We start from the raw sequence: 125,518 nt of genomic DNA on the forward strand, positions 1-125,518 counted from the left end.
TATATACCCTGCAAAGAAAATGCTAGGTGTGGACTAGAATACTACCAGCTCATGTTTTATTATTTTTTCCAAGTTAAATGTGCCAAATCCAATTCTTAAATGTGCCAATAAAATTACCAGTTTATGTTAGCCACAAAAAATTCTATTTTGCTAAAATATATAATTTTAGACCAATTATAATGTGGAAAAAGAAAATTTCCATTCCTTTCCAACGTTTTCTTTTTCTTCTTGATTGGCGCGAGAGGCGATAACCGCTTACGACATTTTGGCCGAGTTTAGCAAAAGAAAATTTCCATTCCTTTCCAACGTTTTCTTTTTCTTCTTGATTGGCGCGAGACGCGATAACCGCTTACGACATTTTGGCCGAGTTTAGCAAAGCGCGCTAGTCGTTTCTTTCTCGCCCTAACCGGCGCCAGTTGGGTACACCAAGTGAAGCCAAGTCCTTCTTCACCTGATCTTTCCAACACACGGGAGGGCTTCCACTTCCTCTGCTACCACCAGTTGGTACCGCATCGAACACTTTCAAATTCGTTTGTATCAATTCGAACGACATTCCCAGCCAAAGAAGCTGCTGGATCTATATTCGCTGCGCTATGTATACGACGTCGTAGCCGAATGGGTTGCTGCATGACTACCATTCGGAATTTAGAAAGAGCGTAGATTTAAATTTCGGGGAAAGACCAAAACGAAGAAAAAGTTTTTTCTAATAGCTGTCCCCTCTCAGTAGGCAATGGCAAACCTCCGAGCGTATTTCTGCCAAGAAAAAGCTCCCCATAAAAAACAAATATCTGTCGTTCGTAGACGGCTTGAAACTGTAGGTCCCTCTATTTGGGGAACAACATGAAGACGCACCCAAAAATAGAGGAAGAGTTCGGTCAAACACCCAAAAAGGGTGTACGCGCCAATTACTATATATGTACATATATATGTATACGTCGTCGTGCAGCTCATTGTTCCATCGCAACGTGCACAGGTTCAAAAATTTTCTGCAGAATATTTCTCTCAAACACTCCAAAGGACGCCTCAACAGATATTTTCGTCGTTCAAGCTTCTGCGCCATACGTTAGGGGGCATGATGAGAGCCTTGTAGAGTGTTAGTTTTGTTCATCGAGAGAGGACTTTACTACTCAATTGCCTACTTACTCCAAAGTAGCACTTTTTAGCAAGAGAGATTGTCCGTTGGATTTCAAGTCTGGAATTGTTATCGGAGTTGATGCTGGTTCCTAGATTAACGAAGTATCTTAGAACCTCGGACGGAATTATGATGTGTGTCGATTCTCCTTTCATGGGTCCTTTCCAAGGCTTAGCGTATTGTGAATATCTGGTCGATAGTAATATTTTCGCCAGATGAAATATGCACCCTCATTTCTTTTCAGCTTATTAAAGAATTCTGTTACCCACTGTTCAGTTTTTTTTTTTTTTCAAGAAGCACTTAATTGGTATTCAGGAGTGAAAACTGCATTAATGATTCCTGTGACTATTAATCCACTGAACGATTACTGCAAAACTTGGACTGATAATTGCCTCTGATTCCGTTATGTAGGCTGCATATCCAAAATTCGCCAATTCACTATCCGTTCATTACCTTAAACACGACCATTGCCTCGTTCAAGCTGTTCGTCTTCGTAAAAGAATTTATTTTCAACAAATTTTTCAGAAGGTACAAACATTTGCCTGTCTTTCGGGTGTTGGGTAATTTCCACATATTAGACATATTACACTATGCGTTATCGCACGATATGCAGTGAACAAGTACTCAAGGCGTCATAGTTGAGCAGCAAAGATTTAGTGAGCTACTCATACTACATACATCCCCATTTGTACAGAGGATATCAGCATACAAAATCAACTAATACTGCCTTTTACTTCATACTCTCAAAACCTTTCAACAGTGCATGCATACATAGTTCCATTACGGCACATGGTGTCTCATCACCGCAACCAAAATCAACTATCTTCTGCAATGCCATTCATGGGGAGCATACACCTTAGCATCTCAGCGAATTTCACGCAGGTGCATGGTGGTCACATCGGTATCGGTTTACTAGTGTTATGGGTATTACCACAATGATAGGTGTTACCAGTTCCGCCTAGACAACACTTAAATCAAACTGCCACAACTGGCTAGTAAATAAGCTCGAATTGAGTGACAGAGGTTGGCCGTAGATTTATCTGGCTCTCTGGAGGCACCTCATTCCTGGTGGATGTGTAAGTACGTGCACAAACAAATACAATTTCTGTATGTACAAATGTGCGTTAATAAATACAGTTGTGATTTCCTGATTGGGTTAGAAAGACCGTAGCATATGTACGAGTATATTTACTTCGAAATTATTGAACATTCAAATATTCAAATATAAATTTTAATTGCTTGGGATGAATAAAAGATAATGTATGGGATTACCATGACTCCCATGTTCATTAAAATGGATATTTTTTGCATACTGCATACATTCGAAGAAGTATAAATTTTTTGGTAATTTAATAGCAGATAAGGCAAATAAGTGTTCACGAGGCATGAATACAAACCTTCACTGGCACAAATTCATAATTCTTTTATTATGTTCATCATGTATACGAAATGCGAATAATTTTGTATCATTTATAACAGAGATATTAGGTTTTCTTCTATTTCGAAAACTACCGTTATATTCCAAGTTGGTGTGGTTTTCGACTGGTTTCACTTATTTTCAATAAAGAGCTATCTTCGACAAAGTGTACCAAGTACCATTAAAATATAATAATGTTTGCTCGAATTGTAATGCACTTAGCAGACAGACAAACGGACAGACCTTCTGAGCATTTTAATATAAATATATTTATATCAGTTCCTTCATGCTGTGACACACAATTCTCATTCATAGCTGAGCTGGTTAGGAGCAGAGCTGATCTTCAATCAATAATTTCTACCCATTATATGAGCATTCGTTTGCGCTCAGGTAAGCTCAAGATCCGGCCGTTCTACATCGCCCAAGCCAATAGTAGATGGACCACAGAGTCGACTAATTATGTAATTAGACACGTCTGGCGTAGATGGTGTGATTAGCCATGTCTGCAGTTCGTCCTTGTGCACGGTATATTGTAAAACAAAAGAATAATAATAATTGGCGCTTTTACCCTTTGTGGGCGGATGACCGATCTCCTCCTCCTATTTGTGGCGTGTGCTTTAATGGAAGAGCCTACGGTTTTAAGCCGACTTGGAACGGCAAATGGAGGATTTTTATGAGGAGCTGTTTTATGGCAGAAATACACTCGGAGGCTTGCCATGGCCTGAGGAGCGGCGGCCGCTATTAGAAAAAAACGTATTCTATCAATTGGCGTTTCGGGCGCGGTGTTTCGAATCTGCGCAATTCCGAATGGTAGTCACGCATCAACCCCTTCAACTACAGTGGCCACACGTACATTTGGTCAAAAATTAATATATTTCAATGAAATTTATTCAGTTTGGCTTTCAGCCGCTTCGTTTTTCAAAGCCTCTTCCGTCCTATACAGCTCGTTGTAAACTTATGGATTTAAATTCCCTCGAATATACAAGATATATTTTCACATTCCCTCACATTGGTTTGTAAATTGATTTCTGGCTTCACTGATTGCCCAGAATAACTTGTCTATATCAGCCTCAATGTCCCTAACAGAGACTTACGCTTCTACATATATATTACTTCTGCTAAAGCTTTTTTTAGAAAAAGCTCCTGTACGGAAAGCTCTTACCAAATTTGAGAAAATTTGAATATGTAATATTAAGTATTGAATTTTCTATCAATAGAGTGTCTTCAGCTTAACTCAATCTTAGTATATTTTTCTCCCCTCTTAATATTCTAGTCCGTAAAATTTTTTATTCAGTAAACACAACATAATAAAAAAAAAACATTGGTTTAGAAATCAGTTGAAAAGCAGAAAAATTATTTTCAGACAAAATATATGAGTACATCAGCTCCATGGAAATATTGTTTCTGTTTTTGTCAGAAGTACTTTCGTTTCACTCTGTTATCGTTTTTTTTAAATGAATCACTCTTACTTCAAACCTGCTTTTTCTCCCACTTGCACAAAAGTGAGGTTATTTCGAAATGTCATAATGTCATACATAATTTTTTTTTGCGTTGCTAAATATGAATTTGATGGATTCCAATAGTTTGAATTATCTTATTATACTTAATTTGAAAACAAATTTTTATCAAAACTACAATGCATATGCAGTAAAGGGTTAAATATTTATATAATGTGAGCGAATATAAAGTTCGATGGCTTTTAGCACTTCTTTAGATAATTGCATGCATCCTTTATGTATTTCTATATACAAGATGAAGTCCAAAATAAATAAGACTGGCGTCATAAAAATGTTTTTGATGGCGCCATCTTTTTACTGAGTTAGTGCAGTGGGATTTACATCTCTATCTGACTTTCAGTGAAAGCTTGGTGACATTCGGTTCAGTGGAAGCGAAGTTATTACGTCTAAAGTGTCAGCATGTTTGTTTCATCGGTACAAGAATGAGTTTCGAGCAAAGAGGTAATAACAAATTTTGCTTTAAAATCTTAAAATCGGTAAAAGGTTTACCGAAACTCTATCTCGTGCCAGAGTTCATTGCTCAGAATTCTAAATTCGAAAGAATTAAGAGGCGAGAAAAGGCGAGAGCTTCCTTTACAACATTGTAACTGGTGATGAAACGTGGTGTTTCCAACATGAACCTGAAACTACGCATCAAATTGCCGAATGGAAGGCCCCAGACGAGCCACCACCCAAAAAATTGGATTTGGAGAAGTCAAAAATCGAGTCTATGTTTATTTGTTTTTGCGATTCCAAGGAAATTGTCCAGAAGTAGTTCGTGTCAACGGGCCGAACCGTTAATGCAATTTTCTATCTTAGCATTTTGAAGCGTTTGTTGCATCGCATTCGTCGAATTTGCCCTGAATATCGCGAAGGAGGAAGCCGGCGCTTATTACTTGATGTGCGTTATCCATCTCATCGATCCACTCTTGTGACTGATTTTTGACAAGAAATCGCATTTTAACCATCAATCGCTCACCGTATTCGCCTGATATGGCTCCCTGTGAGTTCTACCTTTTCGGAAAATTGCATTTGGCCATGAAAGGAAAACGTTTTGCGTCCGTAGGGCAATTCAAAAAACTTGTACCGACATCCTGATGGGCTTCCCGGTCAATGACCTGAAACACTCTTACGAAAACCTTTTAGATCGTGCAAAACAGTGGATCGAGGTCAGAGGGGACTATTGAACTATAAATAAACGCGAAGTTATCAAACAAAGCTGCTGTCATTTCTATTTTAGCTCAGTCTTGTTTATTTTGGACTTCACCTTGTATATAATAATTGGCGCTTACAGCCTTTATTGGGGATTATTGATTTTTTATGGGGAGCTTTTTTATCGCAGAAACAGAATCGGATTGGCGGCCACTATTACAAAAAATGTATTCTATCATTTGATGTTTCGTGCCCAAGATTTCGAACCCATGTACTTTCGAATGTTAGTCAGGCACCAAGCCAGGCTATGGCGGACGCGTAACTACTTAGGTATATAAACAATTCTTAAGCCGGATAGCTGTACTGACCAGACAAATTTCGTGCAGATAGTTTTTTCCATACAAATAACACTCTAATAACCGGACATTGATACCATATTAAAAACCATTTTCATCGAAAAATTACTCATAAGCGCACAAAATTTAAGAAAAAATTATAATCTATACTAATATTATAAAGAGGAAAACTTTGTTTGTTTGTTTGTTTGTTTGTTTGTTTGTTTGTTTGTTTGTTTGTTTGTTTGTTTGTTTGTTTGTAACGAATAGGCTCAAAAACCACTGGACCGATTTTAAAAATTCTTTCACCATTCGAAAACTACATTATCCACGAGTAACATGGATTACATTTTATTTTGGAAAAAAATAGGGTTCCGTAAGATATTTGGATTTTTCGGACACAAACTGAAAAAAATCTTATATATAAAATAAAGTCAACTTTTTGTGTGTGTTCGCTAACCGGCCGTGTCTGCACCGAATTAAACCAAACTTACACACATTGTTAAGAAGGTATTGAAGATGGTTTTCGTATAGTTTGGATACCTATTGGTGGATAGGGCTCGAGATATAGGTCAAAACGTGGACCCGGGTAACCTTCGGATATGTATGTACAATATGGATATCAAATTGAAGCTGTTGGTGAATGCTTTAGTACAGAGTATTTTTCATGCCGCTCCGTGACTGGGGTCTCGAGATATAGGTCAAAACGTGGACAAGGGTAACCTTTGGTTGTGTATGTACAATATGGATATCAAATGAAAGCTGTTGATAAGTGCTTTAATACGGGGTAATTTTCATACCTATTGATAACTAGGGTCTGGAAATATATGCCAAAACGTGGACCCGCCGTGTCTTTGAACCGAATTAAACCAAACTTACACACATTGTTAAGGAGGTATTGAAGATGGTTTCCGTATAGTTTGGATACCTATTGGTAGATAGGGTCTCGAGATATAGGTCAAAACGTGGACCCGGGTAACCTTCGGATGTGTATGTACAATAAATATTATAAAGAGGAAAACTTTGTTTGTTTGTTTGTTTGTTTGTTTGTTTGTTTGTTTGTTTGTTTGTTTGTTTGTTTGTTTGTAACGAATAGGCTCAAAAACTACTGGACCGATTTTAAAAATTCTTTCACCATTCGAAAACTACATTATCCACGAGTAACATGGATTACATTTTATTTTGGAAAAAATAGGGTTCCGTAAGATATTTGGATTTTTCGGACACAAACTGAAAAAAATCTTATATATAAAATAAAGTCAACTTTTTGTGTGTGTTCGCTAACCGGCCGTGTCTGCACCGAATTAAACCAAACTTACACACATTGTTAAGAAGGTATTGAAGATGGTTTCCGTATAGTTTGGATACCTATTGGTGGATAGGGCTCGAGATATAGGTCAAAACGTGGACCCGGGTAACCTTCGGATATGTATGTACAATATGGGTATCAAATTGAAGCTGTTGGTGAATGCTTTAGTACAGAGTATTTTTCATGCCGCTCCGTGACTGGGGTCTCGAGATATAGGTCAAAACGTGGACAAGGGTAACCTTTGGTTGTGTATGTACAATATGGATATCAAATGAAAGCTGTTGATAAGTGCTTTAATACGGGGTAATTTTCATACCTATTGATGACTAGGGTCTGGAAATATATGCCAAAACGTGGACCCGCCGTGTCTTTGAACCGAATTAAACCAAACTTACACACATTGTTAAGGAGGTATTGAAGATGGTTTCCGTATAGTTTGGATACCTATTGGTAGATAGGGTCTCGAGATATAGGTCAAAACGTGGACCCGGGTAACCTTCGGATGTATATGTACAATATGGGTATCAAATGGAAGCTGTTGGTGAATGCTTTAGTTCAGAGTATTTCCATCCGCTCCGTGACTAGGGTCTCCAGATAGAGACCAAAACGTGGACCCTAGAATGTGTTTGTACAATATGGGTATCAAATGGAAGCTGTTGGTGAATGCTTTAGTTCAGAGTATTTCCATCCGCTCCGTGACTAGGGTCTCGATATAGAGACCAAAACGTGGACCCTAGAATAAGTGCTTTAATAGAATAAGTGCTTTTAGCACTGTTGATAAGTGCTTTAATACGGGGTAATTTTCATACCTATTGATGACTAGGGTCTCGAAAGATATGCCAAAACGTGGACCCGCCGTGTCTTTGAACCGAATTAAACCAAACTTACACACATTGTTAAGTGGGTATTGAAAATGATTTCCGTATAGTTTGAATACCTATTGGTAGATAGGGTCTCGAGATATAGGTCAAAACGTGGACCCGGGTAACCTTCGGATGTGTATGTACAATATGGGTATCAAATGGAAGCTGTTGGTGAATGCTTTAGTACAGAGTATTTTTCATGCCGCTACGTGACTGGGGTCTCGAGATATAGGTCAAAACGTGGACCCGGGTAACCTTTGGTTGTGTATGTACAATATGGGTATCAAATGAAAGCTGTTGATAAGTGCTTTAATACGGGGTAATTTTCATACCTATTGATGACTAGGGTCTCGAAATATATGCCGAAACGTGGATCCGCTGTGTCTTTGCACCGAATTAAACCAAACTTACAACAAACAATGTGTCAATATTTCTTTCTGATTTGGATGCCATGCAACATGGATGGATAAGTGCAACATGTAAAAAGTGTTTGTGAATTTTTTTGGAGTGGATTTTGGAACAGTGAATAATTTCTTACGAAATTTGAGAATTTAATGTGAAATCCGAATGAAATTATGTGTTCGTGGAAAAAACAATTTTTTTCGTTTTTTTTTTGAAAAATATAAATGGATAATGGTTAAAAAAACTCCAATGCTTTATAAAACATATAAATTGAAACGAAAAATTCATGGATGATCAGGAAAAAAGACGATTGTTTATTCATATGCGTTGATTTGAAATTTAAAAACAATCTTCTTTTTTCCTGATTTTCAATTTATATTTTATATTTACTCAAAAACAAATAGAAAAACAAAAAATATTGTTTATGCCAAAGCGCTTGAATAAAGAATAAAGAAATAAATAATATGAAAACCATATATTTTCTGTTCTAAACCATATCTATTCTATTTTAGTATGCCCAGCGAAGGGGGCCGGGTTTGCTAGTAAAATAATAATTTAATAAAAACATATTTCCGATTTTGATCCAAAGATGACATGAAAATGATAATAGATATATAGAAATTTGAGGATTCTAATGAAGAAATAAATGACCATCTAACATCGTACAATATAGATAAAAAATATCGAGAGTAATTTTGAAAAATAACTTACCTAAATATCGCTAGGTTAGAATAAAAAGATACAATGTCCAGTTTTTTAAATTTTAAAGTAAAGAGTAAAACCTTGCAATGTCATTTTATGCAAGGAATTATTTTGTAACAATGCAAAATTTCGCGTAATGCAAGCTAAAGTAACTTCGATCGAATCGATTTCCACATCCTTGATGAAACATTTTTATATTCTTCGGCACTTATCAGATTTGCGGTGAGTTTTTTTTTTGACTCAGCAAAGCTGCTTAGCACCTATTTTAGTTATTTCTAAAATAATTGGGCCTAGCAACGAATATGTGATATTAATGTGTACTTTTGCATATGTAATATTCATTACTAAATATCCATAAATAATAAAATAAAATAAATTCTGATCACCATGAACCGTTACCTACCTTAACCGAATAAAAACAATGCGATACATTCATTCCATACTTGTATTTGTATTCTTTATTCCTCTTATTCTCACATGTTTGGACTCGGGCAACACTGCAGCACAAATCATCTATTTGTAATACTGAAAGACTCAGTAAAAACGCTGACTGACTGAGTTTACTATGTACTTGGGTGCAATGAAATGAAATTTCAAAAGTGATTATTTTTTGATATTCGGTTTGTATTTTGCCCATCATTGTGTGATATTTGGACATTTTCTTTTATTATTATTTTAACATTTTATTACAATGTACGAACATTCAAAGCAGCTAACAGAAATTGAGTAAGCAAGCAGTTAAATAAAATTGGTGCATTTTTCTAAAGTTACTTTATATTAAATTTAATGTGTTTTGGAATATAGGACGGAGGAACAAGGACCAACTGAAAGTATCCACTATTTTGTTCTTCTTCTTCTGTATTGCTTACACGTTTACGAATGCATAGCGATCATACAATACTTTATATCTCTTTATTTCGTAACTAACTTAACTCAAAATATATTAATTTATATTATTTACGATTTCTTTGTAAATATCTATATTTTTAGCTGCATCTCATAATTCTGTAACATTGCATATGTCCGTCCAACGCCTTATATTTCGTACCCATGATAACTGCTTTCGACCAACGCATCGTTTCGCTATAATTTTTCCTTCCAGTGTTAATTGTAGCATGAGGTATTTGGTGTTTCTCATGAAATGTCCAAGATAAGCCGTCTTGTAACGTTTTATTGTTTGTAGAAGTTTACGTTCTCGATTAACTTGTCGTAGAACCTCCAAGCTGGGAACTAGATCGGTTCACGCAATTTTCAAAATTCGCCTAAAAATCCACATTTCGAAGCCTCGAGTCTGTTTATGTCAGCAACTTTGAGAAACCAACATTCCTTGACCACACATAACACTTCACAAAGCGAATTTTAAAATTCATATCGAAGTCATGGCACCTTAAAATCCTTCTCAATTTGTAAAACGTAGATCTAGCCATTTCTACTCTGATTTTTATTTCGGCCGATGTGTCCAAATTTTCATTCAACCAGCATCCAAAGTAATTGAAATTCGAAACTTTTTCTATTTTTACATTATTAACCAACAGTGTTTGATTAGCACCTGCTCCTGCGTAGCTCCTGCTGACATGCATGAGTTTCGTTTTATTAATGTTAATTTTAAGATCGTAATTTTCGCAGTGATGAAGAACTTTATTTAATACTGTTTGCCAATCGTTCAAGTTATCTGCTAAAATTATGGTGTCGTCGGCGTATCTAATATTATTTATAAGCACACCATTAACTATTATGTCTTCATGTGAATCCCAAAGAGCTTCTTGGAAGATTTTCTGAGCATAGATGTTGAGAAAAAGAGGTGGAAATATACATCCTTGCCTTACGCCTTTAAGAACGAGGATTTTTTTATAGTCTAGAAAACACATAAATACATCCTTTTGCACATCTTTGCAATTTTGTATAAGAACAAGGACAAAAACAGCGCTACACGAGTTTTCATGGCATTTCTAAAACCAAATTGTGTAGGGCCCATGGTTTCTTCGCATTTTTTATAAATTCTATTGTGTATAATTAAAAAAAAAAGTTTTAGTGAGTGATTCGTGAGACTTATGAGCCTATATTCCTCGCACTTCTTTGCGCTGAATTTTTTTGGTAATGTCATGAAAACAGATATTTGCCAATCCTGTGAAAACTGGCAAGTATCGTAGATGTGGTTAAAAATGCGAAGAACCTTCTTCGTCAATCAATTTAAAAACTTCTGCAGGAATTTCGACAGGACCTGCTGCCTTGTTATCCTTTAAGACACGTTCAGCTTTTTCTATTTCGTCTAATATTATGCTGTAGCCGGTGACGTTCTATGGTCAGTTAAAACGTGGTCGATTGTCAGTGAATAGATCGCGGGCATATCGTTCCCAAAGAACTTGCTTTTCATTTGTGTCTATTATGACCACATTCTTTTCATCAAGTAGCAGAGGTGTCTTCCTTTTAGGGTGAGCTCCGCAAGTTCTTTTGAGCATTTTGTGAAGATTGAAATCATCGTGTGCAGCTTGCAACCTCTCTATTACAGCGTATTGATTTTTTAGCCACTCAGTTTTCGGAAGCCGCCCTTTTCGACGAATTTGCTGATGTCATTGCTTATGGATTTCGACGTCTCTATTTTTGTGAGTTCTCCTTTCATTTATTAGTTTTACTATTTTGTGTTTATGATTTATTTATTCAAGCGGCCATATCTTGTTAACAACTCGCCGAATGTTGGTTTTCAAGTAATTAAGTGCAGCAATCATAGCAGGTTTATCAGCATATATATATGAGTAATCCGATCGCAAAAAGCTCATCTCCATTAAATGAGAATTTCACGTTCTATATGCCATATTGCACCATCAGTCAAAATAATTTTGCTCTAAAATGTTTGGTATTTATGTGTAGAACTAAAAAGCCGCGAATCGTTTGCTTATACCGCCCATCATTGACGCTAACGTAGTCACTTCTGAAAGAGTAAATGTCGATTAGGTATCGGTGCATGCAAACCACACTAAAAAGTAGCTTTGGGCATGTGATAGGTATGGAGATGAACGATAATAAGCTGAAGTATCTCGTGATACGGCGGCCGCCGTAGCCGAATGAGTTGGTGCGTGACTACCATTCGGAATTCACAGAGAGAACGTTGGTTCGAATCTCGGTGAAAGACCAAAACTAAGAAAAACATCTTTTCTAATAGCGGTTGCCCATCGGCAGGCAATGGCCAACCTCCGAGTGTATTTCTGCCATAAAAAAGCTCCTCATAAAAATATCTGCCGTTCGGAGTCGGCTTGAAACTGTAGGTCCCTCCATTTGTGGAACAACATCACGACGCACACCACAAATAAGAGGAGGAGCTCGGCCAAAACACCCAAAAAGGGTGTACGCGCCAATTATATATATATATACATATATAATATATCTCCTGATATCAAACAAATAGTCAGCGCGCCTCGACACTTACTTCACTTTTAACAGAAGTACTTTGCAATTAATAGAGGCTTGAAAACTAATTCCACTTTGGACTGAAAACAGCAAATTCATTTTTCAAAAAACAAATACGGCAGCTTATAAATATCTCATAATGTTCGCCCTATCACATGGCGTAGGTCAGTGGAAGCATTCGTTGAAGCTTTCGAAGATGCGGAGGATTTTTGGATCGTTCCACTTTAGTGCCGAGAGGTTCCATTCTCCTTAATACGAGTATATTCACATGGTTTCGCATTATATTGTTTTCGAAGAAATGAAGTTAATGGTTTGCAACACGAATGTCAAATACTCTTTCGATTGGTGAGAGCATTGCTTGGAATTCAATTCCAATGCAATTCTTCGGCCGCCGATAATAACACCGCGTTACACACATTCTGTCCTATGAACCAAATATACTTTTTCGGAAAGGGGATAAAAAATAAAAATAACGTGTATCGGCGATTTTCATGTACACGTCACAATTTTTTTTTTTGTATTTTATAACTTTAAACGAGCAATTCTTGTATGCATATCTGTATAGCCACACGATCTCAGGATTAGCTTAACGGATTTGAATGAAATTGGGCACACAGATAGTGTATCACATTTCTAGACTTTTCATCTAGGTGTTGCCACTGACAATGTTTCACAGGGTTGCCACCTGTTCGAAATTAAAAAAAAATTGGTTGAGATATGCCGATGTGGGTATCAAAAGAAAGGTATTTCACTCCGCATTACAATAGAGATACGAAACCCCGAATTTTTTTATTAACTTTATTATATTAAAGTTGAAAATTGTTACATTAAAAATTTTAATGCTTTTAAAGAAACTTAGGCCTTTTATTTTTGCGTTTGTAAGCATTTGTGTCAGTGTCGTGACAAATAGACCAACGGTATTCGCCAAGAGTTCGGCTGTTCTCTTTGACAAATTTCCTTCTCGTACAAGGTCATTGAAGTCGGCTTGCATTACTAAATGCGGCACTGCAGTCCCAAGTTCACTGGGTGTTGGTACAAATGCCATAAAAAAGCTCTATACAAGAAATGTTGATAGCATTGTTGGTGCTACTGTTTGTTCTCCATCCCTTAATTCGGGAACATAATCAAAAAGCCGCTATACGTTCTTCTGGTGAGTACAGAACCGCTGGAATAACCGATTCTACATTAGCGTAGCGCATTTTGTTGCGGCGAAAGTATTGGTACCCTTTAGTTTGAGTAAAAGTTACGCAAAAGTAGTACAGTTCACTGCAGTGCTCCGTACGTGGTAGCCAAATTGTTGGTACAGAGTACTTTATTGTTAACCTTCCATCAGTAAACTTGCATAAATTTCTTTAGCAATAGTCGCACACGACTTCCGGAGTATACCCAAATAAGGAACATAAGCAGTCTTGAATATTTTCTGAAACGAATTAACCACTGTTTTCGTAATAAATATTTTTAAAATGTTTACTTGGTACGAATAAGCCACAAACGTAAAAAAAGTTATTTCGAGTCGGGCACTGCATTTTTCGTAAGATGAAATATACAGAAAGAGGTTTTCGCGCAACAGAACTTAAAACAATTGTTAAAGTATACGTCTCCTAGTAGCGCAAGTGTCAGATGATCGGAACTTCCGGAACTGTAACAAACACACAAACGGCACAGAGTGTATTGTATGAAACAATAAATTAAAGGTTAATAAGTTGTTTAAAAATTTGGAGTCCCTTCAAGTTATGCCGAAAATTTACAAAAAAAAATTTTTTTTAGAAAAAATAAATTCAAGAAAATCTGAGAATTGATAAAATTTTTTTTTTAATTTTACATAATAAAAACATTTCCACGAGTCTGCCTGCAGAAATTCAGCGCGATTGGTTCACGGAAAAAGGGTTAAAAATTGATCCAAAGTTTTTCACACAGGCGGACTACGAGCTCTATATTTTATACATAAAAAAAAAATTCTGACGTGTACATGAAAATCGCCGATACACGTGTATTTTTATTTTTTCTCCCCTTTCCGAAAAAGTGTATTTGGTTCATAGGACAGAAAAAAAGTTCGTTTTTGTAACGCAGTGTAATATGTAGTCTGCGGATTTTTTGCACAGATACCTACCAAATCCCTTTCTAATTCTCATTCTAATTATGAATGGAGATTCGAATCACCGAGATTCGAACATACGTCCTCTCTGAATCCCGAATGGTAGTCACGCATCAATCCAATTGGATACGACGGCCGCCATATCACGGCAAACATTTGAGTATTTTTTTCCATAAAGGTACGGCAAAAATATTTGTGATCTGGTCTATGAAAAGATACCTTACGTGTCAAAAAATCATTTTTTTTTATTTATTTAATTCCTTAAAAGCCTGAAGGGTATTCTTCGAAGTGTGAGGCATTCGTAAAGCCTCTGTTAAAATCGTTATGCGGGACTCTGACTCTGAAAAGCCGTATGCTAATTTTTGAGAGTCTCAAAGTTAACAGAGGCAAAAGGTGTTAAAAGGAAGGTAAGCTATCTATTGCCTTAACAAAAAGAAAATCAGTGGGAAACTGGCTTAACTTCAACTTTCGCGAAAAGCTTCCATTCTTTCGCAGCTTGTGAGAATCAAACATTTTCAAGCCATTCAAAAAGGAAGAAAATATTGTAAAAAGTTTGATCGACGAAACATCTCAACGTTTTATTTACATTATATTAAATTCTTCTGTTTATAATTTCATTAAATATCTTAAAATGCTTTCAAGTGAACGAGAGAAGTGTGTAAAATAGGATGTACATTTTTCCACATGAACAAATAGGACAGAGGAAATACACCAAAAAAGATTGTCAAAAAATCGATGAATGAAAGCATTTCACTGCTTTTAGAAGCGTTGAGTAGGAAAAATACACCAGAAAGATGAAATGCAAAGGAAAAAGAAATGAAGAAATCAACGGGCTAATGCTTAAGCACACACATGCACGCATGCAAAAAAGGATACGTGTGAGTGTTTCCTTAGAGTCTATATGATAGTGTAGAATATCGCTGTTGCGTGAAAACAGTTGCTCTATTTCTCAGCATGCAGCAACAAGGCCATTTGCGTTCGGAAGCAAGTTGCATTACTACTCTACTGTAGATGCATGAAGATATATACAAATGGATACCGTCTCTGGCAAAAGCTTGAGGCCACTATAGTTTTTTGAATCCTTCTTCAAATTAAAAGTAAAAGTAATATACTTCATGAAAGCACAGATTGTAAGAGTTTCATTTTTTTATTCAGAGTTATTCGAATTCATTATTTTAACTATTTTTAGTCATGAGCAAAATTTTAATATCACAGTTTTATTAAATGAAGTGATTTAATTTGATTCTTTGAAATACGAGGGGGTTTCAATAAGTACCTGTGTTAGAAATGAAAACACCTTTTTTCAATTTTTTTTTTTCAACATAGTCCCCTTTTAGAAAGATACACTTCTCCCAACGCCATTTTTTTGATCCCCCCAAAAAATAGAATTTGTCTAACCCTCCACACAGTACCACAGTAGTCCTGAAATAGTTTGGTGTTCGCTACTCCTCAATAGTACAACATCAGTCGGAGTATCTTTAGCATGGTCGGGGGTAAAGGGCTGGATCAAGGTGTAATGCGACCCGTGCCGAGGATCTGTCAGGCTGGGGGCCCTTTTCAAAAATAACTCAGTCGTAAACGGAGCTTACGGATACCTGGCGCCCTCCGTAATAGCTAGCCTTACCTACGTACCTGGAGCTATGCGTAGGCGGACTTCTCCTTCTCCAACACTCGTGGGTCCAAAATGAATATTGGCAAATTTAAAAATAAAAACTCTATGGAGACCGGTTCCTCCGCTAAAGGACCGGAAGGAGCTTCCAGCTCTGCAAAAAGGGCAGCGTCCTTGACGAGCCTCTCTTCAGCCCCAGTTGCGACTGAGGCCAAGCCTAGTCAAAATTCGGTGGCTAACAAATCTACGGCTGGTAATTTGGTCCAGCCAAACAAGCAACTGTTGCGACAACCGAAAGTTGGTCGCCAAGATGAGGTGACTGCGACCTCAGTCAGCGCTAAAAGCAGTTCTCAGGTCCAGAAATGGCCTACAATAAAAATTTCCGACCCGTCAAAAGCTGGGTACCAGGAAAGGCGCAATGCGGCCAGGTTACTCACTAGAGTACACTCAACGCCACCAGCTGGGGAAGAACTCACTAAGGAGTTGCAAGAAGCGATCGAGTGGGCGAAGGCGGTACTACCCAATTTCCAGATTGAGCGTCCGGTGCATCCGGACATATCTAAGCGTCAGAGGTCAGCCGAGGGGGACAGCTCGCAGGCAAAGAAAATGAGGTTGCACAATGTCACGCCACACAAGTCTTTTGCGGAGGTTGCAAAAAACCGCATCATAATAGGCGTTGTAGACGAAAATGACCCTGAAGGAAAAATCCCCAAGAACCAGTGGAAATGGGTGAATGCGGCGCTGACGAAAGTAGCGATGGAGGTTATGACCAGCAACCCTGGGCCTCCTCCTTCCTGTACAGATGCAGGGTGGTATCAGGGGCAAATTAAGATAGTTGCATGCGACGACGAGAGGTCGGTGCAGCTTTACAGGATTGCCATCTCTAAAGTTGGTGAAGTATATCCCGGTGCCAAGCTGGCGGTGGTCGAGAAGAAAGAAATTCCGTCTCGTCCAAGAGCAAGAGCTTGGTTACCAACTACTCCATCAGAGCCTGAGGATATCATGCAGCTGCTAAGAGCATGCAATCCTAATCTTCCAGCAGACAAATGGAAATTTGTCAAGTCTTTTGAGGAGAAGTCAACCACCGAGGTGGAGTCGAAAAGAGCCACCATGCAAGTCATGTTACTGCTGACTGAGGACTCACTAGAGCCATTGACGAAGAGCGATGGCGAAGTAAACTATGGCTTCTGTAAGATTAAAATCAGGACATACAGAAGCGACACGTTAGGCCAGCTTGCTGATGATGAAGAGTCGTCTAGCGAGATGGACGTGCATGAAAAAGAGTCAATAGGCGATGTCGACAGTATTGGACACGCTTCTTCTGAGGCGGATTTGACAGAAGACTTTGCTAACCTGTTGTCGGAGAAAGAGCTCCTGGGTGAGGTAGACGCAGACGTAACCAATGAGGCTCCTTCAAATAAATCTGCACCACAGTAAAGCAGCTACAGCAGCCCTTGTTGAACTAATGGCGGTAGAAAATCCTGACATTGTCCTCATTCAGGAGCCATGGGTGAGACAAGGGCGCATATGCGGATTGAGGGCTCCGCACTATAAGCTTTATGCTGCCAGCTGTGCAGGTAAAAGTAGGACATGCGTATTAGCTAAATCTAAACTTAACGTTTTCTTAATCCCAAAATATAGCAATGAAGACTTCACGACGGTAAGCTGGGAAGCAGGTGACATCGAATTTCGAATGGCGTCGATGTACTTGGCCCACGAAGAACCCGTACCACCACAACTGTTGGTGGATTTGATAACGGACAGCGAAGCCTCCAAAAGCAGACTAATACTGGGTGGTGACGTGAATGCACACCACTCTGTATGGGGAAGCTCGGATATCAACGAACGTGGTGAGTTACTTTTCAATTACATTTTATGTACTAAATTGCTGTTATGTAATCGTGGGAACGATCCTACTTTTATAATCAGGAATCGTCAGGAAGTTCTTGACATCACCCTAGTCTCAGATTGTTTAATAGATAAGGTGGTTCAATGGAGAGTATTAGAGAAGCACTCCTTCTCAGACCATCGCTATATTGAATTAATATTAGAAGAAGGAATCCCTCAACCTACTAGTTTTAGGAACTACAGGAGGACCAACTGGCAGGTGTATAACTACGAGTTGGAGAGAAATCTTCCCGAAATTCCCCCTTATTATCCAGAAAACGAAGAAGAATTAGATAAGCTAGTCAATTTGTTTACCGGAACATGTTGCAAAGCGCTAAATAACTCTTGCCCTCTTGTCAGGCACAAGAGGAAGACAAAACCCCCATGGTGGTCCTCAGAACTTAGCCTTCATAAGAGTGTATGTAGAACACTATTTAATAAGGCGAAATACTCTAATTTGGATGACGATTGGGACTTCTATTATGAGCAACTCAAAGTCTATAAAAAAGAGTTGAGGAAAGCAAAAAGATCTTCATGGAGGTCGTTCTGTGAGGATATAGAAACTACAGCGGAAGCTTCTCGCTTAAGAAAGGTCTTGGCTAGATCAACGACATCTATTGGCTTTTTACAGAAGCCAGACAACGGCTGGACGACTTCTACCAAGGAGTCGCTAAGTTTACTATTAGATACTCACTTTCCGGGGAGCTCTGAAGTCTATAACTCGGGTCCTACCCGAACTTGCAACCCCAGAGTATCAGAATTTCAGATTAGCTCAGATATCTCAGACATAATCAATGGAACCAATATTACTTGGGCTATAGGAAATTTTAAGCCGTATAAATCGCCAGGCCCTGATGGGATAATACCGGCACAACTTCCGCAGCCTCTGGCTCATATCACAAGGTGGTTAGTAACCATTTTCAAAAGTACTCTTCAGTTAAATTACATTCCCTCAGCATGGAGGGAGGTTAAGGTCATCTTTATCCCGAAGGCAGGTAGAAGCTCGCATACCAAACCTAAGGATTTCAGACCGATTAGTCTATCATCCTTTCTACTGAAAACATTAGAAAAGCTGATCGACTCAGTTATCAGGCACAGCGTACCCCACTCACGTATTTCCAAATCGCAACATGCCTACTGTAAAGGAAAATCTACAGAGACGGCCCTAAACTCACTGGTCACATCAATTGAAAGCTCATTTGAAGTTAAAGATTATTCACTGGCAGCCTTTTTAGATATCGAAGGAGCTTTTAACAATATCCTGCCTAAGGTCATAACGAAAACGCTGTCAGACCTGCGCATCTCCGGAACCTTTGTGAATTTCATTGAACAGTTGCTTACGAGCAGGTTCGTGAATTCGACGTTGGGCTCTTCGGTGATGCGCAGATCTGTCTGTAGAGGTACTCCTCAAGGCGGGGTACTTTCTCCTCTTCTGTGGAATCTAGCTATGAACAAGTTGTTGCTGGATCTGGAGGAGAGGAGAATTAAGGTTGTGGCCTACGCGGACGATGTAGCTATATTAATAAGGGGGAAGTTTCCAGACACCCTCTGCAGTCTAATGCAAAGAACCTTAAAATATGTGGATACTTGGGCCAAAACATGTGGTTTGAGCCTGAATGCGGCCAAAACGGAACTAGTGTTGTTTACAAGGAAATATAAAATTCCCGACTGCCGGCCTTTGACACTCAACGGTACTCTTTTGCTGGTCGGTGAAAAGGCCAGGTACTTAGGTTTAACCCTTGACAGGAAACTTTCATGGAAGCTGAATGTTCAGGAAAGAATAAAGAAGGCTGCTATGGCGCTTTATTCCTGTAAGAGAACTGTAGGCTTAAAATGGGGATTAGCCCCCAAAATAGTTCACTGGCTATATACGGCCATTGTCAGACCAATTATGACCTACGGAGTCCTGGTCTGGTGGCCATCCCTTGATAAGAAAACTTGCATTAAGAAACTAGATAGTATTCAGAGGGCGGCAAGCCTCAGTATTACTGGGGCGCTCAAAACAACGCCAACTTCGGCTCTAAGCGTCATGTTGCATCTACTACCAATTGACCTATATTGTAGACAACTGGCCGCCAAAACGGCTCTAAGATTGAGGGAATCATCGATGCTCAAGACAAACAAATGGGGACACTCGCGCATACTTGGGATGTTTCCAGGTATTCCTAATACCACCGACTTTTGTGACTCGGTGAATACATACCTAGACAGGCCTTATACAGTCCATTTTCCATCCAGAGAGGACTGGGTGAATGGGTTAACAAACAACGAAAACGGGGTCAGTATATATACGGACGGCTCAAAACTCAATGATCAAGTGGGAGGTGGTGTATATTCGGAAACTATTTTCGCCAATTTATCCTTTCGCTTACCTGATCATTGTAGCGTATTCCAGGCCGAAATCCTGGCAATCTCAGAAAGCCTTTTAATGCTAAATAAAAGCGTAGTCACTGTTAGAGATATCTTCATTTATTCCGATAGTCAGGCAGCTCTGAAATCGCTTCTATCAAGCAAACACTCGTCTAAGACAGTAAAGGAGTGTTACAAATTATTAACAACACTTGCACAGTACTTTTCTATTAATCTACTCTGGGTGCCAGGACACAGTAACATTACAGATAACTGTAAGGCAGATGAGTTAGCTAGATTAGGCTCCTCGCTCCAAATTAGTCAGGACAGGCTTGACATACCTATGCCCTTGGCAACATGTAAACTTTTGATAGACAGATACACCATTAGTGCTGCTAACTCCAACTGGAGGCAGTTAAACACCTGCGCTATAAGTAGGCTAGCGTGGCCCGAATGGAACATGGGTCGCACTAAGAGTCTACTTAAGTTAGGCAGGAGGGATCTAAGGATTGTAGTAGGTGTCCTATCTGGGCACTGTCTAATAGGAAGACATGCCAGTAGATTAGGGGCACCATCTAATGACTACTGTAGAAGCTGTCAAGATATAGAGGAGGTAGAGACAATCGAACACCTTCTATGCGGGTGCATGGCTCTGTGTAGAAGGCGGTGGAGATTGCTCGGTTTCGCTTTTCTGGACAGCATTGCAGATGTTGCAAATCTCAAACTATCTAGTATAGCTAGCTTTTTAAAGGCCACACAATGGTTTAGAGAGGACCAAGTTGAGTAGGATAGGACAGTTCCGGTGGTATCACAAGGGGCCTCTAACTGGCCTAGGTGCGTCGTAGGACAGCCACTTCACCTAACCCTAACCTAACCTAACCCTCCAAAATACGCCTCTGTCTCAGCGATGACTTCCTCATTTGAACTCAATAACTCACTATAGTATTGTCAGCGGGAGCAATCCATTGTTTTTATTGTTGCTAGTTTCTGGTGTGTAATGATGAATCCAGGTTTCATCAACGGTGACAAATCGATGCAAAACCTCCTTCAATTCTTGCTTAAATTGCTCCAATGCTGCTGCAAAGTTAACAGTCGCATCCGCTTGTTGTTGCACCCATCGTGGCACCCATCGAGCCGACAATTTTTGAATCGCCAACTTATAATGTAAAATATTAATTTTTCGTTTCAGCGATCAGCGATAATCAAACCGTGGACTTTTTGAATGATTTTTTCGGTAACCGCGTCTGCGAGGCGTCCTGGTCGCTCCTCATCAAAGCGGATGTTCGCCCACGTTTAAATTCGTTGAGCCAATATCTAACTATGGTCTCACATGGCGAAGCGTTCCTATAGACAATACCTAACTTTGCTTTTATCACCTCGCATTTTCCCCATCCAAACACAAAAAGCGAAGTACCTCTTTTTTCATCTTATCGAAAATCAGGAAACACGTCTTACTCGAATAGTTGCCAAATCCAAACAGACCTATCAATCAGTCTGAAAACTGTTTTGCGGTCGTTTGGTAGATGATATCACGCGATGCTAACATCAACGTCCCATCAACTACATGTACTTGTTGAACCGCCCTCGTACAGCCCTTTTGCAATAATTTCATTTAATTCCTTGTAGAATAGAATTTACTAATTTTCAGTTATTGGGAGCTTGGATCATTCCTTTTGGCTTATCAATAAAAAAAATTTATACAACCAAGTAGCGCTACAATGTTGTTTTTTTAACTTTTTTCCGAAATAAGTTATAGCAAAACGATTTTTAAAGCCAATGCCGCAGAGTAGCTTTTTAAGCTGCATTTTCTATTAAAGAATGTTGCAGATTCGCAGAATTCAGACAGAATTCAGGGGTTTGAGCATATCACTCTCATCATGACCGTCCTAACTTTCGGCGCAGAAGCTTGGACGATGTCAATAACCGATTAGGTGAGGTAGAAAGAATCTGCGCAAGATTTTTGGACCTTAGCACGTTAGCAACGACGAGTATCGTATGCGATGGAACGATGAGTTGTATGAGACATAGATATATCGGAGCGAATAAAGATCCAGCGGCTTCGTTGGCTGGGTGATGTCGTCCCAATGAATACAAACGCCTAGCTCTTAAAATATTCGATGTGGTGCCAGATGCTGGTAGCAGAGGAAGAGGAAGCCTTCCTCTGTGTTGGATGGATGAGGTGAAGAACGACTTGGCTTCACTAAGTATGTGCAATTGGCACCGGTTAGCACGATAAAGAAACGACTGGCGCGACTCGGCCAAAGTCGCGTAAGCAGTTATCGTGCCAATCAAGAAGAAATAGAAGAAGATATTAGCGGTATTATTATTTTATGTGTCATTGAGTTTCTTTTAAATTTTCAACCAAATGAAAGACAATGTTATTTTCAGGGCTTCATTTTTTAATTCACTCTTTTTATCTGTTTTTTTTCGCTTTGGATTTTTAGGTGAAAGAATACACTCCGTCCACCACCACATTTCCCCTCGTTTTTGTTATTAGTATTTCTTGTTCAATCTTGTTTAACCTAATCTAACGCAAATCATCATTTTGCTTACAAAAGTTGTCTGCTTTAACTCTCTCTTATTGGTTCTCTCAGATACTTCATCTACAATTAATCCTCTTGAAGCCAACCTATCTTTTTCGCACTATGCTAAATCCGTCGTTCGTCCTATTCCAGAATTTTCAGTGGGCATTATGAATGAGGGTTTCTACTCAATTATTCCGTTTCGTGGTATTTTTTAGATTTGTGTTCTCAAATCTCATTTCAAGATTTTTCTCGATTTTGCTTAAAGAAATATGTATGGTTTTTGGAGGTTAGGGAGGTGGTGGTGTGTATGTTGTTTATGCAGTCACAATCTGGTGTTACAGATCGGCCAATTATCATTTTAACAGTAACAAACTTACTCAAAAGTCCTTACATGCCAAGGAGTACTCATTTTCGGCCCATATTTCCAAGTGTTTTGTTGAAAATCTCTTCTGATTCACATAAACTGCTTTACTAAAACTCTAGAAATACTTCCTATGAAGCATTGGCCGAAATTTTACATAAAATTGAAAAGTGCTGAATCATTTCCTGCAAGAATGCGGGGTGGTCATCAACAGGGCCACCGAAGTGTTAAATTATGCCAGTGCCAAATAAGTGATTAGGGGTTCTTAGTATTCTTCTAGAATTTTAGCCTTCAAAATTAAATACTTATTTAGAAAACACTGCATTAAACTGGTCTTAAACTTTCGTGCAAGTCTGTATATGTATATATGTGATATATAGTATTAAGTGTATGTGGAAACTCAGTGCATTCTCATACTACAGCTTTTTATGAGCACGCAGCCAAAAGTGTCCACCGTACGAGTATAAGCGAAACATCGTTCGACTAGTTGATTTGGCTCAACATAAGCACTCAGTAGCAGAAAATATTAAGCGACATTTTAGTTTCGAACTTTATTGTGGTACTTAAGTCCTTAGATTATGCTGTCAGTGTGCGTGGATATGTACGTATATATCTATATAAAATCATACAAATTAATAGTATAATAACAACCATTTCCGGAAGGAAAAGCGAAGGAATATTAAGTTTTAAATTTTGGGTGAACTTCAAACGAAATTTGTTCATACTTTTTGCACAATTCATGTAGCTGGTATATTTTTATGCAATATACTTACCATATGTATGCACCCAACATACATATATATTTTTTATACGACACATTTTTATAGTTACCTTCGTGGACGAAATCATGCTGCCAACAAAGGCAGCACTATCGTCGTCACAGATAGCAATGCTCTCAATATTATTTTCAATGCAAACGCAACATATGAAAGTAGAAAGAAAAAATATAGAACTTTTTTTGGGGTGAATTTTTATGGCCCTCTTGGTTCAATCAACAATGACCGTTTGCTGTCCTTTACCAGAACATGAGTGTGTCTGCTTTCCACTACATAAATAGAATAAAATGGGTTCTACTTAAACTTTTCTGGTACATCGATATTGTTGCCTGTGAGCTAAAACAATTCGAGTGCCTGCTTGAAGTAATATGATATGATATGAGTAGAGAGACCACAACTTGAGGCTCCAGTATATATGTAGATATACTTATAAGTATATACATATGTTAGCATGTATGAGTAACTAGACAATATATGGTGGAAGATATACTTATATATTTAGAACTGAGTATAGTTTAAATTCGGCAAAAATGCAACTTAAGAAAAGCATCGAAAAGAGTTCATACAGTTACGATTTTCTGCAGCATTGTTTCTTAGAACGTATCTTTCCTATGAAGCGGGTACCAGAAATATTAATATGTGAATTTCTTGATTTAGAGCTTTTAATAATATTACATCGCAAAAAGTAGATGTAAATTGGCGTCACATCCCAACTTTTACAAAGCAGTCCGCTAGAGATATGCGAACAACATTGGTAATGGTGAGTGCAGCCTTGATGAAGATGCAATGAGCAATTTCTTCTTTTGCCCTGTAAGAGACAATCAAAATTAGTTGATAAGTCATGCAATTCGAAGTAGTATATATTATATTTTAGAAAGGAAATTTAGAAGGAAAATTCGAATTCCAGATGGCGACTGATGCAGACATAATAAAATAATTTTCTCCAATCAAATCAAATGCTATTGGTATTGACAGGATGGTTGTTAGATTTTTAAAGGTCATTCTTCTTCAGTTACACAAATTATATATAGTTCAATAACATCCTGAATTTTTTCCAATATTTGGAAAGCTGCCAATGTCATACCAATACCCAAAATAAGTAACCCTACTAAGCTTGGCGGTCTACGTAGCCGAACGGGTTGACGCGGATTCGAAAATCCGAGCATGAAACACCAAATTATAGAAAAAGTTTTTTGTAATAGGGGTGCATTTCTGCCATGAAGAAGCTCCTCATAAAAAAACATCTGCTATTCGAAAACAGCATAAAACTGTGGGTCCCTTCATTTGTGGAATAAAATCAAGACCCACATCACAAATAAGAAAGGCAGCTCGACCAAACACACAACAAAGGGTATAAGTGTAAAATCAGAATATAAGCTTGTGCAATACTCCACACAAGCCAACCAAAATATGATGGTAACCTCCACAGGCAACCAAAAAGGCATTGAGGAAGTACCAGAGCAGCGATTGACGTTCCCGGGGAAATCGCCTATTCAACAAAGTACCAGTCGCGTTGCAAGCACACAGGCTTAGCTTTTAGTCTTAGTATTAGAATTAAACTAATTTGTAAGATCAGTTGTAAAATATCAAGCTACCAAATAGGACCAGTCTCGTCCGAAACCATTTTTTTTTTTATTTTGTTAACCACCGTAGCCGGGTAGTTTAAATTATCTATATAAACTTATGCAATGGCCAGTTCTGCTGTGAACTTACATTTATTGCAATTGAAATAAATGAGCGAGCCATGGTGGCTCGAATAGTGTTCTCTTCTTCTTAATTGTCTCGATAACCTTACGCGATTTTGGCCGAGTTTAACAAAGCGCGCCAGTCGTTTCTTTCTCGTGCTAACCGGCGCCAGTTGGGCACACCGAGTGAAGCCAAGCCCTTCTCTACCTGATCTTTCCAACGCAGAGAAGGCCTTCCTTTTCCTCTACTACCACCAGCTGATAACGCATCGAATACTTTCAGAGCCGGAGCGCTTGTATCCATTTGGATGACATAACCCAGCCAACGTAGCCACTAGATCTTTACTCGCATACAGCTCATCGTTCCATCACCTGCGATATTTGCGGCCGCCAACGTGCAAAGGTCCAAAAATCTTCTGCAAAATCTTTCTCTCAAACAGGAGGATGGTTCCATATGTAGAAGTCCACGCAAGTGGAAAAGTTACTGATCGCCATTCACTTGGAAGTGGCCAGGACGATTCTTCTACATACCTCTGGGTAGCTTCCGAACACTCGTTCGACAGCGAGCCATCGTGAAAAATCGAAGCATCCCAGGATAGCTGGTTGTGCACTGGGCGTGGGACACGCCACGTACGAATCGCTCCCAAGGACTCGAATAGTGTTCGTGGAAGTCAAAAAACTTATAATCTGAGTAAATACTTAAACCTTCTATTCGTTTGTAATTTGTTTCATTTTAGGCATTCTCTCGGCACTTTGAGTCCAATTTTCTCAAAACTCTGGCATGATAGAAAATTTTGCAAAATTTATAATGCAAAAATTATAAATCTTGCGATAGGGTGACTTATTTTGCGTCTCCTTGCCATGTGAAGTTTCTACAAATTAATAGCAATATGTATGAGCTTACGTCTGCTATTTCAAATATGAACTGAAATTGATATAATTTAAATTACATACTTAAGGGGGAAGTCTACTGTGACAAGGGAAAAAACAGGCTTATTTTCCGGATTTTATTTCTAACAAAATATTGCTCGTACATAAAATCTATTTAAACTCTTATCTTTATTATATATTTAAGTTTTTGAAAAAAAAATTTTAAGTCAAAATATTCAGTGGCGCTGTGGCACTTCTGCAAGCGCAGGTCCGCTTTTCTATACGGTGTACACGATATCTCGAGTTCTGATAAATGAATCAGCTTAAAAATTTAATTATATATTCTCTGTAATAGTGTCTCTCGTCTGACATAGGATTTTTTTGATATCGTTATTTGTTAAATTGTTATAAACAATTTTAGGCAAAAAAAAAGAAAAAAATTTCAAGAATTTTTTTTTCAACGCCAAAATTTTTTATCGACATAATCCTACGTCAGACGAGAGTCAATACTATGTATATGATAACAATATTTTGTTTTTTTGTTTTAGATCACCGAAACGTAAGATTTCATGTACACCGTTTAGGCACCTAAGAAAAGCGGACCTGCGCTTGCAGAAGTGCCACAGCGGCCATTTTGAATATTTTGACTTAAAATTTTTTATAATAAAGATAAGAGTTTAAATAGATTTTATGTACGAGCAATATTTTGTTAGAAATAAAATCCGGAAAATAAGCCTGTTTTTTCCCTTGTCACAGTAGACTTCCCCCTTAAGTGGTTCACAAGGTGTTGCTTCGTCGTAAAGTTTTTAACGTCACTTACGACACTCTTGTGATTACCCCAAATGTCCCTTTGTCTTTTCTTATTAATGAAAAGACAAACGTCTCCAAAAATCGTTTATTTTTAAGCCTTTCAAAATATTCGGATCGGTTCGGTTTCGGTCTCCAACCATTTCGTAATTAATTGGCTGTAAGGAGGCTCACACGCGTATTATCTTTTTGTAACTGAAAAGAAAAATATTTTGGATATAAATGTGTGTTTAAGTTTGTACTGAGATAAACATCCCAAACATACACACATATTTAAATTATGTTGACGCATGGCGGCAAATATCCAAGAACCAAAGTCAACAAATGGTAGGATTATCAACAACTCGAAAATGAGTGTGCCAAAACAAGCAAAAATTGGAGAGTAGTTGCAATATCTTGTGTCAATCGAGGAAAAGTTTGTATCAATGTAAGGAGAAACTTCAAGTTAACATCATCGTTAAGGTAAACTCGCACAAGAAGAATTTCGACAGTGACTACAATATTCTCAGTTGCTTCCCTCGAGAACTCCACCCACACACATTTCTGCACATTGCTTTTTCTAGTTAACTTCTTTACATATACACATACACACATACGTACATAGTTGTTGACTCGCTGGTCGCAGTAGCAGCAGCATCACCTTTTTGACAAATTATTTTTAAGCTAATTTACAAGTTGCGCGAGAAACTCATCATTAGGGGCGATTGTGCTGTGGCAAGGAGTCCACGATCTGTATAAGAAGTTAAAAAAGAGGAAGTCAAGAAATGTGTTATGCACTTACATACACACGCACACGTCCAACCAAGCAAATCACAGCGTTAACTGCAGTGTGGACCAAGTTGTGTGGCAGTTGGTCATAGTTAAACGCTTAAAGAGTAATGTTGACATCAGTGACAGGTGTGCAAAGATCTCTCACATACTACATGTGCACATACATATATAAGAATGTATGTACATATGCGACTGTACGAAGTCTATTCACGGCAATGTCATCCAATGTGACTATGAGCCCTTTAGTATGCAAGGACTGGAGCTACATAAAAAAAAAAACAAATGACGACAGCTGCTGAACTACTCCTAAAAAATCTTCACTTTCTCGCTGAAGCACATTGACTATCTTCCCTTCAAAAGTAGCCATTAATTTTGTCTCTCTTGAAAGTGCTTTGACAGCGTTAAAGCGATTAGGAATGAGTGATGGTCGAGTGGGTGGGTGGTTGGAAAACAAAAGCGACTCTCGTCTGGGTAATTTAATAAAGGGACGATGAAGGAGCATCAAAAGTAAACATTATGTGGAATGTGTGTGTGTGTGTGTGTGTACATTGTCTGCGAATTAGTGTAAATTCTTGACATGCATACATATTTCAATTCGACAGGTGCTATTAATCGTAGATTATGACATGTCATAGAAGATATCGATAATCCATAGAAAAACATACGCGCATACGAAATGCAAAACTGTATTCTAAACTGGGAAAAAGTTTCTCCAATAATATGAAATGTACATAAAATTCGATTACTAAATTATAAATTTTAGAATATTAAACCATATTTTTGTATATACCCAAATAGAGGCTTGGTGCATATGCATCAGGTTTATTTGTTTTTACAGCAGCCTTACTGAAGGGTGATTTTTTAAGAGCTATAGCAAAGTTTTTCAAAAAAGCACAGGTAAAATTTAGAAAAATTCATGAAATTTTTATATAAATCGATAGTGCAGTCCATATAATTGAATGTTTGAAGATTATTTCATGTAAATGTTGACCGCGACTGCGCTTCAAATGGTCCATTCGCTTAGTCCAATTTTGGCATACTCTTTCCAATGTTTCGGCCGGTATCTCACATATAAATGCTTTAATGTTGTCTTCCAATGGATCTTCGGCCAACTTTCCAAGAGCCCATTCACCAAAAATTCTGCGTTGCGGTAGGTCGTTCGGTTTCAATTCTTGCACCAGCTGTATTTTGAAAGGCTTCACACCTAAATTCTTTCGCAAAATATTCCACGTTGTTGTGTAACAGAGGCCCAATTGCTGCAAACGGCGACGAATCGATAATTGATGATCATCATTAACACTGCCCGATACAGCTGCGATATTTTCTCCAGTTCGCACTCTACGTAAGCGTGTTGGTGATTTGATGTCCAATAATTTGGTTCTACATTTAGTCACAATAGCTCGAAGTGGGTCGATTAAACTGACCATAAAATGGAAGAAGCGCGCGATAAACTTTCTTAACAGAACACGCATTTTTATAATAAAATTCAATGATTTGCAAGCGTTGTTCGTTTGTAAGACGATTCATGGTTAAATTATAGACCAAACTGAAGATGTTTGACAGTGAAACAAAATACGAAACGTGCGTCAGCTGTTTAAACCAACTGTTTAAAAAGGTAATAGCTAAAAAATCGCCCGTTATATACAGAGTCCCACACTCGAAGTGTAACCAGTTAAAAGGCTATAAATTTAGTTTGGAAAATTACTTTTATTCAATTCAAAGTAAAAAATGTGTGAAAATATTATATTAGGCGCGCAACTAAGTTCTCACTGTTTTTTTGATGAAACGCGACTACATTTTCTCATCTTTCTGGTAGATCTCGTATACCGTCGCGGTAAAACTGTTCATCTTTTGAGGCTATCCACGGATCAAACCATTTTTTGATGTCTTCATATGAATGGAACTGCTGGTCAGCTAGACGATGTGCCATCGATCGGAACAGGTGATAATCGGACGGCGCAATATCTGCAGAATATGGCGGGTGGGGTAGGATTTCCCATTTCAGTGTTTCCAGGTAGGTTTTAACGGGTTTGGCAACGTGAGGCCGAGCTTTGTCATGCTGTAGAATCACTTTTTCATGCCTCTCCGCGTATTCTGGCCGCTTCTCGCGCAGTGCTCGGCTCAATCGCATCAATTGAAGTCGATACCGATCCCCAGTGATGGTTTCGCTTGGTTTTAACAGTACATAGTAAATAACACCAACTTGGTCCCACTAAATACATAGCATAACCTTCGCAGCGTGAATATTCGGCCGAGGCGACGACGTAAAAGCATGACTGGGCAGTCCCCATGACTTTCTTTTCTTTGGATTGCTGTAATGAATCCATTTTTCATCACCCGTCACGATGCGATGAAGAGCAGTCGTTCACAGGCGAAAAAACGACGATCAATATCCCTTGGTTTCAATTCATTCCCAAAGCATGCAATCGCTTGGAAATGGATTGGCGGGTAACTCCTAATACTGAAGCAAGCTCTTCTTGCATTTGACACGGATCCTCATTGAGCAATTCCTCCAATTTAGCGTCTTCGAAGGTTTTTGGCCTTCCTTCACGCGGACGGTCGTCAACATTAAAATCACCGTCTTTGAAGCGACGTAACCAATCTCGGCACTTTGATTCACTTAAAGCAGCATCTCCGTAAACTTTTTGTAGCTCTCGATGCGCTTTAGTCGTCGTTTTTTTTCGAATGAAAGAGGAAAATCCACACTTCCCGCAAAGGAGAATATTCGGCACAAAATCAGACATTTTCACCAAACCAAAAGTATATGATACCAAAACAAAATCACTAATGTGTCGAAGCCGTTTGTTTACCGAATGTGACTTGCAAGTATTTTGGGCCACTCGCGGACATTGGCTTTTTTCAGCGCCTCGAGACAGGTGAATATTTTAGCTCGAACCCTGCTCTCCAAAATGGCCTAAAGTGAATAGTTCATCGGATTTGCGTCTGGTGAATTTAGGAGCCATTGTGTAGACATTATGAAGTTCGAACGTTGTTTTTTAGCCATTCTTGCTTCACTCGAGCTTTTTGAGACGGTGCCGAGTCCTGTTGAAACGTCCTTGGTCTGCTACCGAAATATTTGTCTGCATTTCGCATTTAGCTTGACGCCAGGCTCGATGAAAACGATTGGAGAGCGTCCACCTGCGTTACAGCGGCCGGTGGTGGTCAATCGATGACTCAAATTCTCGTATGAACGGTCGGTCAAGTAAACTTTATCGCTTTGGGAGTTTCCGAATTGCTAAATTTGAAAAATTGTTTCTTCTTAAAACACAATGTTCGGAAATTGACCACGCTCTCTCAAGTCTATGGTCAGATATTTTTTTTATTTCTTTCGCCATTTGATTTTCACTTCGTCGGGGATTTCGCTCAAGTCCCTTCTTCACTTTTTAAACCATTTCAGGGTCTGGTCAAATACTTATTTTTTATAGATATTTTTTGGGAATTTTTGTTTTTTAAGGAAATAAAATGCGGTCGTTTCGATTTTATAGTATGTTATTATTGACATCAAGAAGTATACAAAATCATTTTTTTTTTTTTTGACATATTTTTTTGTAGTAGTGTGGCACCAAAGTAAGCGTCATTAATTTCATTGTTAATCATTGTTAAAAGGATTTTGGCTCTTCAGAACATCTGAAACGAAAAAGTTAAACTGATTATTATTCTGTAGGCTTGTCAATTTTTTTGAAAAATAACAAAATGGCGGACTTTTGAAAAAATAGTATGTTTTTCGGGTGGAAATCAGACTATGATATGGAAAGTTAGGCCTGAAAATAAACGAAAGTAGCATAAAAAGCCAGGCCAGGGGAAATTGTGAATGGTGTTTATGGAGCCGATGCTGCAGTAGCTAATTACGTGCAATTTTGTTTCGCCGATTCCGTTCAAGCATTTTTGATGTTAAAGATGCACCTCGCACAGGCAGGCCGGTCGTTGAAAATGTCGATAAAATCACAGAAATAATCTAGGTTGGCCGGCATGTTAGTACTCGTAGCAAGCTAGATGCAAATGGAAGCCCGATGTTTGGATGCCACACAAATTACCACAAAAAAAACATGATGGATCAAATTTCCAGCTGCGAAGCCTTGGCCAAATGTAATGAAATCGACCCATTTCTTAAACATATGATGGGTGAAGAATGAGAAATTGGTCACATACGACAATATTGTGCGACAGCGATCGTAGTCAAAGAGTAATGAAGCAACTCAAACGGTGGCCAAACCAGGAAAGTTCAATTGTGCATTTGATGGGAATAATTAGATTTAAAAAGTTGAGTAGAATTAAGAGTTGCTTCTGTACAGCCGACAACTAAATTCAGATTTCTACTGTCAACAACTGGACCGTTTAAAGCTAGCGATTGACCATAAACAGCGAGAATTCGCCAAAAGAAGAAGTGTTGTGTTCCATCAGGACGACGCAAAGACAACGCATCTGTAGTGTCTCGCCAAAAACTCCGGGAGCTGTGTTGGCAAGTTTTAATGCCCATCCCATTACCACCTTTTGCTCTCATTGCAAAACTTCCTGAGTGATAAGCAATTGGTATCAAGAGAAGATTGGGAAAATCGATTTCTAGCGTTTTTCGCCAATAAGAACCAAAACTTCTATGAGAGAGGCATTATGAAGCTACCTTCAAAATAGCAACAAATTATATAACAAAACGGTGCATATTTTAAACAAATTGGACAATCGGAAACTTCTTAAATAAAGCCTTGAATTTTTTTCCTCCAACCTGATATATATATTATCAATATCTATTTCGATTCCTTTATACTGTTATGTGTTTCATACAAGCGTTATGGGTATAAAATTGTAATACACTTTTGCAAAAGAGCGCGGGCATAAAAAAGTATAACTCCAAACCTATAAACCTACAACTTACAACACCAAATGCAGTTTCATTGAATATCAATTACAATACTGTCAGAGCGAAGGCTTCTCTTGATAGCTGGATTGATTTAAGTGCAGTAATCACTCGCTTCCTAATTTTCAACAATTTAATTAAGTTCAGCAAACCTTTCGAATTAGAGGTACGCACAACAAACTTACCGCGTATTTACTACTAATTTACTGATAAAGTCCATTAAAGCCAGCCAAACCGATCGCATGCACATGCAAACAGTGCAAAGACAACGGTGCCAACAAACATAACCTCATTAACGTTACAATTAAATTACCGGTGCAGATGGTGCAACAAAAGTGAGAGCATGTATGTGTATATTTGCGGATGTGTATGTGCGCTTACCACAAAAGGTACAACAGAATAGCCAGTGAACCAGACACCAGCAAGCCATTTAATTGTTCTCTGCCAAATGGAGCATGCAACAATCACTAGAGTAATATGGAGCAAAAAAACAAAAATGGTGTAAAATGAAGCGAAATAGCAGTAGTTTGTATGTAGTAGTGTAGTGTAGTGTAGTAGTAGGAGTATATGAAATAGTGCAACAAGACAGCTACGCATAGCCAAGCCAATGGCACGCAAAACACTTTCCGAATGGATATACTCGTACGTACATAAACACATGGCGCATCTGCAAACCACAAAAGTGTGAAATGAGGAAAGGAATCGTTCCCACAACGATCCACGACTTACTCGCTGGCATTCTTACATACCTACTTATCGAACCCTAACCGAGAAACTAGCGTAAGCGCCAAAGAACAAATTTTGCAAGACTGACTTTTTTTGTTTTTATCCTCATCCGTTTAGAAAATGTCTGGGTAATTTTATATATAGTCTTTTTCTTCTTCTTATTCTTGATTGGGGCGATAACCGCTTAAGTGGTTTTGGCCTAGTTTAACAAAGCGCACCAGTCATGCTAACCGGTGCCAGTTGGAAACACCAAGTGAGGCTAAGTTCTTCTCCACCTGATCTTTCCAATGCAGAGGAGGCCCTCCTCTTCCTCAGCTGCCACCAGCTAGTAACGCGCCGAATACTTTCAGAGCCGGAGCGTTTGTTTCCATTCGGACGACATGACCCAGCCAATGTCGCCGCTGGATCTTTATTCGCTGCGTTATGCCTATGTAGTTGTTAAGCTCATACAGCTCATTGTTCCATTACCTATGATACTTGCCGTCACCAACGTGCACAGGTCCAAAAATCTTCTGCACAATTTTTCTCTCAAACATTCTAAGGGACACCTAATCGGTCATCGAGAAAGGACTTTACTACTCAATTGCCCACTTAGTCTAAAGAAGCACTTATTGGCAAGAGAGAGAGAAGGTGTTAAAACTCATTTCTAAATATAGTCTTAGCTCGGTTAAATACAATTTATGGGCTCATATTTAACTGAAATAAACTTAACATGCGGCCGCCGTAGCCGAATGGGTTGGTGCGTGATTACCATTCGAAATTCACAGAGAGGTCGTTAGTTCGAATCTCGGTGAAAGAAAAATTAATAAAAACATTTTTCTAATAGCGGTCGCCCCTCGGCAGGCAATGACAAACGTCCGAGTGTATTTCTGCCATGAAAAAGCTCCTCATAAAAATATCTGTCGTTCGGAGTCGGCTTAAAACTGTAGGTCCCTCCATTTGTGGAACAACATCAACACGCACACCACAAATAGGAGGAGGAGCTCGGCCAAACACCTAACAGAAGTGTACGCGCCAATTATTTATTTTTTTTTTAAACTTAACATTAATTGAATTTCACCACCGTCTTGGTTTGGAAAAACTCATTTTATTTTCTTTATATATTTCAGTATAAAAGTCAAAAAGCCTACGTATACATAAAACATAAAAAAATGAAAATTTATGTTTTTTTTTAAATTCAGTTGTAGTAGTAGTAGTAGTATTCATTTGTTCATAAAGAAGATATAAAAAAGAATATTTGAAAAAAAATTTAAAAAAATAAAGATATGAAGTACTAAGTACACCGTTCAAAACATTAATCAATTCTGATTCCTCGAAGGTGGATTTTCCAAAAAATGTATTCTATACTCCCTTACTACTGGGCAGCGTGCCAAAAAGTGTGCTATATTTTCAAGCTCTCCCATTTCGAATTTGCTATTATTTAAAATAAGTATAGAATATCACTCCTAGTTCTTATTATCAATATGCTTAAATCCATAGCATATTTTTTTTTAAATAAATTAGTCCTTCCGACCAATCAAACTCCTTATGCATATATTTTGATGGTACTAGCAGCTTTTCTGGCTTGATGAAGATTTTTTACAAGCATTTTTATGTCATCTATTCACATTTCGGGTTGCATACTACATATTCGTTCGCCTGTTCATATTAGCATTATTAAACAATTTTCTTAGTTCTTCAGCCCAAAATACGCCTTTTCTTAATACCATTTGTGCCAAATAATTAGGAGGACGGTTTTCTGAAAATACAAATAATGTTCTATAAATACACCAGAGATGCAGTTCTAGTGAGTACAAATGGCTATCTTGCATTCCAATCTCAAGATAGAGTATATAGGTATACGAGTACATACATATGTAGGCATATGGGCAGGCAGCTTTAATATGCATTTTACAAAATAATTTTACAGAGTATCGTTTTCGTCAAAAAACCCATAGCCCTAGACTAGTGCCGCATACGATTGTATTCAGTTGTAGGTACATACAAGTATATATTTATTAAGTGCATAAATACAGGGTGGGCCATATAGCGTTTGCTTTTTGAACCACCTTTTTTCTGAGAATGGTAACACAAATGACATGTGGGATGGGACGCTATACGCTTGAACAAAATTGGGAAATATTAAAAACCGATTTACAAAGTGGGGCGTCTTCTTCTTCTTCCACGGTTACAGTAAATGGCTAGCGTTACCGTGACATGCTCAACGAGTTTTTGTTTCCAAAAATTGAAGAGGATGACATGGACGACATTTGGTTTCAACAGGACGGTGCAACTTGTCACACTGCCAAAGTTACACTCGAACTTTTGACTACCGTTTTTGAATTCCGATATCAATTGGCCGCCTCGGAGCTGTGATTTAAGCCATCCAGTGACGATTGATGCTTTAAAACACGAAATCGAAGTTGCCATTCATGAAATTGGAGCCCAAACAATCGAAAATGTGCTTAAAAATTGGGTTGATCGAATGGCCTATTGTAGCCAGTCGTAGCAGTCATTTGAACGATATTATTTTTCATTCATAAATGACAATGTTCAATCTTCAAAATAAAAAAAAAGTTTGAAAAAATATTGATTAGTTTTTTTTTTATAGCCGATTCAAAAAGCAAATTTTACATCGCCCACCCTCTATAAACACCTTCCTCGTCTATCTCGTTTAATACAACTGGAAGGGCTTTATAACTGGAAGGGCTTGCGAGATATTAATTTTGAAAACTTGAAGGAATACAATTTTTAGCACAAAGGGCTTTCAGATCATTGTATACATATGTATATTTTAAGGAATGTTTAATTCTTTGCAGTATGGAAGAGAATGATCCTGGGCAATAGAAAAATTGAAATGAATGCTGCTTCATACCTTTGTTTCGCTATTTGCGAAATGTCTGTATTGAACTGAAAACGAATTTTTCGCAATTTCGAACGCAGTTTGCTTAGTTGCAAATTTACCTTTTTTGGTAAAAGATGATCCGAAAAATATTTCCAATTAAGAAAAAACTAAGTGTTATAGCGATACGCATTCATAATGATAGGCGTTTTTTCTGGCACTACGAATAATTGTGGGCCATTCACTAGAAGCCCAAACGGTTGGGTTTCGAATGGAACTGTCACTGTTGGGATTAAGAGACATTTCGCTAAATTGAAACTAATACCAGTCTGCTTGTGAAAAAAAATAACTTGTCTGCTTGTGAAAAATTTAAATTTAGTTACTTATATTGTATTTATATTGATTGCTAATTTTTATTTAATTTGTTCTATAGATTATTAAAATAAATAAATAATCGTATCAATATGGTGACCAATTAACACAAAACTCTGAACGTAACACATTTTACGATTTTACACCGCACACAGACTCTTGTAAAATTCTTGAATAAAATCTGTAAAAAAAGATATGTTTTGAAGCACGGCCTCTAATATTATTTTCAGGGTTTGAAATAATAATGAATTACCAAAAAGAAATGAGTTATATAAAGATGTGTTAAAGTTCACTTCACATGACACGCATTTCAGCTGCAGATCTAAAGCACAGGTAGAAAACTACGCTCTCGCATATTTTCCAGTTAATGATGTACTCTATCTACTCTCTCGCTCATCGTTAGTTTTTTAGCTGTTCGAATTTCCATTTATATGACGTTCTCTGTTGTGTGTTGTTATTAGAAACTTCGATGACGCTTACGTCATTTGTACTGTAACTCGCTTACAATAAAATTTACATTCGTGTATCTCTGTAACTATGACGATTGGCGAAATAATATTTTACCTGTTGATGTGTTATGGGTTTTAGAACAATTCTACTTCAAAAAATTAATTCCGAAAAAGTTGTCGCTTACGTTAATTTCGCGGTTAGGGTTCGATATGTACAACTATGTGCGAATAGAAGTGTAGTACCAATGGCAATGACTGCAATGATACCACAAAGTCGCTCAAGGGGAAAGAAGTACGCGTATGGTCGAAAATGCTCTGCAAGCAAAACCAAAATCGCTCATGGCCGAGCCGGCCTTAACGGCATTTGCAAAAGAAAAACAGGAAAGTGCTATGTACATTTGGTACGGACCGAACTTTATATACCCGTGCACAATTCAGTAAAATTTTATGTGGGATTTTTGAAATCCAACAAACTCATAGACAATGAGAGTTATAGCTTGTAACATCAGCGGGCGGACGAAAATTAAGTTTTAACCTATAAAAAGCTTGAACCAAGCTTGGATGGGTTTTGATAAGTTATTTTTTCAGATACACGCATTTACCTAAAAATAGATGTGGCCCAGTACCACAAACGAGTAATATCATTTTTTTTTTTTGTTTTCCTTTTTAAAATCGTTATATGATTTCAATATCGAACTACCTTCGAAAAAGTTTTGTAATCTGTGAAATTTAGCTCGATTTGTCGTGGGCATGGCTAAATCGACTTCTCCCATTAATTTGCACCGTTTAGTATATCTACCGGTATATCTATATCTATCTTGATTCCTATATGAATTTATATACAAGAGTTATGTGAACACCTACCTACACTTGTATACCATACACTAGCATGCGCGGGTATAACAAACAGCAAGCAAAATAGTTAGCTTATGGGTATATGGTGATAAAGGCAGAGCCAAAAATAGCATACATTGAATGCATCGTTCAGCCAGTCGCAGGCTTTAAGTAACCGACCGCGCAATGGAATTTCACACCAAATCTTCTTATCTGCCTCACTCCCACCTACCGCACGTCCAACTCCAAGTTAACGGCATTAACGGCTGCAATTTAATTGCACTCAATTTACGCAATAATAGAAGAAACAAGAGCAACAAGACCATTAGTTTATGAGCTGCCAACATTGGCGACAATAGCTACAGCTACCGTTACAACTACAGCTATAGCAGTTGCAGGCGATGTCGTAACTTCGACAAGCTGCAAACAAAGTTACTCTTTCAACTTCCTGTGGTACGGGACACCGGGAATTGTTTAGCAGATTTTCACTTCCGTCAGCAGCTGCGATTGCTCGCATTTTTTTTTTCAATTGAATGCACCCAGTATATGTATGAGTATATGCTTGTGTGTAGATATGTATGTGGCAGATGCGTGACTACTTCAAAGAACTATTTTCGTAGGCGTGTCAACTATACTGCGAGTTTTTAGTAGCATCCTGCTAGTTGGGAGGGACATTGTCAAGTGGTTTACTGGCTTCCGGAGTTTGTGAAAATACAAACATATGAGTACAGTGGCATATTTTTATGTACTCGTAAGTTAGAAAGTGAAAAAGTGTGTGTTCGCTGTTCAATAATTACAGCAAAATTACGACTCTGTTACGTTTTTGATGACCTGTTGCTGTTACACAGCTGATTAGCTGCCGCAATGTGGCGGAAGTTATTCCGCGCCGAAATGTTTGAAAATATGGAAATATGGATCAATAACTTTGTTTCATTTGAGCTTAATTTTGCACTAAAAACAATAAATATGCAATATTACAGGGTCCGACACTCGAAGTGTAACCAAATTCAGACACAGACCTGTTAGTTGGCTAAATGACAGTCCAGAGTATTGTGTACAAGCACACGGAAGCATTTTGCCAAGAGTAAACGCGATAAAAGAAAATCAGTAATGTATTTCAATCGTAATAGTGTAATTGCATAATATTTGGCTGAAAAATCACAACCAGCGATTGATCGTGAGCTCAAGCTCCTTAAAGTATATAAAGTTTTTGTTCATCCCACCATTACTCGTTACAATGATACTGGTAGCATCGCGAACCGTCATGGAGGTGGTCATTAAAAGACTGCAATGTCACGTGAAATGGTTCAAAGAGCGAAGCAGTGAAGTGCCAATCATATGGCGAAAGAACTGAAAATTTCTGACCGTAGGATCCGCCGCATACTGAAAAATGATCTCAAAGCCAAGCCTTATAAGATCCAAAAGGCGCACGATCTCGCACCAAAGCAGCAACAAGTCAGACTTGAGAGAGCGAAGGAGTTGCTTCGCTTGGCCGAATGCGGTCAATTTCCGAACATTGCGTTTTATGACGAGAAAATTCTCCAAATTTAGCAATTCGTAAACTCCCAAAGCGATAGGGTTTATTTGACCGACCGTTCATACGAGAATTGGAGTCATCGATTGACCATCAGGAGGACCGCTGTAACCGCAGGTGGACGCTCTCCAATCGTTTTCATCGAGCCTGGCGTCAAGGTAAATGCGAAATATTATTGGGAAAGTATTCTGGAGGTTGCTTTGAAGTCATGGACAGAGAAACATTTCGATGACAGAACATGGACTTTTCAACAGGACTCGGCACCGTCTCAAAAATCTCGAGTGAACCAACAATGGCTAAAAAACAACTTTCCGAACTTCATAACGGCCACACAATGGCTCTAAAATTCACTAGAGGCGAATTCGATGGATTATTCTCTTTTGGCCATTTTGGAGAGCAAAGTCCGAACTAAAAGATTCATCAGTCTCGATACCTGTAGGTCATATTCGGGCATCTTATGATTCGTTTCTGGACCGTCTCAAGGCCATAGTCAAGGCAAAAGGTGGTCATATCGAACGAAAGTAAATTGATACTTAATTTTGTATTATTTTCACACATCTTTTACTTTGAATTGAAAGAAGTAATTTTTCAAACTAAATTTATGCCTTTTTAATTGGCTACACTTCGAGTGCCGAACCCTGTAAACTTCAAAGTAGTATTTATTAAATAAAGAATTTACTTTTCTTCTCCCATTTCTACTCCGCAGTGAAAAATATTGTACTGCACTTGATTAGCTTGTGAGACCATCAAATTGCGAAAGTGGGATGTCTCTTGATAACTATGAAATCTTCAAGTCATTCCTGGCAGTAAAATTCTCAAGAATGTTCGAAGTAAGATTTCAGAAACACGATTTAGGAGCACGAAGTTCAGTGAGAATTATTGGTAAAGAGGATATTCACGAAAATGGATAGTGGGCAAGCAACTTGAATTATATCAATATTAATTTTGTATTGTATTGTAATTTTTGGGACTGGTTTTTTCACATGAGTTCGCAATAATGCTGATTTTAAATACTTTATAAATGGGAATGAAATTTTTATTATTACAATCTGGTAGATAATTCCATGGCATTTATTTTTTGAATATGATATCCGGCAAATACCCGCTGCGGCTACAAGTTACATGGTACCAAATGTCGTCGAAGTTTAGCTGATTAATTTTTGGAAATAAAAGTCAGTATGGCCCGATAGCGCTCGGAAAAAGCTTAACCTGCTATAGTATCTAGCACGTAACTGATGATAAAGAAACAGAGGCAAGATGATTCGGTTAGTTAGGGCAAATGTTGAATTTCTCGGGTTCAGTTCTGAATACTAGGTACGAGTTTAATCAGCTACAACATTCAAAACTTTATCACAATTTGTTTCAATGTCCTCAAAAGCCCACCCCCATTATTGTATTCATGGGATGAGAGTTTTGAAAGAGGTAATGGATTATCGATAAGTCATTGATATTTTGGGGTTGTAACAAGCCGAGTATTCGATTAACGTCCGGCGACCCGAGTGCCAATATTCAACATTCAGTTGTTGTAGCAGCATAAACCCACAAATGGGTGGCAGTCGATATTCCGTCGGTTCCAGTTGTTATCGAATGTATTACTAAACTTTTTCAATAGGAAGAGTCTCTGCTTCCGGCAAATTTATTCCCAACGCGATTGCATTGCCGAAACTCTTAGTTGTATCTGTCGAATAAGTGCCGCACACGCATAACTTTTTGATAGTTGCATACCGAAACTAGCACTTATTTTACAGGGTGCGTACGGTACTTGAGGACAACTTGAGAGTAAAACTAAGTAGCTTTTATTTTGAACAAACTTTAATGAAACTATACTAAACTAAACTTTACTTTACGAAACTATATATCTATAAATCATTCAATAAAATTTCCATTAGCTGCAATAACTTCCTCGATCAGAGTCCGAAAACCACTGCAAAGCCGAATCAAATGCTCTGTATTCATATTGACCATAACGGTATTGCAGCATTCAGAGAAGAAATTGTGTTATGGTGATGCTCATTGGTCTCACCCTCGACGTTCTTGTCCAGGGAGCTAAAGTCTGGGGAGTTAGACGGCCATAAGTTCGGTATTATGTGGCAATAGAAATTTCCGGTCATCCAATCATGTGCGGCATCGCTTTGCGTGAAGGAGCAGAGTCTTGCTGAAAGTAGTATGGGCACCCACCGCGTACACTATCAATCTATCAAGCGTTTTATTGCTGTCTCTACAACCTCGATAGATGTAGGAGAATTCACTCGAAATTCTTAAAAAAGAAGTGTGGTGGCATGGCATGTCCGTTTTTGCTCACAACAGCTTAAAACAGCAACTGTGGTTCGTAAAGTAGTAGTAAGTTCATAGGCATGAAAGCAGGAACCTCTGCAGATTGGTATTTTGGTCTTGGTAAAGAATATTTTCCTCAGAAGGAACCCATAACATCTTCACTTAGGTACTTGCAATTCACGGCGAACCTTTTGAATGAATGGACGGGCGCACTTATGAAACTTAGAGACTTCTAAATCAGTATGATTTGCACATATAGCGACGATAACTGCATGTCTCTACATTTCTTGAGTTAAGTTTTAATCCTACATGTTTTAACTGAGAAATAGCAAAGAGAAAAATCATGATTTCGCGAAGTTATGGCCAAATTTCAAAGTTATGACCTATACACCCAGTATAATTTGAGGTCCTTAAAATCTTCCATCAACTTAGCGCGCTGCGGAACCACACCAGGATGCATCCCTTACCTTTTGTGCACCAAATGTATAATTACCCCATGGTTGGTTGGTTGGTTAGAGTGGTGATTCATCCAGAATCCAACTAGCGCTTCCGCACCATTTTGTTGCCACATCCTCGTTACCAAATTGTTACCAGTTATTTGCAGCAGTTATATCCAGTCTGTGCGGTTTAGGAACCTTATTAGGTTGTTGACGTCTAAGCCAGACAGCTGCTCGAGACTCTCGAACAGCGGTTTGCCCAGGGTTGACATTCTGTCCTTCCATAGGGCAGGGCATTCACAGAGAAAATGGAAGATTGTTTCTTTTTTCTCCGGTTGTTTACAACTATGACAGTATGTGTTGTGAGGGATGCCCATTTTGGCGGCTTGTTCTCCGATAGACCAGAAGCCAGTTATGACTGCCGTAAGTCTACAGGTGTCCCGTCGTTTCATGTTTATTAATGTCGACGATTGCTTGAGGTTGTAGGTGGGCCATAACGTTCTGCTGATTTTGCATTTCGTCTGGTCTCTCCATCTACACTCTGCAATTCGAAGGTATTTTAGGGAAATTGCATTCTTGACCGCACCTAGTGGGGTGAGTACTGGTACTGCAAGAGCGCTATTCATGGCAGATCCCCCTCTTGCCAGTTCATCAGCTTTTTCGTTACCTTCTATGTTCCGGTGTCCCGGGACCCAAATTAAGGTTACTCTATGGTTTTCACTCAAGTTGGTGAGGCTATTCCTACTTTGCTCCACCACTTTAGAGGTTGTTATAGTCGCATCCAGCGCCTGTATTGCAGCTTGGCTATCCGAAAGAATAGCGATATTGCCCTTGAAAGAGAAATCTGCGATTAGTAACCTACAGGCTTCCCCAATTGCTAGTACTTCCGCTTGGAAGACGCTACTGGTATTAGGGAGACGCACAGATTTTTCAATTCCAAGTCTCTGAGAATATATACCAGCTCCGACACCACAATCCATTTTACTGCCATCTGTATAGACTGTGGTATCGAAGGTGTTTAGAGAGAATTCCTTATTCCATTCTTTTTTAGATGGAAATAGTGTGGCAAAATTCCTGTTGAACGTTGCCATCGGGACGATGTAGTCAGTCCTCACCGAGGTTAACTGAGTTTGTCGCAATAGTAGACTAGCGTGACCATAAGTTTTTTCTTTCCAGCGACCCGCTTCATTTAACCTAAATGCACTCATGGTTGCCGTCTTCTTTATATGTAGGTCTATTGGAATAACGTGTGTCAGTGCATTGAGAGCCTCTCTAGCACATGATCTGATTGCACCGACCGTTATTGCACAGGCTGATCTTTGTATTCTGCCGAGTAATTTGGTATTGTACTCTCTCTCCAGAGCTTTCCACCAAACTACCGAGCCATACGTTAAAATTGGCCGTATAACCGCCTTATACAGCCATAATGTATGCTTAGGTTGAAGACCCCATCTTCTTCCAAGCATACGTTTGCAGGCATATAAAGCAATTTCTGCTTTCCTTACCCGTTCTTCGACGTTTAACTTCCAGCTAAGTTTGGAGTCCAGAATTACTCCTAAGTACTTTGCACTGGTTGATAGTGACAGAGTTTGTCCGTTGATGTTTGGTAGGGTGAAAGTTGGTACCTTGTATCTGGTGGTGAAAAGCATAAGTTCTGTTTTACGCGGGTTTAAACTTAGCCCACATCCTGTGGCCCAAGAGTTAAGCTCGCCTAACGCCCTTTGGATGATCCCACTGATCGTATTTGGACACAGTCCTGACACCATTAGCACCACATCATCAGCGTACGCCACCACTTTTACCCCACCTCCGTTAAGTTTTATTAAGATTTTGCTGATCACACATAGCCAAAGAAGTGGAGATAATACTCCCCCTTGTGGAGTGCCCCCGTGGACCTTCTTGGTTATGTTGATATTGCCCATATTAGCTTTGATGATCCTGGTTTCTAGCATGGAGATGACCCGGTTACTAACACAACTGTCCACCTCCAGGTCTATCAACGCCCGTTGGATGGCATCTGTGCTAACATTGTTAAAGGCGCCTTCTATATCCAAGAATGCCGCCATGGTATAATGTTTGCTCTCTAGAGAGCCCTCTATAGTTCGGATTACCTCGTGAAGCGCTGTCTCCGTAGGTTTGCCTTTAAGGTATGCGTGTTGTGCAGTTGATATACCAGAGCTCTCCAAAGAGCTTCTGAGGTGCATATCCAAAAGTCTTTCAAAGGTTTTTAACAGGAAAGACGAAAGACTGATTGGCCTGAAGTCCTTCGCTGATTCATGTCCTCTTCTACCTACTTTTGGTATGAATACGACCTTGACTAGTTTCCAGCTATCTGGAATATGGCCTAAGTTTAAACACGCTTTAAAAATTTCCTCTAGCCATGGTAGGATACAGTCCAAGGTTTCCTGTAACATCTTTGGAATGATCCCATCTGGCCCCGGAGATTTAAAGGGTGAGAAAGATTTGATTGCCCATGCAACTTTTTCTTTTGTAATAATTTCATTTGCAAGATGCTGTGGATTATATTGGCTCCGCCTAATATTTCCCCTCTCACTTTCGTAAGCGCTGCATCCCGGAAAATGCGTGTTTAGCAGAAGCTCTAGCGATTCCTCTGCTGTAGCAGTCCAAGTTCCATCAGGTTTCTTGACCCAAGAAGCCATTGAGTGGTCTTTGGAAAGAACGCGGCTGAGCCTAGCAGCATCCCTGGTGGATTCGATTGACGAGCAAAATTCCCTCCAGCTCTCTTTTTTGGCGGCCCTAATTGCCTTTTTGTACTGTCTCCGACTTTCTCTGTACAATTCCCAATTTCCCGTCGAGTAGCTGAGGTTAAAAGTTGATCTAGATTTTTCCCTTAGTTCTAAGGAGGGTGAGTTTTTTTGCTAAATTTTATGGGGCAGGACGTTTTGTAGGCCCTACTAAATGCCTTTTCCAGTGTTATGACCTTGCTCTCAAGGTTTTCCGTGAGAGTGATTTGAGGGATAGGAATCTCTCCTAACCTATTGCTTACTGCATTTTTGAACCTCTTCCAGTTGGTTCTCAAAGGATTTCGATACGGTAGGGGTGGATCTACCTTAAGATCCAAATCGTAGAGTATCCAACTATGATCAGAGAAGGACCTTTTATTGGATACCCTCCAATTATCTACCCTAACTGAGCTATTTTCAGACATTAGAGTAACATCAATCACTTCCTCCCATCCTCTAAAGTACTCCGTACTAGGAAAGGTGAAAGTGGGTGTGTTACCCCTGTTACATACCGATAAGTTAGTATTAATAATAAAATTATATAAAGACTCACCTCGGTCGTTTGTCTCAGAGCTTCCCCACAACGCATGCCTCGCGTTGGCGTCGCATCCGAGTAGCAGGGTTTTGTTTCCGGTTCCTTCAAGCACAAGCCCACAAGCCTCCTCGGGCGGTGCTGGCCGATCATGTGCCATATAGATGGATGCAAGTGTGATGCTGACACCGTCAGCAGCTTCCACCTCAACGGCCGTCACATCCTGTGAACTGTATGATGGGATTAAATATATGTTTAAGTGTTTTTTGGCTACAATACATGATCTAGGATTACCTTGAGTACGCTTATAGTACAGATTGTAGTTTCTTCCAGGAAACCCCTTCACCTCGTTGCTCCGCACCCAGGGTTCCTGGATTAAGGCTATGTCAACGTTCTCCTCCCCTAGGAGAACGGTTAGGTTGTCCGTTGCAGTTTGCGAATGCTGCAGGTTAATTTGGACAACCTTTAAAACCATTTTTTATTGGTTTGCTTCCGCAGGTTCGGCGTCATTTAACTGCATGCCAGTCAGCAGTTCGCTGGTGCCGTCAACCTCATCCTGCTCCTCCTCCGGATTCGCTGAACGGAATATCTTCAGCTGGGCCTTCCGTATGCCAAACCGAAGTTTATTTTCCACTTTTTGCAGTGGTTCAAGGCTCTCTTCTGTAATTTGAAGGAGGAACGACACGCTGTGCTTTTGCGGAGCCTCCGCTTTGATGATCGACCAATCGGCCATCGGCACTGCGCGGTTGTGAGCCTGGAGATAGGGAATTAACTGATTGGCTTCAAACTCCATGTTTGGTATCCAGATGCGAGCCCTCGGCCTTCGTGGTATCTCGCTAGCTGGAATGAGCTTGAGCCTCAAGCCATCCCAGCTGTTCTGGATTTCACCAATCGCTTTTGTCAGGAAATGCAATGAGTACTGGTCATCGCATTTGATTACCCGGCAACCGCGAACCACTTCCACCGAGTCGAAACCTGGCGATTGACCCTCCGGGTTCGCCATGACATGGTCGACGATTATGCGAGACAACCGAGCCTCAATCTCCGACCATTTTTCCAGCACAGGTTTGCCGCGGTTGGAAGTTTCGTCCACCAGTGCCATTTGAAGATGGTCCCTTGCCACCTCACTGAATTGTTTCGTGAGTTTGGGGACAACCGCACCCTGATCTGAGATCTTGTGCTTCTTTGTTGCCCTTTTATTTTCGTCTTGAGAACGGTTGCGTTTTTTGGCCTCTGTCTTTCGGGCGGTTTGGAATGCCAGATATTCGTCCACCACCTTTTGACACCTTGCCCTGTCAGCCTCATCTTTGGGATGAGCTTTACCTTCGGTCTCGTTCTTATGAATCCTGCCAAGGATAGCGAGAGACCTCTGGTAGAGCTTGTACCTTGATGGGCCTTTGTTGACGCGCTTTTGCCCCATGGCTTTAGCGGATGTTGTAGGTTCATTTATTGTTGTTGGCGTGCTGTGGCCCACAGCTTTACCCTCAACTGCTTCCTGGCTAGAGGCCAGGAGCTCATCCTCCGTGGAGGATCCGATCCCCAGTTTGTCGTGGGTAACCGACTGTTTGTCCTGTCGCTTAGTTTGTGTGTCCGTTTGTCTGTCTTGTGCTGTCAGTGCGTCCGTTTGTCCTTCCGTCACTTTGTCCGTCTGTTTCTCACCGCCATCCGATTTTTGTTTTTTGTTTGGTTTCATTGTTCTGGTTCGTACGGTCACCTGCCCCGCCCAAGGGGCTGCGCATGTCGCCATGCGCGGTGACCAAAGAGGAATTAGGGGAAATAACCGGTCGACCATGGCAGCGCCCCATACCATGGCAAGGCCACCGTTACAACCTGAGGCGGCCTGATATCAGGAGGGCTCCGTTCAAAGACAGCCTTGTTTAGTCCCCCGGCTGCCAAACCCACCCAATAGGCACGGGTCGCATCACACCTTGGGTTAAGGGAGTTTTTTTAACGAAGTTTACGTCTTCGGCCTGTGTGGTTCGGGGGAGACCAACTCTCCTACCTTCCATATCTGGGAGGTGTTCCCCTATCCACCACCTGGGGACGCGCCCTCTAGGGATAACAGGCTCCCCCAAGGGAATTACCCCATACTGAGATGTATCTAATGCTGCATTTTTCAGAGAACATTTAAAACAGAGAAACTATACTGCCAGCTGGCTATTCTAACGAAGTGAAAAGCATTTACCGAACTAGAAACCAAATCTTTTCAATAGATTTTTGGCTTGAGTGTTGATAGAGGAATGGTTAAAGGCAAATTATTGGACATTTTTTAGATGCATCGTTAATACCAATAATCCGTGTGTAAAATCGTTCGATCAAGAGATAAGAGTTTATTAAGTAGAAAACGTTACAAAATTTATGTTATCGCACAATTTACAGAATATGATATAAATCTTAATTCTACATCATTATATTTGTATATTTATCACAGGTTTGGTTTTTCGATCAAAATCGTGCAACATCCCATACAGCGCATAAAATATTCACTTTATAAAGGGGTTACATGGGTTTCGTGGGTTCAAAAAATCATTTTTTTTTTTGCTTATTAATTTCAACAACATCTCAAGAATATTATCCTAAATTTTCAAGCCGATCCGAGTAATAGTTTCGGAGATACAGCCTTTAGAACGTGTGCGCTCCAAGCCACTTTTATTGTTACTCAAAACTGTAAACGCGTTTTTCACTGAACCGTGTTTTCAAAGTCGGTTGTCAAAAGTTAAGAAAATGTTATTGTAGGCGCATAAATACAGGGTAGGCCATTTAAAGCGGGCCCATTTGTTTCTGAAAAAAAACATTGAAAAAAACATTTTTTTTTTTGTGTTGATATGAAAAATCATTTATTTTGATTCAAGGAGATTTGTTCCAGCTAGTTTTTGAAAATGATATCCTTCAAATGTTTGCCTCTGGCCTTGATGGCCAAATGTGTCCTTTTTTCGGCGTTTTCCATCGTTTTGGCCAATATTTCGGCCGGTATGGCGGCGATTTCGCGTCGGATATTGTTTTTAAGTTGAGTTAGAGTCCTTGGCTTGTTGATGTATACCTTGGATTTCAGATAACCCCACAAATAAAAGTCCGGTGGCGTCAAATCTGGTGATCTCGGTGGCCACGGAAAATCACCATTTTTCGAAATCAACCTTCCAGGGAACAATGGCTTCAAAAAATCGATTGTAGCGCGTGAAGTGTGGCATGTAGCCCCGTCCTGTTGGAACCAGTAGCCTTCCATGCGCCTGAGTGTTGTCCTGGCGATGCCTAATTCCTGAGAACGACGATAACTCGATGTTCGCGGAGCCTCCTCAACACTAGCTCGTACAGCCTCGATATTTTCAGCAGAACGTCGTGTACGTTGTCTGGATGCGTGGCTGGTATTGCTGAGACTACCGTGGTTAATAAATTTTGCGTATAAACGCTGTAAAGTGCTTTTGGATGGCGCACTTTTAACTTTATTTTTTTTTTTAAACGCACGTTGAGTTTTCACAATTGAGAAGTTATTTTGGATGTAAAGCTGAATTATTTCAGCGCGTTCTTTTGGAGTGTACTGCTCCATGGTAAAAATTGTCTTGGACTGACGCTTCCAACGCGCTATGTCATTAGTCGATCTGACGTTCCTGTCAAAAGTTATAGGGTTGCCCGATGGGCCCGCTTTAAATGGCCTACCCTGTATTCCACATACATATACAGGGGATACTGCTGAAGTGACAATCCTTGGCCGGATAAAAATACGGTTCCTTCCGGTTACGTAGAACCGACTGTCGCGAGAGGGAACAGGAATCTGTGGCTTGTTTACGTGACTTGACTGCTCAAGACATTTTTTGTTTAAAGTGCGTCAAATCATTAGTATATACTGGTTTACTAACTACGATTGACGACTTGGGAGCAGACATTGCGTTATTAACAAGATAAGGCGGGTTACACTTCAAACCGAATTTATATCCATTGGATCGTGGGTTTGCGCATGGATCCTGAGATGGAGGCACACTATGATAATTAGACCGGTAACATGTGAAGCGATTGCGTGGGAGACGTTCTATCAAGAGTACCGACAGGTTCAGCGCTTACAAAGTGTGTACATCACCGCAGAGTCCAGCTTACACAGTTTAGTATGACTAGATTTTGGCATAGAAAAAGTGATATCATCACAAGTCATACAAGTTTAAAAGAGATTCTAAGTTGAATTGGACGATAAAGCCACTTGGAGTACTCCGCAAGGAAACTTCAAGACTGCAGGCACCGGTTTAAAGATGGCTCGAAAAGACCCGTAGACAAGGAGCTGGGATATGACCTTAAAAGGAAGAACATAAGGCCTTCCAAAACAGTAACCATAAGTTTAACGATTCAAAAGATTGGGTATGAAATCCACGCATATCACAGCATTCAGGTAAAATCGTTTGTAACTTCTTTAAAAAAAGATGCATACCTCTACAAAAGTTTTTTTTTATCCATAGAACAAAAAATAAATAAAAATAAAATAATAACGAGACAAAAATAAAATAGTGAAATTTTTTTTCTTTCGCAGTGAAATCTTTCCGAAAATTTTCACTTTAAGAACATATTTTTTGCCCTTAAAATACTGTGACAACTTTATCAGCTCTTATCACTTACGTTTACACTACAAGAGTGTAGTTTACCTTCTCCCTTCTCATGTGTATGCATGGACATATATTTTATGCAGCTGCCTTTGCTGACGTTGCGCGCTGTATTTAAGCCACAAATCACTCCAGTGACACGATAAATCTACAGCACAAAAACGATTAATGTCCAAAGGAATGTACCATGGATTTGCGATATAAATCAGTAAATCTCTTTAATTAAAAGTTTACGCGAAAACTACTTGCAAAATTATTGCTATTTCTGCGTGATGTTTGTATGTTTGGTACTATATGTAGTATAAGTATGTATGTACGGGTTACAAAATATTTTCTCTGAGTAAACTGAGTAAACAAAAACATTTAATAAATATTCTTAGTCATATGAAACTAAATTGCTATTAATATGCTTTTAATATGAGAAGCACTTAACTTATAACAGATGTTGCATGGCTACTTTAAGGCGCACTCAATCAACATAAATTGGCTTAACACTAAAAGCGTAAAAAAGTAACGATTCTCAACTTCGTATCAAATATGTTCCTGTTGAATAGTGAGATTTTTATTAAATCCACATGTCAAGGTCTTAATTAGTGGCTTATATGTAAAAAAATAGATTATCATAATGCTAACTTCTTAAAAATATGAGTTAATTTTACAAGGAAATCATATGGCTGACTCCCAAATTCAGCCTTCGATGACACATAAAATATTAATGCCGCTTTTACCAAGATTGACACCTTCCAATGCACCTTCCTGATGTGTTTTCATATAGATTAAAAATTGTATGATTACATAAAAGAGATTATTACGATCGTAGACGCATGTATGAATTTCGTTGTCGCTTATGAAATTGAAACGTGGCTTTTGCGGATTGGTACAGAGTATAGCGCAGTGTGCTTTATTCTTCACAAGCGCAACCGTTTCCTTGGCAGAACGTTTTTCTTTGCCTATAATTACATAACGACTGAAGAAGGGACGACCGCCACCTTGTGGTAAAGGCATCAGTTGGCTGTCCATGTAAACGCAAAATAGATGGAACAATATCTGAAACAAACACAGAAATACAAATTTTAATGAATTTTATATTGATATATATGTAAATGGTTATACAGCTGAGTCAGTGGGTAGATGTTCATCCCATTTCAAGCCATGATAAGCTGCACCCGAGTTCCAGTGGTAGTCAGCAATGCAAGAACCCTCAGCCAAATCTGAAAAATGGTAAATGAATAAATTAAGTTAACAGTTTGTACAGTTTGCAATATCTGCTGTTACCTTTTATACGTTGCACCAAATACTCTTGATTGCTCGACATTTCCAGAAATGGCAGTATCAAAGGCAACATTGGCATATACTGATTCACAAATTTTTGATTCTCGACAGTTTTCTTAAGACGCTCCAAACCAATGCCTCCCATACGCATATCGGCGAATCCGCGATTTTTAAATGACTCATCAACATTTTTAATTTCTCTGGCCAAACGCTCCAGGATAGTTGCCGAAATCCACTGAATATAGAAAAATTGTTTAAATATTATTTTAGTTAATAGTTTACTCTTGGAGTTTATTAAACTATTTTTTGTGGTAGTTTCTCAACTGTCGTAGACACGACTATTCTGTGAACTTCCCAACTCTTTGGGCATCACTCAGAATTTTTAACAGGTGTTGCTGAGCTTAAAAAATGAAGAGTGACTGGAGTCCTGGTATAGCTTAAAATATTATTTAACTTATAAAAGCAGCTGTTCTTACCCTTCTCAAGTTCACCACATATTGTGACAGTTTCTCAGAAGAAATGAGTCTAATGATTTCCGAATTGTTGTCCAAAAATTTAAGCCCCCCGTCTTCACTTGCCAATTGTTTACTTGGTGTGGAAGGTGCTGAGAGTGGCGTATTTATTAGACATTTTATTCTTTGTGAATCAATCGTATTTATACTCACTTATCATTGGAGCTAGTTGATATATAGACGTTTTAAGCATATTAGCCGCGGTGTTGCAGTAGTTCCAGAATGAATTTACTGAACTGGGATTATAGTGATGACTAACATCGGCTGTGTCATTCATGCTTTGTTCGTGGATAGAAAATTCTCTGCAATTTAAAGTTTTTTGTATGAAAAATAGATTAAACTTTTGTAATTTTTTTTAACAACTTTTAAGACTATTATTTCTTATCTAAAATTAATTCGTGAACATTGATGAATTTCCTACTTTTATAAGGTGGCGCAAAATTATTCACCCAATCGAAAGATTTACAATTATTGCAAATGACGTCGCACGTCAATCACACAGTCCGGTTCACTTGATTAGATGCAATAATTTGTATGGAATGAAATGGTTATTAAAGCAACTCTATTTGATCTAGTAACGCAAGGTTTTCTGAAGACTGTACTGTGCTCGAAAATAAGCATGCAACAAAATATAATTCCCTCTAACGGTTGTTGTTTCTTTGTTTGTTAACAGTGATAGTAGCCCCGCCAGTGTCAGGCATATCACCGGTCGTCTTCGTCTAGTTCATCTAGAGGTAGGCCCAGGAAACATGCTGCTTCGACGGGTTGGGTCCAGAGGGAGAGGGGTGTTAGATGAGTCTGTTCTAGGGGGCATGTGAAAGGGTGGTTGGTGTCGTGCCGGACATATCGCACTTGTTACGTTAAAGCGTAACAACTCAAAATCTGAACATTTGCAGTAGAGACGAAAAACTGTTTCCGTAAATATTAATAGAATAGGTATTACAAGGAAAAAAAATGTAATTGCACGAAAATATCATTAAAAACAATATAACGGTTGTTTCATTCTTATTTGTTTAGTAGTTGCGCTAAAATAACAAATTTTTGAGTTGTTACTCTTTTCCTTTTCATTTTGAGTTGTTACGCTTTAACGTAACAAGTGCGATATGTTTGGTATGTCGGGGTCAATTCTGGATAAGTAGGAGTTTAACCTGCTACAATATCCAGAACGTAATTGAGCCAGTGTTAAACGTGTCTCACGAGGAAGCTGGAGCTCTTCATCTGCTATAGGTGGTGGTTGGACTCAATCTAGGTCGTAACGGTAACAAGTAACCAGCTGACGTGGGAACGTCCATCTAACGGTATTTCGCAGCAGTACAATTTTAGCAGCTGTAATGTTGTGCTTGATTTATTGGTTCACTTGAATAGAGGCACTAACCAAATATTTTTTTTGTGGTTTTTTCCAGGAAATCAGGAAATTTAGTAGTAATTATAATAGCCAATCAGATTACTATCTTGCCCTCGAAAAGGTACTAATATCCACAATAAATCCTTTCCTTCTGTCGCAAACTACGTATTTTCGCGAAAACTGGTACTAAAGTAAAACGTATAAAGCAAAGGTATATCATTCCCATGACAGCCGGTTCTACGTTACGGGAATTAACCGGCTTTTTCCGTACAAGAGCTGCCACCCCAATAAACTATCCCTGTCTAGTGCACCGTACAGGTCCTATGTCCTTCCTGACTATGCTAGCGGGTTCCAAGCAGAACTGTTGGCGATCAGAGAAGCATGCAAATCACTAAAACCCTAGAATAAAGTTGGTGCAAGAGTAGCTATATTCTCAGACAGTCAAGCAGCTATAAAGGCCTTAGACTCCAACTGCATTTCATCTAAACTAGTCTTACAGTGTACAGAGTAGCTGCAGATGCTTAGTCATTGGCTTGAAATCACTTTGATATGGGTTTCCGGTCACAGGAACATACGGGGTAATGAGATAGCGGATGAGCGAAGGTTCGACACTAGACTTAGCAGAGGCGGTGGCAGTCTCCACCCCACTGAACACAATAAAAGCATCCATTGCTTCACACTAACATGCTTTAGCCGAAAGAAGATGGAAGCAACTAACTACATGTATTACAACAAAAAACACATGGCTGTCATACAAAATCCAAAGGGCGGCCAAACATCTCAACATCACTGCAACCTTTAGAGTCCATTGGAAAGTATGGGATTATGCAGCTGGACTACCCTTCAAACCTATCTGCAGAAGGTGTCAAGCGGAAGGAGCGAAGTAAAGTCTTTTCCACTACTTATGTGAATGTCCACTATTTATGTGAATGGCTGGTCACTATGCCTAGTCATCATTCCTAATACAGAAATCTATCAACTCAACTTGTAGCGAAGTAGACTGTTAGAAAAAACATCAGAAGCGTTCAAATCTTAAAAAAAAAAACAAAGAAACACAAGCTAACAAACTCACGACTCTAACAGCGCATTCGAATAAATTACTGAGCACACAACTATTCAAAAAGTGAACCTATTACAACAAGCTACGATCAATCGACATTGAAATTCTTAAAGAACTGAAACCCCAAAATCTATGCGAGTTACAGAAAAGTCTTAAAAAAGTCATTAATGAACTTATTGAGGCAGCCTTAATTATCTTAACATTTGCTATAACTACACTAACTACAAAAACAAATATCAGCTATAAAAAACCACAGTGCGTTTATATGTCCCCCCACCAACGCAAATTCGTGGCGAACTGTTGTCATGAATAATTAACGTAACTATTCCCCATGACAACAATGTTATGTATCGCGCTATACACTTTAACAGACGTCTTAATTGGAAGACATATTCTTGCCAAAAGTTCGAAAACTTAAAACTTACTTATGAACCAGAAATTTGCATAAAAACTAGAATACAAAATGCCAATAAGGATCTATGGTGTACATTTTTGGGACAATACCTATTCTACTGACTTCGATATTGTACAAAGAGTACAATCCGAGATATTCAGAACAATACGATTAGCACGTCAAAACTTCGAACATATACAATAATCAGTAATAAAATCATGAATTGAGAAATTGGACTTACTTTAAATATTGTTTGAGACCCTCTTCATCAGTTATTAATTCCTCACGTCTGTATTTGTTATAAGGCTCCACGATAGAATTGGAATTATTCCAAGCACTAGTGTTTGATGCTAGATTAATTGATCTGTTGCCCATTGAAGAATTCCAGGAAGCATTAAATGGTTGCTGCTGCTGTGGCGGGCTAAAGCTATTACGTGACGGAGTTCCACGACTATAATTCCAAAGGTGAGACATGCCAGCTCGTGCTACAAAGATATACAATTTAGAAAACATAATTTTTCCATATACAATACTTTATTCTTACAATCATTAAAAGACGAATGCCAGCTTAACAAAGTGCTGTTGATTTGATTAGGTGCTAAATCGTCGCACATTCCTTTCTTTCTTTGCGGTGGTGGTGTAATAACAAAAGATGAATCTGAAAGTCATATATATCGTGAGTAAATATTTGAAAAATAAAATTAAAAACCTTCCTTACCGCAGTCTTCAAATTTAAGTAAATTTTTCTGTTCCTTTGTGCCCAATATGGGATTTGTATGAAATAAGTAGAGGAAATACTTCAGGAAGCATGAGAAGGCACCGAGTCCCGTCAGCACGGCCGCCAAATACTCCGCGTAATACCATTTAGAGTGCGTATACGGACACTGATTAGATATATCGAATAGTAATATTGCGAGTAGTACCACATTAAAAGAGCCCCAACGCAAACAATTCTTAGCGCGTTTGGCACGCAAATGCAAATCTAATCCGCGCTCTACTAATTTATTCGGGGAACCACTAATAGAAGATCTATATTATAATTTGAGTCTGATAAATTTTTAAGAAGCTTACCAATACTTTTGCAAACACTGCATTGTTTTGCAGTTAACTTTTATGCATAAATTTATATTAGATAGATAAACTATATAAACCACAATTTTGCGCCTTTTATCTCAGCTGTTTTATTCTCAACATTGTTTTTAAGGTTAGTTTTACGGCGAATCCATTACATGAATTCGTCTTGGTTTGCTGAGTAAGTTCCACAGGTTCCATCTCCACCAGCGACATCTGCACGCTTACAACGATGAGCGAAAATAGTTACTTATTGTTCAAATTCAGTTCACTTTATTTAATGATCTTTAAATCATTTCATATCTTCTCTTTAAAAGTATCATAAAAAAAAAAAAAATTTCAGTTAAAATAACTGTATATTTGAAAAGCAAAAGAACTGCAAAATATTAGAACAATCCTCCAGATAAGAGTCTACTACGTCTCTACGTGGAATAGGAAATTCTTAGGAACCTAACGTTTATTTTTTCATTTTGCAAACTAAGTATGGACAGTTGGAGAAGTAGATCGTTTCAAATTTCATTCCGTGTCTATATAAGTAATGAATATGTTAATAAATTTTGGCGGAATCGATTGTATAGTTCTCAAGTTATGCTGGCATCTAATTTAAAGCATTGGCTTTCAAAAAACCAAGCCCCTAATACATGAATATCTCTCTATAATATTCCGTTAAAAATATTTACTATAGAACTAAGTGGACCAAATGATTACCAAAAAATATATTATGTAGGTTATAAACTTCAAGTTAAAGCAAAAATAATAATTGCTCCGTAAAGATACAAAACAGACTTTACTACTGCATTATATTCCACTTTCCGTGTCCCATATAACTTTAAATATGTCGCACAAGACAATTAAGTAAAACAAAAAAAAAAAATCCGATAGTTTGAATTGTTTTGAAATTTTTTTCATAACGCTCTTATAAATACAACCCTGTGCATTTGCTGCCATAACTTCCGTTGTAGGTAAATTTCTGTGTCCGTGTGTTTACAATGAAATTGAATTATGGTTTTCCGTTGTTTTGAAGTAATTATATGGATAATGTTGTTGTAGTAAAATTATTTTCGAAGAATAATTAGTGCAATACCGCGCGCTTTAAAGGAAATGGTGTTTGTAAGCCCGTAGTATTTCTGCGCAGAACTCCTTCCCGCGTTGGCGGCATCGGCAGCTCTTCAAAAAACAAAAAAAAAAACCTCATAAATCAAAACGTTAATGTTGTATACATTATGGAGACATGATAATCCCATCACTATCATTAGCCCTCACTTTTATTAAAATTTTTATTTTTAATTGCAGAGCATTTGGCAGCACAATAATATTGTCTGTGGATTCTGGGCTTTAGTGCATATCTGCCTTTGCGCCGGTTTCACAACAACAACAAATGAGAATTTGTAAAGGATATTTCAAATAATTTTTTTGTTCAACACAACAAATGTGTAAAGGAACTCAGCTGATATGTCTTTATCTACCAGTTTTTGGTGGAGAACTTGGCTGGAATTTAGAACAATGCCGATCTTGGAATTTCTGGCAAACTATAATGTTTTTTTTAATGAAACTTGGTGGAGATGTTAGTGAGGTGTTAAGGAACACTCTTTATAACTTTAAATTAATCGGGAAATAATAATTTTTTAATTATTTACATTCAAAATGCCCTTGGGAACATCAGTATAATTTGCCACATTACACTCTATATTTTTTAACATTTCACTATAAATCACCAAATATACACTCACACGCGTGTTTGTACCGATTTTTATGCTAATATTCTAATTATATCTATTAAAATTAAATGCAAATTCATTTGCCTATGCAATCACATTCCAATTTTAAGCGCGAACAAGAAGAAGATTGGAATTACAACAGTATGGTGTTGCCGGATGCCTGCAAATGAAAACAAAAATTAAGTACTTGAGTTTAGTGTTAATGATGGGAATGGGGGTTATTGTGCCTGCTTACTACATACACGCATATGACGTTTTAATTTTGGGTTCAATGGTTTTAACACGGAAAGGAGTTTTACGCAAAAATACTGTGCATTGCGTAGCCGGAGTTGGACTGATGAGGGTTATTTTTTTGAAGCGCGGCCGAAGGCCGCCCACGCGAAACGGAGTTCTATGCAAAAATACTGTGGATTGCGTAGCCGGAGTTGGACTGATGAGGGTTATTTTTTGAAGCGCGGCCGAAGGCCGCCCACGCAAAAAGGAATTCTACGCAAAAATACTGTGGATTGCGTAGCCGGAGTTGGACTGATGAGGGTTATTTTTTTGAAGTGCGGCCGAAGGCCGCCCACGCGAAAAGGGGTTCTACGCAAAAATACTGTGGATTGCGTAGCCGGAGTTGGACTGATGAGGGTTATTTTTATGAAGAGCGGCCGAAGGCCGCCTACGCGATAAAGAGTTCCACGCAAAAATACTGTGTTAATTAATTTAATTTAATTTTAATTACTTTATTATTTTTTGTGATACGCTTAATATCATTGTTTTTAAGTTTAAATGAGTTGTATGTTTTTATTTTCAAATTCATTTCTCAACTTTAAATTGCAGCAAAAAATACTGCAGTTTTACAATGAACCTTCCACTGAACATCCCTGCGTGCGAACTTCGTTTTCATTTCAGGTGTATGGCAACACCAACTTTTCGCTAAATTATAGAACTTTAACATTAAATTACTTAAAAACTATAAGCCTCCGGCAGGTTCTGTTTTCAGTTTTAAGATGGGGATACACCCCTCTATCACCCCCTTTTTACCGTTTTTTCCAAAGCGATCGGCATTATACTAAATTCTAGCCGAGAACTTTTGCTTACGCTCTTGATTTGGATTGATGGCGGCTGCTGTATCCGAATTGTAGCGTGATTACCATTTGGTAATGTCCAGGTTATAAATCTCGGGCATGAAACACCAGATGATAGAAACGATTTTTCTAATAGCATTCGCTTCGCGGCAGGCAATGGCAAACCGCGTGGATTTCTACCATGAAAAAATTCCTCATAAAAACAAAACACCATTTGCCCTTCGGAGGCAGCATAATTTTCATTGGAAAATGTTTAATACTAATATGAAAAACGAGGGAAAGCACGTGCATAAATGATCAGTGAAGTTTAAAAGAAATTTTAGTATAATGCGCCAAATTATAGGGGTAATGTCCCTGAAAGCAATTTAAAGACGAATAAACTATGATTACCGGAAAGTTGGGAGTTCTAAAAATTTTGCAGGAACCTAACTCCCAATTATCTTTAAACCTATAATTAAGCTAAAGCAAACCCATTAATTGAGATAGAAGACATTCAGAAATATGTATTACCAAAATGCTTAGAATGGCGAGATTAGTCGATTTACTCATGTCTATGAGTCCGCTTGAGTCCATTATTTTCTCGGTAGATAGCTGTAGTGATCGATATCTCGTAATTTAAAGTTTAGGCTCGATGTCAAGGTGACATTTCACATTAAAAAAATTCTTTTGCTGTTTTTTGTTTGTTCCATTCAGTTGCGATGGAAGTTAAGAAAGAGAAAATTCTTTACATTTTCCATTTTTTCGTTGATAAAGGCGAAAATGCAAGCCAGGCCGCAGAAATTGTGAATGGTGCTTATGGTGCCGATGCGGCAGCAACTAATTATGTGCAAAGAAAATGTCGAAGATGTCGATAAAACAGAAGGAATCGAAGTTGACCACTACGTCAGCAGTCGTAGCACGGCCCAGGGGCTAAAGATCGAGCAGTTTTAATCCTTTTGCGCAAAAATTTACCGCAAAAAAATGAAAATCTTTTTCCCCAAACTTGTATTTCAATGAAACTTTCTACACATATTCTCAGCACCTACCTGCATTGAAAATATGTGAAATCGGTCCATAACCACGCTCATCTCCCATATAACGGCCATTTTCGAAAAAAGCAAAAAAAGTGATATGATCTTACGTTGATGCAAAATTACTAAAATTTTATACACATGATATTATCCAAGAAAATGAATCAGACGAGAAAAAAAACGTGCTATCTATGTGTGTGGCAGGCTAATCACCTACCCTGTCAGAAGTCAAATAGATTAAGGAAACCAACGTAAGACAAGTCTTGTCGAGGCTCTATGCTCCCGAGAGGAGTGAACAAGGAAAAAAAAAAATTGTAAACAAAAATTCCGATAAATTTTGTTGTGTTTTATTTATAGAAAATATGTACACATATTGTCAAATTAGTTAATAATCAAGTGGTAAAAGCATAAAACGCAAAATATACCTTGAATGCTTTCGACTTGTATTACGGAAACTGCACCAACGGTGCCTGGAAGCTGTGGTTTAGAAGTACATAAATCTATATCATTGACCAATTAATATTTAATATATGACTTGAAATATACTTTAAATTTTATCTAAAATATATTGACTTACATTCTTCGTTTTAATCACCATTTTTAATCACATTTTAATTCGTGTTTATTTTAGCTTTACGATCAGCTGTTTCACTAACTCGCAAATTCTTACCAGTAAAAATGTATCCAAAAAAAATTTCCAACCTCAAAATAAAATGTAATTTTTCTCTCTCACTTTACCCTACTTTGCAAATTTTTTGCATACATTCACACCAAATCTTCATAATTGTTACAAATTATTTGCTTCAAGAAGAGATCTCGTATCTGCTGAAGGTGACAGCTATTAGAAAACTATATTCATGGGTGCTATATGAGTGGAAATCGAACAATATAGAGCACAAAAAAATATACTTAGCCACAACGGACCCTTACAAAGTAATTGTAAGTTAATTTCGGAGAAAGCTGCTGGTGTAACTGTACTTGCCCGATCACAAGTCCAAGATGTCTTGATTGTGTTGGCCCGATTATCAGTAAACACTCAAACTTGTGTGCTATAGTTTTACAATAGTCTTTATTAAAATGTGTTTTTCATGATTTTTAATTAGTTTATAAATAAAACCAGACTCACTTGACTAGATTTGCTTGCTGCTCTTCTCTTTTCCTTTTTCGTAACCCTTTTCTGAGTTCATTTGATGTTCGAAATTAATTTTTCATGCTTAAATACTCATTTCGAAATATATGTGTATGTAAATACAAAAGACAAAATTATATACATACATTTACATACAATACATACACAAAACATTTAAGGCTTTCATACATTTTTGGTATTACAAAGTCCACACAGAAAATCGGATGTGAATTAAATTGAGTTTTTTAAATGCTGATCATGGATTACTTTAAATATTTATTTTATCTTTACACATCAGAGTGCTAAAATTAATTCTAATGCTAATTTGTAAATTTATTATGTATATAGTATATGTACGTATATTTATATACTAGATTCATATGTGTATGTGGATTAGTACTTGACTGTATTTTACATTTGCATAGCTCCCGTTGTATGAGTTACTTATATTTAATACATACATACAATATTAGAAGAAACATTCAGTTAAAATGTACAGAGATGTAAGCTAAACTTTACAATAGGCAAATATGTTTATATCTTTGTATAAATTTTTAGGTTTTTTATATATTTTAGTTATAAATGGATTATTATTTGATTTCCTCTTAAAAGGTCGGTAGTCAGTTATTGCGTTTATAGCTACACATCCAGTTAAGAGAGTTAATGCCAAAATTGACTCCATTGCGTGTGTTTCAATTTAGTTCAAAGCGCGTTTGCCCCAGCCGCCATGCAACTTCACCCAATCCTTCGACGAACGCTTGCCCCACATGCCCTTGAGATTATTCCAGCCCGGTTCGCGTTTGCCCCATGCACCTATGAAGTATACGAAAATTATAAAAGAATAATTAAAAATATTTCTCATATTCAAATTTCTGCCAAATTGTCTTACCCTTGAACTTATTCCATGTTGGCGTATTACGTCTCTTACCCCATGCAGTATTCATTTTGTTCCAAGCACGTTTCTCATTTAGCAAATCGTTGTCGCCATTGTTGTTGTTGTTAGTAATAAAGCCTTCATTATCCTCAATAGACGTTGGCAGCTCATCATTGAATCTTAGCCCACTTTGCTCCTCTTGTTTTTCATTCAACAAACGATCTAGCGTACCAGCATTGGTTAGGTACATCATGGAGTACTTGAGAAATGGTTCATCACGTTCGCCATTGCTTATCAATAACGGTACTAGCCGTTCATCATCCTCTTGTTCGTTGTTGGCCTCAGGCAATGTTGGACCAGTATAGTGTGCACGTTTACCCCACGGACCCTGAAGCGCTTGCCAATTCCGTTTCTCTTCGTTGCCCGTCGAGAGCACGACGCCAGTAGCTGCATCTTCCCCTACTGCTGAGGCAGCATTCACTGCCGAAAATTTGATTTTCAAAATGGTGGTTACGAGTAGTACGTGGAAAATGGTCGGAAGGAATTTACACTTAGATTGTCGCTCGTAGTTGGAATGGTTCATTTTGAGTTTTAGTAGCTTTGCTGTAGCTGTAGAATTTGAAGAGAGTGCAAAAACAAATGTTGTGTTAATCATTTGCTAAATAATGTAATTCTTAATTTACTTATTAACAGATGTAAATTCATGCGTTTCAAAACACACAAGATTTCTTAAAAATAATAATATTAATTTCTTTTAGCTGTTTCATTTACTTGCACTTAATCATTAATTAATTGTATTAGAGCCTAGACAAACGGTAGCGTTAAACGGGATTAACGAATTAATTCGGAAGTATCTCAGGAATTAGGCGCAACTAATGCGGATTGACAACTATTTGTAGACTTAATTCTCATATTTTAAGCGGATTAAGAAAGTGTTCGATGGCAACATTGCCGAAAATGAAACTTTAAAAGAGAAAAACAAGAAAGGCGTTCGAAATTACATTAATTGTTTTTATATTTCGGAATAGTTTAAGAAATTGCAATTTAATATTTTTTTTAAATAAATTATTTTTTCAGCTAATACCCTTTTTTATTGCCTGTGGTCCATCTTTTACTGGCAAAGCTATCCAATAAGCAAATCAGCTGTTCACTAATGCACACAGTACCATTCTAATCAGAATTTATTGATTTCGTAATCCCGATTCGCTAAGCGAACTTCCTCGGACAAAACATCGTTGTCAAAAATAAAACAACCTGCAGTATATGAGAATGCAAACAACCAAAGCAACGACGAACTTCGCCGATAATGGATTTATTTTTAATTTTACCCCTGCCATCGGCGGTAGCAAATCTTCTTCCCAAACGATGCCCGACTTGCATATTATAAAATTATAAACATAATATTTAAAACTTTGATAATTTGGAATAATTTAAATAAAGGGGTTTTCAATTGGCGCTGGTCGATTTTGGCGCCCTGTGGCAGCCATTTTGTTTTGGTGACATCTGTCAAGTCTTTTGTTTATTATTCAGTTGTTTATGCCAAATCATCATGGCAAGTTACACGATTGAACAGCACGTTCAAATGATAAAACGTTATTATCAAAATGAGTGTTCATTAACGCAAACGTTGCGCGCATTGCGCCCATTTTTCGGTAGACGTGGTGGCCCTTCTAATTTCTTATGGCCCATATTGAACCATATGGACCTAGACGACATGTGGTTCCAGCAGGACGGCGCTACGTGCCACACAGCAAACGCCATTTTATTCCATTTCAACATCTACCCGGCCTTATTGAAAAACCCTTTATTTGAAGACTAATCTGATTTACTAAGCGAAATGTAACGACGAATACCATCCGACGGCATCGCACTGCTTGACGAAGTTCGTTTAGCGATTTGATTCTATTTGTACTACGATACTTATACAATAGTGAGATTTTTGAGCACTGAAAAATGCTGTAATAAAACTACAATGTTTTCATCTACTTTTGTAAGTAAGACCGCTTTTTCATATACATATAAAGCATACGAAAAATTAATCAGAAATAAATTCACCCAAAACAATTTGTCGAATGTGTTGAGAATTGCGGTTACATCAGAAACTATCGATTTTGATTTGTTGATCAACAACTAAAATCAAAAATAATTGAATACATTCTTCCCCAAAAAAGGCGACCGGCGTTTTTTCTAATGACAATCGCCCCTCGGTCAGCGCTGGCAAACCACCGAGCGTATTTCTGTCATGAAAAAAACCATTTGCCGTTCGGAGTCGGCTTAGAACTATAGGACCTTCCATTTGTGAAACAATATCAGGACTCACATCAAAAATAGGAGGAAGAGTTCGTCCAAACTCCCAATAAAGGGTGTAAGCCTCAAGCGGCCGCCGTAGCCGAATGGGTTGGTGCGTGATTACCATTCGGAATTCACAGAGAGGTCGTTGAAACTGTAGGTCCCTCCATTTGTGGAACAACATCAAGACGCACACCACAAATAGGAGGAGGAGCTCGGCCAACACCTAACAGAAGTGTATGCGCCAATTATTAATTTTTATTTTATATGTATTACAAAAATCGGCACTCTGTTAAAAGTGTTCATCGCGCGCTCAGGCCAACTTATGGTGTACATAACTGTTTAGCGTTGAGGCGCATTTTTGGCTTATTGGCTACGTCAATCAGCAAAAATCGGCTTATTTGGCCTGAAGAGCAATCCGAAGCCATTCAAGAACAGCCATTGCATCCATTGAAAGCAACCGTTTGATGCGGCCCAGGAATCACTGGCCTATATTTCTTCAAAGGCGAAGTTGGCGCCAAAGTAACAGTGAATGGCAAACGCTATTGCGCCATGATAGACTTTTAGATGCCGGAAATCAAAGCCCGGGATCTCTACAGCGGCGCTAGTTGCCATACAGCCCATGAAATAATTGATTTACTGCGTTGTTGTTTCGGTGAGAATTTATCCCTCGCTTTTGGATTGGCCACCCAGATTGTGCGGTATTAAACCTTTGGAATTTTATGTGTGGGTATGTAAAGTCTAAATGTTTTGTGCATAAACTAGCTTCGATTGAAGTATTGGAAGCCAGCATAACTAAAGTTATTCACGAGATACCGACCGAAGTTCTCCAGCGAGACATTCAAAATTGGTGTTTACGGATGGAGGAATTACGGCGCAGTTGCGGCCAATATTTGAAAGAGATTATCTTTAAAAAATAAATGTCATGAATGGTTCTACACAAAAATAATACAGATTACCCCAAATCAATTGTTATGATATTTTCAAGCATAATATAAATTATATCTGTAAAAATAATATAACTGTGATAAAAAAAGACTAGTTATAGAGTACCGAGACATACCAAGGAACTGAGAAAACTTAAAAATTTAAGAAATAAATATTTCAAAAAGTTTAAGTTCTCTCACTCTATTACAGATAAATATAAATATCTACATTTCTATAGAGAACTTAAGCCTTTGGATAGAAATTTAAAGCGAAATTATATTCTTAAGTTTGAATCGGACATTAAATTAAATCCTAGTTCTTTCTGGCAAAATGTTAAATCCAGGAAATCATGCCCAAGTATTCCTTCTGTTGTCTTCTTTAACGAAACTCAAGCACATACTTCTATAGATGCAGCCAATCTTTTTGCAGTTTTTTTTGTTCAAATTTTCAAGTCGACTCTGATTTAATTCATGAGTGTCACTCGAACACGAATTTCTCAATCAATTTTGAATCGTTAACCTTAATGCTTTCTGATGGTGAAGATGGAATTCGGCAACTCAAAACATCAGAAAAATCTTATATAGATGGACTATTTTCGTATTTTCTTAAAAACTGCTCTACAAACGCCTATCCACTTTTATTAATGTTTAACAAATCCCTTGAACAAGGAGAATTCATAGATGCCTGGAAAGTAACAACCATTAATCCAGGATTCAAAAGTGGAAATAAAAACAATAATATTGCCAATTATACACCAATTGCCAAATTATCCACGCTTTCAAAATTTTTGGAATTAATAGTGAAAGAAAAAATTTATTTAGCAGTTAATCGTTATATTATATTTCAGCAGACCATGCTGAGGACCTCGACATATCGATTGACTCGTGCCATTGCTAATGAGATGTTGGACTCTGTCCGCGACGACCCAAATTTGCTCCAGACGGTCATAACTGGTGAAGAATCGTGGGTTTATGGTTATGACGTGGAAACCAAAGCTCAATCATCTCAGTGGAAGCTGCCGCACGAACCAAGGCCGAAAAAAGCGCGCCAAGTTCGGTCGAATGTAAAAGTGTTGCTTACCGTTTTCTTAGATTGCAGGGGCGTTGTGCATCATAAGTTCTTGCCACAGGGTGAAACGGTCAATAAGGAATATTACCTGCAAGTTATGCGCAATTTGCAAGCAAGCCGCCAGAAACGCCCGGATTTGCGGAAGAACCAAAATAGGCTTTTGCATCACGATAACGCCCCTGCTCATACATCGTTGCTTGTTCGCAACTTTTTGCCCAAAAACAAATACCACAGCCACCTCATTTCCCAGATCTGGTTTCCAGTGACTTTTTCTTGTTCCCGAAACTGTAAAGGGCCATGAAAGGACGCCGCTACGCTACGATTGACGAGATAAAGATGGCATCGAAGGAGGAGCTGAACAATTAAAAAAAAAGATTTTTTCAAGTGCTTCGAAGATTGGAAAAAACGTTGGCGCAAATGCATAATATCTCATGTGGATTACTTTGAAGGGGACAAAATAGATATTAATGAATAAATAAACAATTTTTGAAAAAACACAAAATTCGCGATACTTTTTGAACACATTTCGTACGTCTCTGATGCATTCGAAATTGGAATACGCCGTCTTTATATGGAGACCATGTCATATTAATAGGCTCGAACGTATCTAGACAGCTTTTGTGCCTTATGCTTTGCATTCTTTAAATTTCACTGATCCAATTCCATCCTATAAAAGTTGGTGCTTGCTCTTAAATCTAAAATCACTAGATATTAGAAGTGAGACTATTCTCTCCATTACTTTCCTTTTCGATTTAAGAAATGGGGTTTTTGACTCGAGAAGTTAGGGATGGTAAGAACTAATTATGCTCCCAATGCTCCGATTTCTAGAACTCTGGGAGAATTTAACTCGCTTTCAAATCATACTGGCGTGAATTTTTCTTCCACAAAGAACCACTTCAAATTGGTACTAAATGAATTGTTGAACTAAAATGTATTATTTAATAATTTTCCTCTGTAAATTATGAGAAATGTTATCTTTTTCTCTCATTCATTACAATTGAAACTAGTTAATTATAAGTTTAATTTTACTTTGACTAATTTTTTAGCATTAATCTGTTTTCAAAGCTTATATTTTTTAGACTATTAATTGAATAAATAAATAAATAAATTTGAATTTTCATTGCTTGATTTCAATTTAAAATCTGATACCTCTAATCAATTTAGTTATGTATCTTAAAAAAAAACACGATATAAAATACTGGATGCTAATACCATTTTATAAAAGAGTAATTAAAATTTTTAAGTATTTTTATATGTTGAGCTTTGCTTTTGAATTTCTTTACAGCAGTTGCGAAATTCTAAGTTTCTTTGGTTTCGATGCACTTTACGTAGCATCAGAAATAGTCACAAGAACTTAATTTCTGCCTAATTGTGTACATATGTACATACATACATAATAAACACCTCCAAAAATGCAAAAGCATGTAGACTGGAAAATATGTCTACGCATGTAAGTAAGTAAGCAACGAACAAGTATTTTAATCGGTTTGCGTATAACGCCTCTCGACTCTACGCCTATGCGAGTATGCTCCCAGTGGTCAGCGATTATGGCTAAAAGGTATAATAACAGTTAGAAGTGATGGCCCTTAAACGCTTAAGCAGCAAACGCATGGCCGAACAAGCATTCATTTGTGTAAGCATATACACATATACAGCTTTACACGCATTTAGTAGAGCTGTATGCGAACAATGCCAGCACTAGAGATGGTCGTCACCGGAATCCCGTAATCTTTTAATAACCGGATCTCGCCGTGTATAGTATAGTATAGACGTTTCACAGCATGGAAAAATTAAGTATCGTGCAGTGATTAAATGTTTATTTTTGGAAGGTTTAAAAGCAAAAGAAATTTATGAAGGAATCTTGAAAGTGTATGAGGACTTTTCGCCATAAATTAGTACAGACGATCCATGTCAAGGACATACAAAAACAGCAAAAACACCAGAAACCGTAGAAAAATACATGATATCGTATTAGCAAATCGTCGAGTGATTGAAAGAGATTTAGCCTTAGTCATCTCATTGGGCAGTACAAGTAATATTTTGACTGAAGTATTGAGCCGCCGTAGCCGAATGGGTTGGTGCGTGACTACCATTCGGGAGTGCGTAGGGTCAAATCTCCATGCTTGAAACTGTAGGTCCCTCCATTTGTTGGGCAACAAAAATTCGCACGACACAAATAGGAGAAGGAGCCCGGTCAAACACCTATCGGAAGTATACGCGCCAATTATATTTTTTTAATTAGGTTTGAAAAGTTGTGTTCTCTTTCAGAGCGTTTTCGAAAGGATAAAGTAGATTTAGGGCGTCAATTCATCACAATACATATGACTTGGATCTATCACCGCGATCCTAAATGAAGAGAAAAGGTAAAGAGTGGTGTGAAACGAGTTAGGCTCCGAAACGAGTTCGTGTCCAGAAATCGGCAAATCGGCCAAGAAGATGTTAGCATTAATTTTTTTGAGATGCGTAAGGTATTTTGTTTGTGGATTACTTGCAACAAACTGATTAAGGAATAAACTAAGAGTATTATTGTAACCTTTTAGACTGAAGCTGAAGGAAAAAGTTCGAAAAAAAGACCCAGCTTACAAAAGAAAAAAATTCTTTTCATCAGGACAATGCACCGTGTCAGCTTTGGGCAATCACAAAAATCAACCAGATTTGACCCTTAGCGACTTAGCGAATCTGTTTCTAGACCTAAGAAAGTCCTGCATGGAAAGCATTTTTCATCAAAGGATGAGGTCATAATAGCTGGGGAAGCGTATTTTGCAACCCTTCCAGAGTCTCACTTTATGGAAGGAATTCATAAATTGGAATCTCGTTGGAACAAGTTTACTGCGGTTCAAGGAAACTATACTGAATAAATAAGTCTATTTCAAACTATAAAATTGTGCTTTTTCTATCGAACCTCGAAATTTATTGAGCAACGCAGTATTCAGTAACGCTATTGATATCCACGTCACTTTAAAAAGCATATCATCGCTAGTAATATTGGGCCTAAAAGGAGTTTATATTTACCAGCAGACATTTTTGCACCTGACCGATTTTCTTTTACCTAAACTTAAGTAAAAACGATTTAAAATGTGTTAATTTACTGACAGCTACTTTAGGAAATATAATAATCAAAATCATATTATATTTATTTTCAATTTTCAAGAATTTTCGTACTTATGTATGGGTCTTTGCAAAAAACAAAAGTTATGTCCCGAAAGGAGTTACGGAATCCCGAAATCAAAGCAAAGGTATCCCGAAATATCGTAATCGAAAATAACCGCTAATATTGGTACATAACAAGCACCCAGTGCAGATTTTCACAGCCGAAAATTTAGCCAATATCAAAAGTAATTTATAGTATGTGGCAGCAGAAGTAGTGACGACGGAAAATTGTCGAGCAGTCAATTGGTTGGAGCATTTGTTTGTTCATTTGTTGCTTTGTGGTGCATGAAAATTCTTTTGTTTGCTGTTTACTCTTTATGTGGCGTGATGTTGTGTTTCGCCACTTCACTATCCACACAAATCCGCCATCATCATAGATGGTATCGACTACAGCTGAATCTGGGTGGTGTTGTTAAGCGGTGAATAGGCGCAAATTGACACTCGGCGTTTTTGGCTATAATAGCAAATCATCATCAGTTACAACAACAATCACAACATAACATGCATATACATATATATAACTTTGCAACGTTGCTCTGAAAAGATACAATACAAAAATGTTTCACCTCTCGACTTCCAGCAAAAACCAAAGAATGATTAAAGAGCGGTGGGCTGAGTACAATCAAAAGTCAAAGTTTTGAATGGATACATGGTTATACATTTATATATGAATCTATGGCATAAACACATTTTTTGTTCATTTTCATAAAAACGCTTTCCCACAAGGGATAAAATAATCAACCGCTTATCACTTGCGCCAGCTCATCGACTAAACATTCATCATACGCCCTGTTGTACGTGAGCATCATCCAACTCGACCTATAACATTTAAATTCATTTGTATATGTACTAGTTGGGTGCGTATGAAATACAAAGCCTGTCAAAAAGCAACTACAACACCATTCTTCACTTGGATTTTCTTCAGTCTTTTGTTTTCCATGCATTCTCTTCCATACTACATTCGTCTATTATTTGGCAGCAGGAGGAGTGTATGTGTGTGCGCGCCTGTTGTGCGTACTAATGCTTGGGTTTGCCTTAGACAACATGGCAATTATGTATATATTTTGATTTAAATCACTTACGATTATTTGAATTTTACCGCATAGTAGTTACGTGTATTTTTACGTATTAAAGATGCGTCTAATAAGTAAAGCTTATAATTTCAAATTATTATTGTACATGTCAAAGTTCGCACAAGACATAATTAGGGCAGAAAACGAAGACCCTTAATAAAATTTTGTATTAATTTTTTACTTACAAGCTAAATAATGGAATCTCATGATAGTTTGACACTGGCATCTATTTTGCGCTCGCATAAGTGTCTAATAACCAGCAGTATATATCCGCATTACATATCTATTAGATCGATTTATTGTTAAACACACACTGGTATACAAATACATAAATTTTTGTCCAAAACATACTAGAAATTATCGTACGACAAATATCTTTCGAACATGACCGTTTTAGCTATACCTTACGAAAAAACAAAAAATCGGTGTGGTTTAAATATTGCAAAATCTACCACCCTTACAGAGCGAATTTGCAGTTTAGTTAAACACTTCAAAACTGAGCTGAGCAATAACGAAACATGAGAGGAGTTATCTAAAGCCAGCAAGATAAACCAACGGAAAATTTACCCGGAAACGCTACGCAAGAATACTAATATATTTCTAGCGGAAGTCTACGCAATGGTAAGATCCACTGACTTGAACATTGAATGCAGCTACATATAACAACAGAAGCACAGGTTTTCTTAGTGATACCCAGGCACCAAGGCTCTCGACTCTTACCAAGTCACTTCAAAACTGGTACTGGTGTGTTTTGATAAGCTGGATATCTTATATCATTACAATTCTAGGCCCATTTTTCTTGCTAGGATTTTTATTTCCTCTTTAACCGTTGGTATTTTGAGAACCTTGTGGATTTTGGAGACACGGACAATTGATTAACATCCTGAGCATTTACACTGAAATCTCTGTAGTATTTGAGTAGGCTGCGGTATCCCATATCTAGACATCGTGTGCCCTATTGGGTTTTTGAATGGCTTTTTAAAGGGTGATCAAATTGGAAGTAGTTTTTCCAATAGGGTTTCTTTCACAGATCACGCGTGATTAGTGTCACTCATTGTATCATTGAAATAAAATAACCGTTTGGTTCGGCCTATAAACTGGAGGTATCATCGGCCCACATTTCTTCAAAGACGATTCTGGCGCCAATTTAACAGTGAATGGCGAACGCTAACGTGCCATGTTTAACGACTTTTTGATGCCGGAAATTGAAGCTTGCGTTCTTCACAATATTTGGTTTCAACAAGACGGCATTACTTGCCAAGCAGCCAAACCGCCCGTAAAACAATAGATTTATCAATTTATCTCTCGTCTTGGACCAGTAGATTGGCCACCAAAATCGTGTGATATCACAGCTTTAGACTTTCATTTGTGCAGGTATGTCAAGTATAAATGCTTTCATAAACCTGCTTCAATTGAGGCATTAGAATCCAACATTACTAAAGTCGTTCAAGAGATACCGACCGAAGTCCTCCAGCGAGTCATTCAAAATTGGTGTTTACGGATGGAGGAATTACGGCGCAGTTGCGGCCAATATTTGAAAGGAATTATTTTTAAAAAATAAATTTCATGAATGGTTTTACACAAAAGTATTAAAAATATCCCAAACAATTTGAATTTACGTTGTTTCATTTCAATTTAAAATCCGATACCTCTATAATCACCCATTAGAAAAGAATTATGTTAGGTAGCCCGGCTGCAAGCTGATGAGTACATAATGTTCGTGGACATTCGTGTTGCTTTTGATAATGCCACTTTTGGCTCAATATGTTCTTCTGCCGAACGAACCCTTGTAAAGTGGATATATTCCATGCTCTCTACGAGGCTGTGAACCGCTGGTGAGAACAGCGACGAACTAATCACCACCATGGCTAAGCAAGGATGTCCCCAAGGGGGTGTTCTTTCTCCACTGTGATGTTGCTTGGTCGTAGACTTTCTATCAAGTAAGTAAGTGTAGACTCCATAAATATGGTTTCTGGCACGAAGACGAAACTTCGGGACACAGGGAAATTATTAAGTTGACATCGGAGCAGTATCTCCACTGTTTTTGACCTAGTACTCATAGTTTCATTTGGAAGGAAATTTGATGTCAGATTTCCATTGCGTGAGTATTGGAGCAATCCAGAATACATTAGAGAGGTTTAACGGATACTTTCTTTACCGATGGGTCCAAGAATGAAATAGGGTCTGGATCCCGCGGGTACTTAAACGATAGTAATAAGTATCACATAGCCGAATGGATAATCGAGAGGAGAGTGAGCGGGAAACAGATTGGAGTTTTCAGAGACAGAAAACTGTCAAACTTTATACTAAAACCTGGAAGGAGAGACGTTCGGTTGATGTTCGGTATTATTACAGGACACAACTCATGGAGTCAGCATATGCCTACCATTGGAATCATGGAGGACCCAATCTGCCTGTCTTTCTTAGAGGAGGCGGGTAGCACGTTCTCTGTGAGTGTCCTGCCTTTGCTAGAGCAGGACTACGAGTACGGGCTCCGATTTAGTGAGAATGAGTATTATTCGTTCTCTAAAACTGGAGGATATTTATAGATTTACCAAAGAGTCTGGAAAATTCTCACAGGACTAACTACCTCTGTTTCTTTCTCTATTCTTTCTTATCACTTTCTCTGATACTTTTCTCCTTTCTCCCTTGACTATCTACCCTCTTTTCAGAGCTCTAATTACAATGGGCTTTTTATCCTCAGTGTTTAGGAGCCACCAAATCTCTTGATGCTCCTTTGCTCGACCAATTCAAATTCAAATTTCAATTTCAACTAGCAAAAAAAAGTAAGCTTTAAACCCAAAGTTTATCTTTTGGTGTGAATGTGAGTTTCTCTAGAGAGATTTGAGTCCATATGAATACCTAAATACTCAGTTTGCTTTGTGGGATCTCGATGATATTGAGCTTTACTGTAAGGCAGTGTTCACGTCTGATTGCAAATGTTACTTCAACTAATTTAGTCACATTGGCTTTAACTCGCCAATTTTGTAGCCATTGGGTAATGTCACCAATACATTTTTGCAATTTTAGAGATGTTTTGCGCACAATTTTATCCATAGCTAGTACAGCTGTATCATCGACAATTGTTCCGATTAGATCACCTGATCAAACTATATTAAAGAATTTGGCTTCAATCAAAGGAAAAGCCAGTCTCAAGCGTACTCAACTCGCACAGGGCTCTATTTGCTGCTTGGCTGTCGAAGTAGATATTTACCTCACTTACATCTGTGTGTAGCCAATCAACACATTCTTTGATTGCGACTACCTCCGCTTGGAGCACACTGCAGTAGCCCGATAGCCTGAACTTGAGTTTGATGTGGAGCCATTCGTGAATAGATTCACTGAACTCTGATGTAGACAGTCACTGTCATTTGTAAATGATGTGATGGCAATTTCCTCAAAAATATTACTTTTTCAAATTAACCTAAATTTTTAACCTCAAAATTTGTTTCCCATTTAAAGCTCAGAAATCCACGAGAAGCCATTGCCCCTTGAGCATGTGACTGTTTGGTGTGGTTTTTTAAGCGGCAGCGCTTTTGTCTAATTTTCCTTCGAAAAAGAAGACGGCTACAGTTACTATAGTAAATGGAGCGCTTTTAAACATGCTTTCAAATTGTTTATTAATTTTTTTTTTGAAGAAATTGGAGATAAAACAGCCCTCTAACAATCCATCTCTTCGGCCTTTAAGTTCGATGGTCGATGGAAATTAACTGTTTTTGTGTTGTCTGTCGCAATTTTACACCATTATACTTTTTTTGTGATGCTGTTAATCAAATAATTCAGAAATAATTCACTACTTAAGTATCACATCGTTGAAATAAATCCCAAAATCAATTAGATCGATAGGATGGGCTACTGCTGTAATAGGAACAGCTGTGCCCACCATTTGGATGAAGTAATGGAAATGTTCACTCTTCCATGGAAAGTAAAAATTATTGAAAAATATTTTACGCACTTTTTGTGTTCGATTTTTTTATATCCACAACCATATGTGCATATACAGTGGCTCACATAAGTATATTGTTCTTGAAGACGATTAAGTAAATCCTGATATTTTTATATATTTTTGTATTGTATTGTAAAATTTAATGTTAATACTACATAAAAACCTCAGCAACACTTAAATAATATTATTTCTCTTTTAAACTCAACAATATGTAAAAAACAATCAGAAATCATGGCTCACAAAAGTTGTTTGCTGTTGACTAGTAGTGGTGCATAAATATGCTTATATGCACAAACTGTATGATATTTCGTGCGATGACAATTTTTTTTTTAAACGGCCTCTAAGCGTTTTGGTATAAATTTTACCAAATTCCTATCAAATTCAGCAGGTATTTGTTCCCAATTCTCGAGCACAACAGCCCTAAGCTCACGTTTTGATGAAATTTTGGGGTCCTGAGTGGGCATACAATGCGAAACCATGACAGAACCTCAACCGTGCTTAACAGTGCATTTAAGACTCCTGATCTGTAGATCTTCATTTGATTTCCGCCAGATTATACGACTACCATCCGACCACGAAATTACGATTGTCCAAAACTCAAAACTTTTTGTTTTTTAGGTGTTGACGATTAAAAGTCGCTTTTATTTATTAAATATTTATCGGGTGATGTTTTAACTGCATGAGAACTAGTGATACCGACAACTATGGTTTGACAGCTGAGAATGGCAAACAAAATGTCAACATTTTCTGTCCAGTAATGTAGGGGTAGGCGGGTACAATAATGTGCCTAGAAGGATACCAAGGCTTCCAAATTATGGATATTTATGTTACTTTGCCAAAAATAAATCTATTTGCGAAGTTCATAAAGCAAAGTGTTGAAGAAGACTTCGTCGCCGTTCTCAACTGGTTGGCCTTTGTCCTTCGACTAAGTGGAAAATTTTCGTAAAGATCTTGGTATAGGTGTCTGCAGAATACAGCCTGCGCAAGAATCGGAGCCAAATGACCATTCTTGCTGATTAGGCTAATTTATGTAGCTTTATTAATTAGATTCATTGGTAAAAGTAGTCAAAAATTGGGTTAATCGAATGGACCATGCAACTCGTACCCTCTGGCCTCGTTACACTGTGCTCAGGTCATTCACTGGAATGTCCTTCAGGATGCCGGTACAAGCCTTTTGGATGGCCTCTATGGGCGCAACATGTTTTTCTTTCATTACCAAATGCAATAAGAATAGATAGAAGTCACAGGGAGCCATATCAGGCGAATAAGATGAGTGATTGATGGTTAAAATGCGATTCCTAGTCAAAAATTAGTCACAAGAGTTGACCGATGAGATGATCCATTATCTTGCAATAAGCGCCAAATTACTCCTTTGCAATATTCAGGGCGAATTCGTCGAATGCGATGCATGCTTCAAAACGCCAAGATAGGAAATTGCATTGAAGGTTTGGCAGGAACTCCTTGCGGACAATTCCCTTGGAATCGTAAAAACAAATGAGCATCGACATGATTTTTGACTTCTCCATACGCAATTTTTTGGGTGGTGGCTCGTCCACAGGCCATTTAGCACTTTGACGATTAATTTCAGTTTATGTTGGAAACAGAACGTTTCATCACCTGTTACAATATTGTAAAGAAAGTTCTCGTCTTTTGTCTCCTCTTGAGTGACATCTTTCGAATGTCGAGTTCTGAGCCAATTTTGGTCCTAAATTAAATTGTGCGGAATGAAACGTGCACAATCCTTTCGTAAGCCCAAATGGTTAGTTAAAATACGATAAATCGATATTTTGGAGATAGTCAACTCTGATTCCATGAATTTCAATGATAATTTCGGTTCATTCTTGATAAATTTACGAACAATTTCGATGGAGTTTTCGGTGATTATTGATTTTGGGCAGCCCGTATGTTCATTGTCATTTATGCCCTGACAACCATCTCTGAAACGTGTAAATCACTCATGAACTCTGGTGCGAGACGGACAATCAACGCTATACACTTTTTTCATTAATTCAAATGTGTCGTTAAACGATTTTAAAACAAAATTTTACATTAGCTCTTTGTGCGAAACTCATTTTTGTATCGATGACACAAAGATACTGACACTTTAAACGCAATAACTTCGCTTCCACTGAACCAAATGTCACCAAGCTTTCACTGGAAGTCAGCTAGAGATGTAACTTCCAAGCCACTAACTCATTAAAAAGATGGCGCCATCAAAACCATTTTTATGACACCAGTCTTGTTTATTTTGGACTTCCCCTTATATTAATTTTTACCGTGCTATGTGACTGTGGATGTTGTTACTCCGAAGTACTCTGCGTATTGTCCCATTGGATACTTGGGAGTGATACCTGAAGTGTTGTCTTTAGTTCGCCGTTAGTTTTTCTGGCTAATATACTCGTATGGGGTTTTCGGATGTTCTCAAATATTTGGCGTTCTTCTCTGAGTGCCAGCAACTTTGGGAGACCGCCAAGTGTTATTGTATATTTCGCTTTATTACAATTTCTGTTGTTTGGGCCATCGATTAATCATATTGCAGATGTGTTTCGCAGATTATTCATTGTAAAGATTGCAAGCAATTGTTTTCCAGCTGTCGATATGCACAGTACCACAATTACGAGGGAAATAAAGACACCAAAATTTTTTCCAACATCGTCCCCTTTTAGAACGATACCGACCGCTTTTTAACTTCTCCAAAAAATAGGATTTGTCGGACTGACTTCCTTGTTTGAACTAAATTTTTCCCCCGAGCCATTTCTTCATGTTAGGAAAAGAAAAAGTCGCAGGGGGTCAGATCGGGTGAATACGGGAGATGCGTCAGATATTCATGCAATTTGGCGGCGACAACTCCAGCACCTTATTTTTCGCCAAATGCGGCCGAGTCTTCTTCAATTTTTTTGTGAAAGCGGTCTAATAACTCACTATAGTGAGTTCTTTTTTTTTTCTAAATCCATGAGGATGACGCGGTTCGCATCCCCAAAAATCGTTGAAATGACTTTTCCGGCCGATAGGACTGCTTTCGTTTTCTTTGGAGCAGATTTACCCGGAGAAATCCATTGTTTTGCTTGTTGCTTAGTTTCTGATGTGTAATGATGAATCCAGGTTTCATCAGCGGAGACAACTCGACGCAAAAAAAAGTTGCCTCAAACTCTGTCAGCAAGCACTTATTGAACCACGCTCGTACAAACGAAGTGAACTGCAATATAAATAATATTAATAATAATACACTTTAGCAACCCCCAATTCACCAAATAAGGAATAAACACACGACACTTGCTCGAGTAAAGGTTTCAAAAACAATAAGCGAAATACTTCTGTGAGCACAGAATCTCATTGCCACGCCCGTTTTCTGTTATAATTACTTAACCGTGCAATATTGGTCCTTGATGGGTACCCAATTTCTTTAGAAAATACGCAATAAGTGTAAGTTCGCCTACTTAATACATAAGAAATCTGAAAATTGTACACACAAGGAACTATGCAAAATACATCTGTAAGCCACTGTAAAAACATGCATGTATGTATTTGTGTGTTTATAATTGTATACCTTTAGCATATGTTTAGACACTTACTTGCAAAAATATTGCTTTTGTCATTAAAATATCTGGATATGTTAACAACTGATGTTAACCTGATGAATTGGCATTATTCACAAAACACAAATACCAATAAAGCGATATTTCGTATGATAAATGTATGCGCGTATGCATGCTTGGTATTGTAATTTTTAGAGGCTGAGCTGCTTCTCCAATTTTTGGTAGACCGCATAAAATTTTCCAAGCGACTTTGTTTACGAGAAGAGCTATAGGTGAAATGCTTATAACTTTTTATTAATTTATATCAGAAGTGGGAAAGGAACCAACAATCTTTAGATTACTGGTCCATGCGCCAAATACCTACATATGCATCTGTAATTATTTGAACGCTATATTCACATTGAAATGAATCTTTGTATAGTTATCGGCACGAAGTCATAAATAATAGGATTATATAGCATTTTATGCTTGCATTTGTGAATTAATGATGAGTACCTCTAAAAGAATTTTGGTCAGTGGTCAAAGCACACCCGCACTCGCACTTATTTAATACGCGCACGCATCAAGTTTGCCAATGTTTACATAAAAACATAATAACAAAAAACTAAAAAAACACGATAAGCAATTTGTTATTTTCCTAAATGCTCTGTGCGCCTAAATGTATGTAAGTACTATGTCGCTTAAGTCCATACAGAATGTGTATCAATCATTTATGGATATCCGCGCGCACATATTTATCAATGAGAAAATAAAATATATATGTAACATATGTAAATACATATGCCCGTTTATGCCGCGACTGACTGTTGTTTCTATGCAAAACAAAATTTATGGCGCGCCTAAAATGCTAATAACACTGAAGTATTACATACTTATTGATGAAAGCTCTTTTACAGCATAATTTCAATGCAAATATTGCAAAATTATGACGTTTCAAATGGCGTAATGGATATAAGTGAAATGGTTCCAGTACCACTAAAAGCATATGGTAAGTAAATATAGCGCTTGATAGCTAAAGCCTATTTATGGGCATATGCATGGCATGTTATGTCTATGCAGTGCGACAGTTAGTCCTAATAATGTTGGAACAGACTTCTAAAAAAGTATTATCATGCAGTCCATACATATTCCCACAGAAGGAATAGGGTCGATTTCAATATATGGCGGCTGATGTCTATGCGGTTTCCAGCAATATCTTAGTACACTGAGCCTGATATCAAAACTCCCCCATGTTAAAGAAAATGAAAGTAAAACATGCCACGATTGAGCACAAAAAAAATTATGTACAGGCATAAGTATGTGCATATCTACACCTACATACATACATATGTAGGAGAATCTCTTTTATGCCCGATCTTAATAGCGCCTATTACAACTTGGTTCACATAACGGGTGTATGTAAGAGCATAGAGGAATCGAGATAGGTATAGACAAGCATATGCATGTTTATGTATATACATACATGCATATTTATGCATGGTGAAAACAATTCAGAAGGTGTTGCCAATATCAGACCGTTAACCGGCTCTCAGTTAATTAGAAAGAATCAGCTGATGGGCTAATATTAACCGGGGTCATAATAGCGGTTTGTTTTGAAAAAACTGAGATTGTGTTGGTGATGTACGAAAAAATCAGCACAATCTTCGCTTCTGTTTTTATGAGGAGCTTTTTCATGGCAGAAGTATTCTCGGAGGTTTGCCATGCCTGCCGAGAGGCGACCGTTATTAGAAGAATACTTTTTCTTCATTTTGGTGTTTCATGGAGATTCGAACCTACGTTCTCCGAATGGTAGTCACACAAGTACGAGGCGAAAAGGAAATACCGTGAAAATTCTTAAAAGAAACTTTAGTTGAAATTATTTCGTTTCAATTGAAATTATTTTACAACAAAAAGTTATAAGTATTAAAATCGCAACATTTTTCCAATAAAGTAAAAAACGAACTATTTATTCTTGATGCCTGTGATTGGCAGTGCTGCCAAGTATTTAAACGAGTTACTGGGCGAGTTCTCACATAAAATGAAAGAGTTCCGCATTTCATCATCTTAGCCGACTGATTAGACAAGTGTGTGAATACGTGAGAAATGAGCGGGCAGAATTCTAATGCCGTGTACCCAGTAAAGTGGCCGCCAAAGTCACTTTGGTGCAATTGCATGAAGGAGATGTGAAATGAATGCAAGAAGAAGAAATTACACAAACAACATAAAAAGAAATTACGCAAGTGCGCCGTCAGCGATGCTGTTAAATGCGCTGAGAGCAAAGTAGCGGTACTTTGTTATTCTCTCCGTCATGCGGCTTAGCTATTCGGTTTTTTTATATGAAACTGGTTTTATTTATTTTTAGTTTTGGAACTTAATTATATGGCTATTGGAGTGTGAGATTCAAGCACGTCAGGTATTTGAGAAAAGTGGTTGTAAAAATACTCAAAAACCCTTTTTTTACCTCCCGATTTTCTGGTAACCACAACGTTTTGGGCACTATAATTGTGACGGAATTTTGGGTTTGGCATATAAAGCACGAATTTTCAGAATATATAGACCTCAGCGGCACCTAGCGAGGCTTAAAAGCTCAAAGATGTGAAGGTCAGACAAACAGGCATTCATTTCTATATATGTATGTAAGTGCATATAATATTATATATACGGCAACCACCGAAGTCGAATGGATTGGTCGCCCCTCGGCAAGCCACTGCAAGCCTCCAAGTGTATTTCTTCCATGAAAAGGCTCCTCATAAAACATATCTTGCGTTCAAAATCGGCTTAAAACTGTAGGTCTCTTCTTGTAGATTTAACTTACAACTTGAAAAAGATATTTTTATATTAAGTGCTTTCTTTTCGTTTTCGCAATTATCTGTTTTTTATTGGCACCGACTGTACAAAATACACGTGATCTTATGCGCTGCTAGTTTGGTTGCTCATTTCTATGTTATTACTGCACTTTAAAAAAGTCACCATCACATTGATTGATATTATATTAAACTCTATTCATATGCTTGCGGTGAAGAAACGAAAACAATGCAATGCTCCTATTATATACTGAGAATGAGTAGGACAAAGCAACAAATATTATTCTTGTTCCCACTTTATGTGCTCTCACTGAAAGCATTCATCGAGCGGAACCGAGAAACTTAGCCATCTCTACCTCTCTTCTACCAATTATTGTTAAGTTCTTAATTCATTCATTCATAACAATGACCTTCATCTCAGTGACACCTACAAGTCAGTTGAGGTGTTAGATTAATACGCACTCGTGAAACTTCTTCCACACTCATCGCAGCCAATTAAAATGAGTACTTATATACAGGGTTGGCCATATTAAACTGACCCATTGAGTAACCCTATAACTTTTTACTGTAATTTCAGATCAGCTAATGACATACCGCGTTGGAAGCGTCAGTCGAAGGAGATTTATACCATGAAACAGTACACCCCAATAGAACGCGCTGAAATTGTTCAGCTGTACATTCAAAATTCCTTCTCGATTGTAAAAACGCAACGTGCGTGGAGAAAAAAAAATAAAGTGAAAAGTGCGCCGTCAAAGAACGCAATCAAGCAAATGCACAAAAGATTTTTGTCTTCCGGCACTGTGGCTAATACCCGACGTCCAAATAAAAAGCGGCCAAGACGATCTAACGAAAATATCGCGGCCGTACGAGCCAGTATCGAGTCATCGCCGCGAACGTCAGGTAATCGTCGTTCTGCTCAGTTGGACATCCCTCGGACCACTCTACGACGTATCATTCGTTTGGATTTGGGGATATTCCCGTACAAAATACAACTAAATCAACAACTGTTGCCGGCCGACAAGCCTCGTCGCTTGGAATATGCCAATTTTGTCGTCCGAATGGCCCAAACTGATGAGGATTTTTGGCATCAAATCATTATGAGTGATGAGGCCCATTACATACATATAACATATGAAGGAAACTTCATCAGAAGATTAGCAGATACTTTACGATGTTATGGAAAACGTTACTCATCAATTTCTAGGTGCTCCAAAGTTTGTTACAGACGATAAAGAGGGAGTTCTTTAAGCGAGTTGTGCTTATTATTTAACTCGACTGTAAGTATGCAATGCCCTATGATAGTTTCCGTTATTTGTTTAATATCTCATTCAAACGGTATGCATCTATCTCAAACAGTATAGTGGTAGAGCACAGGAATTGTGACCATCAGACAACAAAAAGTCTGCTTGGTGCACACTTTAACATTGACTACCTCTGGAGAACTGTTTGGAACTATTGTGTATTGTAAGGTCTCGTTTTATGCGATTTTGAAGTTATGTGGTGTGTATTTCGTACACAAATTTTTTGGACGAATATACTTATAGGCTTGTTGAGGAAGCCCGTGCATAGACAGTATCCGAAAATCGTGGAACGCGAAAGGTTAACACTATTTTTCTTTCATTCAGCCATTAATCCATTGCCTTATTCGCAAATATCTATTATAGAGACAGTCTCTTCTGACGATGAAGGTGATTTGGAATTAATCGTTTTGTTGTTGTTAAGCGGGATTGTCGCGTAACATTATGATGTATAGCTCTCCTTCTCTTTCTCTCTATGTTATATATCTGTATACTCTGTCTTACAACGAAGCCTGTGTCTTAGGTATAGAAAATGTATAGCTCTCTTTCTCCTTCTCTCTACGTTGTATCTTTTTTTCTCTCTCGCGTAACGAAATCTCTAAATGTTACATTTTTTCCAATTCACTTTCCATTCTCGTTCAAATATTATATCAGACCGCCGCTAAAAAAGTTTCACTTCAAAAAACTATTTAACCGAATCGCCTAAAATTTTAATATGTTGTTCACAACAAAAACCTCGATTTTTAGAGTGTCAAATTCAAAACCGCGCCATTTTTTCAATTTTTTTCACCCGGGACATAGCTACAGTCATACCTACTTATTAATAATTTTTTTGGTTTTTGTGTTTCAGATAAATAGAAGAGCTAAAATGGACAACACCGTCCAAGTCCAATTTTTGGGGAGGGTCAACTTCAGCGCCATTTTTAAAACTATTAAAACTTAATTTTTTTTTTCATTCAAGTTAAATAAAAAGCCTCAAAAATTTAAATATTGTTTTTCATTTTTATATTTCTGCAAACTTTATTATGCGGTTTTAAGTTAAGTTAACGTATACACCATATCAAAAAGAGACCTTACAGTATATCGTTTTAAACGATGAATAATTTGCGATCTTCATAAAGAATTCAAAATTGAACACTGGAACGGGATCTGACGCCTGCTCTCAGCAATTCTTATTGAGAGAAGCTCACATACTTTCAAGGTACTGCAGTATTTTCAAGCCCAGATCTGTGCAATTGATATGATTAAGTAGAAATCGCCTCTTCTTTATAGTCAACAGGCCTGAAATCAAGGCGCTTATAATGGTAACAATGAACTCGAAATATGTGCAAGATTGTCGAAAATGTCTGCAGCTTCTTCAAAGCACAGTGTTAATTCGTACTGAGACCCGAGACAAACATAACTGACAGTGCGAAAGCAGACGAGGAAAGAGTATGAGATAGGACTTAGGTAATCGAAACTAAACCTACAAGCCGCTCTGTAACTCATGTTTTTGTCTGCAATTAAGAATTTATTCTATGATCTATCCTAAAAAATTTTGTAATTTACAAAAATGTCGATCTTCCTGCCAGCAATTATCTATAGATAGTAACGATTTTACAAAATAAGTGTATGCGGTTTAATATGGAGTAGTTAAAGGTGTGATGGATAACTTCTATTTAAATTTAGACACGGAAAAGGGTTGAGAAATTTACACCTTCTTGTACTCCGTCCACCTCACCAAAATCTCAAAAAGAATGCTACTTGCCTCAGCGTAATCGGGGCTAACGCATTCGGGCATGTTAGTATTTTGTTTTTGAATAGCCGGCTTCACTATTTCTACAAGCTTTTCAAAAGCATTTTTAGACATCCTGTAAAATGACTGAAATTTGTAATCACCCTCTTGTAAGTTGCTCGTAGCATTAATAATCTGTTTGAGTTATTCCTAATGTACGAATGCGCCCAGAGTCTCCTTTTCGTTTTCTTTCTCCTCCGATGCACAAGATAATATAATCAAATAAATTCCTCTTCATCGCTCAACATGTTGGCAACTCTTTCTCTGATGGTAGACAGTCGCATTGTCTCCGGATATGTAAGCGTATCGTCATCGTCGCTGCATTAAAGAAACACGACGCGCCGATGACGATACGAGCCGTGTACGATTCTTCGAAGGCATTCAACACGAAAATGTGGCTTCGCATAAGAATAATTAATTATGATACGAGTATACTGAGTTTTACTGATGAGAGGTAGAGTCTATGCTATACTCTGAGGCTTCTGGTGAAACACTACTTCGATGACCTGGCCAGTTAAGGCAAAGTTTTGCTAAGTGCTGATTAAATAGAAGATTTTTATCTCCGTTCGCTAGCCCTTGCATGTGTTAGTCCGAATAGTTGAGATCACGAAGTTGCATCACGAAGTTGTTCCGTTTATAGTTTTTAGATAAACTTTTTGCATGGAAAAAATAGACACACTTGGAGTTCTTCCTTTGCCTGTCGAGGGGAGACTGCTTTGAGAGAAGACTTTTCTTTCACTGTCCACTGTAAGTCTCTAGCTGAAAATCCACCGAATGGCGCTGACGCACAAGCCCATTCTTCTATGGCGGCTAAATTAATTTCTGCTCTTCTTTTCAATTGGCAAACATACGCTTCTTAAACTCAAGTCTTTTTTAAGCGCAATATGCTCAGTCTGTGCTTCATAAGTATATGTGTACACACTTATATACTCACTTTCTCTTAAATAAACAGGCAACGAAATAAGTTTGCATTTGACACCCGCCACTCGCCAAATGTCAGCTACTCAACCACTTTTTAATTGTGTATGTGCGTATATTTTAATTTGGATAGGCTAATCATAAACTCGAAGATGAAATTTGTTTATTTAACCCGTTAAGGGATTTTTTCAATAAGCTTTTCGCAAATACCAACTGTCAAAATCTACAGCCAATTTTCTGATACAACGGCCAAGTGGGAGTGATGAAAATTTGCAAAATTCTGAAGTGGTTTTAAATTAACTGTAAATTACATTTTCCGCTGGAATAATGAGAATTGTTTACTTTATCGTATTAAGCGACATCCTTTTTTGCTGGAGCTGTAAAAAATATGGTAAGCTCACTTCTGAATAAAATGTGTTTATATATAAATGTATGTGTGTATATTTAGTTCTGGCAGAAGCGCTTGTGCCGGTTTCATAAGTAGTAAACCAACAAATCAATATTTATCAAAGGGGGCCTGGCGAATTATCGATGTTTGCATAGGACCAACATTAACAGCAGCAAGCTCGCAGCTAAACGAGTTCCAGTGCAGCATACAAATTAACTACAATAACAATAATACATATTAGACCGTTTTTAACGCCTCCATTTTGGTGACAATGTCAACAAAGGATACAGCGGTGAAGGACGAAGTTTGTTGTTTCAGCTTTATTTTTACGTTATTAGTCTATTAACAGATCTGTCTTACGTGCGGCATGCGTGACGTACTAGACGTTTCTTAAATTATTGTTGCCTTAGGTGCTTACTCTCTTTCTAAAATTACAACAACATTAACATTTGTGCGAGTTGGCATTGCATGATGTTTTCAAGAGGCAAGGACTTTGGCATCCAAAGCCCTTTCAGAAATCCACACATTTTTACTCACAATTGTTAAGGCGAAGGCGAATGGTTGCGTGGGTGCCGGCAACGAAAAATTGAAATTCCAAAATCGACACCAATTCCAATTCTTAAATAAACAACATAACCTAACAATCAAATAAATTCGGTACAGCATCATCAGCACGCGTCTCCTCACAACAATCGCTACAAGAAGCAGTAGCAGAAAAAAATTACAAACATTGACTGGATCAGCATCAACCGCGTACATAAACAGCCAGTAGCTAAAAAGCAAATCGTTGTGGAAGCAGGCTATTTTCTCTGAGGTCCAACATCTGCCTATGTATCATACGAGGCTCGTTTGAAAAGTCTGCGCAAAAATAAGAACTACTTAATTGTTTGGGGTAAACCTTTTTTTTTGTTTTTCGGCAAAGTCTCCTAGATTAGGCTTATACAATTCATGCAACGCTGTTCTAACGGGTGTCACTGCCAAACATCTTCAGTTTGGTCTATAATTTAACCATGAATCGTCTTACAAACGAACAACGCTTGCAAATCATTGAATTTTATTATAAAAATACGTGTTCTGTTAAGAAAGTTTATCGCGCGCTTCTTCGATTTTATGGTCAGTTTAAACGACCCACTGAAGCGGCTATTCGAGCTATTGTGACTAAATTTAGAACCAAATTTACATTATTGGACATCAAACCACCAACACGTTTACGTAGAGTGCGAACTGAAGAAAATATCGCAGCTGTATCGGCCAGTGTTAATGATTACCATCAATTATCGATTCGTCGCCGCTCGCAGCATTTGGGCCTCTGTTACTCAACAACGTGGAAAATTTTGCGAAAGGACTTAGGTGTGGAGCCTTTCAAAATATAGCTGGTGCAAGAACTGGCAGAAGCGAACGACCTACCGCAACGCAGAATTTTTGGTGAATGGGCTCATGGAAAGTTGGCCGAATATCCACTTTTTTATCGAAAAATTGTGTTCAGCGACGAAGCTCATTTTTTGGTCAAAGGGCACGTAAATAAGCAGAATTGTCGATTTTGGAGTGAAGATCAGCCAGAAGAATTGCAAGAGCTACCAATGTATCCAGAAAAGGTCACAGTTTGGTGCGGTTTATGGGCTGGAGGTATCATTGAACCGTACTTCTTCAAAGATGCTGCGATTCGTAACGTAACTGTGAATGGTGAGCACTACCGTGAAATGATATCCAACTCTTTTTTGCCCAAAATGCAAGAACTTGACTTGCATGACATGTGGTTTCAGCAAGACGATGCCACATGCCACACAGCACGCGTAACAATAGACTTGTTGAGATGCGAGTTCGGTGAACATTTTATTTCACGTTCGGGACCTGTCAATTGGCCACCCAGATCGTCCAATATAACGCCTTTAGATTATTTTTTGTGGGGCTATGTTAAAGCTCATGTCTATTCAGACAAGCCTGCTTCAATTAACGCATTGTAAGACAACACTAAAGCATTTATATATGAGATACCGGCCGAAACATTGGAAAGAGTATGCCAAAATTGGACTAAGCGGATGGACCAATTGAAGCGCAGTCGCGGTCAACACTTGCATAAAATAATCTTCAAACATTAAATTATTTGGACTGTACTATCGATTTAAATAAAAATTTTATGCATTTTTCTGAATTGTGTGTTTTTTCTGAAAAACTTTCCTATAGCTCTTAAAAAATCACCCTTTACTTTGTTGATCCCTTCCGAATAATAGAATTTGTCGAAGTTTGAAAAATATTAATTCGTTTCAGTAATCATCTGCACGTTTGAGTAAAATCTTTTTCGCGCCAGCCATTTCTTCAAATTGGGGAAGAAATAGCAGTCCGAGAGATCCGAGGGAGCCAAATCTGGAGAATAGGGGAATGTGGAACGAGTTGGAACCCTATTTTAATTAATTTTATGATCACAACTGCTGAGGCGTGGACTGGTGTGTTGTGATGGAAAAGGAAATTACTCGCCTTCTTCGATTCAAACGAATGTCAAACACAAGGAAATTTACTGATCTAGCGGAAACGACCCTCGTATATACATATGTAAAAGAACACATCGGACACAGAAACGAAAGCTCGCTTTTGCGAACATATTTCAAACGAAAACTATCTGAAAATGACGCATCGCTTTTTCGTAAAAAATAGGTGGTACACAATTTGTTGGCGCTGTTATCTAAAAATATTCCGGGCTTCCACGTTTTTTTTGAAACGAGTTCTCGAGAATAAAGTGGCGTAAGCATTTTCTTGGCTAAGTGCAACAACTAAGAGGTATATTCGGGGCTCACAAAATACACTTTCTATTCGAAGTAAGCTTAAAAGGTTTAGATATATGGCAATAAATATACAAGGTGACGCAAAATTAATCACCTTATCGGAAAATTTATAATTTTTGCAAGTGACATCTTATTACAATCGTACTTGACACTTGTAAACTAGACAGCTGCAGTATAAAAACAAACAAATCATACAGCGCGTAAAGGTCAAATAAAGGCATCCATAACTCAAAACAATTTTTTTTATTTAGTAAAAAAATTATTCCATATATACGTACGTATGTATAGCGTAATGTATAAAAAAATTTTACTTTATATTTAGATATTTTTTAACAAAAATTACCATAGCCTTGGACGAACCTGACGATAAGAAATCCCAAGCAGTTTGTATGCACACGACCGTGATTTTAAAAAATGTATTAAGGCAAAAGAACAAAAGTGCCGGTTGAAAAACTACAATTTCAACTGTATATTTTCACTTCATTGTTTAACATTTTCATCGATATGTTTAAAAATATAACGAAACAGCTTTCCGACTGTATAATTTTCGCTGCATTGTTTGTTGATTTTATGTTAAAAAGTAAATTTTTTATAAATTTAACAATCTAAAAATTCTATATAATTTTGTCTTTAAAAGGAAATCAATATGAATATGCTATTCGGCATATATCCGCCGCGGCCACGAGTTATAGGCCCCATTCGATCAGTCAAATTTTTTATTACTTTTTCCAAACAATCTGATTGTATAGGGTCAATGGTGGCTATGGAGGCTTGTAATAAATCGATTGTTAAACGCTCTGTATGGCAAGTTGTTCCGTCTTGTTGGAACCTGACATTGAAGTATTTGAAAATTAAACTTCAGTCAACAAGGCCCATTAGCGCTCGCCATTTACCGTAACGGCAATCCATTCTCATTTGGAAAGCGAAAAGGACCGATGATGCCGCCAGTGCTTTATGAACTTTGCGAACAGATTTATTTTTTTTCAAAGTAACTTTTCACAATTTAGAAATGCTGTTCTGGCGCCAAACGATTCAGGAGGACTTGCCAAACATTACCGAACAGAAATGTCAACACAGTTTGACATTCTCAGCTGTCAAACCATAGTTATCGATATCGATAGTTGTCATACTGCTACAACAACTAATTCGTTGCTAATTTTGTTTTAAGAATATTTAATATATAGGGTTTTCCAATAACCGGTATTATTGGTGAATGGATTGCGCTATCGAGAGATGATTAACGATTTTTTATGACCGGAATTGGATGGTATTGATCTGGTTTATTTTCAACAAGACTGCGCTACGTGCCGCAAAAGCAACAAAACCATTGATCTTTTACGGGAAAAGTTTCCGGACCGTGTTATCTCTCGAAGAAGTGATCACAATTGGCCACCGAGATCTTGTGATTTAACACTTTGAGACTCTTTTCTTTGGGGCCACGTGAAACAGAAGGTCTACGCCAATAGCCTAGGGTCGACGCGAGACCTCAAAGATGGAGTTCGTGAGGCTATCGAGGGACACTTTGCAATCCAGTTATGGAAAATTTCATGAAAAGGATATTGTCCTGTAAGCGTGGTCGTGGTGGTCCTTTGCCTAATGTTATTTTCCTCTATTAACGGCATACCTTCCTCTTTATAATGAAATAAACTGCCGCTCATTTATATAAAAAAATAGCATTTTTCTTTGAATATCAAAATAACACCCTTTGTTTGGAAAAGCCTACACTATTTACATTAAAAATAATACAGCCGTACTTTTGTATTTGACGGGACCTGAATAGAAATGAAATACAGTAAAAACATTGAACAGCGACAGTACATACGATCCGTAAAGAATATGAAAAATATCCGCTAGCTATACTTTTTCAAGAAATCGCCTCATTTGTAAGTTACTCAGTTTGAATTACGAGGGAAATTAAGAACAAATTCTTGTTCTCTCTAATTTTTATAAACGAACTGTCAAGCTCAAATAAAAAGTAATAAAATAGAAGACATTTCTTGATAGATTACCACAGAGCAGCAATATGGAAATTAATACATCACATTTTTTTGTTGTTGTTTAATAAGAGACTGATTTCCGAAGTATTTTTGTACGCTGAACACGATTATGGGGTACCAAAGTAAGAATCATGTCATGGTTGTAAGAAAATGTGTGGTAGAAATTCATAAAAACGTGTTTTTAGTATTGTCACCCCACCCTTCCTCAAAAACTTGACATGCCAGAGACCAGACCATAACTAAACAAAAGCTGGGGAGATCTCCGTACCCAATTGCTGCTGGAGCGATACCGCCGGAAGCAGACCAAATCCAGGATTGAAAGAATTTAAAAATACTGGATCAGAAAATTTATAGACAGGAGTTAAACAACCTACTATCACAGACGAAGAGCTTCAGCTGCCTCATGACACCCCCGTTATACTGGCGCAATTACGTTCATGCTGTAGTAATTCAACTCCTGCCTATCCAGAATCGATATCGACATCCACAACGTATGTCTGGTATGCCTACTTAAACCCACTCTCCAAACACCCCTCCCCCTTAGACAACGGCATTAACGTTGTTTTTGGCCAAATATTCACGTGGTTAAGAACTCAATAATTGTTTCTCCATAGGTTTAAAGGATGACGAATTAGGAATTAACAATCAATCAATCGTAGGTGGCTAATATCTATCCCTTCTATGCTTTCTAAGCGTACGCAAATATTGAGAGCCAACATCTGTAAATCAGAAACTAATTAAAGCCGTTAAGGCAGGACAGCTGAGGAGTAATAATATTGTCACAGAAAGTGCTTGAAGTTATATTGAATTCCACCGTATAAATACACGTCAGACAATGTTGGACTAAGATTTCCACCACTAACATGAGTTGCGTCTTTCTAGCATTAGTAGCACGTTCGAACGCCTCCCATCATTGGTGGCCAGAACTATTTTGTAACTTTACATGGCTTGTAAACTACGGGTACCAATGGAATCCCCACTCTCTTTGTATACAACCTTAAATTAGAAATATTCAGGCGCCACAAAGGGCTAGCCAGGCATTTCCCAAGCATTTTAGAGGCACTCACGGGAAACGATACATTGCGGATTCCTAGACTAATCTAGTTCTTTCCGACAGCTCAATGCATATTAGTAAAGTGCGAAGGTCGTGGCTTCTATAACCGGTCATTGGCTATTTGGCAGGCATAAATATTGTAGAAGTTGTAGAAATGAGGAAGATGAAAAAACAGTTGATCATTTTTTTTTGCAATTGTCCAGCCTTAATTAAAATCAGAGCAGGTTTTCTAGGAAAACTTTTTTTCAATTCTCTTACCGAACTGTCCGGTGTGGGGATTGGAGCGCCCACAAAATGGTTCCACGAAAAAAAAAATGAGGTCCGCGTGTGGCGCTGTTGTATCACAACGAACCTCTAAGGTCTAAAGGAGTTGGTCGTACATACCGACTATCACCATAAGCTAACCTAGTGAGCTAAATTACTGATTGATACGTAGTACCCAGGAGTTAGTAATCTCTCAGCCTCAATTCTATTCAGGTAAGAATCGAGCCAGTAAACTAGACGGATCTTTTTGAAAAAGAATTTATCATTAAGGCAGTCATACCGTAGAACCGAATTTTCAATCCAGCGTGAGATTTTCAATCACAATTTTGAGACCTTTTCATTTTTCTATAATATATCGTTTACAGTCTCCAGTCTGATTATATGAAGATTGCGGAATGTTGAAATCCGAGCATTCAAATATGCACAAAATTGTTATTGTATTTTTGCATACCTGAAGTCAAAGTCGAGATTAATTTGAAGAATCAATATACATACATATGCTTTTACTCTTTTAATATAAAATTCCAAAAAATATAGAGCGTTTGACAGAAATTCTAATTTGTTTATGAAACGAGCTTTACAAGTTTTTAATACTCGTGAAATCAAATATTTTCAAAGTAATATTTTTATCGACACATCCGTTAATTTTTCCACTCTTTGGCGATTTAACGAACGCACACTACTACAAAATTTTAAGCCCACTCTTCAAAATACAACTATAATTGACCGCCGCACAAGCATCCGGATTTCAGTGTACGCTATTGTATGTACGTAACTATAGAATACCTGAGCTCATTGTACATAATCAGCTATTTTTTACTTCCGGTAAGATATTTCTTAGCGATTTAGGCCAATGTATGAATCTCCCACGCAGATATTACAACTGATGACAAATGTAACCATTTAAAAGTTAAAGCATTTTAATTCAGAGCCATTTCTAGGAATCTGCGTAGGTAGACAAAATCTAATGTTAGCAGATGGTGAAACTCTCAACACTTATGCAAATCATTATTTCCATTCACGATTACATGTTTACTTTTCCAATTGTATGAATGCGTGGAGCTTTGATGAATCTCATTTATTCGGCGGAAAGATAGGCCGAAGGACACATGTGCAAAATTTAGGAAATCCTTTTGCAATAACTTGTTCCTCCTCATTTCCCCTGGTACTTATGCACAGTTTAAGTTGCAAGACGAAGGGCAGATTTTAAAGGAAACACATTTATTTTAAGAAAATTACAGAAACTGTCGGACAGCTGACATGCCAACGTAAAGACGTACACTTACATACATACATGTGTGTATGTATGTATGTAAGAAAATGCGTTTTTAATGAGGATGTTATTGAAGAAGGACCAGCTGACAAACTACTTTTTTAAATGTGTGTTTATGTATGCAATCGAAAATTTGGATAATTTATCAATGGGGCAGATGCAAATGTCTGGGGCGGTGTGGTATGATAAAACAGTAGCTATACTCTTTTTTATTGCAAAGAATCCCGTTAAATCTAATACATGCATATGTGTTCCAAAGAATACGTAAATTGATTGAAACTTAATTAGGGTCTGAATAAGTCGGCAATTCAAAGGTTGGTGAACAAATTTTCAGAAACTGGTTGTATCGCGGATTGAAAAAGGAGGAAAAAGGACCAAAGAGTTGCGGAATATCCTTCAACATAGATATCTCGATATACTCAACAATTAGGCATTCATGAATCGACTGTTTGGTGGATCTTACCAGGACAAGGTGCACATTTAAGTTAAATCATTTTTCACAATTGTTAGGAGCCGTATTTTGAATAAAAATAGTGAAATCTGAAAGAATCTAAATTTGGGCATGCTTTAGGGGGCGTCCATAAATTACGTGAGGTGTTTTTTTTAATTTTCTGTACCTCCCTCCCCCCCTGGTGCGATGTCGTGAGATTTTATTCAACCCCCTCCCCCATCCCCCAATCTCACGTGAGATTTTTCAAAATTTGGGTTTCTTATGTAAACGCGTTGGATTGTTATTGTAAAAAGAAAGAAAAATTGCTTCGTGCTTTTATTTACGACTAGATAAGACTAGTAATCAATATTGCTGAGAGTTATAAGTGTAATAAAAATTTAACAATAGAAGATTTAAATCGTAACTACTGCGATTAAAAAAAAGAATATCTACTCTAATTCAGTCCATGGAGAATCATGCGCGGTTTCAAGAGAGACTATTGGGACCAACATGTCCATATGATTTTCAGTCAAATCATCTGCTAATTCAACTTCGTTCTGATCTAGCCACTCTAAGCCGCCACGTATACTTGGGCAATAGAGAATCATAAGGCGTGCGCTGACGAAGGCATTCAGCGGTTGAATCGGTACGCGTATTAGAAATGGAGCAAATGACTTTCCGTCATGTTCTTTAAAGTCCAGAATTGTCAAACATCCATCAACCTGAGTGATAGGGTGTGGAGGTGGCAGAAAACGGTCGTGAAGAATCATAAGCAGATTACTCCGGCGTGGGCTGCAGCACTTCTGGTCATCGCATTTCACAACCTAAAAAAAATTAAAAACAATTTCCCTTTGTAACTCTTAATAAAAATTTGTTGACATTCGCGCTCGTTAAAAAACTAAAAAAAAAATAAAATAGGCACGCATAAAAATTTGATATGAATCAACTGTACTGGAGTAAATATTGACTCTCTCTAACGTGCTCAGTGTACCATTCTTCGGCAGGCAGGTCTGGAACGCTGGAAGTGTCATTATTCGGGTCTATATATTTAGCGACTGCTTTGTGTCACTGCAGACCATATTTCAGCCAAAATATCCCCTGCCTTTTTGAAATTATGCTTTTCCAGACTTTCGTCTAATGTTCTGCCGCTGGAGTCAAGATGTGTCCCAAAAGAATCATGGGGAAGAACAACGCCTGTTAGCTCTCGACTGAGTGGAGCCATGCGATTAAATTGAGCTATTTGGTATAAAACAAATATGGTGGTCAAACCAGTAATGTATAACGTATGATTGAAATTATTTTCGTTCGAACGAATTAATGAATGATCTTAATCATACTACTATTACGCTTAAGATTAAATCTTAAGCGTGTACAATCTGGATAATGGACCAAAATAGTAAAATTTTTTTTTGTTTCAATCAGAAAAAAAATTGCGTGATATTTGCCGAGACCCCCCCTCTCTCCAACGTGAGATTAGATGAGATTTGACTCGACCCCCTCCCCCCTTAAACATCTCACGTAATTTATGGACGCCCCCTTATTTTAAAACAGCATCTAGGCGCGTCTTTTCAACGACCCTTTATTATCAGATAAGAAATTACATTTCTTTTCAATTCAATTCTGTTTATTTTTCTATTATATTAATTAAACTTAAATAAATTAAAATGAAGCTTGAGATTTACATACATACACAAATATGATTACAAATTCTTACTATTTTGTACATCAAAATAAAACAAGTAAAGTATAAATTTAATTTATTTTTGATTGAATTGTTGAAATGAAACAAAATTGCTTTGCATTAATCTGCTTTTCAGCTTTCTAAATTATTAAAATGGAAAAACATTAAAAAAATATATATTAAATAATCAATACTAGATTTTGTGACATTTCATTAAGTTCTGAAAATGCTCCGTGCGGCAGATATTTTGTTTTTTTTTTTTGAGGAGCTCTTTCATGGCAGGAGGAAGTTTGCCATTGATGGCGACCGCTATTATAATATTTTTTCTAATTTTCTATTATTATCCTTTCGAAACTGTGCACTTCCGAATGATAGTCACGCACCAACTCATTCGGCTGCGGTGGCCGCCTTAAGTATACTATACTACCTTTTATTATACGTATATACATATCTACATACATAAATATATTTGTACTGAGCACGGATGATTTAAATTGTATCTGCACCGGAAACACAAACCTGATCCTGTATGAGGGTACCCTATTGAAAATGTGCTGAAGGCTTCGCTGAGATGTACGAAGGATTGACTGTGTATTTGGAGGAAACTGTAGCGCCGTATCGGTTGTTTGAAACATGTTGAAAAATAACGAAATATGGATATTGGTAAGCGAAAAGACTGGGGAGGGAAATTCGACAAAAACCAGGTTTATCCAGACTATTCATGAAAAAATAATATTCATATAAAAATATATTGTACTAGCAAACCCGGCCCCCTTCGCTGGGCACACTAAAATAGAATATACATGGTTTAGAACAGAAAATATATGGTTTTCATATTATTTATTTCTTTATTCTTTATTCAAGCGCTTTGGCATAAACAATATTTTTTGTTTTTCTATTTGTTTTTGAGTAAATATAAAATATAAATTGAAAATCAGGAAAAAAGAAGATTGTTTTTAAATTTCAAATCAACGCATATGAATAAACAATCGTCTTTTTTCCTGATCATCCATGAATTTTTCGTTTCAATTTATATGTTTTATTAAGCATTGGAGCTTTTTTAACCATTATCCATTTATATTTTTCAAAAAAAAAAAACGAAAAAAATTGTTTTTTTCACGAACACATAATTTATTCGGATTTCACATTAAATTCTCAAATTTCGTAAGAAATTATTCACTGTTCCAAAACCCACTCCAAAAAAATTCACAAACAATTTTTACATGTTGCACTTACGTTTTTTCCTTATGGCATCCAAATCAGAAAGAAATATTGACACATTGTAACTCACACTGTCAATTTGACAGTTCAGTTCCGCCCCAAGCGTTAAAAAAGTAAGCGACATTATGGCTGGCTCAAAAGAACGCTGTACCCGTTGCCACTGCTCCGAATTACAACCAAACTTTACGAAACCCATTTTCAATACTTACTTAACATTGTGCATAAGTTTGGTTTAATTCGGTGCAAAGACACGGCGGGTCCACGTTTTGGCATATATTTCGAGACCCTAGTCATCAATAGGTATGAAAATTACCCCGTATTAAAGCACTTATCAACAGCTTTCATTTGATACCCATATTGTACATACACAACCAAAGGTTACCCGGGTCCACGTTTTGACCTATATCTCGAGACCCCAGTCACGTAGCGGCATGAAAAATACTCTGTACTAAAGCATTCACCAACAGCTAAAATTTGATATCCATATTGTACAAACACATTCTAGGCTCCACGTTTTGGTCTCTATCTCGAGATCCTAGTCACGGAGCGGATGGAAATACTCTGAACTAAAGCATTCACCAACAGCTTCTATTTGATACCCATATTGTATATACACATCCGAAGGTTACCGGGTCCACGTTTTGACCTATATCTCGAGACCCTATCTACCAATAGGTATTCAAACTATACGGAAATCATCTTCAATACCTACTTAACAATGTGTGTAAGTTTGGTTTAATTCGGTTCAAAGACACGGCGGGTCCACGTTTTGGTATATATTTCGAGACCCTAGTCATCAATAGGTATGAAAATTACCCCGTATTAAAGCACTTATCAACAGCTTTCATTTGATATCCATATTGTACAAACACATTCTAGGGTCCACGTTTTGGTCTCTATCTCGACACCCTAGTCACGGAGCGGATGGAAATACTCTGAACTAAAGCATTCACCAACAGCTTCCATTTGATACCCATATTGTACATACACGTCCGAAGGTTACCCGGGTCCACGTTTTGACCTATATCTCGAGACCCTATCTACCAATAGGTATCCAAACTATACGGAAACCATCTTCAATACCTCCTTAACAATGTGTGTAAGTTTGGTTTAATTCTGTGCAAAGACACGGCGGGTCCACGTTTTGGCATATATTTCGAGACCCTAGTCATCAATAGGTATGAAAATTACCCCGTATTAAAGCACTTATCAACAGCTTTCATTTGATACCCATATTGTTTATACACAACCAAAGGTTACCCGGGTCCACGTTTTGACCTATATCTCGAGATCCCAGTCACGGAGCGGCATGAAAAATACTCTGTACTAAAGCATTCACCAACAGCTTCAATTTGATACCCATATTGTACATACACATCCGAAGGTTATCCGGGTCCACGTTTTGACCTATATCTCGAGCCCTATCCACCAATAGGTATCCAAACTATACGGAAACCATCTTCAATACCTCCTTAACAATGTGTGTAAGTTTGGTTTAATTCGCTGCAGACACGGCCGGTTAGCGAACACACACAAAAAGTTGACTTTATTTTATGTATAAGATTTTTTTCAGTTTGTGTCCGAAAAATCCAAATATCTTACGGAACCCTATTTTTTTCCAAAATAAAATGTAATCCATGTTACTCGTGGATAATGTAGTTTTCGAATGGTGAAAGAATTTTTAAAATCGGTCCAGTAGTTTTTGAGCCTATTCGTTACAAACAAACAAACAAACAAAGTTTTCCTCTTTATAATATTAGTATACTATAGATGTGCATATGCATACTTGACAAAGCACAACATTGTTTCTCCAATAGGCAGATGCCCCACTTATTAAACGAACATATCTACAGTTACATATAAATTACCCAATAAATACCGTTGATAGCTTTCTCAAAGTATTATTATATACTACTTTTCACGTTCAATTAGAAAAATAGTTTATTAAATTCGCATTCATATATGTTCCATGTAGATATACCAGTGCCTGCAGCCACATACCATATATACATACAAAGGTGCATATTTACATATATTACTTAAATATTTTAATTTGCCAAAGCAAAATACAGTATATTTAATTCACATACATATGTCTGTATGTATTCAATGTACGTACATATGCACAAGCATATGTGTATGTATGTCTTTTGAACAACCCTTTATTATCAGATAAGAAGTTCCATTTCTTTTCAATTCAATTCAATTATGTTTATTTGACTATTATATTAATTAAACTTAAATAAATCAAAATGTTTATCACGTATGTATGCATGTGGGTGCATACATGCATTCATTAGATGTTTTTTCTTCACCAACACCTACCGGGTTGCGAATTGAATATGATTTGGTAAGGCTGCATTTTTTTCGTTTTCGCAAACTGCTATATGTATGTCTCGCACACTGTCACTAAAAACAAAACCTAAAATCTTCAATACTAGCGTAAAATTGGTCCTCCCATATGGTTCCGAGACCAAGCTTGTGTCTGACCAAATAAATAGACGTTTTCAAATGCTTATCAACAAATTCCCAAGAATTATACGCCGTAACTTCAAGAAACAATCTCCAATATGGACCTTCTTTGGCTTACTAAAAGCTGTCCAATTAATTCCGACATAAAAAGACGAAACATGAATTGGATTGGACATACATACTCTCCGCAGAGAAGACGATAATGGCTTTTCAATGAAATCTCTAAGCAAGAGCTCTTCTAGCGCCACCTGCATGTAAATCAGACACATAACAGTTGACAGAAATCGTTGGAGTACATTCGTTTTAACCCTATATATACATGAATCGAAGCGGCAATTATCATATATTATCAATATCATATGAACAATTACTCATCAAGTATTAGAGGTTTTCCATATCTTGCCAAATTCTTTTCAACGCGCACTAAAGTTGATTTCAAATATTTGATCAAAATTTACTAATAATTATAGTTTCAGGCGATAAATAATGCTAAATATCAAATTGACGACTGAGGCCTTTTCAAAAGATTAAGAATTAGTTTTCAAATGCTTATTGGGTATAAACAAATGTGACGCATACAATTACATACGATAAACCATTGTTTTCACAGTCGCAGCTGCTTTCATTTCTTATTTCAACAATTGACATTTTTACATATGTACATATTTACATCCACATATGCACAGTGGCTCAAACGGTTAATCTTTCAACTTTAAAACAGATTTTCCAACCGATACATTTTTCCATTTATTTTTAGTCTACTCAATTTAATCAAATATACAAAATTATATGTATTTGAATTAAACATTTTTTATTTTAATTATGTAAACATTAAACGGAAAATTTGTGTCAAAATAAATAATCGTACATTTCATAAAAAACGCTACAATTTTAGTTTCCTACAAACATAATGAGCGAAACCCTCTTATTTTAAATCATCAAAATAACTGACGTATTTTCGTCGAAAAAATGTTGCGATTTACAAAATTTATAATTATTTATTTTAAAATAAAATCAATTGAAGCGATATAATTGAAATTATAGTTTTAATTAGAGTTTATTTTTAGAATTTTCATAAAGTCTTTTATTTATATTTCGGATTCTACTTATAATTCATAGTATGTTTCTTATGAGAGCACTGTGCTCACACTTTGCTGAATACATTTTGCATTTACCATACGCCATTCTATTGAAAACTGGGTATTGGGTTATGGAAATATGTATGTAATTATATGTACATGTAAATATTTTGTACTTTGCTTTAAAAACGTAGATAATTATAATAATTATAATTGAATTGAATTTGGTTGTGATCTTTCTAGTTTGTGATTTTACAAACATAAATACTTTTGCTCACTATTTTTAACTTAGAAATGTAAGGTTATTTTCGGTAATAGTTAGTTTTATTTTTTTTTTTTTTGCTTTAAGTTATTCTGTTTATTGTTTTACAATATTTTTTATTGTAGTCCACTTCTTTTTTATATTTCAAAAATGCAATATTTTACGTATTTATTTAAAATTTTGTACGTCGTGCTCATTATTTTAGTGTTCGGGCTTTGAATAATCTCATTGAAATCTCAATTTCTGAATATTATATGTTGGCTACTTACATATGTATTTTATACTGATTATGCTTATTTTTATTCTATGTAGGTGTATAGTATATGGGTGATCTAAGCCTACTGGGAAACCGAGCACTCAATATGTACTAACCTCAGTGATGCTGTGGAAACTGAGAATTCCCAATTTTATTTAAAAATACTCAATTAATGCTTCTTCGTGTGTGGTATTATTTACAAATTTTGTAAAAAAAATTTGCAGCGCTCTCACTTTGCATCAGACGTAGAACTTAATAATATGTTTAAGAGAAGTACGAATAGGGTGATTTGTGATAAAACAGTTCAAAATGTGTTGAAAAATATTACTACCACGGACGAATTGCGTGAAGGAAGTCCTTTATTAGTCCGAAAAACTAGAGCGCCCGTATAAAATTCACAAAACATAGTTTTCATGGAAACGGTAAAATACTCGTATAATAAATCACTACTTTCTGTACTTAGTCTATTGGTTTAAGTTATTATACACAGATGAAAGAAAATATTATTTAAATGGGTTGATTGGAAAGGGTTACGGCTAACGAAAGCACAATATTGAATTTGAAGTCGAAGAATACAAAGACTTCTGTGTAGCACAGAGGTGGTTCTGCGATGGTATTTATTCTATTATAGAAGTTCATATTCCTATATCTGAACATCTTTAAAGCTAATATTGGACAAAGTACCGATCGGTTGATATATTGTACAATTTTGTTTTCTATCAGGACAACGACCGACAGGCATATCCATGGTTGACAATATATGACTCATCTACAATTGCACTAAACTACTCCATTACATCCACTCAATCGCTTGATCTGAATATAAGCGAAAAAAAATTGTAATACTCACGAAATGAAGAAAGCTTCGAAAAGTGAATGGTTCAATATTTCACCAGACCTACTTTGACATAAATTTGGTGGAATCTGCATACGCCAAGATGTTTAAATGATGAAGTACAACAATACAAATGAATTGTTTTTTTTGTATTGTAGTATGAATTATATTTTTATAAAAAATTGTGGTGTGTTTATAACTTTGCAACAGGGTGTACCAGGTTGTTCAATAAAGTAATAAGAGAGGGCATTGTTACTAACTTAATTTTTTTTTTTTTTTGTTATGTTGTTACACTCTAGATATGAACGTATGTGAAGTTTCATTTTAATCTGTCAACTTATTCTTTAGTTACAAGCCATTTAGTACCCACGTGTCACAGTATTTTCTACAATGGAAAAATCGGGTATCGTGCAGTGATTGAATTTTTATTTTTTAATGAATGTTGAAAGTGAATAAAGATTTTCCCCCAACAATTAGTACAGTAGAAAGAATTTAGACGTAGTCGTACAAGCCTTAAAGACGATCCACGTCAAGGACGTCCAAAAAAAGCAACAACACTAGAAAACGTAAAAATATAGGAAAACGTATTGGAAAATGACAAGTGACTAAAAGAGATTTTGTAGAAGCTCTAGATATCTCATTGGACAGTGAAAGCAATACTTTGACTGAAGTACTGGGTTTCAGAAAGCAGAAAGCTGTGTGCACCAAAAACACATTCGAATGCGACTTTCGACTTTCTCAGCAATATTTTGAGCATTTTCGATTTCGATTTTGTGCCTCGTTTCATCACTATGGGTGAGACTTGGGTCTATCACCATGATCCTAAATCAAAACGGGAAGCTAAAGAGTTGTGTGAACCTGGCTCTTCGGCTCCCATTTTTGGGATGTGAAAGGAATTTTGTTTGTGGATTACTTGCAAACTGGTAACTGGTTATTGTAACCTTTTAGAAAAGCTGAAGGAAAAAATTCGAGAAAAAAATACCATTTTGCAAACGAAAAAACTTATTTTTCATCGGGAGAGGCGCATTTTGACAGTGGCCAAAATCCATAAATTAGAGTTCGAATTGTTGGATCTACCGATTCACCAGATTTGGCCCCTAGGTCATATGATGAGGTCATAACAGCTGTGGAAGCGTATTTTGCAGCCCTTCCTGGTTCTGACTTCGGGGATGGAATTCATAAATTGGAATCTCGTTGGAACAAGTGTATTGAAGCTCAGGCAGATTGTACTGAATAACCATAAAATTATGTTTTTAGTACATGAGAAGAAATCGTAGGTGAAATACATGGCTAAATATTGTAAAAGAATAATTTCGAAACATTTTATAAGGGGTCCTCTTAGACAAAAGCTACACATTTTATATACGTTATCTTTCAGTGCCATTTACATTGCGAATAAGTTAAGGTGCTACCCCGGTATTGATTGCAATAAAAAATATACTTGTGTCAGGCAATTATTAATAAATTCCTATACGAATAAAATTCTGAATACGAGCTTAAAAATTAGTAAATTCTGGTTTTACGTTACTAAAAAACATCTAGTTGCTGTACCTTAAACATACATATGTATGTATTAACTCTCTGTAACTTGTGAAAATTACCGGGAAATAGTTTTCCACTCTTGATTTTTTTAGACTTTTCAAATAGAGATAAAAGCGGATGTTTTGTGTGAAAGTTCACGGTTTAAAATATTCTGCAAAGATATTCACCCTGAAATTTTACTATTTTCACCAAACTTAGTGTTTCGACATGCATTTAAACCTTTTTCACATATACGAAAAACACTCAAATAAATTATTTAAAATTTAATTAAGCCGTACCCAAATTTATCTGAGAATACAAAAAACTTCGGGAAGGCTTCCACCTCTGAGACAATGGCTCTGAAAATGTTGCACTGTGTAATCGGTGCACGAATTTATTTATTTAACAATTTATTTATTGCTCACCTACGTGACTAATAATCAACTACTCTAATCTGCTATCAATTAATTGTGCAATCATGTTTCCATTTAAAATTAAAAAGAATATTTTAATAAATGCTAAAATAAACTTACTTTCTAATTTGACTTCATTAGTTGCTTTGTTTCAACCCATGTTAATATTTTAAACCCCTTTGGCATCATTGTTGAAAATGTCGAAGAGATTGATACATATGTAAATAAAATACATATGTACACAACTAATACTAGGTACTAAGTATTTGAAAACAATCGTTGGGAAGTATAAACGAGTTTTCTGTTGAGTTTTTTTTTAATTTATGTCACTAGAAACCTCGAAGCATCTTTTGGGAATACAATTTATTATATAATTAGAAGTGGAAAAATCCACTATTATTCGTCAATGGTAATGATACTGAGCAAGTGTGTGCGAGGGCAGTAGCAAGAAGGTCGGATGGGTATGTGATTTTTGAAATATATTTTTCTGCTATTTTAACTTGGCATCTATCGTCGGTATTTGCAGATCTCTATTCATGCTCGTGTATCTGCTTAGATTGTTCTTAGTACCTTGGATTGCACACTTTGGTTAGTAGAACACGTAGTCCCTCAAAGCTGTACACCATACATCCACACTGGCTTTAAAATGGAATTGTAAACTAGTGTGTTTTATTTAGGCTATGCAGATTTCCGGTTCATTAGGCTGAAAAGTCCCGGGGCTAACATAGATGGCACTAGTTTTATTGCATTCACCTCTTTTTCAGTTAGTACTAACCCTAAAAAGAAAGCTCTTAAAATTTCATGATAATATCCTGATAAAATTAAAACACGAAATTATTATTCATCGATAACATATTATTGAACTAATAACAAAAGAAGAATAACTCACGAACTAATGAATAGTATATGTGACCTGGTCTACGAAAAGGTACCTTACGTGCGAAAACAAGTTTTCGAGAAAACAGCAGTTAAAGTTTAAACTTCTAAAAAAATCAGTCTTTTTCGTATTTGTACTTTTCTTTTTTTTTACTTTTAACAAACTTTTACCATTTTAAAGAGCCTTTCACACACTATTCGAATCAACAAAAAAGTGAAAACTGATTTTTTGACACGTAAGGTACCTTTTCATAGACCAGGTCACATTTACTATTCATTAGTTCGTGAGTTATTCTTCTTTTGTTATTAGTTCAATAATACGTTATCGATGAATAATAACTTCGTGTTTTAATTTTACACTGTTTTCTCATGGGAAAATTATCGTTTAAGGGAAGCAATGGTATGAAAAGTGTTATGGGGCGGTAGCACCAGAAAACATACAAAAAATCCACAAAATCGTTTTGAATGATCGAAAAGAGAAGTTGCGTGAGTTAGCTGACATCGCAAAGATATCAAAAGAACGTGTTGCCTTTACATTGCATGAGCTTTTGACCATAGGGAAAATCTGTTCAAAGTGGGAGTCGCATTTGCTTACTTTCAAGACAACGCACCGTCACAAGTCAATCAAAACAATGGCAAAACTACATAAATTGAACTTCGAATTGCACCCACATCCTCCGTCTTCGCCAAAAATTGAGGCTTATTTTGAGACAAAAGATAAATCGTTTTACCAAAGTGGTATTGAAATGTTCGAGCGGCGCTGGAGTTATAGCGTTGCTCTTGTTGGAAATTACGTTGATCAATAAAGCTAATTTTGAACAAAAAAAAACGTGTGATATTTTAACTATGATATTGCATTGTACACCTACAATTTTCATAGGAAAACAGGATGAATAATCATCTTGCATATGTCTCTAGAGAATGTCTCAATAAATGGTGTCAAATTTTCCTCAATTGGCTGTCGGTACATAGTACCTTGCCTAAAGGCATGTTATTGCCTATCGTGAGTCTCTATACGAAAATTTTGTAATTCTTATGTTTAGTACTTCGAATCAAGTACTTACATATATACGTATTATGCCCAAGGTTTACTCAGGTCCATGCTGCCACAAGAGCTGCCAAAGTAAGAGGCATGTTAAGTAAGCTCATGGCAAACCTTGGAGGTCCAACGCAAAATAAGCGAAAACTTTTAATGGACACGACGAACTCGATTCTCTTATATGAATGCGAAATACGGGCAGATTCGCTAAGGGTGCAATGCCGGCGGAAAACTCTGAAATCTGTGCAACGCACCTGCGCTCTCAGAGTGGCTTCGTCATACAGAATGGTATCTGAAGCAGCGGTGTTAGTTATCAGCGGAACCATCCCTATAGATATTCTAGCACAAGAGCGCAAACGGAGATGGGAGGCAAAAAACACAGGAATCCCAGTACCACGTTTCTCCGATATTAGAGTTCAAACGCTCACACTTTGGCAGGCAAGATGGAATTCTGAACGGTATGGTAGATGAACAGCGAGATTAATACCCGATCTAAAAAAGTGGGTAGAAAGAAAGCACGGCGAGGTTAAGTATTACCTCAAACAGTTTTTGTCCGGACATGGGTCCTTTCGCAAGTATTTGTGGCGAATGGGAAAAGTGAGCCAACCAAACTGCATATATATAGATACTGAGTATGATGATGCCAGTGGTAGAACGTAGAGAGAACAGGTCTGCAGCGAGCTATTGGTGTATTTACAGCTGAAGAAATTATCGAGAAAATGATGATGGACGAAAAAAAAAATGGACTGTCGTCGCAAATTTTGTGGAGGATATTATCCAAAGAAAGAAGCGCGAAATCGAAAGTTATGCTGAAGATCATCGAGCATAGGTTTCTCAAAACAGGCGACAGTGGACGCAGGGTGAGTAAGTAAGTGTCTTAGGACGCCGTCTTGGTCCTCTACTTCGAAGCAATGCGGAACAGTCCGGGGGTGGAGGGAAAAATCCAAGAGAAGGGATATGTTTAGTGGAATCACCACACACGTACTAGCGACGGTGACTATATGGTGCGAAGGCATTGTTAACCCAACCTCACCGCCAAAAAAAAAAAAAAACAAAAAAAAACAAGGTGTACTCAGGTCAGAATATAATTTCCCATTGTCTAGAAACACCCTTGATTGGTGAGCGGAATGCACGAATTGTTGTATCCATGCAATGACATAACAACAAACTGCAGTCGAACCAATTTCTGCAATTCTTACAATAACAACATATTTGGGCTATGAATTTCAGTACAGCAAATTGGCCACTTACTTAATATTATTCCTTCATTATTTAATATTACTCCTTCTTAGTCGCTACCTTTTTTGTTGCTTACACATACATATATACAGTATACACGCCACGTACATATATACATACACCTATACATTGAACCACGCTTATTTCATGCAGTTTCAGTTTATGAATTTAAATTATTGCAGAATGAAAAATTATCTCAATTTAAAAAAAATGTTATGTAAATATTTAGTTAAATGATTTGCTAACATAATGAGTAGAGCAGAATTCGTGGAAATATAGTTCCACTCAAACTACGGGATGAAATGCAACCACAATGCGGTATATTTGCTCACAGCTTATTTCATGCAAGCACTTGTTTATGTTGTGGCGGCGGCTAGTCGCTTGGTTAACGGTATTTTGAATTTCTAGTTTCATTTTGACATAGTTGAATCAGTTTATCCCTAAGATATCCTTTCTGTGTCATAAGTATCAAGAACTTTAAAATTCATCAAAAGTTTGGAAACCCTCAGATTTCAAAAATCAAATGTCAAATAACCAAGTATTATAAAACAACCATTTCGGTGATTTTTAGAAGAATAAAAAAACGAGTTTTTAGGGTACCAAGCTCCTTTGAATATTAGCTTTAAGTACAGGGGTGAATTTTTACTAGGTACAATAAAAATTTCCATCACTCATTTTTTTTAATTTAGTAAAACATGTCTGTCTATTGCCTGTGCCTATTGACTAAAAGGAAATTATCAAAATGTTGATATTTTAATAGTTACTTAAGTGGAAAATACCCCCAATTTGAAATTTTCCATATTCTTCAAACATAAGCCAGCTTCATTTTAATTAAAAACAAAATACTTTGATTTGAAAACTGTGTGAAAATATTACGTTTTACATTTCCCTTCTTTTTCAAATTTTTAGCAACAATTTTCCTAAACTCTATTATAATTGTAGTTATGAGTTATCCCAAAATTAACCTGCCCCGGAAATTTAATTGAAGGCGATGTATGGCAATTAAAATTTCGTCTAAATTTATTTGAGAAGATCAAAGTTTCCCCTTTAGACTATGAACTGGTAACCCTCTATTGCACTCAAATATGGAATGTTCGTTCCTTTCAAGGAAATAATATAAAATTGACCACACAAAAAACTAACTAACTATATAGCCCAAAAATATTATCTTTTATAACTTCTGAGAGTGAATTTTAGGTTTAATTAAAATTTTATATAGAACCAAATATGGTTTTTCTCTACCGAACATTTATTAGTTTCTCTTGGTTTTTGGCAATTAAATGTATTTAATTTAATTTTTTTTATTTTATAAATAGTTTACACAGTTTCATGTCTACAGTGGGCTTCGAACCAAGCCCATACCAAGCTTATACATAATAAGACAAATAATTAAAAAATTAAATATCAACTACTAAAAACTCAAACTTTTCATTGAGCTACCAATCTTTCGCTTATTTCAATTCTGGTTTTATTTTTCATCACGCTTCTTTATATAACTTTCTCCAAAACTTTTTCATTCCCATCAACGCTTTAAAATAAAAACTATGCTTAAGTTACAAAAAAATCCGCAACTCACCCTTAGGAACACAATTTAAATATAATGTATGCACTTTGCACCTTCTTCCGCGTTAAGTCCGTTAATTGCACAACTTTAGTTACTTCTCGTTGTTGTACAAATTCTCACTCTCGTACTCTACTTGACTTTATTGGTTCACTGCGTTTAATTAATTTTACGTCGTTTAAGTTCTAATTCAATTATAAAACAATATTAAATTAATTTGCCGAGTAACTTAAATGGCCACACAACTACTACTAATTTCAAACTACGCAAGCAACAGTTATTTTTTAACATTCACACATTCAACTGCTGGATGCTCTTCTCAAAAGCTCAACAAATGCTTTCATTCGCTTCGACTATTGAATGCTTACTGTTTGCAGCAACCAAGCCAACTGAGTTCTTACACCTGTTGATCGACGTTAAATGGCTCGAAATGGCTACGCGGCCACTTATTTATATGTGCCAACGGCAACTTGGGCGTAGAAAGACTTTTTACGAGAAGGTAATATATATAATTTTTTTTTTGAAATTGCAACACAAAAATGTTTTAATTTTTTAATGAATTGTTTCATTAAAAGTTTCAATTTTCTTCCCGAATTACTGCAATTGAAAGATTCTTGCATATGATGTATAACAGTCACTGCCCCCCACTTATCCCTTTGCGGCGCTGTGACACTGTTTTACCACCAACTGTGGCGCCAGCAACATACACATGACTATTTTGCCGAAGGAGTTTCCGAAGCATGTCGCCGTTTCGCAACTAAATCTGGCTTCCGAACGACTAAACGCGTAACGACAAACACGAACAACAAGAAAAGCGGAAGTACACAAGCACACACTGGCAGATGCACATACATGGCACATATACTTAATACTTATATAGAGAATACTGCTTACGCACACACACATATATATATATAGAAAATGAACGACTACACTTCCACACACAAATCCAAAACGCATGTCATACTCAATGAATTTGTTGGTGTGCTGTTGGAATATGCTGTATGTATTGTAGTGCATTTGCAAGAAGGAAATGGTTAACAGTGTTGCCCATATGCCTACGCTTTTGTTTTACTTAACCACAAAATATGATGGCAATTGTTAAATTTGTGTGCTCACGGATTTGCCGAGTGCCCATTGAAGGTGTCGTTCAGCCACCAAAGACAATTAAGACATTTAATACATTTGATAAATTGCTTCGAGCTGGCAATGAGATAACTGTTTGTGCATACATATACATTTTGACTGCTGCATTTAATTAAGTATATGGGTGTTGTGAAAGCTGGGTGTGGGTTGGTTTTTAATTAAACTAGAACAAGTGAGCCTCTCTTGGTTTTTGAAAATTTTGTTAAATCCTAGTAGCAACAGGTGGCAAAGAAATTTGTGGAGCTTCGTGACATACCATTGTTCTTGTGGATAAATTCAGTTCAGACAATATGAAAATTTTACAATACTAGAATATGAAAAATGCAGTGGGCTTGATAATGAATATGGCCATAGTTATTCATACACGTGCACAAGTGCAACCACTTCTATTTTGGTTTAAAAATATATTAATTGTTAATACATACATATGCCTATACATATATAGATCTTTTGTTGCATGTTTTTCCGGGTTCCTACCACAATTTGCGTGTTTTATAGGGCTGTGTTAATGGATCCGCTGACGCAACGCATTTGACTGACGTGACGTGTAAAACGTACCGTGGTGCCACAATGAACCAAAGCATATGAACAAAAAAAAAAGCTGATGTTCTTGTCGTGAAAGCATATATTGTATTTCGTTCTGTATAAAAAGGTTTTTGGTGGTTGTGAAATATATTATAGAATTAATGCTTATTAAAGCGAAATGGTATTTTAATAAAATTTATGGTAGGCATATACGATGAGTGTGACCATAACTTCAAAATCGCACATTAATTTCAAATATAGCAAATAATTATCGGGGAATATCCTTTATGAACTGTATCGCAAAAATGTTAATGGGATTGATTAATACAAGACTTCCAACATATGAATAGAAAACACCAGAGTTACTCAACCGTGGATAGGATGGCATATAGTTAGTCCTGCCATAAGTTCTGCTATAATTTTTTTAAAATAAAGCTAGTTTTATTCAGCCGCCTTAGCCGAATGGGTAGGGGCGTGAACTCGGTAAAAGATCAAAATAAAGAAAAAGTTTTTTTCTAATAGCGGTTGCCCCTCGGCAAGCAATGGCAAACTTCCGAGTGTATTTCTGCCATGAAAAAGCTCCTCAAAAAATATCTGCCGTTCGGAGTCGGCTTGAAACTGTAGGTCCCTCCATTTGTGGAACAACATCAAGACGCCCGCCAGAAATAGGAGGAGGAGCTCGGCCAAACACTCAAAAAGGGTGTATGCGACAATTATACATATACATGTATATACATATACATATGTATATAGTTTTATTCATGATTAAATAAAATATATTAAGAAAACAAAACTTTCAATTTTCATTCGAAACGAACACCATTTGCTTTTACACATGAATATTGGCGTTGCTGCCCGAGCCAAATATTGTTTGAGGCTCTCTAAATGTCTATGAGGTCTTCGACAGGTCAGGTTCTCCAATTCTGACCACAACCTGTAATCTAGTGACTATGAACCCAGAAATATTGTTTTTCAGCTACTGCTGGGTGGTTTTTGCTTTATGGGCTGGAGCGGAATCTTGCTGAGGGATCCAACGCTCTCCAGTGAAGAGAGTACTGCTCAACTGCTTCACCACGCCTTCCAAGACCTCCTTCTGGTACACTTTTGCCCCGGTCTTAACCACTTTTTCGCAGAAATGAAGAGCTGTAATGCCTTTAAAAGGCACTATCCACCAAACCAATACAGAGGTTGGACGGTGGCCACGCTGAACCCTTGGAATAACATTTTTTGCGTCTTTAAAAGTTTTAGCATAGAATTTGTCGTTTTGCTTATGAAAAACTTCTTCAACAGAGAAAATTTTTCATCTGTGAAGAGAATGTTTTTATTGCCATTAACCGAGTTCCACCGAAGAAGCTGTTTGCATCTGTCGAGTCTAAATTTCTTCAAACGCGTTGCCAGTTGAGCGACGGAAGGCTTTCATGTGGAGATCATCTCTAATTAGTCTTGGCATGGATCTGGTAGATCCATTCATTTCCCTGGACATGATTTTTTGCGTTCTAAGGTGATTTCTACGAATTCTTTCTCGAACGGCGTTTATGGCTGCACTGGTTCGAGCCACGCGAGGACGCCCCTTTTTTCTGTCTGTCACTGCAGGCATTTGGGAAAAACGATTGATCGTACGGTAAACAAACATACTCCAAATGTTAAGTTTTTACAGCAATTTGCAAATCTCACTTGCACTTTTACCACACTTAAGTAATGCAATCACTGCAATGCGATTTTTCTTAGCTCCCAACTCCCTTGTTAACAAGCGAACTTTGTCACGAAACTAGGTATAATTTATGAGTAGACATTCCATATGAACAAAAGCAAAAATAACGAAACTTTTTTCTACGAATTTGTTCTCTCCCCATACATTCTAAAAGTTATCACAGAATGCCAAAACTAAGTACAAATTTGCGTCCATGGTACATTTAAAATTCCATAAAAACAAAGCCTTTACGCATACCTCGTGAATTTCAAAGCAGTCTTCGACAGGGTGCCCAGGAATCTATTAATTTATAAACTCTGACCAAAAGGAGTATCAAACAAAATAAAAAATCTGATACAAAATATATATTTGAATACGAGAACCGCAGTTTGGACAAGAAGGAAAGTATCAGATTAGTTTGAAACCTGCACCGGTGTGCAGCAAGGTTATCCGCTATCGCCATTCCTCTTCGCATTAGGCATAATTGATTTACAGGACTGTTTGGGAGGTGGTTTACTGATTCATGGAATAAATGTACGCCGTCTTATATATGCTGATTATATTGTCCTCCTTCATATAATCCCAATGTCATGCAATCTATGATTTGATTAAAAAATGGAAAAATATTGCGCTGAGTGGAACATGGAAGTAAATTCAATGAAATCTGAGATGAAGATCTTTAGTAAAGGTAATCAACTAACTAAGACGGAAAAATGGCTGTAAAAAGGTAAAAAAATAAAAGTAGTGACAGAATATAATTATCTTGGTGTCATTCTCACCCCTAAAATGTCATTTGCTAAGCATGTGAAAGCCAGAAATAATTCAGTAAACCATACATTTCAAACAAAGCAAGCTGCTCAAATCTGGGGTTATACGCTACTTGAAGAAGTAAATAAATCTCAGCGTTATATTATTAAAGAATTTTCAAACTACATGAAATACAATTGGAAAACTATTTATGATTACAGCAGCAGTAGACTCCTGCACAAATTAAAACAGTGCATATTACGAAAAAACGTGTTTTAGCGCAAACAACTCAACAACTTAGTTATGGAGTTCGTCTTTAAGCTTGAAGAAAATATAAATGCTATGGATTGGCAAGATCGCTGTATCCAGCTTTTATCATGGCAAAACAAAAAACACAATCAAGCGTGGCACGAATTTATAAACCTTTAGATTACTAAAAAGTAGAATCATATTTTAGAGAAATCTGACATCTCTACAACATTTAAGGCAAAATGTGGATTGCTAAAACTGAATGCAATAGCCTATGAATCGCGGTGAAAATTTGCAGGCTATGCAACGTAAACGAAAAAGAAGACATGCATCACTTCTTAGGAAGATACCCTGTACAGATGAAACGACGCTGAAGTAATACTCGTATATATATATTGTATAAGTGGCCAAAATTGGAGAACGCTAACTGGTTTTATGTACTAAGCCTTACACTATAGATAATTCCTTATAGCAGAGTTCAATTATTAATTTATTTAAGAGCTCTGTCACAAATATTCGTATTTATTTCTTTATTTAAGTTTAATATTAAATGAATTATTGTATGAATTGAATCAATTGTAAGCCCTGACGTTTACAAATTAAATAAAGAATTACTACTACTACTGCATTCACTTGTCAGGACAACTTGGTTAAGCCAAGCCCCTCTCTACTCTCTCAAGTTTTTATCGAAAATATAAGGGTGTATTTTAACTTATGCAATTAATTTAAATTCCATTTATTTTCTGCATTTAATTTGATATAGTAATTTGATATAATAATAATAAATGCTACCATATAGAAATCAGCCATTAACCATGTTCACCACTCATCTAACGGTAATTTTAGAAAACGTGATATCTCTATTATAGATGAAAAACCATTAATCAAATGTGATGAAATTTATGAACCCAATCAAAGAAACTCTATGAAATTAAAATTATGAAAAATTTGCGATACCACGCCCACTTTTGAGTAAAAGCATGTATCTCGATAACGACTTAATAAAACTCACCCAAATTTGGTACAAATATTGCTTTAGATGAGAAATGAATATTATTGAGCTCGGATAGAAACCACGTCCATTTTTATAGTATAACACTGAATTTCTGTCGGTCCTTCTTATTTTACAAGTGTTACTAGACATCCCCAATTATATTTCCATAAAATGTGCGCGGGTATATAAAGTTCGGTTTGAGCCGAATTTAGAGTTTTTTAGATTTTTAATTTAAAGGTGATTTATGCCCGAAGTACAAAAACGCACTCGTCAAAAACAGTTCTAGAATGTTTTAAACTACTAGATGACGTATCTAAGTGCTAAAAGGTGCACCTTATCTGGGTACCAGGCCACAGGGACATTCCAGGAAATTGTAAGGCGGATGAACTTGCAAGAGCCGGTACAACGCTCGATCTCGAACCGGATAAGGCGCTGATACCCATGCCTATAGCCACTTGTAAATTACTTATAGACAGGGAAACCATCAAAAAGGTAAATACAATCTGCCAAAACCTCACAACATGCGAACTAAGCAGACAGACATGGCCGAACTGGAACAGCGGTCGATCGAAGATCTTGCTAAGATTCAACAGGGAATCTATAAGAAAAATGATAGGTGTATTAACAGGTCATTGTTTAATAGGCAGCCACGCTAGAAGGTTAGGACTACCTTACTTCGATTTCTGTAGAAGCTGTCTAAATACAGAAGAAGAGGAAACAGTCAGACACCTTTTATGTGAGTGTGAAAGCCTAGCTAGGAGAAGGCTGCGCACCCTCGATACAGCATTTCTAACCGATGTAGCGGATATAGCCCATCTAAAACTAACGAAGCTCTGCTCGTTTATTAAAGCAACCGGATGGTTTGAAAGGGAACACATAGAGTAAGGATAAGCTCCAGTGGTATCACAATGGACCCGCCGAAGGTCTAAGTGTGTCTTACGACAACCACCCTACCTACCTACCTACCATGCCCGAAGTATTCCAAGATTGCTGGCTTGAGGCAAATTTAGAATTTTTACTTTTTGAATTTAAAGGTGATTTATGCCTAAAATATACCACGATTGCTGGCTCGTATGCTTTCAGCAGCACTTTTTAGAGCCTAGACATAACTTTCTGTGAAAAAATGGGCAATGATTATTTAACACGTTACATTTTGTTGTTATTTCTTTTTTTGTTTCATATTTTATAATATTTTTCAGCTTTTTTAAAGTTCGCCGCCTATGATGTCACATCAAATAAATTCATTTGAAAAGTATTTATTTCAATCATTATATTTTAAATATTTATGATTGGAAATAGGTTAGGTTAGGTTGCTTGTCTAAGACAAGACTCTCCGTGGCCCTAAGGTTCATTCTTATAACTGCATTTGATTTCCATCTCTCATCTAAATTGCTTAAACCACTTAGATCTTTTAAGAAGGAAACTAGTGCATCCCCAAGATTTTTGGCACTGCTTCTTGTAAGTGTAGGAGATTCACAGAGCAGGTGTTGCACCGACTCAATTTCTTCTTAATCTCCACAACTCCTGCAGAAATCATTGTGAGGTACACCCATTCTACTGGCTAGGGTGCTAATAGTGCAGCTTGGAAGGCACTACACCGGTCTGGGGGTTGAAAGGAGCAATTTAAGGGTAATTGTTCTTAATACACTCCCGACCCAGTGCCATTGCCCATCTTTCAGCCGCGAATATAAATATAGTGACTTCTATCATTTCATATCACTCTGACCTGCCAATCCTTTCTGTCGAGTATTCGTATTTCATAGTACTTATTCAGATCTATCTTGGGAACCAGATAAACTGTTTTCGATGCGTCTTCCAAGTGTTCCACAAATAGTAGAACTGATGCATGACTGTACGAGTTTTCTTTTAGAAGGCCTGCTGCTTTAATTCTGCAAGCAGTTTTGGCCTATCCCTTCCGCACTTCCAGCGCCGCAAAAAATGCAATAACAAAATGAATTAAATGCGCACTATTGCCGCCATCGCCTTCAATGCTGTGAAAGACGGGTTTGAAATGGCTTTGAGTACGACATTTGTATGAGATTTGACCAATGTTTTGTGTGGTGTTTGCATATATGTAAACTCGCCAACGACAGCAAACGCAAAAGTAAGCTGCGGTGGAATGGTTTCATTGCACAGTTTTCTATATAGCAAGTTAAAAAAAAATTATTTTAACTTAAGTTAGCGAAATTAAATCTAAAGTAATATAGTCTTTAATAAATTCATAACCATTGTATTTTGTTCCAGTCGTTCTTCTTCCAATCCACTGGCATCTTTATTTCAAAATAAACTTTACTTTCTCCCATATTTTTCTTTCTACATCGAATAATAACGCTTACAACTATTCAGATTACTACCACCTCGTAAGTAACTACTAAACATGTGAAATACAATAAAAAATTATTACTGGAATGCAATACTCCATTACTATTACTTCAATTCATACATAAGAAACAATTTAGTGGGCACTTGCGTCATATTTGCCTTAATATTTCCACTTTTCCACACATGCATATGCACATACGTACACATAGCACACGCATAATACCTTAAATGCATTAGCTAGACGCAATGTGCCCATCTGCCTGGCAATATGGCTACAACAATGCAATTTCACGAAATGTAAAAGGTTCATACCAGAAAAAATTCATGTTCCCTCGATATTGTCTTCAAGGACTCTCTGCGCAATTGGAATTGCTTACACTTAATTGCATATCTTGGTGTGTTAATGATTCTTGATTGCACTGCATACAGATTAAGACTCACAACCAACATAAATGTATACATGTCGTACGATAGAAGTGGGAATATTCGCATAAAAGGAATACTTCTGAATTCAACCGATCTCAAGAGTAGTTTCAAACTGGTATTGAATGGATGAAAAATGCAATTCCCGCAAAACATTTGTTGTAAATATTATTTAACTACATATAATATTGTATGTATATACTAGCGGCCACCGTAGCTGAATGGCGTTACTATCATTCCACTACCATTCATTTTTTCTAATAGCGGTCGCTCCTCGGCAGGCAATGACAAACCTCCGAGTGTATTTCTGCCATGAAAAAGCTCTTCAAATGAGTCGGCTTAAAACTGTACGTCTCTCCATTTAAGGGGATAGGCTCGGTCAAACACCCAAAAAGTGTGTAAACGCCAATTATACTTGTAGTCTATTATATACTAGTGCTGTGACCTGAGATGATTTATTGTGCTAAGGCTTCAACAAAGACTAACTATTTAGAAAGTTAAACTTCTGTGTGCTTATAATACAAACACAATCACAGAGGTTCAGCCCGTAGTGCCTCAGAAAAGTCTGTTCTTACCAAGATGCACATGTACAGAAAGGTTCTCTACTTGTGGCCTTCATGCCACGGTAACAACTATTGGGTTGAGGAATAAGTTCGTAGTGTTTTTATATTTTCTTTTATTTTACAATGATTTGTTTTCTGTTTGGCAAAGGGTAAGTATTAATTCGATAGAACTCGTTGAGGTCTACAAAACTATGTTAATTGTATTTTTGAGTTAATATATTAATTTTTTTTTGTTTTGAAGCTTAGAAATGGAATACCCAGGAGGCAGAAGTGAACATTTTCGACACTTGCTCTTCTTTTCTTCTCATCGAGGGTAAAAAGCTGCCCAAGCAGTCCGAAACATTTGTGACGTGTATGCAGAAGGTGTCATAGGCGAGTCTACAGCATGAAAATGGTTTGCAAAGTTAAAAAATGGCAATTTTGACGTCGATGACACGATTCAATGGAAGAACGTCTCAAATCATTTCAGAAGGAGAACGGTCGCCAAGCCTGTCATGAATTAGCGGATAAAATGAACTGCGATCATAAAACGATTCTCTATCACTTTCATTCAATGGGATTTACAGAAAAATTGGAAGCCTAAGTGCCTCACGAGCTCAACGAAAAATATAAAGAAAATCACCTTCAAATTTCTTCTCAGCTGCTTAGCATCTCGCCCGTCTTCGAGCAACACGGGGTCATAAACAGCTCTTTTATACCGGATCGTCACGAGAGATGAGAAATATTGCCTACACATCAATATGAAACAAAAATAGGAGTGGGTGGCTCCAGGAGATACGACAAAGCCGAGAGTCAAGCCAGATCTTCATCCAAAGAAGACTGGTGAGACTGGCAATGCTACACTACAACAACAACAAATTAGTCGAGAGGTAGGAAGAGGTTATGTAAATAGCAACTAGGCTCATAAAAACAAAAATTGTAAGCCTTTGCCAACCATTATATTTATTCTTTCTAAGAATTGCGCCTTTTAACCGATTATGCCATTTATAATATTTCGCGAAAAAAAGATTTTTTAATTATTTCATTTGAGAAAAAATTACTGTTAATAGTTGACTTTTCTGTGTTCGGTCGACTTTAGCTACCACAACATTAATTTTAATTTATTTTTCTAATTTGTTAATAAAACTGATAATAATAATAACAAAAAAATTCAACTTAACTGAATTTGTACCAATCGATGGATTTAAAAAATTTATTACTTGTTGGTATTGGGTTTTTTCGACTCGGTCGGCAGTCTGATCGGCAACACGAGATATTTAATTGGGAATCATTTAAAACATATGGCATATATTGAAAAAGTCAATATCGGGAATTCTTATGAGCTAACACACGTTAATTTAACCCAACACATTGACAACTACAATCTGCAACTGAAACGGGACGAAATGTTTCGCTTATTCCTAATTTCCGCAATAAGTGATCATATTTCACAAAAAAAAAAAAAAAAACATTTTATTTAAGCAACTTATTTCTTCGCGAAAATTTTGTTATTAAACTTTAAAATACAAATTGTTTCAATTTTGAAAAGACTCGTTTAGCACTAACTTTCGTAGTAAGAATGGCCAATAAAAGCAAATTTTCGGAGCCATAGCACCGAGCATTTTATTCTATTCTGATTTCTTACTTAAGCTAGAGAGTACTCATCGGACGACAAATTTGTTAAACCAAGTTTGAGTAAACCATTTCTTAAAAACGAAGAAGAGCCTTGAATTGACGATTCATCAGCCAAAAATGGCAAATGCGATTCTAAATGGAACAGGAAATAAAAAAATAGCATTGAATGTTTTCGAAACCAGTAAAAAAATAGTTTCTTTCAAATTATCAATGCGACGAACGAATTCGTTCAATTGGTTTTTGGTGTATTGCATATTTTGCTTCGGTAGAATAGCGATGCCTGCTATATTGGCTTTGTGCATTTCCATCATATAACAGATGCCCGAAATTTTTTTATATGGAAGAAAATACCCAGCGTCAATGACAAAAATTGTCAAAAATCAACACAACTCTTGAGCCACTTGAAACTTGCACTTTATTATTCAGGATTCAGTGGACTACTTACTACCCTGCTTATCGGAAATTTTTCTAATGCCTTTGCTTAAAAAGCTAAAATGTTGATTAAAATTTGTTAATATTTTTCTTTAATTATCATAAAGTTTGAAAGTTGGATTTATAGTGCAATGAACTACATTTATTTTTATAAAATTTTGTTTTTAAGTTCATTAAGTACCTGGACACCATCAATGACATGATGAGCAACACTCTTAAAACTGTTTATCAATATTTTACTGTTTACTTACGCAGGTCTTGGGATAAACGCGAAAGAACGGACAAGATACTTTTTTACGTGGAACCTCCTAAAGCTAGGTAACAACGAGCCACACCTCAAGGGTAGTAGGAAGTACCTTAGGGTAATACTAAACAGTAAATTGCTGTTGGAGCACATATTTAATACCATTGGAAAGGATTCAGCGACTCACTGTTCTATGCATAATAGGAGCGATGAAAACCACGTCTACAGCGGTGCTAGAAGTGATACTTTGCACACCACCTATTGACCTTATGGCGGAAAATACGCGAGGAAATTAGTGGATTCTGGAGAATTTACTTAAGGAACCTCGGACATAGCTCGTTAGAAAAGAGGAGTACAGGTTGCATAGACTACATGACTCTGAGATTTAATTGAGAGAGAAGGTTTCATATTAAAATTAAAGAGGTGGGATGGCATAAAGGCATGTAACCTGGCCGTAGGACTCTTCATATTTGCACAGACGGCTCTGAAACTTTGAATGGAGCGGGAGCGGGAGTGGGTATTTACTGCTCAAAACTAGGGTTTAGGCAGCCTATCAAGCTACCGGATCAAAGCAGTATTTTCCAAGCGAAAGTTTTTTGCTGTTGGGAAACCCGTGGAGTTAGCCTACACAAAAACAGAAAATAACTCAATAACTAATATTTACGGTGACAGTCAAGTATTTAGTAATAAAAGCAATAACTTCATATTGTATTGAGGGGTCCCGGTGGTCTAGAACTCGAAAATTTTGGGAAACTTTTTTTACAATAAAAAATAAATAAAAAACGACTTTTAAATTTTTTGGGCATTTCATTTAAGTTCTTTTATTTACATACGAAATTTAAATTTTTTATTTTTTTTTATTTAAATTGATCCTCCCGAAAAATTGGACCTGGATGGTGTTGTCCATTTTGGCTTTTCTATTTATCTGAAACACAGACACCAAAAAAAATTATTAATCAGTACGACTGTAGCTATGACCCGGGTTAAAAAAAATTGCCAAAATTGCGCGGTTTTGAACTTGACACTCTAAAAATCGAGCTTTTTTCAGTTTTTTAATAAAAAAATTACGAAATAATTGAAATAATAATATGATTCTAGTACGGGCGATAGCCATTGATGTTGTGAACAACATATTAAAATTTCAGGCGATTTGGTCGAATAGTGGTGTCGTTTCGACATTAATGAGTTTAAAGCGCGCGAACCGCTCTCTACCTAGTTAATGGGCTGTAGAAAATATACTATTTGAAATTTCCGCATACAAATTTCACAGTATATTCTTAAAATACTATACTTTCGAAATATCGAAAAAACAAAAATTAAGTCTAAAAATGTCCAACGATGGAGGAAGAGAAGAGAGGATATAAAGGAAACTTTAGAATACATTCTGCATCTTTGTATGGCATTATAAATGTGCCTAGGGATATCTACTTTAAGTCTTAAAAGTGGTCAGTCTCCCTGGTATCGCTAAGGACCAATTCGTGGCTTAATGCCAGCCGGGTTAACCTAACCTAACCTAATTAAAAAACAAATAAAGTATCAAAACCTGTCAATAAGTTCATGAGCTATAAACGCACTATATATTTCGATATCACCTAAAAAACCCGTCATGAAAATAGTGCTTAAGTAAAATTCGAGTATTAGTATTACAACAACAACGATTGAATGGATGTGCAATTATTCCTATGCAATTCCAATTCCAACAAGTTTAAAATGGAGAAGGCAAAATACATCAATCTTCCCGTCAAAAGCTGATGACAAGATTCCAAACCAACTAATTTCCTAAAACTTCTACCGTTATGCTATTTTTAAATTCCGTGGAAGAATGCACTGCCTTATTCCGTTTTCTCTGTCGAGAAGCTACATGGCAGTGACACCAACCCACTCCTAGACCATTTGCTTTGTTCGCAGAAACTTACGCCATGCGATTTCTATCTCCTTTCTAAGGTGAAGTCTGAGTCTTTTGACGGAGTGAAATAAAAGGCGGCAAACGTTCTGTTGGAGCTACCATGGCAACCGGTTCTACGTAACCGTAACGGCCGAAAAATATAATCGACCAAAGACTACCACTTTAATAGCATTTCCCAAAAAATTATGCGGATTGTATTATGGTTGCAATAACAACAAAAAATAAATAAATAATTGGCGCGTACACTTCAGTTAGATGTTTGGCCTAGCTCCTCATCCTATGTGTGGCGTGCGTCTTAATATTATTCCACAAATGGAAACACCTAAAATTTTAAGGCGGCTCCGGCTTTTTATGAGGAGATTTTTCGTGGCAAAATACACTCGGAGGTTAGCCATTGCGTGCCGAGGTGCGATCCCTATTAGAAAAAAACGTGTTCTACCATTTAAACCTATGCACTCCCGAATGGTAGTCTTGCTCCAACTCAAGCGGCAACGGCAGCTTACAGCAACAGCAACAGTAGGAGTTCATATTAAAGGTGAAATAAGAAAAATATATGAAACCAAAATTAAATATTTTGCAGCACTAAACTTGCTATTTAATAGTCGCATCGTACAGTCCTTTTTTTGTTTGTTTTCTTTTTAACAACTGTGGAATTTTTCAAATTGTTCTTACCAAATCATGTTTTCGCAACTACAATTAGAATGTGTCAAAGATGGGGGCTTTACTCGTATAACTGATTTATTTGCTTGTCTATTTTTTTCAATCAATTACAGCTTTGCACGAACTGTTTATGCATTTTATTTACACTTTTTGTTTGCAAACGCTATTTGATCTGCAATGAATATTCATGAGAGAATCGATTCATATTTTTAACGCCCCTGAAATACCCTTCGCCACTGCTGCTGCCCATTTATTCACATAACTTCGTGCATGTCCTACCGCTGCCATTGTGGTGTGCGTAAACTTGTTTGTATATTTACAAATGGCGTTTTATCAGAATAGTGACAACGCATCTTAACATTGTTGACGAATGTGTTGTTCTTACTCTGTGCACTTACCATTGTTATACCCGCGTGCACTAGTGCTAAGGGTATTATAATTTTGTTCGCATAGGGGTTATATGTATGTAACAGCACAAAGAAATCGTTATGGATTTAATGCATTTATAATGGTGGATGATCTTATTTAAGTCATATGTTACTTTGACAGTGGCATCTCTTCCCCGCTGAAAATGTTGACAGGAAGACAGTATCACAGGTATTTACGTGGAGCTAAATGAATCGCTTAACACTTGAACAAGATTAGGAACTATTGCAAAAATTATATTTTTTGACAAAGCCGCTATGAAGCCGATGAAGACTATGCTAACAAGCGAAACTGGCTTATTTGTTGATCGGAAAACCCACACGGGATCATCGAAAAGCCAATGCATCTTTAGAGAGTGGAATTTTGCGTGTATTTTGGAGAGGTGGCATCATTCCCCCATTTTTCTTTAAGATAACCACTGCAGAGGCATGTGAAACTATTTTTTTTGTAGCCAGCAATTGAAGGCTTGGTCTTGGACGATTTTTAGTTTCAGCAGAATCGTGTGCCATACTACACAGTGGATACCAGAACCTATCTTTGCATGCCAAATGCGGTAACCATCGTATCGGCGATGTCGATTGGCTACCGTGGAGCTGCGAATTTACGCCACTAGACCTTTTTTGTATGGTGCCGAAAAGAATGTTGCCATGCGAACAATTCAGTAACGTTTCAGGCCCTTAAGACAAATATTTAGTAGGCGAATCGTGAGATAAAGCCAGAAACAGTCACCAAGGTCTTGGAAAACTCAGTTAATAGGATGCGCAACTGCGAAGTCTGCAAGGCAACTAAATGCATGAACTCGTGCCTCATAAATAATGGAAACTTTTGCTCTTTTTTGAATTTCCAAAAAATAAGCCACTATATGGCTAAAAAGCCACTCTGTAAACCAAATACACTAAGAATTTTGAAAAGAGTGGATTTATCTTATCTGTCCATCTGTCCGTCCGCCTATGTGATCTATAACTCGACCAAAAATTAATTTTCAGTAATTTTCAAAAATTACTATTGAAATCCGATAAAATCCACGCCCACATTTTATGTGTTCAGACTTAATTACCGTCCGTCCGCCTAATGTTACAAACTACAACACTAATTGTCTATGAGTTTGTTTGATTCAATAAATTAACAGCCAACTCAAATTAAATTTTACTAAAATATGCTCAGGTATATAGAGATCGGTCCAGACCGAAGTTAGGCTTCCTTACTTATTTTAGGCCGGTTGGATTGCAGCGCATAAGAGTGTGTAGGTGTATGTGTGTTTCAAAGTTGATGGCATAATGGATAATGGCTTAAACTTTACCTGAGTGATGTGCCTATGTGTGGGTGTAAGCAAAGGTGTTACACCCATGCATCCATAACAATGACGTTCTAAAAAACACTAAAATTATCACTCCATTCTCAATACTGTTATTGCTACACATATTCGTATCTGTATAAATGTACATACTCGTATGTGTATATATATTTTTGGATACGTACTGTAGCAGCAATGAAAATACAACTCTTCTTCAGGTAATACTTCGATAGTAATAATAAAGTACGACTATTTGCAGGTATAGCTCACACATCAGTATCAACTATTGAACTGTGCCTAGAGTTCTCCTTACAAATAGGGACCCTATAGTTTTATACCCAGTTCTCATGCCATCTATTTTTTTATGACGGCAATGCATAGATTGGTTTATCTTTTCCTGCCAATGGGCAAAGCTACTCTTGAGAAGTTTGAGCATTGACAGTCTTCACAGTAACAGCCACTTTGCCTCGCATAACAATAATCGACTATGGTGACCTCTCTGGTAAATAATAAGTAAATTGGTAATTGGGTTTAAGAGCCAAGCGGCAATAAATGGTTCAATACACTGAATAAGCAATCGTAAATTTATCGGAGAATGCGAATATTTCACTATAAAGATAATGTGGGGGCAAGGCAACAGCGATATTGCAAAAAACAGCTTGACTATTGAGCTGGCTAGACAAGGCATTCTAGAGTTGGGTTCTAAAACTAGGGTGGACCTCGGGTGAGCGACACGAGCGCTAATCGGAAGCATTGACGTGAGGGATTGCAAAGGTTCTCTACTAACAAAACCACATTTCCCGTTAGTGATGATGTTATTAACGGTGTTCTGTCGCAATTTTTAACTAAACGTGTGAACCTATCATGCAGAATTTTCTCAGCAGCATACAGTTTACCCCTTTCCAAATTCATTACTAACCACCTTTTGTATTTCTCTTTCGTTATGACGCACAACTGAGAAAAAATGTGTTTCGAAAATATAAATGCCGCTCAAAATGTTGCAATTTGTATACGTGCTACTGTGTAAGAAGTCGATTGAAAAATTTATGACGCCACCTCTTTCCAATTTAATGAATGGCTTTTCGAAACACACTTAACCCGTCATGGCTAACTGGTATTTTTCCCCCTTTTGGACAGGAGATAAGAATTTGTTGCAACTGAGCCTGATTAATGACAAATGAATCGAGATTTTATTATATATATGTAGCTTGGTAAGGATGAATGTATTCGTGCATGTTGGCTTTGAATTTGTATCTGTTTTGTATTTTATTAAATGGAACAGGCTTAATAGCATGTCGTCATACCTACTGATAAGGCACAGCCGATATATTTATGTATGTATGTATGTACCCACGACTAATAATATCTCACCAGTAAAAGGCGAGCATGAAAAATATTAGGGGACCAAAATTTTTCTTTAACAGTTTTGTTCGGATTTTAATGAGATTTTTCACACTTTGTCGACATTATAGAAAAATCTATAAACATTAGTGTAGATAGCAAAGCGTGGAGGGAAAGAAACTTTGAGGCTTAAACATCCTTTTATAGCTTTTAGTTAAATACTTACTAAAATACTTCTGTAAGCCACATAAAGGGTCTTTTGAAAGCCGCGCCTAGTTGTTGTTTTAAAATAGAGATGTCCACATTTACATTCTTTCAGGCTGCCCTATTTTATCCAAAATACGGTTCTTAACAATCAGCCATATGAAAAATTACATCATTTAAATATCCACTATGGGCACGTTTACAGGTAAAATCCACCAAAGAGCCGATTCTTGAATGAATGTTGGGAACATCGAGATATCGACGTTGAAAGTTGCTCAGCAACACTTTGCGCTGCAACAACAATATTCTCGTCAGAACCAGTTTCTTGATATTTTTTCACCAACCTCTGAATTGTCGACTCATTCGAACTATTATTCCCTCAAAAAAAATTTGGAATTTTCCGATATGTTGTTCTTAAAGATCGACCATTTTCAGAATAAGTTTCAATAATTTTAATAATAATAAAATTCTTTTTTAATAAAATCCTGTACCTGTCTGCTTGACTAATGTGAAATATGACATAAAAAGGTCCCGTATAAAAATTATTCGCAACTGGCATCTAGGTGTCTTTTTTGAAAATCCCTTTATAAGGGTTTAGTAAAAGGCGAGTTAAAAAGAAATCTTATCGCCAAGCCCTGCAATTTTTGGCACCCCAGTTCAATACTTAAACATATGTACATACATACACCTACGTATAAAAAACTGTAAGAGCTTAGCTTTTATTCCTATTTGTTTGAAATTTTATATAAATTACGTTAACTGGACTTTCGAAAAAAAACGTGCACCTATTAGCCAAATTTTCACAATCTTGGTCAAATTGTGCATAAGTAGCCTTTAACCTGACATTTAATAATTCAATCCTACGCGGCATGCCGGGTTGCACTCCTGCAAAATAAGATCTACTTTATATTTATATATATATCCTTACAAGAACTTCCAATATTAATTTATTTTGTTTGTTATGCATTTCTTCCCTTTGAATTCCAGTAGGCATCAACTCCAAGACTTCAATTGTCACAGCGTGTAAAGTATATTTTGCGTTATTGCCACTTTGTTGACTGGTCACGAGGGAATCGTGTTTTCATGCCCAAAACTATAATATACATATAAAAGATATGTCCAAAATTTCACTTCAATTCGTTCTGTATAAATAATTTTATATTGCTTCACTTCCACATTGAGTTACGAAATAATAGCAGGTGACATAAGATAGATTTAGCGTGAAATTGTAAGTATGTTCTATATATTTTTACGTGATATGTGATTTTCCTTCAAAAGTAGTTCTAAGCATGGGTAACGAGACTTCTTTGGGCCAGAGCCCGTTTTGCCACTTCCTTCTGCGGCCATCAATGCCACGGTTAGCAAATGGGTTACTACAACCCACAAGCGAGATTGGCAGGCTGAAAGAGGCTGCAGAGGAACTAAACTGATGTTATCTGTCATGCCCGATGGACTGTCGCAAGCCCTCCTGTCATTAAGCAGAAGGGAGTGCAGACGGCTGGTTGGACTGATGACGGGCCACTTTCTGTGGGCGAAGCACATGGAAAGGGTGGGCATCTCAGACAGTGCACTCTGCCCTGCAGAGGAAGATGAGACGCAGACCACTTCCTGTGCGTCTGCCCCGCCTTCGCTCGAATCAGGTTTGAGGTCTTTGGCACTCATGTGTTAAGAAGCGACCATCTTGGCTCCTTGGCACCATAAGATCTATTTAGATTTCTTCGGAGATCGGGTAGATTTAAAGAAAATTAAAACGGAATCCAAGTGTTGTACAATG

At 37.3% G+C, this 125,518-nt stretch overlaps 3 protein-coding genes across 3 annotated transcripts; all 3 read right to left on the reverse strand.

The window, feature by feature from the left end:
* Positions 1-46,001: 46,001 nt before the first annotated feature.
* LOC129242026 (uncharacterized) lies at positions 46,002-46,943 on the reverse strand. The gene has a single exon (XM_054878586.1). It carries the CDS (start codon positions 46,941-46,943, stop codon positions 46,002-46,004), a length of 942 nt encoding a protein of 313 aa, XP_054734561.1.
* A 3,049-nt stretch (positions 46,944-49,992) lies between these two features.
* On the reverse strand, positions 49,993-55,865 carry LOC129242544 (transmembrane protein 209-like). Its single transcript, XM_054879239.1, has 9 exons — positions 55,761-55,865; positions 55,408-55,706; positions 55,234-55,347; positions 54,931-55,174; positions 52,044-52,192; positions 51,855-51,982; positions 51,382-51,613; positions 51,220-51,317; positions 49,993-51,153 (listed from the first exon to the last, which is right to left on the reverse strand). Exons 1-9 carry the CDS (start codon positions 55,781-55,783, stop codon positions 50,794-50,796), a joined length of 1,647 nt encoding a protein of 548 aa, XP_054735214.1. The 5' UTR covers positions 55,784-55,865; the 3' UTR covers positions 49,993-50,793.
* A 4,815-nt stretch (positions 55,866-60,680) lies between these two features.
* On the reverse strand, positions 60,681-107,366 carry LOC129241564 (allatostatins MIP-like). Its single transcript, XM_054877962.1, has 3 exons — positions 106,980-107,366; positions 61,577-62,170; positions 60,681-61,500 (listed from the first exon to the last, which is right to left on the reverse strand). Exons 2-3 carry the CDS (start codon positions 62,142-62,144, stop codon positions 61,385-61,387), a joined length of 684 nt encoding a protein of 227 aa, XP_054733937.1. The 5' UTR covers positions 62,145-62,170; positions 106,980-107,366; the 3' UTR covers positions 60,681-61,384.
* Between the last annotated feature and the right edge of the window lie 18,152 nt (positions 107,367-125,518).

The sequence above is a fragment of the Anastrepha obliqua genome, chromosome 3 (assembly GCF_027943255.1).
Source record: "Anastrepha obliqua isolate idAnaObli1 chromosome 3, idAnaObli1_1.0, whole genome shotgun sequence".
Lineage (NCBI taxonomy): Eukaryota > Metazoa > Arthropoda > Insecta > Diptera > Tephritidae > Anastrepha > Anastrepha obliqua.

Bases quoted from the DNA above. Each gene is read 5' to 3' on its own strand.
- LOC129242026 (XM_054878586.1), bottom strand. From the start codon at position 46,943: ATGGGGCAAAAGCGCGTCAACAAAGGCCCATCAAGGTACAAGCTCTAC.
- LOC129241564 (XM_054877962.1), bottom strand. From the start codon at position 62,144: ATGAACCATTCCAACTACGAGCGACAATCTAAGTGTAAATTCCTTCCG. The intron at 61,501-61,576 runs GTAAGACAATTT...TATACTTCATAG, and splicing joins AACATGGAATAAGTTCAAGG to GTGCATGGGGCAAACGCGAA.
- LOC129242544 (XM_054879239.1), bottom strand. From the start codon at position 55,783: ATGCAGTGTTTGCAAAAGTATTG. The intron at 51,983-52,043 runs GTGAGTATAAAT...CGCCACTCTCAG, and splicing joins TCAACTAGCTCCAATGATAA to CACCTTCCACACCAAGTAAA. The intron at 51,318-51,381 runs GTAACAGCAGAT...ACCATTTTTCAG, and splicing joins TTTGGTGCAACGTATAAAAG to ATTTGGCTGAGGGTTCTTGC.